The sequence below is a fragment of the Mesoplodon mirus genome, assembly GCF_964341445.2.
Source record: "Mesoplodon mirus genome assembly, chromosome: 1".
Lineage (NCBI taxonomy): Eukaryota > Metazoa > Chordata > Mammalia > Artiodactyla > Ziphiidae > Mesoplodon > Mesoplodon mirus.
The window spans coordinates 39,210,715-39,338,502 of NC_138976.1; the positions used below are offsets into that span (position 1 = coordinate 39,210,715).

The 127,788-nt window shown below is 39.2% G+C and overlaps 2 protein-coding genes across 4 annotated transcripts; both read left to right on the forward strand.

Moving 5' to 3' along the window:
* Nucleotides 1–16,730: 16,730 nt before the first annotated feature.
* ZNF367 (zinc finger protein 367) lies at nt 16,731–46,489 on the forward strand. The gene is made up of 5 exons (XM_082624703.1): nt 16,731–18,652; nt 36,449–36,599; nt 39,871–39,990; nt 41,313–41,451; nt 43,975–46,489. Exons 1-5 carry the CDS (start codon nt 18,242–18,244, stop codon nt 44,195–44,197), a joined length of 1,044 nt encoding a protein of 347 aa, XP_082480829.1. The 5' UTR covers nt 16,731–18,241; the 3' UTR covers nt 44,198–46,489.
* Nucleotides 46,490–48,713: 2,224 nt separating this feature from the next.
* SLC35D2 (solute carrier family 35 member D2) lies at nt 48,714–108,678 on the forward strand. Of its 3 annotated transcripts, XM_082617982.1 has the most exons (12): nt 48,714–48,918; nt 72,245–72,278; nt 74,231–74,317; nt 80,922–80,989; nt 85,410–85,481; nt 86,693–86,761; nt 91,144–91,246; nt 92,545–92,637; nt 98,231–98,298; nt 106,156–106,234; nt 107,214–107,296; nt 108,023–108,678. In XM_082617982.1, exons 1-12 carry the CDS (start codon nt 48,767–48,769, stop codon nt 108,123–108,125), a joined length of 1,011 nt encoding a protein of 336 aa, XP_082474108.1. In that variant the 5' UTR covers nt 48,714–48,766; the 3' UTR covers nt 108,126–108,678. The 3 variants fall into 3 exon arrangements, with proteins under 3 accessions (XP_082474108.1, XP_082474109.1, XP_082474110.1); XM_082617983.1 differs by lacking the exon at nt 85,410–85,481; XM_082617984.1 differs by lacking the exons at nt 85,410–85,481; nt 86,693–86,761.
* The last annotated feature ends 19,110 nt before the right edge of the window (nt 108,679–127,788 follow it).

The following is a 127,788-nucleotide window of genomic DNA, read 5'->3' on the forward strand; positions in this document are numbered from 1 at the left end:
CCCTAGTTAAAAAGGAAAACATAGAGGTAAATCTTCATGACTTTGAATTTGGCAATGGATTCTTAGATGTAACACCAAAAGCAGAAACAACAACAAAAATAAATAGGTAAATTAGACTTCAAAATTGAAAACTTTTGTTCTTCAATAGACACTATCAAGAAAGTTAAAGACAACCCACAGCATGGGAGAAAATATTTACAAATTATATATCTGTTGACGGACATATATATATAGAATATACAAAGAACTCTTACAACTAATAATAAAAGATAAGTAACTATTTTAAAATGTTAAAGTGTCTGAATAGACATTTCTTCAAAGGGGATATAGCATGGGAAGATAGACTAAATATTGTTAGTCAACAGGGAATTGGAAGCTATCACTGATAGTAACAATGAGCTATCACTTCATATCCACTAGGATGACTATAGTAAAAAATGTAGATAATAACAAGTGTTAGTGAGAATGGGGAGAAACTGGAACCCTCATACATTTCTGTTGAGAAAGTAAAATGGTGCAGCCTCTTTGGGAAACAGTCTATCAGTTCCTCAAAAATTTAAACACAAAATTACCATTTGACCCAGCAATTTAACTCCTAGGTATATACCCAAGAGAAATGAATACATATGTCCACACAGTCTTACACATGAATGTTCATAGAGGCATTATTCATAATAGCCAAAAAGTAGTAGCAAGCTAAATGTCTGTCAACTGATGGATAAACAAAATGTGGTATGTACATAAAATGGGTTATTAGTCATCCATAAAAAGGAATGAAGTACTGATACATGCTATACAGTCATCCCTAGGTATCTGAGGGATACCTCAGGACCCACCCCCTCAGGATACTTCAGGACCCACCCTATGAATAAAAAAATCCACAACGCTCAAGTCCTTTACACAAACATTTGCACATAACCTGTGCACATCCTCCTGTACACTTTAAATCATCTATAGATTACTTATAATACTTAATACTATGTAAATGCTATGTAAATATTTCTGGTGGGTGACAAATTCAAGTTTTGCTTTTTGGAACTTTACGGAATTTTTCTCAAATATCTTCAATCCGCAGTTGGTTGAATCTGCAGATGTGGAACCTGTGTATAAGAGGGCTGACTGTACATGAATAAACCTTGAAGGATTATACTAAATGAAAGAAGTCAGTCACAAAAAATCACATATTATATGATTCCATTTATATGAAATATTCAGTTTAGGTAAATCCATAGAAGCAGAAAGTAGATTAGTGGTTGCTTAGAATTGGGGAGTGGAGATAGGATAGAGGTTGGGTTGATAAGTAAAGGGGATGGTATTTATTTTTTGAGGTTTGTTTTTTTTTTTTTTTTTTTTTTTTTTGCGGTACGCGGGCCTCTCACTGTTGTGGCCTCTCCCGTTGCGGAGCACAGGCTCCGGACGTGCAGGCTCAGCGGCCATGGTTCACAGGCCCAGCCGCTCCGCGGCATGTGGGATCTTCCCGGCCCGGGGCACAAACCCGTGTCCCCTGCATCGGCAGGCGGACTCTCAACCACTGCGCCACCAGGGAAGCCCTTTTTGAGGTTATTAATATGTTCTAAAATTGTGGTAATACATAACTCTGTAATTATAGTAAAAATCATGGAATTGCACATTTTAAATGGATGAATTTTATAATATGTGAACAATAATGCTGTTGCAAAAAAGGTTTATAGTTTTCAATGTACAAGTTTTGGACTTCCTTGATTAAATTTAATTGTTTTAATCCTTTTGATGCTATTGCAAATGGAATTATTTTCTTAATTTCATACTTTGTTCATTGTTAGAGTATAGAAAAGCAACTGATTTTTGCATATTTAACTTTTATCCTGCAACACTGCTGAACTTTTTAATTAATGTTAACAGTTTTGTTGTTTTTTGTGTGTGGATTATTTAGGGTTTTCTATATATAAGATTATCATCTGAAACGGAGGTAGTTATACTTCTTCCTTTCCAATCTGGTTTTTCTTGTATAATTGCTCTGGCTAGAAGAACCTCTAGTATAATGTTTAATAGAAATGGGAAGAATGAATGTTCATGTTTTATTCTTGGACTTAGGGGGAACGCTTTCAGTATTTCATCATTAAGTATGATGTTAGCTGGGGGTTTTTCATAGATGACCTTTATCAGGTTGAGAAAGTTCCCTTCCATTCCTAGTTTGTCAAGGTTTTTTTGTTTATTTGATTGTTGTTGTTTTACCATGAATGGGTGCTGGATTTTGTCAAATGCCATTTCTGTGTCTATCAAAAATCTGATCATGTGATTTGAGTTTCTTTTCTTTCCTTGAATTCCTGGATTAAGTTCCACTTGATATTTGTGTATAATCCTTTTTATATGTTGCTACATTTAGCTTGATAGTATTATGTTGAGGAATCTTAAAGGAGTCAATTTTAGACAGCATATAGTTGAATAGCATTTTAAAATGTATTCTGCAGATCTCTACATTTTAATTGGAGAAATTAATTCATTTAAATTTAATGTAATTATTTGATAAGGTACAATTTTCATCTGCCATTTTGATTTTTTTTTGTATGTCTTATATCTTCTCTGTTCCTCAAATCCTCAATTACTGCTTTTTGTGTTAAACAGTTTCTAGTATATCAACTCAATTCCCTTGTCATTTCTTTTACTATATATTTTGAGTTTTTTTAATTGATTGCTCTGGGGATTAGCATTAACATCTTAATTTAGAAAAATCTAGTTTTAACTGATACTTCCTTAGTTTCAAAACTATAGAAAAAATATGCTCCTGTACAACTCTGTCCCTCCCCCTTTAGGATATTGTTGTCAAAAATTATACCTTTGTATATTATGTATCCATCAACATAGATTTATAATTATTGCTTTGTATAGCTGACTTTTAAAATCAGGCAGGAAAAAAGCAGTTGCAAGAAAATACATTCAACTCTCTTGAGTACTTCTTGTAGTGTAGGTCTGCTAGTGATGAGCGCTCTCAATTTTTGTTTATTTGAGGATGTCTTAATTTCTTCTTAAGTTTTGAAAGATCATTATGTCAGACATAGAATGCTTTGTTGACAATTTTTTATCTCACTACTTTGAATATGTCATCCCACTTCCTTCTGATTTCCATGGTTTCTAATGAGAAATCAGTCTTTAATGTTATTATCTCTTGCACATGATGATTTGTTTCTCTCTTGATACTTTCAAGATTCTTTGTCTTTGGCCTTTGACAATTAAATTGTGAGATGTCTGGAAGGGGATCTATTAAACTTAACTGGAGTTCATTGAGTTTCTTGCATGTGTAGATTAATGTTTTTTCATAAAATTGGTCATTACTTCCTCAAATATTCTTTCTGTCCAGTTTTATCTTTATGTCTTTCTGGTACTCTACCATGCATATGTTGGTATGATTGATGGTGTCCCATGGTGTCCCATAATTGTCTTGGGCTCTGTTTAATATTTTTGTTCTTTTTTCTTTCTGTTTCTTAGACTCAATAATCTCAATTGACCTATCTTCAAGTTCACTGATTCTTTCTTCTGCCAGCTCATATCTAGTGTTGAACCACTCTTGTGGATTTTTAATTTGTTATTTTACTTTTCAGCTCCAGAATTACTATTTGGTTCCTTCTTATAATTCCTCTTTCTCTACTTGGTGAGACATCATTCTCATACTTTCCTTTAGTTCTTTAGACAGGGTATCCTTAGCTCTTTGAAGATATTTTAAATAGATTATTTAAAATCTTTGTCTAGTAAGTCCAATATCTGGGCACCTTCAGGAACAGTTTCTATTTTTTCCCCTATTAATGGGCCATATTTTCTTGTTTCTTTGAATATTTCTTAATTTTTCTTGAAAACTGAACTTTTTGTTGAATGAATTCAACTTGTAATATTGTGTAAGTTTGAGGTGTACAGCATGATTCTTTGATACATGCATGTATTGTAATATGATTGTCAATGTAGTGATATATATCACATTGCATAATTATAGTACAATATTATTGTCTATATTCATTATACTGTGCATTAGAGATCTATGGATTATTTACTGCTCATTACATGTTTGTACTCTTAAACATCATCACTCTTATCATTCCCCCCTCCCATCCCTTGGTAACCACCACTTTACTCTCTGTTTTTTATAGGTTTAAATATTTTAGGCTCCATACATAAGTGATATCATACAGTACTTGTCTTTCTGACTTATCTCAGTTAGCATCATGTGCTCAAGCTCCATCCATGTTGTTGCAAATAGATGGATATCCTCCTTTCTCATGGCTGAATAATATTCCATTGTGTAAATATACCATATCCTTTTAATCTATTCATCTATGGATGGACATTTGTGTTGTTTGTATATCTTGGTTATTGTAAATAATGTGGTAATAAATATGACAGTGCATATATTTCATCAAAATATTGTTTTCATTTCTTTTGGGTATGTACACAGAGATGGAATCCCTGGATCATATGGTAGATCTATTTTTAATTTCTCTGACATTAAAAGGTCACTCACTGGACACCTGTGCAGGCCCAGTTTTAGGGTCGGTGGTCCCAACCAGTCTTAGCTGGCTTGAACTGGACAAGTGCTGACTCCAAATTCCTAGGCTATGTGAAGCTTAGGGGGCATGCAATTAAAAAATAATAATAATTAAGGCAAGCTTGCTCAGTGAAGGCAGGTTACAAGTGGAGGGTTTTTTTTTTTTTTTTAAAAAAACAAGCTGTTCCCTTATCTGCTGTTCTGTAAGACAAGCTCAAGGATTTATGTTAGTCACCAGTTTCTGTTAACCCTATGGGGCATGGTTTCAATAAGGAGGACTACTGTATGTGCTGGCCACAATAACAAATGCTGAGAACACAAAGATATACAACCTTAGCTCTTAGCTTCATACTCAGCTGGGGTGAGAAAAGATAACTTGGAAGCTCACTTCCAGGAAGTGAGAAAGCACTGAAGTAGAGAGAGACTTGAGGGAGAGAGACTTGAGGAGAGAGACAGAGTAGAATAGGGGTTAACAGGGCCTGAGGGAGGGAGGAATGGAGTTCAGAGCTTCTGTCTGGGATGATGCAAATAGTGCTGATGGTTGCACAAAATTGTGAATGTACTTAATGCCCCTGAATTATACACTTAAAAATGATTAAAATGGTATATTTCATATTATGTATATTTTACCACAATAAAAACTAAAAAAAAACAAGAAAAAACAAAACAACAACAAAAGAAAACAAATGAAAGGAAATACATTTTAGAAAGACAATCAGCATTTTTTTACACAGGAGAATCATTCCTTTTTTTAAATTGAAGTGTATCTGGGCTATTGTGTTAATTTCTGCTGAACAGCAAAGTGATTCAGTTATACATACATATTTATATATTCTTTTTAATATTTGTTTCTATTATGGTTTATCATAAAATATTGAATATAGTTCCCTGTGCTATACATTAGGACCCTGTTTTTATCCATTCTATATATAATAGTTTGCAAGCAGAATCATTCTGAATTGTAGAATGTATTGACATCATAAAGAATTTCACTTATATGACACATTGTATATTATTTCATAATTTTCTGACGTGCTTTAGATAATTAACTCACATGTGTTCATTGAAGAGTACTATATTCAGTGCTGTGTAGATTGTAGGGAAGTGAGTTGAAAAGAGGGTTAATTTCATTTTTAAAAGCCATTCATTGAGTACCAAATTTCACACACCTTATCTCATTTATTCCTCATACAGTCATGAGGTAGACACTAGATCCATTTTTAAATGTTTTTTGAGTATGGCTGGATTGCTTTAAATGAATCAGCATTTTCAGATTTGTCATTATAAATTGAAGTGCATAGCTACTGTTTTTTTTTTTTTTTTTTTGGCTGCAACCTTAAGCTTGTGAGATCTTAGTTCTCTGACCAGGGATGGAACCCGCACCCTCAGCAGTTGAAAGCACAGAGTCCTAACCACTGGACTGCCAGGGAATTCCCATACTGACTCTTTTTTAAAATCAGTGATTTTCTACTGCATCTTTACATAGCTAATAAGAGTTTTTAGAGTTTCTAGCATGAAGACCATATTTCAAAGTTAAATTAGTGGTGGTGTCTATTGATATCTATAAATTCTCTTTCCAAGTAGAATTAGTGTCTTTTAATGTCTTGATCATTGACATGCCTCTTTATGGAATTCTTTGGTTTAATTTTTATTGTAAAGGTCTCTTTAAGCAGATGGTTTTCTCTTTTGCCTCTTATTATAGTGAATTTTGTGAAATAATTCTATTTTTTCCCCTCGAAGCTTACATATTGCATATATATCCCTTTCAATCAATCTATGAAACCTGAAGAAAATTCTTAGAACGACTAAATAAAAGTAACAGTGTTGTCATATAGTTTTAAATCCCAGATACAGAAAAAAGACAATAGCATAAGTCCTATTAAACATCAAGCTTCTACTCCATGAAAGCCACACAAGTACTGGCCGTACAGAAAAAGATCATTCAAAAAGAGTCAGGGATGTTCTTTTTAGGAAATAATTTTTCTTACTTTGGCATGTGCACATTTGAAAATATCCATAGTTAAACTAACTTATTTGTAACATTCATTCACTTTATGCCTTCTAATTAGATAATTTTGATATTTAATTCCTAAGATAAATTTAATGTTATATGAGATCAGACATTTCCAAAGAGGTTCTTTTGAATGTCAGAGGCCTTTGGGTGCAGGTTAGCAAGGAGCCACAAGACTTCAGGGGGTCAGCTATTGTTTTGCGCATGTCAGTCTTAGAAAAGTAAATATAACCTTTTAGAATGGGCAAGTCCATAGAGAGAAAGCAAATGAGTGGTTTCGAGGGTCTAGGGAGAGAAAGGGGAATGGAGAATAACTGCTTCATGAGTACAAGGTTTCCTTTTGGAATGATGAAAATGTTCTGGACTAGATAGTGGTGATGACTGTACAATATTGTGGATTTACTAAATGCCACTGAATTGTTCATTGTCAAATGATTAAAACAGTAAAATTTATGTTATGTGTATTTTTTTACAATAAAAATGTAATCTTATTACAAAATAGTAATTTTTAACGATAGATAGTTTATACAAACACAAGAAGAAAACATCACCATCAATCTCTGCTCAGGTAGAACCAGTGTTGCCATTTTGGTGACTATCCTCCCAGTTATATCCCTATGCATATAATTACATTTCTGTTTCAGTTAAGGCTTTTTGGTTGCAAGTAACAGAAAATAGAAAACCTGGTGTCTTCTGGAAACCCTGGGCAGAAACGCAGCTGTGCCTCTGGGGAGTTGAAGGGTCATTGAGAGGTCAGGAAGTTCATTGTACCCTTTCTACATCTCTCCTCTGTGGGCTATGTGGGTCAGATTTCATCTCAGATTTTTCTTCACTTCTCCATTCAAGGGCTGATTGCTGCCCCACAGCTCCTCAACATACCTGCTGATGGTCTAGCTGCACACAGTCTGGCTGGCTCTCTCAGACCCAATTCCAAATTCTGCTCATGGTTCAGTCAGCTTTAGCAGGGGAGCTGGGGTAGGCAATATAAACAAGAACCAATTCAGATCACTTGCTTTGAAAAATTTTGAGATAGCTTCAAAAATATTCTCAGCTTTAGCCATTTTCCAAGGCATGAAAAAAATCATAATGATAATAACAGTTTACTCTAGAGGAGCTTTAACAACATGTTATACATATACAGTTGAGGATAATTTTCTTTATTAGTAGATATGTCATAACCAATTGCAAAAGTGGGTGTAATTTTATTTATTTATTTAAAAGTTGATGTGTATTATATTTTCAGTTAAGTCATCAATTTGTCGCTTCAAATGGTATGCTCTGGAATTAATTTTTTTCTTAATTTCTTATCTGGTTGAAGGCTAGGCAGTCTTAGGATGCATGTTGATGATATGAGGGTTTTAAATAAATATTACTTCGAACAGAAAAGGGCAATTTGGGATTTTGTTTAAAAACAGTTTTATTGACATATAATTCACATACCACAGAATTCTCCTGTTAAGTACATAACAGTTTAATTAGTTTACAAAGTTGTACATTCATCACTACAATCCAAATGTGAGCTTTTCTTCTACCCCCAGAAGAGTCCTCTGCCCAACTGCAGTCAATCCTTTTTCCGCCTCTAGCCCAAGGCAACCACTAATCTATTTCCTGTCTCTATAGATTTGTAAAAAGGACAATTTTGTTTTATACAACAAAATATTTATGGTCTTTGTGGAGCACTCACAATGTCTTCATCTGTAAATAACATCCAATTTTCAAGTTTGAAAAACAATAACTTTTTATTTGATCTTAAACAAAATATGTAATTTGTTCACCAACATGTTTTTTCAACTAAACATTCAAAGTTATACATGCAAATACAGTATACAAGTATATAATTTTAGGTGGGGATCTTAAGTTCTTCTGAGTTTCCCCCATTAGCTGTCCCTCCCTGCCCCTATCAGCTCTGTCTTTTGCCCTGCCAGTCACCATTTGGAACTCCTAGACTCTTGAATGGGATACTGTTCGTCTCTACACAAGTCTAGGGAGACTGAGTGAGGTGCCAGCCAGACTTCCCTTTCTACCTTGTTCTTTATTGTTCATTGGACTACCACATGTGCCTCTAAGGATGCACCGGGCTTTTTAGAATGCTTGGAGTTGTTGTACAGGAGAGGAAAAACTTCAAAAGTATACACTGAATATCACTTTCCCGAAGTCCTAGGTATAAAGTTCTCAAGAAGTTAAAGCCTCCAGGAGGACTCCTCATTCCTTCCCTAATCTCTTGCTTCCCTGTCCTCAAGGCCATGCTTTTCTTATGGAAGTGCCTCCTTCTAAACCTGGTAATACAGGTTTCCCACTCCCCTGCTACTTTTCAAGAAACTCTAGTCCCTGCACATAAGAATCGCTCTTATTCTGAATCCATGTTTCTTTTTTTAGCAGTTTAAGCCCTTAAGTATGGGTTATTTAATCTAGATTAGAATAACACCCCAGGGAAGAGGGCCTGGAGAAGAAGAGTTGCTGGTGGCTCTCCAGGTCCCACAGAACAGTTGGGCATGGAAGTGAGGGCAGACTTTGGTGCTCCATTTCAAGAAGCAGTTTAGAATAGCTGTGGGTAACTTAAAATCTGGTTCTCTTGATCTCTTTCCAGTGGGAGTTCAACATACCTTTTATTCTCTGGACTGCCTAGGCTACCTACTGAATAAAACACACAATACATAATCATGTTCATCATGCCATCTCCCGAGGACAAATTTTAATTCCCAGAAGTAATGCAATGAACCCATGAGGAGAAAGAGAAGTATTTTCCTGCTTACTCATAGTTTATAAGCCACTTCTTGATAAATGGAATCTGTCCTGTACATTATTTACTGGACATTATAATATGAGATGTATTGGTTCTTCCCTTCATTGATCCTTCTTTGATCTCTGCTTTCACATTATGACCTCTCAGGCCTTCTAGGAAAACAAAGCAATCCTATTGTTAGCCCAATAGGTAAAAACTGTACCTTTTACAGGCAGCTCCCTTAGCTATATTAGACCTCACTAAGGCTGTACTTATAAGTTCATATTAAATTCTTGGCCAAGGTCATACTCTGTCCAGGGAGGATAGGATGTCGTGATTTCATTCTTCTATTTATAAGCACATAAATTATTATATGCTCTCAATCTATGTGATTTCTACTTGCCCTATTTACTAACTCATGGATATAGTAGTATTTTGTCAGCCCTGTCTAGTGATGTCTTACAATTATCACCAACACAATCTACTGATAAGACAGAGCTGAGTTTATTGCTTACATTGGTAAGGAAGAACCACATCTCCTCAGAGTTTTGGCAGTTTCTGAAAGGGGGAAGCTCAGGAGAGAACTTATTGAGATTTTGAAGTTTGGCTTAAGAAAGGTCTTTCAGTGTAGGGATTTGATTAGAATTGGGTAAAGATCAGATAAAACTGTTCAGGATTGGTAGAAACAACAAGGAATGGGTTTTGAGGCTAGGGATTCAAAGAATCTTAGGGCACAAAATGCCTGTAGATGTCTTACTTTGAAGGGTTTCTTTTAGGAAATTCCTGTGATGAACTGTAAATCTTTGCCTGGGAAAGAAACTCCCAGAAAAGTAATGAAGACAGAGGAATGAAAACATGTTGATGTAGATGTTAATGTAGAGGATGAGGTAAGTGGGAGTGAAGTAGTTTCAGTTCTCAGTGTCCGGGGTGAGTGGGGTGTACGGTTTTGGTTCTCAGCCCCTTTCCAAACACTTCAAGTGAATTAAAGTGACTTTAGCTGTTGAAACTGGTAAATTCCCAAATGTTTGATGGCTCAAACATGAAAGAACTATTTTTCACTCAGGTAAAGTCCAAAAGAAGCATTCCTGATTTATGGATGGTTTTCCTCCTTGGGGAGAGAAGGACTCAGGCCCCTTAGAGACTGAGCTCCATTATCTGTCAAGACAATGGCCCTTATATCCGAGCATCATCAGAATCACTTGGAGGGCTTGCTAAACCATAGGTTGCTGGGTCTCATCCTCACAATTTCTGATTCTGTAGTTTGGGGGTGGGGTGGGGTAAGGTGGGGGGATGGGGTCCAATCACTTGCATTTCTATCAAGTTCCCAGGTGATGCTGATGTTGTTGGTCCCCGAGGCCTAGGCTTCATCTGCTGTATCCTCAGCATCACAGTGGGAGATGGGGAGGTGAGGGAGGAGATCTGTCAACTGCTTTGTAATCTCCTTGGCCTAAAAGTGAAGCACATTACTTCTGATCACATTAATTGATGATAACTTGTCACACGACCCCCACCTAGATAACAGGGGGCTAGGAAATGTATTCCTTGGACTAAAAAAGAATTTTTGTAGAAAATGAACTTTTTGTGGTATCAAGTTACAAAAACTCAACCGAGTACATCTTAAAGATCTATTTGGCTTTATTGGATGATTCATGAATAAGGCAGCATTCCATCTAGCAGGTAGAAAGAAGCTCCAAAGGGCTATAGAAAGAGAAAGTTCTTTAAAGGCAACACAAGGAAGTCATAAACAGAAAAGATTATTTCAGGCTTAGGTAACCTCCCTATGAGGACAGAAGGGGTCTGTGTGGTGGACACCTCATCTTCCTTTGTAGGATGAAGAATGCCCATATGACAGATCACCTCATAGTTGCTGAGCAGAAAACTCCCAGGGGATGTTGAAGCTCCAGTTAGGTTAGGTATTAAGCCCTGGTTTGATGGCATGGCTTAGCATAAGGGAGCCCATTTTGGGCCCATGATTTTCTTTTTAACAGCAGACAGCTATCCATCTCCCCCACGCCTCTAACCACCAAATTTCCAAGAGCACCCTTATTCTCATACATAGAACATACTCAGTTCCTCCAAAGATCCATCCAATTTACTACATCCAGGTAATACACAGTCCTCTTTGCAAAGCACAAAGTGCCTCCTCATGGTTTACCACCTATAAACCACAAAGTTGTCTGCTCTACAATATAATGGTGGAGCAGGGACAGGATAAAACACCCATTTGGACAAGAAAAAAATGGAGACACACAGCAGTCCTTAGTCCACAGAAATGACAAAATCCTGAAGGACAGGCATTGAAATGGGGTGGGAGTGGGGTTTCATTGAGTGGATTCTGCTTATGCCTCTGGAAGAAACTCCCTTTGGTTCCCTGTGACCCCTGTGGTCAAGAATTCTTTGTGACACTTGGTAGGCTTCTGATCTATTTGCATCCAGGCTGTTCAGTATGACTATAACCACAACCTAGGCAGAATTCTGAGGCCTAATCTGTTTCTCTGCTTCTTTGCCCCCTATTGCTCTCTTAACTACATTGAAGCCCTATGAAACAATAGATGAGAATCCTGCACTCTTGGTCTGATTGTTGCCTTAGCCATAAGTTTTGGTACCTAAACCTCTTTGGGTCTTATCTCTCACTGTTTGGGGCCTGCAGACAGCTTTTGCAACCCCTAGAGGCCCAGTGTTTGTTTTTTCTGTATTGCATTCCATTTCTGCTCTCAGGCTGGCCAGTTTTTTTCCCTGAATTCCACCTCTTGCTCGTAATAACTTGCTAAAAGCCGCAAGTAAACATCAGCATATGCTATCACACCAACTCTTACCAACTACTTCCTCTAAAGCTACTCAGTAGACCTCTGGTCTTCCTTCCTACCTACCAGTTAGACAGTTTTGTCAAATGTCCTGTGGCTGCATGACATGGGTCATTCTCTCTTCAGCTTTTGATATCAGTTTCTTTGCTACTTCCACCTGATAATTAACCCAGCTTTGCATATTGTTAGATTTCTGTAACATCAACATCTTACTTCTGATACTAATTTCTGTATTAATTAAGGTAATTCTGGCTGCTGTAACAAATGTTCCATGATGCTCTTTATGGCTGGTAGCTTCTCTCTTTGTGGTGATAGAGGGACACCTCTTCCTTTCAGATTGTGGCTCTGCTATCTCCTAAGGACTCAAAGTCTTTGGTTTGATTCTCTGCATCCAGCTGACAGACAGAAGAGACTGTGGGTTAGGCACATCTTCCTCTTAACATTGCTGGTCTGCAAATAACACATCACTTTTGCTCATATTACATTGCTGAGAACAAGTCACATGGTGACACCCAGGTGTAAGGAGTGACAAAACAGTAGTCTCTACCTGTACTGTCCTTTTATAGGAAAACTCTACACTGTGAAAAGGAAGCTCCTGTCTTTGGTGGATATCTAGTTGTGTGACACACTGGACCACTCTATCATTAGAGCCATTCTGTTAAAATCCAGCTTGGATATAGGTACTCTACCAGTTAGGAATGACTTTGGGCCATTAGTGACAGATTCCAGAAATAAGAATGACTTAAGACCAAAGTTTATTTCTCTGCCACATAAAAGATATCCAGAACTGGGCCATCTTGGCAGGTATGGCTGTTGCATCAAGTCATCAAGGACTCAGATTCCTTCTGTTTTTCTGCTTTACCATTCTTAACACTAAGCTTCAGTTTTTCAAAATGGCTGCTAAATCTCTAGACATCACATTCACAATTCAGGCTGGAAGAGAGAAGTAGGGTGAAAAGACTAAAGAAGCTTCCTGAGATACCACCTAGTAACATTGCTTAAGAGCTAATTGAAAACACATCTAGTTTCAAGGGAGGATGGTAGATGTAGAATTTTAGCTAGGTACAATGATGCATCAAAAATATAGGGATTTTATTATGAAGAAAGAAGGGGACCATACATAGTCAGCTAGTGCCATAGGGTCATTCTGAATACAGAAAGGAGGAACATATAGCTTCCTGCTATGTTTCAGGGTAATAATGATTCAGTGTGGCACATTGGGTACTTTATTCCCTGATTAACCACATGAACTGGGTAAATGCAAAAACTAAAAATATTGTATTTTTAGAGTCTTGGAATTTCTGAGAATCAAATTCCAACTTATAGTCAGTCTAAATAATCACCAATTGTCATCACTATATGTGTGTTAAACAAATTTCATACACTTCAATGTGGTGTTTCCCAACCACATCACACATATTCACTTATGAAGTTAGTCAGTCAATTAACAAATATTAATTTAACCTCTGTGATATGCTCTGCAATTTGAAAGCTACTGGTGAAGATGAAAAAGAGACAAGACATAAGTGCATTGAATTCAGGGTCCATCAAATGGGATATATAAGATCAAATAATATTCTAATACATATCAAAAGACTTAAAAGTTTTGCAAACTTTTGGACCTATCAATTCTACTTAGAAAAATATAACCTGAGAAAATTATCATGAATGCAGGCAAAGATTTAACTATATGCATGGTCATTAAAGCATTGATTTTAAAAACAGAAAACTAAGAAAACAAATTGAAAAGTAGAGGATAGTTCAAGAAGCTATGGTGCTCCCATGCAACTAAATACAATGCCACTTAGATCACTGAGAAAGAATACTTATGACATAATACACGTTCATGATTTACTGTTAAATGGAAAACACACATCTCATTGGAAAAGATGTACTTTTTGCATTTTTAGTACTACCTACAAGCCATCTCCCTCTTCTCTGAGAACTGTTCTTCAGATCATAAAGATCCCAGCCCACCTCTTTACTACTGGATTGTGCCTTGCTGATTGCACTACCTGATCCAAGCTGGACAATCAAATTCTACCTCTTAATAATTTGAAGTTGAGCTTTGCAAATGCCAATCTGTTTCTTCTGGTGGCTTGAATACAGCATAAACAACTCAGAGGCTGGTGTATGGTTGTGTATATTTAGCCATTTACTCGGAAAAGCAAAGAAACGTGTCTTCAGAGAGGAAAGAATGAAGTACACCTACAGATAGAAGAACTGAGGCCGGAAACCATGTGTCCCCAGAAGGCTCTGAAGACCAGTTTCAGGTTCTAATCCTGACTTTGAAGTCCATTTGACACCCCTGTTTCCTTTTAATAATTCTGTCTTTGTTTTCTAAACTGGTCTGACAGGCTTACTCTTACTTGCAGCCAAAGTTAGATTGCCTATTTGAAAGCAAAAGAGCTATTTCTAAGAAAATTAGCAATAACATCATAATGAGATATTTGGGCATTTGTGATGGTAGATAGGCAAATCAATGTTAAAAATGTTTCCTTATACTCTTAACTTGATGAAACTCTCATTGCACAAAGTTTTTGGAAAATATTTTGGGGAAAGCTCTTTTGAATGAAAAACATATCTGGTCTATGTAGATATTTTCCTGTTGATAGAGCTTAAAAATCCCACTGAAATACTATGGGGAACCATTTCCTCCTAGATTTCTTTCATCGTAAAAAGACTTTTTGGAACTCAAGTTTGAGTCTTCTGCCAAACAGAACATTGAGAAAATTATTTTGGATAATTTTTATGGTAAAATATCTTCCTGTTAATCATCTCAAAAGAAGTGATCAGGCATTTTTATCCCATTTCATGTACATTTATTTGCAAAGCTGTTTTATCTGCACTTTTAGCTGTGAAGACAAATCACTTAAAAGGATTTATGTTATGCTCAGTCTCCCACATTAACCAGAAGATTCTGTAGCAATCAAGCAGCTTCAAATGCTTGTTGATATTGTTTTCAAAGTGAAAAAAATCTTGCTTTCTTTTACTCAGATTGTATCTTGAAACTTTAAAATATATTTTAAAAAGAGAGTTTGAGGTATATAACTTTATCAGAATAGGCCTACATTTTTAACAACTGGAAAGACTACTGTAATTATATAGTAAGTATCCTCAGATGGGTTTTAGTATTCTGGGATGTTGACTCTGCCTAGGGCAGAACAAAGACATCAGAAATATGATCCACACACTTCAGACAGCTTCCTAGTTGCATGGAAATGGAGCCAAACAAGCAGATCTTGCATGACCTCAGCTCTGCTCCTAGAATCATCCTCTGCCCACTTCATACATTCCTGGCATGTCTTTCATTCTCTTGTGGCAGAGAGCAAGTGGAGTTGCCAGCTTACTGTTGATGAAGAGTAATTTTTAGAAGCAGAAAGTCAGTGTCTTGGTTCTGAATGATTCATCTTGAACTCTGGGGCATGTTAAATAGCAACTATTGGTGCTTAATCTGTTGGATCTTACTCAACCCATAATTTGAGAGTCCAAGATGGATATATCACTTTTTTCTTTTCAGTGTTTTTCAAGTATAAAATAGATGGATTATAGTTTCCTTCTAATGGACTCACAAGTATGTGGTGCAGTCATTTGGCATAAAATTACAAAAACAAAATGAGTGTTTATTAATTAAGTAAAATGAGAAATGAACTTTCAACTTTCCACATCAGCTATTTATTAAAATATCAAATTGGTTTTAACCTCTAAGACCTGAAATTTCTAGAACATGAGAAGGAGGTCTCAGAAATGTGGGGTGCCCATTTTTCAGCCAGTTCCTCCTTTAGTTCAGCAGACTCTAAGGGGTATACTCCATAGGCAGTTTTCAGAGCCATCCTTACAAAAGATTTTTATCGAGTTAGGTGACCTTGGACAAGCCTGAAATTTCCTCATCTATAAAGTGGGAATAGTAATAACTACCTCACAGAATTGTTGAGAGCAGTAGAATGTAAGTGAAGCATCCAACCATATTATTGTATATCAGTAGATATATGCTATTATTATACTAGGCCTCCAGGAGATGGTAGCTACATACTATTTTGTTTATTTATTGCAAAGATATTTTCACTTGTTTCAAGGTTCAAAAGATACAAAGAGTTATATGTTGTATCTTTTGAAATCTTTCAATTTGTTTCCCAGCCATATAATTCTCCTTCTTGGGGTCAACTTATGTATCAGTTTCTTGTGTATCTTGCTAGTATTTTGCATATCTAAAAGCAAAAATGTATGTTTATTTTCCACCTTTTTAAAAAGATGAATAAAATCATACTAGTCCATTAAAAAAAAATTGTCTGCGCCGGGTCTTAGTTGCGGCACGCGGGATCTAGTTCCCTGACCAGGGATCAAACCCAGGCGCCCTACATTGGGAGTGAGGAGTCTTAACCACTGGACCACCAGGGAAGTCCCCATTTTTTCTTTTAATCACTTAAAAATGTATCTTAGAAGTTGTTCATATAAGTTAAACTTGTTTTTAAACACTTGTGGCATAGGGGTGTGTGTGTGTGTGTGCGCGCGCGCGTGTGTGTGTGTTGGGGAGAGAGAATACTCAGCTATTATGCAGGTCTGTTCTAATTACCAATCCTAACCTTTAACTATCAAATATTCACTCATTTATTCAACAAATATTTATTGAAAGTCTACCATGAGTCAGGCTCGGCCCTGGCAATAAACCAAAGAACAAAACAAAACACAGTCACTTCTTTCACATTCTAGTGAATACGAGGCTGGACATCCCATTTTGCCCCATCCCCTTCCGAGCCCACACTGGCCCTCGGTGAGTGACTGTCAGACTTGGACTCCGGTCGTTCAGGATCCCTCTGGTGCGGGGTGGGGTCCTTGAGGCGGGGGCGGGCAGAGCCGGGAATGACCCGAACCCTCCGGGGCACCCACAGCTCAACGCCCCTCCAGACGGGGGATGAAGGGCCGGCCCCGGACGGGTGAGGAACCACGGCGGGAGTGCGGGGAGTCCTCTGGCGTCTTTGGGGCATCCGTCCCGGGGGTAAGAATGGACACACGCCTGTGTTCGTGTCCCCTCCGAGCCGCGAGCAGCACACAGGGACCTCAGAGACGACTTCCTTAACTATCCCACTTTACACAGACGGGAAACCGAGGCCCGGGGAGGCGAAGGCTGGGACTGATGCCCACCTCAGCCTTGGGGCGAGTAGGGGGTGCGGAGAGGGTCAACTCACAGCGAGTCCAACAGCTGGGCAGATGGGAACCAGTAAGAAACGACGCACCTTTTGGTGTCTACTAGAAACTGCAGTAAGAAGGCCTCGCTCCCCCTAGAGCGGGTGGCGGGAGCCACGGACGGCAGCGGGCAGCCCGGGCCCCAGCCCTTTAAATTCCCAGCCGCGCGGGAACGACAGCCCAACAGCCACAGGCGGGTGGGGCCGGCAGACGCGCGCCCCCGTCGGCCAACTACCACCCCTGGCCCGCCCCCTTTCTGATAACTTTCCAATCAGCAACTCTCTTACCGCCCGCCCCTGCCTGTCGCCCACAGCGCGCCTCCAACCCTGACTAACCGCGCGGAAGGACGGCAGGGGCGGGGCTACTGGAGGGTGTGTCTGGGCGAGTGCAGACGTCGCGCGCTCCCCCGGAGTTTCGAACGCTGTTGGCTCTTCAGGCAGAAAAAAAATACAAGAGCCGCGGCCAATAGCGTGGCAGAAAGGACCCGCGCGCAGGTCCGGCTCCGCCCCACTCTAGCTAGAAAGAAATCCAGGCACAGCTATTGGCTCGCATGTCCTGTCACTCGTCGCTGCGGCCAGCGGGCAGGGGACTCGCAGTGATTGGTTCCACCCAGGCGCGAAATGTAACGCGGGAAAAACTGGAGCAGGGACCCCGGCGGCAGGTGGTTATTTTCGGGGGCTCGGCGCCGCGCGTCCTGCTTTCCTGTCATCGCAAGGCAAGGCGCCCGCTGCTTCCCGCCGCTGCAGCCTGCGTTGGGGAGCACAAAGAGTGGAGGGCGGGCTTGACCCAGGGTTGGGGTCCGGCCCTGGCAGCCTGGTGCAGGCCGAGCGGCTCTGCTCCTTCGCTGGCCGCCGCGCAGGAGGGTTCTAGGAAACGTCCGCCTGCCATGAGCCAGCGGGACTGAGAGCCGGCGACTCGGAGCAGCGCGGGCGAGCGGAGCAAAGGGCCAGACCCGGGCTCAGGGAGTGCGGCCCACGGCCGCCGGAGCTGCGGATCGGGGCCGGGCAATGATCCGGGGTGTGGAGGCGCCCATGGCTGACAACCCGCCGCAGCCGCCGCCCGTCATCTTCTGCCAGGACTCCCCGAAGCGGGTGCTGGTGTCGGTCATCAGGACGACCCCGATCAAGCCCACATGCAGCGGCGGAGGGGAGCCGGAGCCGCCGCCACCGCTTATTCCCACCAGCCCCGGCTTCAGTGACTTCATGGTGTACCCGTGGCGCTGGGGCGAGAACGCGCACAACGTGACGCTCAGCCCCGGAGCCGCCGGGGGCGCCGCCTCGGCTGCCTTGCCCGCCGCCGCCGCAGAGCACCCAGGGCTTCGGGGCCGGGGCGCGCCCCCGCCCACCGCCTCGGCCGCCGCCGCCTCAGGGGGTGAGGACGAGGAGGAAGCGAGCAGCCCGGACAGCGGCCACCTCAAGGTAAGCGGCGCGGGCGGGGCTTGGGGCAGTTGGAGTTCGTTAACGGCGCGGCCCGGGAGCCGGCAGCGCCCGCAGACGCGGCGGGCGGGGCGGGGCCGAGTTTAAAACGCGAGGTCGCTCTGGCAGGGGCGGTGGCGTTGGCGGGTGACAGGACGCTGACGTCACTGCCGCGCGGCAAAAAACTGCCCCCGGGGGCGGGGCTAGGTTTCGGTCACGTGACACCTCCCGGTGGGTGGGGAAGCCCAGCAGACCGGAGGCCACAGGCCAGCAGGTGCCGTAGGCGGGAGCGTGGCCTTGTTGTCACGGAGGGGGATGGTCAACCCTCTCTGCCAGTCGTTCGGCCCACCGCTGAGTCTTTTCTGGCGGGAGAGGGCGGGAAGGGCCGCAGGCCTTGAACTGTTCCTCTGGGTGCGGGGGGAGGGGTTGCGCAGTTTCTGCCTCACCGGAGATACCCCGACCCTGCTAAAGATGCCCTGTAGAGATAGCCGAAGAACAAGAAGGGACTTAGGGGAATCTTCCCCAGCGGGAGTTGAGCCCTCGCTGTCTTTCACGCATCCAGCGTACAACTTTGCTAGGTTCTGAGAGCTCAAGGAGTGGAATGGGACGCTTGTTGTCACCAACCTCGAATTGCTTGGAGTCTCAGACTGTATTAGAGCTGGAAAGGATTCAAACCTACAATTTACGGATCAGGCAATTGAGGCTTTAAGAGGCATTGGTGAAGGGAGCTCCCCAAGGTACACAGCTAGGTAGCGGGAACGCTGGTACTGTAGTTGAGTTTTTGTGGCTCCTAGTCCTGAAGCATGTGTTGGAGGTGCCTCTCTGCTGACATATACTTACCTCTATAGACTGTAAGCTCCAGGAGCTCCGGGACAATTTCTCTCTGGTAGACTTATTTGACTTTAATACCTTATACTCTTTAAATGCTGAATAAATGTGCTCAGTTAAGTATTTGTGTAATGAATGGTGCTAATATAAGGTTAATATTCAGATTCTATTTGTTAAGTGGCTATATAAGATAAGCAGTTTGCTAAAGATAAAACAAGTAAATCACCTTGTTGATAAGTACGTCTATATTGGCAAATACTATAAAAATTGAAACAGGTTTTATCATCATTTTACACGCAGTAGCAAAGATGTTGAAACACTGTGTTGAGCCCTGAGGAAATTGATACACTTTGTTACTAATGGCATTGTTATTAAAGAACTATAAATTTATACAGCTATATGCCTTGACACACTTCAACTCTTGAAGCTGCACTTCAGTAAAAATTTGAAAGAAGAAGCAGTAGAAATATTTAGATTAGTGCTGAGTTTGTGAAGTGAACTATCACTGTGTGCTGTCTCTAGGTAGCCCTTAGTAAGATGGCTGGGTATCCTAGATATTTTTCCGTGTTAACATATTTACATGTTTAGTACTTAAAAAAATATATATGTAGTAGGTTATATGGTTGAGCAACATAAAGACATATATGCACAAGTTACTTATAGAAGATTTTGCATCTATTATTTTATTCTTAATTATAACTGAATCTAATTTTGGATTATCCAAGAAGATTAATGTTATAATAGATAAGTGAAATCTATACTTTTGTGGGGGGGGCTAAAACAGTTTTATCTTCACATAAACCTTTTAGAAAACATTCTTAATGCGTAGGTTTGAATTTTATTTCCACTTTGTCTACCTCTTTTCAGAAGTAAAACATAACACAAGTTATGAAAAACATTTAAAAGTGAAAAGGCTGTTATATATTTCACTTTTTTGCCTCCTCACCATCTTTCATACCATAACTGTTTCATAAATTAGCAAACAAATTGATTTTAACGTGTCCTTTTATCAATGAAGCAATCCAAATACAGCTCCAAAAATTCATTCATTTAGTTTCTGCAACTTGAGGGGGAGCCTCAAGCCTCCGTATTTTGTGGCTTCTGGAATATACTTTCATTTAAGGAAGTTACCTAGTTTGATTTGTGATCAGTACATTCTAGACTAAAGATTGGGAGTTCCAGCCTCCTTTACTTTGTTTTGCTTCTCTAAAGTACTCGTAGTTCTTTTATCTCCATATACATCGTAGGTGAATCATGCTGGCTGAGTCTGCTCACTTTTTGGGAAGACAAGTTTGTAATATAGTTGGTGCCAATAACATGGCACCAACTTCTACCCCCTTCTCTCAGTATGTGGGTTAGAGGCAATAACAGCTGTGGGTTTGGGAACAACTTTTGTGTTCATTTACTGTCTTTTGATGCCACCTTTCCCATGGGAGGTGTTAACATCTGAGTCCTACACACCTGGTGTCAGCTTTTGCTTGCTTTCTTGTTTGTTTCTGCCCAACACTGCCTCTCCGCCTATGAGGAGAACGTCCATCTTCTACCAACTTATTTTGGCCCCTCATCATAAGATTGTTTAGCACTATTGGGATATAGTTATATATTAGCACTGTCTCTTCCCAGGTTGTAGAATTCTGGGAAGGAAGGGAGAAGGTCTGATTTTCATCTGCCAAATGATATTCCAAGCTTCCATATTTTGTGCCCTTTACTCAGACTGCATTCATGAGGTTACTTCTCCACTTTGGGACCTGTGTAGTTTGGCTTCTCTGCGCATCCTCAGATACCACTTACCCTTCAGGACCCGCCAGCTGCCTATCCTGTTTCCCCTTTCTATCACCAATCACTTTAAACATCTAGGCTGCACATGACCTTACAAACAGCTGATTAGTACACAGAAGTTTTTGATAACCACCATGTTTAAACATAACGTCATGTTAACATGTTAACGTGAACATAGTAGCCACCATTTTTTATTTATTGCCTTGCAGAGCAAACCACCAGACTTTGTGTTGATTGTTTTGAATTCTTTAATTAATTTACCTTGTTTACCTGATGAAAAAGGATGAATTAGAGAAGTCCCCAAGATTAAGTTAACATCATATAAGTGGCAGAACTGATTGGAAATTTTTAGAGCCCTTACTCTTAATCTGTACCTGATATTGCTTCTGTGTTTATCATGTGTGTGTTGACTTTAGGGGTTTATTTATTTATTTTTAGTATTAAGAAGATGCAAGTAGGGAATTCCCTGGTGGTGGTCCAGTGGTTAGGACTCTGCGCTTCCAGTGTAGGGGGCATAGGTTTGATCCCTGATCAGGCAACAACATTCTGCCAGGCAGCATGGCCCCCCCCAAAAAAAAAGAAGATGCAAGTAGACTTATGAAGTAATACACACTATTCATAACTACCTATATCTTGATTGAGATGCATCATGAGAATACACACAGTACAACAGATAGATGCAAATTAAGACTTAGAAAGTGGTCCAGATAGGTCAAGGTGAGGGATAGAGTTAGGAAGCAGATATGCGAGCCATAGGAAATTTGGATCTAAATCTGAATTCGAAAAGGGAAATAAGATCTATTTACATTTTCTCATGAAAGTGAGAAGGTACACATGCCTCCCTCTGAGAACTGTTTTTCTTTTCCTTCCATGTTGTATCTGTATAATTTATTTGAATTTTACTTTGTACAAAAATGTGTTGAGGACTTTTAGTTTTTTTAGTAATCACATGAATATAAAGTTTGAACATAACTTTTTCTAAAGCTTAGGTAAATGTGTACATTATTCTAAGTGGCTTGAGAAATAACTCCAATTTTATTAAATAACTTTAAAGTTATTGACATTGAAAACAAAATATTTACCATGAAATATTTTAGAAAACACTTTCAAAATCACTATCTTCTGGAGGTACGGAGATTGTTTTAAAAATTAAACCTGCTGAAGTATGCAAACATTTTTGGCGATTTATTCATTTTTCTTTCTAGTAGCTTATTTTGCAGCAGTTGCCATATAATAGCAATAGGATGTCTAAGAGTTTCTTTTTTAACTTTACTTTTTTTTTTTTTTTTTTTTGCAAATCATCAAGCAGTCTTGACAAGATTTCTCTCTTAAGCTACAGGTACACTTAGTGGCTGATGAGTTAACTCTATTATTGTCAAAATGTACATAGATACATGGTTTTCTTATTGCTAAGGCTAAAATGAAAAAGGTCCTCTTTAAGTGACACTGCTTATTTTTGTATATATGGTTAAAATATGCTATTTATTCATTTATTTAGGGTATTAGATGATTACTTGCCTTGTTTAATTTTCGTAGTTGAAAGAATGCACTTAGTGAAGTCTTACCTGTATATGGCTGGGATGTTGTATTATGTTGCATTTTTCAGCTCTTTATTTCTCACTTGGAAAATGCAAGTATGATTTGCATTTTCTTGTTCTAGATGAAACAAGATCTTAGAGTTACTGGGAGGCAGCCAAATAGTTAACTTTAAAAAAAAAATCTTCCCCCACTATTAAACATGCTTGTTAAAAATTTTTTTTAACCAGAAATAGAGAAAATAGTAATGGATAATCTTAAAATTTTGATACTAGATAGTATTTGATACTAAATCAGTGATTTCAAATTGTAATAGAGTCAACAATATGTTTTTATGTATTTAAAAAATATTAGGGGGCTTCCCTGGTGGCACAGTGGTTGAAAGTCTGCCTGCTAATGCAGGGGACACGGGTTCGAGCCCTGGTCTGGGAGGATCCCACATGCTGCGGAGCAACTAGGCCCGTGAGCCACAGCTACTGAGCCTGAGCTTCTGGAGCCTGTGCTCGGCAACAAGAGAGGCCGCGATAGTGAGAGGCCCGCGCATCGCGATGAAGAGTGGCCCCCGCTTGCCACAACTAGAGAAAGCCCTCGCACAGAAACGAAGACCCAACACAGCCAAAAATAAAAAATAAATAAATAAATTAACAAAGATTTGTTGAGAATTACTGACCCTATACTTTGCAATACTATACATTAAATGTATAAAAAAAAATTAGGGAAATGATCCTTTCATGGCAGAGGAGTTGTATTACTAAGGTTTTAATTAATCTTATTTCATGTTCCATTTCTTTCTTAACAGAACAAATCATCTGCTATTTTTATGGATCATAGATGCTGTGTTTGTTTTGCATCTTTAAAACTATTTAAAACAATTATTCATGATATGATCATAACCAGCAACAATTTATACAATTATTGTGGAGAATTGATGAGATCTTTATCCCATTAACAAATATTTATTAACAATGTGCCTAAGTCAGTTAGCTTAGGCTAAACCATGCTACAGAATGAACCTCAAAATCTCAATCTCAACCTAAACAAAGCTCGTGTTATGTATCCTGTGAGGGTTAACAGCAGGTGTGCTCTTCATCCTGTTCATTCTGGGACCCAGGAGGAACATCCCCTACCTGGGACATGCGAGTCTCAAGGCAGAGAGGAAAGAGAGATGGTAGAACCTTGTGATGGCTTTTAGAGCTTTTGCTCAGAAGTCACACATGTGATTTCTATTCACATTTTATTGGTCAAAGCAAAGTCATATGGCCAAGTTGGCCTCATTGGGGCCCACAGTGCGGAAAGAGCAGTGAATATTTTAACAATATTATAATCTGCCACAGTGCTTTCTCACATTCTTTTCCCTTATTATCATTATTATTTTGGCTGCATCGGGTCTTAGTTGTGGCACATGGGATCTTTGTTGAGGCGTGTGGGATCTTTTTTCGTTAAGTCTTTTTTCGTTAAGGCACGTGGTCTCTTGGTTTCAGTGCTCGGGCTTCTCTCTAGTTGTGTCTTGCAGGTTTTTCTCTCTCTAGTGGCGTGCGGGCTCCAGGTCATGTGGGCTCTGTAGTTTGAGGCACGCAGGCTCTCTAGTTGAGGCATGCGAGCTCAATAGTTGTGGCGCCAGCTTAGTTGCCCCCCAGCATGTGGGATCTTAGTTCCCTGACCAGGGATCAAACCCGCGTGCTCTGCATTGGAAGGCAGATTCTTTACCACAGGACGACTGGGGATGTCCCCTCACATTTTTTTTCTTTTTATACTTTTGTGGCAGAAAACACATAACATAAAATTTACCATCTTAACCATTTTGAAGTATTAACTATATGAACATTGTTGTAATAGAACTCCAGAACTTTTTCATCTTACAAAACCAAAACTGTACCCATCTCGAGCTCCCCCTTTCTTCCTCTCTGTGGCCCCTGGCAACCAGTATTCTGCTTTCTGTTTCTAAGTTTGACCATTTTAGATAACGCATGTAAGTGGAATCATGTAGTATTTGTCTTTTTGTGACTGCCTTATTTCACTTAGGATAATGCCCTTAATATTCATCTATGTTGTAGCATATGGCAGAATTGCCTTCTTTTTTAAGGCTGAATAGTTTTTCATTGTATATATCACATTTTCTTTATCCATTCATCTGTCAGGGGACATTTAGGTTGCTTCCACCTCTTGGCTGTTGCAGAAATAGGTTTTAATATCTAAGAATTTTTTAGACATGACTTATCCTATAAGATAACTCATCCATGTTGAGATTGAGCTTTTCTTTCAAGGTGAAAAGTGATTGAAGGGAATTTTGCTGTGGCTTATTATCAAGGTTCCAGGCTGATGTTTTTAAGCTTTGGGAAGGCTTTAGGTTTTTATATTGACAGCAGTAAAAACATCTTCAGTTTGGATGTAGGTTTTTTTTAATTTTTCTTTTTTTTTTTCATTTAACTTATATGTGTAAAAATTTAACTTACATGGAAAGAAAGTTTTTTTCTTCAAGGATATGCTTATTTTAGATTAGTTTTACATACGTAGAAATGTTAAGACATTACAGGGAGTTCCCATCAACCACATATCCAGTTTCCCCTATTGCTGACATCTTGCATTAATATGATATATTTGTTACAATTAACGAACCAAATTGGTACATTATTAACTAAAGTCCATAGTATGTTCAGAGCTCGTTAGTTTTTTTAAAAAATTGAGCAGAAATTCACATAGCATAAAATTAACCATTTTGAAGTATAATTCACTGATATTTAGTAATTCACAATGTTGTGAAACCACCACCTATATCAAGTTCCAAAATATTTTCATCGCCCCAAAAGAAAGTCCTGTATTCATTAAGTAGTCACTCCCTTTTCCCCTCTATAGGCAGTCTCTGGAAAACACCAATCTGTTTTCTGTCTGTGGTTTTACCTATTTTGGACATTTTATTACATGGAATCATAAAATATGTGGCCTTTTGTGTCTGACTTCTGTTACTTACTATACTGTTTTTGAGGTTCATCCACCTTGTAGCATGTATCATTTCTATGGCTGAATAACAGTCCATTGTATATGTATATATACATATGTATATGACATTGCATCACACTGTCAAACTTTTCCACAGTGGCTAAAACTTTACATTCCTACCGGCAATATATGAAGTTTCTAGTTTCTGCACATTCTTGACAAAAAAACACCTATTTCTACTTTTTTCCTGTCTTTTTTTTTTTTTTTTGAGTATAACTGAGTTGGTGTGAAGTCGTATCTCACTGTGAGTGTGTGTGTGTGTGTGTGTGTGTGTGTGTTTATTTTTTTTTTCCCTTCAGGCTTTACTGAGATATAATTGACCTCAATTATAGTTTTGATTTGCATTTCCCTAATGACTAATGATGTTGAGCATCTTTTCATGGGCTTGCTGCCCATACATACAACTACTTTGGAGATACGTCTATTCAAGTCCTTTACCCATATTTTATCTGAGTTTTTGTTGTTGTGTTGTAAAGGTTCTTTATATATTCTGGCTACTAAAACCTTATCAGACATATGATTTGCAAGTATTGTATCCCATTCTGTAGGTTGTCTTTTCACTTTCTTGATAATGTCCTTTGACACAAATGTTTTATTAAATTTTAAGTCCAGTTTATCTATTCTTTTGTTGCTTAGGCTTTTGGTGCCACATCTAAGAATCCATTGTCAAATCCAAGGTCATGAATATTTATCCCTGTTTTCTTTTAAGAGTTTTAAAGTTTCAGCTCTGACATTTTGGTGTATGATGCATTTTGAGTTAATTTTTTATATATTGTGTGAGGTACAACTTCATTCTTTTGCATGTAGAATTCCAGTTATCTCAGAGCTATTTGTTGAAGAGCTATTCTTTCCTCATTGCATGTTCCTGGCACCCTTGTTGAAAATCAGTTGGCCATAGGATAAGGGTTAACGTCTTGATTCTCATTTTGTTTCATTGGCCTATGTCTTTCCTTATGCCAGTACTGCACTGTCTTAATTGCCATTGCTTTGCAGTAAATTTTGTAATAGGGAAGTATGAGTCATGCTTTGTTCTTTTAAAATATTGTTTTGTCTACTTGGAGCCTCTTGCAATTCCATGAGTAGAGGATTGCTTTTTCCATTTCTGCAAAAAAGGTCTTTGGGATTTTAATAGGGATTGCACTAAGTCTGTATATCACTTTGGGTAGCAGTGGTATCTTATATTAAGCCTTCCAGTCCTAGAAATGTATCCCATAAATTTTGATATGTAGTGCTTTTATTTTCATTCGTGTCAAAGTATTTTCTAATTTCCTGTGTGATTTCTTTGACCCATTGGCTGTTTAAGAGTGTTGTTTAATTTCCACATATTTGTGAATTTTCCAGTTTTCTTTCTGTTATTGATTTATAGTTTCATTCCAAGTATGTCAAAGAAGATGCTTTGGATTATTTCAATCTTTTAAAATTTATTGATTCTTGCTTTGGGCCCAACATATGGTCTATCTTGGGAAACGTTCCACGTGCACTTGAAAAAAATGGATATTTTGCTGTTTTTGTGTGGAATGTTCTTCATATTCTGTTAGGTGTAGTTGGTTTATAGTGTTGTTCAAGTCTTATATATCTTTGTTGACCTGTCTAGTTGTCCTATCCATTAATTGAAAATGAAAGTCTCCAGCTATTTTTGAGCTGTGTCTTTATTTTCAATTCTGCCAATTTTAGCTTCATACATATTGGGAGCTCCGTTGTTAGGTGTGCATGTGTTTATAATTGTTATCTCTTTTTCCATCCTTTCACTTTTAAACCTATTTATGTTTTTGGCTGTAAAGTGAGTTTCTCGTAAATAGCATATAGTTGGTTCATTAAAAAAAAAAAAATCCATTCTGCCAATCTGCCTTTTGTTTGCAGAATTTAATCTATTTACATTTAAAGTGATTACTTACAAGGAAGAACTTCTCCCATTTTATTTGTTTTCTATAGTGTTATACCTATTTTGTTTATCAATTCTTCGATTACCGCCTTCTTTTGGGTTTGATTTTTTTGTAATGAACCATTTTCTTTTCTTTCTTGTTTCCTTTTCTGTTTTTTTTGAATTAATACCACCTTAGCACCAATAGTATACAAAAGTTCTGCTCCCATATGTTTCTGTCCCTCCCTTTTTGTTATTGTTGTCATAATTACATCTTATATTGTGTTCCCATTAACAAAGATTTATTATTTTTTAATACACTTGGCATTTGTCTTTTATATAGGAAAGAAAAGAAGAGTTATAAGCCCAAAGTGCAATACTTCTGGCTTATGTAGTTACCTGGTGTCGTTTATTTCTTTGTATGGCTTTGAGTTATTGTCTAGTGTCTTTTCATTTCTGCCTGAAGAACTAACTCCCTTTAGATTTATTGTAGGAAAGGTCTAGCAATGAAGTCTCTTAGCTTTTGTTTGTCTGGGAATGCTTAATTTCTTCATTTTTGAGTGATAGTTCTGTTGAATATAAGATTATTGTTTGATTTTTTTTTTCCTTTCAGCACTTTAAACATGTCATCCCACTGATTTGCATAGTTTCTCCTGAGAAATCAGCTGTTAATCCTACTGAGGACTGGTATGTGTGATAAACTGCTTCTTTCTTGCTGCTTTCAAGAGTCTCTCTTTGTCTTTGTCTTTTGATAGTTTGATTATATCTCCATGTATATCTCTCTTTGTGTTTATGCCATTATTTCTTCAAATATTCTTTCTGCCCTAGTCTCTCTTGCCTTATGGATCTCCAATTATATGTGTGGGGGTATGCTTGCTTGGTGCTGTGGTGTCCCCCAGAATTCGTGTGTTGAGATCCTGACCCCCGAAGATGGTGGTGTTAGGAGGTCTTTAGGAGGTGCTTAGGTCATGGGGGTGGAGCCCTCATGAATAGAATTAGTGCCTTTATGAAAGAGGCCCTGGAGAGCTCTCTTGCCCCTTTTGCCATGTGAGGACACAGTAAGAAGGCACTGGCTATGATCCAGGAAGTAGTCCCTAACCTGACCATGCCAGAACCTTCATCTTGGACTTTACAACTGCTAGAACTGTGGGAAATAAACTTTGGTTGTTTATAAGTTACCCAGTCTGTAGTATTTTGTTTTAGCAGCCCAAATGGACCCATAAGACACTTGATGTCCTACTGGTATCATAGGCCCTGTTCATTCTTTTCTCTTTCTGTTCCTCAGACTGGATAATTTCAGTTGACCTATCTTTAAATTTGCTGTTACTTTCCTCCTGACCGTTCAAATCTGCCATTAAGACTCTGTAGTGAATTTTTTTCATTTCGGTTTTTGTATTTTTTAGTTTCAGAATTTCTATTTTTAAAAATAATTTGTGGGGCTTCCCTCGTGGCGCAGTGGTTAGAGCCCGCCTGCCGATGCAGGGGACATGGGTTCGTGCCCCGGTCCGGGAAGATCCCACATGCCATGGAGCGGCTAGGCCCGTAAGCCATGGCCGCTGAGCCTGCGTGTCCGGAGCCAGTGCTCCGCAATGGGAGAGGACACAACAGTGAGAGGCCCGCGTAATGCAAAAAAAAAATAAAAATAAAAAAATAATAATTTGTGGGCTTCCCTGGTGGCGCATTGGTTGAGAGTCTGCCTGCTGATGCAGGGGACACGGATTCGTGCCCTGGTCTGGGAAGATCCCACATGCCGCGGAGCAGCTGGGCCCGTGAGCCATGGCCGCTGAGCCTGCGCGTCCGGAGCCTGTGCTCCGCAACGGGAGAGGCCACAAAAGTGAGAAGCCCGTGTACTGCAAGAAAAAAAAATAATAATAATAATTTGATTCTTTTTTGACATTCTCAGTTTGTTGAAACAGTGTTCTCCTGGTTTTCTTTTGTTCTTTGTCCATGGTTTCCATTACCTCTTTCAGCATATTTAAGACAGTTTAACATCTTTGTCTAGTAATTCCAATGTCTGCTTCCTCATAGGAGAAATTAACTCCTATGTATGGGAGTTAATATTTTTGTTTTTTGCATGCTTTGTAATATTTTGTTGAAAACTGGGTGTTTTGAATATTATAAAGTAGTAACTCTGGAAATCAGATTCTCCTTTCTCCTCAGAGTTTGTTTTAGTTGTGTGCTGTGGTTTGTAGTTGCTTGGTGATTTTTCTAAACTGTTTTTGTAAACTCTATTCTTTATTGTGTTTGTTCTTTAAAGTCTGTTTCTTTAGCTTTAGTCGGCTCATATTTTGAGAGAGATCTTGATGCCAAAAGAAAAACCCTCAAGAAACAAAAACAGAAAAGAAAAGAAAGGGGGGAAAAAAAAACCCTTCTAACTTTGCAGAATGGTCTATGCTGTAGCTCTCCTGCTATACTTAGCCAGACTGTTTACAAGTCTGTCTTAGCCTTCATTTCTTGCTTGTGCTGAGCCTAAAGATCAGCCAGAGGTGAAAACTTATGTTCTCTTCAGGTCTTTTCTGAGTATGCTTCCTGCGCTGGGCAGGCAAGTGTGTGGCTTCCTAAATTCCTGTCTTTCGGATATGTGGGCACTTTACAGTGCCCTAATTTCCCGAGGAAATTCTCTCCCCAACTTTTCCTCCCAGGCTTTTGGTGTGTCTGTGTGCCTTAGTTGAAATCTTTTCCCCCAGGTGGCAGCAAGTTGTTATTGGCCTTACAAGGTTTTTGAGAGATGCCCTCTGTGTAGCCACTTTTCTGCCCAGAGAGAGTTCTAAGTTAGCAAAACAAAGACAAGCATCTTGTGTCAGACCTTCAGGTAGCCCCCAGGCTGGGCAAAACAGACAAACAAAATTCTTTCAGAGTAAAGTCTTCTCTCTTCTTTCTTGAACCAGGGACTAGATTCCTACACTAAGAATGAAGGCAGTAATCTTCAAAGACCACTGAGTGAAGGGGTGGGGCAAGGGTTGTAAAAATTGCTGCAAAGCTTTCCTACTGTGTTACGTTCCTTGTTTCTTGATTCATTGTTCTCTGATTTGCTGTAAATTTCTCATCATTTTCTGGAGTTGTGACAAAGCTGATCCTGAACAGTTTTTGCTCGACTTCTTGGTGATCTTTGGAGGGGTGGGCACTTGGAACTACCTACTCTGCCATTTTACTGATGTCACTCAAGAAAGGTTTCAAAAAATTATTTACAGTTATACCTTTGAGATATTGAGGGTTCAGTCCCAGACTGCTAGTCACACAAGCTTTTGTTTCCCAGTGAATAAAAAGTTATGTTTACACTATACTGTAGTCTCTTAAGTGTGCAATAGCATTATGTCTAAAAATTACCTCAATTAAAATACACTTTTAAAAAATTTTTCTAAAAAATATTTCTAAAAAATGCTAATCACTATCTGACAACACAGGGTTGCCACAAACCTTCAATTTGTAAAAAACGCAGTATTTGCAAAATGCAATAAAGTGAAGCGTAATAGAGACTCTGGGAGGGCTCATGCCAAGGAGTACTTCCCAGAACCTCTGCTGCCAGTGTCCTTGTCCCCATGGTGAGCTACAGCCACCCGCCGCCTCTGCAGGAGACCCTCCAACACTAGCAGAAAGAAGTAAGAACTTGATTATCTGGGCAAGAGTCAGCTCTACCCAACACCAGTCCCTCCCATCAGGGAACTTGCACAAGCCTCTTAGATAGGCTCATCCACCAGAGGGCAGACAGCAGAAGCAAGAAGAACTACAATCCTGCAGCCTGTGAAACAAAAACCACATTCACAGAAAGATAGATAAGATGAAAAGGCAGAGGGCTATGTACCAGATAAAGTAACAAGATAAAACCCCAACTAAATGAAGTTGAGATAGGCAACCTTCCAGGAAAAGAATTCAGAATAATGATAGTGAAGATGATACGGGACCTCGGAAAAAGAATGGAGGCAAAGATTGAGAAGATGCAAAAACTGTTTAACAAAGACCTAGAAGAATTAAAGAACAAACAAACAGAGATGAACAATACAATAACTGAAATGAAAACTACACTAAAAGGAATGAATAGCAGAATAACTGAGGCAGAAGAAAGGATAAGTGACCTGGAAGACAGAATGGTGTAATTCACTGCTGCGGAACAGAATAAAGAAAAAAGAATGAAAAGAAATGAAGACAGCCTAAGTGACCTCTGGGACAACATTAAACACAACAACATTAACATTATAGGGGTCCCAGAAGGAGAAGAGAGAGAGAAAGGACCAGTGAAAATATTTGAAGAGGTTATAGTCGAAAATTTCCCTAAAATGGGAAAGGAAATAGCCACCCAAGTGCAGGAAGCGCAGTGAGTCCCATACAGGATAAACCCAAGGAGAAACATGCCGAGACACATAGTAATCAAACTGTCAAAAATTAAAGACAAAGAAAAATTATTAAAAGCAGCAAGGGGAAAACAACAAATAACATACAAGGGAACTCCCATAAGTTTAACAGCTGATTTCTCAGCAGAAATTCTACAAGCCAGAAGGAAGTGGCATGATATACTTAAAGTGATGAAAGGGAAGAACCTACAACCAAGATTCCTCTACCTGGCAAGGGTCTCATTCAGATTCGATGGAGAAATCACAAAGTTTACAGGCAAGCAAAATCTAAGAGAATTCAGCACCACCAAACCAGCTCTACAACAAATGCTAAAGGAACTTCTCCAAGTGGGAAGCACAAGAGAAGAAAAGGACCTACAAAAACAAACCCAAAACAATTAAGAAAATGGTCACAGGAGCATACATATCGATAATTACCTTAAACGTGAATGGATTAATAAATGCTCCATAGGGACACATACAGACTGAAAGTGAGGGGATGGAAAAAGATATTCCATGTGAACGGAAATCAGAAGAAAGCTGGAGTAGCAATACTCATATCAGATAAAATAGACTTTAAAATAAAGAATGTTACAAGAGACAAGGAAGGACACTACCTAATGATCAAGGGATCAATCCAAGAAGAAGATATAATGATTATATATATATATATCCACCCAACATAGGAGCACCTCAATACATAAGGCAACTGCTAACAGCTCTAAAATACGAAATCGACAGTAACACAATAATAGTGGGGGACTTTAACACCTCATTTACACCAATGGACAGATCATCCAGACAGAAAATTAATAAGGACACACAAGCTTTAAATGACACAATAGACCCCATAGATTTAACTGCTATTTATAGGACATTCCATCCAAAAATAGCAGATTACACTTTCTTCTCAAGTGCACATGGAACATTCTACAGGATAGATCACATCTTGGGTCACAAATCAAGCCACAGTAAATTTAAGAAAAATGAAATCATATCAAGCATCTTTTCTGACCAGAGCGCTATGAGATTAGAAATCAATTCCAGGGAAAAAAACGTAAAAAACACAAACATATGGAGGCTAAACAATATGTTACTAAGTAACCAAGAGATCACTGAAGAAATCAAAGAGGAAATCAAAAAATACCTAGAGACAAATGACAATGAAAACACGATGATCCAAAACCTATGGGATGCAGCAAAAGCAGTTCTAAGAGGGAAGTTTATAGCTATACAAGCCTACCTCAAGAAACAAGAAAAATCTCAAATAAACAATCTAACCTTGCACCTAAAGGAACTAGAGAAAGAAGAACAAACAAAACCCAAAGTTAGCAGAAGGAAAGAAATCATAAAGATCAGAGCAGAAATAAATGAAATAGAAACAAAGAAAACAATAACAAAGATCAATAAAACTAAAAGCTGGTACTTTGAGAAGATAAACAAAATTGATAAACCATTAGCCAGACTCATCAAGAAAAAGGAGAGGACTCAAGTCAATAAAATTAGAAATGAAAAAGGAGAAGTTACAACAGACACTGCCGAAATACAAAGCATCCTAAGAGACTACTACAAGCAACTCTATGCCAATAAAATGGACACCCTGGGAGAAATGGACAAATTCTTAGAAAGGTATAACCTTCCAAGACTGAACCTGGAAGAAATAGAAAATATGAATATACCAATCACAAGTAATGAAATTGAAACTGTGATGAAAAATCTTCCAACAAACAAAAGTCCAGGACCAGATGGCTTCACAGGTGAATTCTATCAAACATTTAAAGAAGAGCTAACACCTATCCTTCTCAAACTCTTCCAAAATATAGCAGAGGGAGGAACACATCCAAACTCATTCTATGAGGCCACCATCACCCTGATACCAAAACCAGACAAAGATACTACAAAAAAAGAAAATTACAGACCAATATCACTGATGAACATAGATGCAAAAATCCTCAACAAAATACTAGCAAACAGAATCCAACAACACATTAAAAGGATCATACACCATGATCAAGTGGAATTTATCCCAGGGATGCAAGGATTCTTCAATATAAGTAAATCAATCAATGTTATACACCATATTAACAAATTGAAGAAGAAAAATCATATGACCATCTCAATAGATCCAGAAAAAGCTTTTGACAAAATTCGAGCCCCATTTATGGTAAAAACTCTCCAGAAAGTGGGCATAGAGTGAACCTACCTCAACATAATAAAGGCCATATATGACAAACTCACAGCCAACATCATTCTAAATGGTGAAAAACTGAAAGCATTTCCTCTAAGATCAGGAAGAAGACAAGGATGTCCACTCTCACCACTATTATTCAACATAGTTTTGGAATTCCTAGCCACGGAAATCAGAGAAGAAAAAGAAATAAAAGGAATACAAATCGGAAAAGAAGTAAAACTGTCACTGTTTGCCGATGGCATGATACTATACATAGAGAATCCTAAAGATGCCACCAGAAAACTACTAGAGCTAATCAATGAATTTGGCAAAGTTGCATGATACAAAATTAATGCACTGAGATCTCTTGCCTTCCTATACACTAATGAGGAAAAATCTGAAAGAGAAATTAAGGAAACACTCCCATTTACCACTGATAAAAAGAATAAAATACCTAGGAATAGACCTACCTAGGGAGACAAAAGACCTCTATGCAGAAAACTATAAGACACTGATGAAAGAAATTAAAGATGATACCAAGAGATGGAGAGATATACCATGTTCTTGGATTGGAAGAATCAATATTGTGAAAATGACTATACTACCCAAAGGAATGTACAGATTCAATGCAATCCCTATCAAATTACCAATGACATGTTTTTTGGAAGTAGAGCAAAAAATCTTAAAATTTGTATGGAGACACAAAAGACCCTAAATAGCCAAAGCGGTCTTGAGGGAAAATAACGGAGCTGGAGGAATCAGACTCCCTGACTTCAGACTATAGTAGAAAGCTACAGTAATCAAGACAATATGGTACTGGCACAAAACCAGAAACACAGATCAGTGGAACAAGATAGAAAGCCCAGAGATAAACCCACGCACCTATGGTCAACTAATATATGACAAAGGAAGCAAGAATATACAATGGAGAAAAGACAGTCTCTTCAATAAGTGGTGCTGGGAAAACTGGACAGCTATATTTAAAAGAATGAAATTAGAAAACTCCCTAACACCATACACAAAAATAAACTCAAAATGGATTTGGGACCTAAATATAAGACCGGACACTATAAAACTCTTAGAGAAAAACATAGGAAGAACACTCTTTGACATAAACCACAGCAAGATCTTTTTTGATCCACCTCCTAGAGTAATGGAAATTTAAAAATAAATAAATAAACAAATGGGACCTAGTGAAACTTCAAAGCTTTTGCACAGCAAAGGAAACCATAAACAAGACGAAAAGACAACCCTCAGAATGGGAGAAAATATTTGCGAACGTATCAACGGACAAAGGATTAATCTCCAAAATATATAAACAGCTCATGCAGCTCAATATTAAAAAACAAACAACCCAATCCGAAAATGGGCAGAAGACCTAAATAGATCTTTCTCCAAAGAAGACATACAGATGGCCATGAAGCACATGAAAAGCTGCACAACATCACTAATTATTAGAGAAATGCAAATCAAAACTACAATGAGGTATCACCTCACACCAGTTAGAATGGGCATCATCAGAAAATCTACAAACAAATGCTGGCGAGGGTGTGGAGAAAAGGGAACCCTCTTGCACTGTTGGTGGGAATGTAAATTGATACAGCCACTATGGAGAACAGTATGGAGTTTCATTAAAAAACTAAAAATAGAATTACCATATGATCCAGCAATCCCACTACTGGGCATATACCCAGAGAAAAACATAACTCAAAAAGACACTTGCATGCCAGTGTTCATTGCAGCACTGTTTACAATAACAATAGCCAGATCATGGAAGCAACCTAAATGCCCATTGACAAACGAATGGATAAAGAAGATGTGGTACATATATACAATGGAATATAACTCAGCCATAAAAAGGAACGAAATTGGGTCATTTGTAGAGACGTGAATGTATCTAGAGACTGTCATACAGAGTGAAGTAAGTCAGAAAGAGAAAAACAAATATCATATATTAATACCTATATATGGAACCTAGAAAAATGGTACAGTTGAACCGGTTTGCAGCGCAGAAATTGAGACACAGATGTAGAGAACAAATGTATGAACACCAATGGGGGAAAGTGGTGGGGGGTGTGGGTTTGTGGTGTGATGAATTGGGCGATTGGGATTAACATGTATACACTGATATGTATAAAATTGATGACTAATAAGGACCTGCTGTATAAAAAAATAAATAAAATTCAAAAATTGAAAAAATAAGTGAAGCGTAATAAGTAAGGTATGCCTGTATTATGATATTTTGTTTTAATGAGTGGAGTCCAAGAAATTATTTTAATGTTTATGCACATTGTTAACAGGATGGAATCCGACGTGGTAGACCCAGAGCAGATACTGTACGGGATTTAATAAATGAAGGAGAGCATTCGTCCAGCAGAATACGTTGTAACATCTGTAATAGGGTGTTTCCACGGGAGAAATCTCTCCAGGCTCACAAACGGACTCATACAGGTAAGTTGAGCAAATTTTAGAGAATGCCAAAAGTGATACTTAACTGAAAGCTGATTTGATGTTTGGGCCTATAAATTAATTTTTAGTTACCTTACATTTCCTTATTGTAAAGTTTTAAAAACAGGCACTGGGCTTCCCTGGTGGCGCAGTGGTTGAGAGTCTGCCTGCCGATGCAGGGGACACAGGTTCGTGCCCCGGTCCGGGAAGATCCCACATGCCGCGGAGTGGCTGGGCCCGTGAGCCATGGCTGCTGAGCCTGCGCGTCCGGAGCCTGTGCTCCACAACGGGAGAGGCCACAACAGTGAGAGGCCCGCGTATCGCCCCCAAAAAAAAATAAAATAAAATAAAAATAAAAACAGGCACTGTGTAGTCAGCTTCTCTTTTGGTGGGGAGGGATAGTTTTCTGAATATTGATACCGTGTGATTTCCAAAGTTATCATGGTAATTAATGTAGTTGACACAGAAATGTTATTACTAAATTTGGTTCTATCCTTCTATGCACCTGAATTTTACTTGATATGCCCTGAAGTTGTCTGTATAATTGTTAAAACTGATTTGTAGGCCAAATCCTGTATCAGTTATAGTCAAATTTTTAATAGAATTTCTAGAGTCCTCAGGGTATTTGACCTAACTATTAAATCTAAGGTGAAGTATAATTTTTCAGAATTAAGTGTATTGTAGGTAGCTATCCCAAGACTATCATACATCTTTTTTTGTGTAGAGAAGTTATACTTGCATTTAAAATACCATAAAAATACCATATAGAGGGCTTCCCTGGTGGTGCAGTGGTTGAGAGTCTGCCTGCCGATGCAGGGGACGCGGGTCCGGGAAGATCCTACATGCTGTGGAGCGGCTGGGCCCGTGAGCCATGGCCACTGAGCCTGTGCGTCCGGAGCCTGTGCTCCGCAACGGGAGAGGCTACAACAGTGAGAGGCCCGCGTACCGCAAAAAAAAAAAAAAAAAAAAAAAAAATACCATATAGAGAGCAAAAAGATAATATAAAGAGGGCCTTGTTCTTTCCATAGATAAAGTTGGTCCCACCCAGAAGGAGCCATATGGTTCTAATAGTGATATCAAATAATTTACAGATGAGGAAACTGAGGCACAAAAACACCCAATTACCACTGACTTACAGCTTCTCATACCCTTAAGTCTAGAACTACACTGGCCAGTATAGTAGCACATGTGGCTGTTGAGCACTTGAAATGTGGCTAGTCTAAATTGAGATGAGCAGGATGTTTAAAATACACTTAGTATGAAAAAAAGAGAGTAATTGATATCTTTAATAATTTTTGATAATGATTACAGATTGAAATGATAGAATTTTAGATATATTGGGTTAAATGAAGTATATTATCAATTAATTTCACCTGTTTCTTTTTACTTTGTTAATGTGGCTACCATAAGTGGTTCTCATTCTATTTCTGTTGGTCAGTATGGGTCTAGAACTTGGGCTTTTAACCCTTAGTCCCCTGTTTGTTCCACTATGTTTATGGTCATCACCTGTTTCTTTTTTCTTTCTGTTTTTGAAAAGATATATATATATATATATATATTTTTTTTTTTTTTTTTTTTTTTTTTTTTTGCCGTACGCGGGCCTCTCACTGTTGTGGCCTCTTCCGTTGCGGAGCACAGGCTCCGGACGTGCAGGCTCAGCGGCCATGGCTCACGGGCCTAGCCGCTCCGCGGCACGTGGGATCCTCCCGGACCGGGGCACGAACCCGTGTCCCCTGCATCGGCAGGCGGACTCTCAACCACTGCGCCACCAGGGAAGCCCGAAAAGATATATTTTAATGGTATGCTAGAATACAGTTTTCTTAGCTAAATCCCTGAAAAAGGGTAAAATTTTAATTTTGAATCATTATAAACTAAGTGGCCAAGATGTTTTGACTTTAGATTATTCAGTAAAACTATTACTGAATGAATATCTGATTTTGAGAATTTTTGTATTTTTTCAATCTACTTAGTCTGAAATAACCCCAAATAACTGGTACACAGCTGTAGAGTACATGTTGCTAGTGTGAAATCAGTTGCCAAGATTCAAGACCATGTGGCATAATAAGAAGGTGCCTGAGTCCCAGTCCGATCTACCACTAACCCATTGTGTGTCACCCAGTACTTCCAGGCTTACTACACTGTATGCCAGGGAACTGAGCCAAAGATCTCCATGCTGTAGTTAAGCTCTAATAGTATATGCTTTGTAAAAAGCTTTTGTCTTACTTTATCCTGTTTATTAACTTGTGTCCAACTGTCGTATTCGTTTAGTACATTTGTAAATAATGAGAAATTTAGGGAAGACTCATTACTGTTCTTTGAGTCATATGGGAAGAACCAGTATATAATTGTTAACCAAAGAATGTTTATTCAAGGAATAATAAGTTTAATTATGATTGAAAAACAACCTTTTTGAGTACCTTCTTTAGCCTAGCACTGTGTTGTATATAGGAATTGAAATGGAGTACAAGGTGTTATGCATCTTTGTATAAGGAGGGTACCATGATACATAAACAACATAGGACACTAAGTTAGTGAAGGGATATGTAGCTTAATATTTGGAAGTGGGGGTTGGGGGGTAGGGAGGAGTTTTACTGAGACTACAGGATTGGGAAGATTTGAATGGGCAGAAAAGATAGGGATTTCAAGGAGTAGAAGATGGGGAACTGCCTCATGGCTGGAATGAATCTCCAAGAGGGAAGTAAAGATAAACCCCACTCCCTAACCTAGTAGCTATAGTGCAGGTATTAGAGGACCATTTAAAAGTCAGCAGATAATTTTCAGTTGTTCAAGGAGTATAGTAGGGTTTGGGGTAATTTTAGAGGGTAGTTGCATGGCAGCTATTCTGGAAGTGCTGTGCAGGTCAGAGACTAGAGGCCTGCCAGGGTTCATTCTAGGTGGGAGGGGCTACCAGTCTGACCAGGGGAGGTGGCAGTGGGAAGGCAGGAGTGGCAGACATGTTGAAGAATCAGCAAGAGCTAGCGATTTGGATTGTGGGGTGAAAATGTGGAATAAGTTGAAGATGATAACTTTAAGGATTTGAACCTGGGTACCTAAAAGCTCAACGCCTAAAGAAAATATTGGGCTTCCAAGTGGATAGATGCTTCATATCATCTAAGTGTGCCCTTAGCACTTCCACTTGCAGCTCTGCAGAGGCTGTGACATGTTTTATTGTTGTTTGCAGTCGTAACTTATATAAAGGTTGATTCTCTCTCCCTGCCCCTTCCCCTTCTCACCTTATTGTCTCAGAAATAATATATACCATCTGTCTACTAAGGTGAGAGACCCTATCTGTGTGACTATCCAGACTGTGGAAAAGCCTTCGTTCAAAGTGGACAGCTCAAAACCCATCAGCGTCTTCACACCGGAGAAAAACCTTTTGTTTGTTCAGAAAATGGTATGGTGTTAGGAGTTAAGTTTATGGAATAGCTAGTTGGGAGTTAAAAGTTAGACTATCTTTTGCTTGAATTTTGGGGAAGTGAGATTTTTGATAAAGATTTAATCAAACCTCATAAGTTTTCTTCCTTGTTAATTGTGATCCATGCTCGATTTCCAGGAAATGACTGATTTTTAAATATTCTTTTTAGGTGAAAATCTTAAAGGGCAATTAAAAATGCTATATCCAGTTGTATGCTGTAGAAAAATCTATACAAGTAAATACAGCCTTTAGAGTAGGCTTTTACTTTGGTTTTAAACTTTTTAACTGTTAAACTGAAAGAAGCACATTATTGTCGAAATTTTCAGTACAGGAGGAGCGGGGGTGGGGTGGATTTTACCAGCTCAACACTGCTACTGTTGGTAATTTCATAGTTTCTTAAGCTGTTTTTCTTATGTACATTTTTACACAGTTATATGTGAAATCCAGTACAGTTTTGTTCTGTTGCTCCATGGTTTTCTTTTTTTTAAATAGATCTTTACTGGAGTATAATTGCTTCACAATACTGTGTTAGTTTCTGTTGTACACCAAAGTGAATCAGCCATATGTAAACATATGGCCCCATATCCCCTCCCTCTTGAGCCTGCCTCCCACCCTCCCTATCCCACCCCTCTAGGTCATCACAAAGCACTGAGCTGATCTCCCTGTGCAATGCTGCTGCTTCCCACTAGCTAACTATTTTACATTCGGTAGTATACATATGTTGATGCTACTCTCACTTCGTCCCAGCTTTCCCCTCCCATCCCGTGTCCTCAAGTCCATTCTTTATGTCTACATCTTTATTCCTGCCCTGCAACTAGGTTCATCAGTACCATTTTTTTTTCGATTCCATATATATGCATTAGCATATGAACGATTGCCTCAATGTTAGTTATTAAATATTTAATTTGTTTTTAAAATTTGCTTGTTAACAACAAACATGAGGGGCATGTTTTCCTAGTTAAACTTTTGTTTACCTTTGGGATTTTTTTTATGATAGAGTCCAAGAATAAAATTCCTGGGTCAGAGATTTTGAACATTTTTATGACTTGTGCTAATAAATCACTTTCCAGTGGGGTTGAATGCATTTACATTGTGATGACCAAGGTGAAAGAACTGTCTTCACATTCCTCTCAGTGGCATTGATAATATCAGCTTAGGGTTATTTTTTTTTTCTCCTCAAGTTATAGAATGATAAATTTCATCATCTTAATTTATTTTTCTCGGATACCAGAGAAACTGAACATTTTCCATGTCCGCTGGATGTCCAGATTCTGATAACCGTTTCCTTCTGTGTTTTGAAGGCTGCCTAAGCAGATTCACCCATGCAAACCGCCACTGTCCGAAGCACCCTTATGCCAGGCTGAAGCGAGAGGAGCCCACAGATGCTCTCAGTAAGCCCCAGGCTGTGGACAACCAGGCTGCCGCCGAGTGGTTGGCAAAGTAAGGCTCTCTCTGGAGTCTACTGCAGAACACTGCCCAGTGTGGGGGTTGAAGTTGGGGACTTTGACAGTTCTTTCAGTTTAAATAAGTTGCTTTTCTACACATTTTATAAAATAACTTGAAATGGCACTTTGTTTCCTGAAACCACAGAATTGTTAGGAGTTTTATTTGGATCTGTGTGATAGAAAACTACTATATGATATTAATTAGTCTGAGTGCTCAGACCACAATTTATTTTAAAAGCAAGAGTTTACCCCATTTGAAAAGAATGTTTTTTATGTATTCTATTTCATTTGTCATTAATGCAGTCCCTCTTCATTTTCTTTATATTGGTTTTAGCTACGTGTTGATTATTAGAGGGATAGAGACTAGATGTTATTCTAAAGTAAAATTCCAAAAAGCACCCAGTTTAATTTTTTCTAATGGCAACAAGGGGACCAGTATAAAAACATTTCTCTAAGGATATTTTGATTTAAGGAGTCATCTATCACATACACACCAGCAGCAGCTGACTGCCGCTCCCCAGCTTCACTGGCTTCCTCTGTACTGAGGATAAAGTCTAGAATCCCTAATTGTGTTGCTGTGGCTCTGCCTCCCTCTAGCAACACAGCTGTCTCCAGCCACCCGGGCTCCTTGTCTCTCAACAGCACTATTGCTGTTGTTTCCAGGCCTTTGTGCTCACTTCCCTCTTCATTTAGCCACTCTGCTCGTTCTTCATTTCTTACTCAGGTTAAACACCACTTCAGGAAGTTCTTCCCTAACCTGCCCACTAACCCCCAAAACAAACAAGGTTAAATGCACTTAATAGATGCTTTTAAAACACATTGTATTTTCCCTCTCAAAACCTCCTTCACACATTTACTTGTTCAGTGGCTATCTTCCCTGCTGGATCGTAAGCTCCACAAGGGCAGGGAATATGTTTGTCCCGAGTACTGCATCACTTCCTTCCTCCCTCTTCCTCCTGCCTGGCCCCCACTGCCCCATTATATCTAATTTTGCCCAAGCCAGAAACTTATTAGTCATCCTTGTGTTTATCTTCTTTTTCTCCCATCTACTCAGTGACCAACCTATGGATTCTACTTCCTTAACAATTATCAGATTCAGCCACTTCAGTCTTCTCAATCCATTCTCCATGCTGCTGCCAGAGGAGTCTTTCTAAAATGCTAATATGATGCTCAATATTAAGTCTAAGTCCTTTATTATAGCATTCAAAGCCCTTCATTACCCAGTCCTTGCTGACCTTGCTAAGGTATTTTGCTATTTTGCTATTTTCCTTTTTTAGTTGTCCTTCAAGTCATACTGAACTGTTTGCATTTGTCTTTTTATACTTCTGAGTATTTCCAAAGCTTTTCTAGTTTGAGTAGTCTGGATTTCCTGAAATCTGGTAATTGTATTTTTTTTTGGTATGTAATTTTAAAAACAGCTTTATTGAGGTATAATTGGCACACAATAAATTGTACATATTTAAAGTGTATAATCTGGTGCGTTTTGACATATGTAGACACCTGTGGAACCATCACCAAAATCAAGATAGTGAACTTACCCATCACTTTCACAGGCTTCCTCATGTCTCTTTGTAATCCGTTGTCCCTGCATCTCCCTGCCCTCCTCTACCCCAAAGGACACTGACTGATCTGCTTTCTGTCACTATAGTTAGTTCACATTTTCCAGAGTTTTATACAAATGGAGTCATATAGTATGTACTTGTTCGTCTGGCTTCTTTCAACCAGCATAATTATTTTGAGAGTCATCATGTTGTTGAGTGTATCATTTCATTCCTTTTCATTGCTGTGCAGTAATCTGTTATATGGATGCACCTCCATTTATTTATTAATTCACCTCTTGATGGGCCTTTATGTTGTTTTTGGCTATTACAAATAAAACTGCTATGAACATGAATATACAAGTCTTTGAATGGACATTTTTGTAGGTAATGGTACTGTCATTTAAATATGCCTTTCTTTGGTTATCAAAAAAGGTGGAACATTTGTATTTTCTCTTGTGAATTATCAGTTGGCTACGTAATAGAAAATGATGGTGCTCTTAAATTTTTGAGTAAGCTCTATGTGTTACACATATTAATCCATTTGTCCTATTTTGTGGGTTTAAACTTTCTCATAGTTAACTCTGTCAGCAGCCATCATTCCTCTGTGGATAGAATAAATGGGTTTCTAATGATTATTCTACTGTTTCTATATTTTATTCTAGTCCATTTCACATATGATCTTTAAGGCAGCTATAGTTTAATGACAAAAACACGTGACTAGAGAGTTGAGTATAAGACCCAGAACTGCCACTTGTTGATTTTGTTATTCTGAGCAAGTCCTTCAACTTCTTGAACTTGAATTTTTTCCTCTGTTATGGAAAAACATGTAATGTATGTGAAATCCCTTTATAACTTTATAAACTGAAACACAAAATAATACTGTAGGAAAGACCTCCCCTTTTTTTTTCTTTAAAGAAAAGTGAACATTTGAGAATGTTATATATACTGTATAAGTAATACGGATGCATTTCATATAGGTACTGGGAAACACGAGAGCAGCGTACTCCCACCTTGAAAGGAAAGCTGGTTCAGAAGGCAGATCAGGAGCAGCAGGACCCTCTGGAGTACCTTCAGTCTGACGAGGAGGACGATGAGAAGAGCGGTGCCCAGCGGCGTCTGCAGGAGCAGCGGGAGCGCCTGCACGGAGCCCTCGCTCTCATCGAGCTCGCAAACTTGACGGGAGCGCCGCTCCGCCAGTAGCCAGAACACTGACTCTTTCCACTGTACAAAAGTACTGCCCAGTGTACTTAAAAAGTAGATCCTTGGGCGTAAGCTAAGCACCTTATTTGCTTATCATAGGCTGCTATTCTGTAGAAATTTATGAAGAATGTCATTGCCCCAGAATATGGGGTGAGAGAGAATTGCACTTTTTTTATATGGTATTGGATTTCTTGTAAAGTTTAACATATTGTAAATATGGGACGTCTAGTACAGGGTAGAAAACTACATATTGTGGGAAGCTAGATTTTGCAAGTTTAATGCATTCATTGGAAGCAGTTCTCACAGGAAGCACTTTCTGAATAAGACACTTGTATGAAAAAAAAAAAAAGAATGGTACATGTAGCCAAAGAAGGTTTAAATAGATTATTTATAAGATCATTTTTAACAATGTATATTAGTATGTTTAACAATACTGTAAACACTGAAACAAGCAAGAAAGTATAAGATGTGTGTAAGATATATATTTTTAAATTGCAAAATAGTGTGCCTAATAAGACTAGAGAAATGGAAAACTGACTATTTCGGAAGACTTTCTAACTTACCGACTTTGGAAGAAAATAGGTATTTGAAGATCTTGGTAAGATGAACAGTTCAGAATTTTCAAAATTGGAGTAAAATCAGTCTTATTCTATCTTTCTGAGGCTTTACAACTCACTGTGATATTTAGGTTTGAAAGCACTCGTCACCCTTAGCTTGTTAACTTGGGACCTTTTGCACATTTCATGTTTCTCATTTGCTGAAATTGAATGATTAATCTTGCAAAGTCTAGGTAACTTGGTAATTGGTATTTTTAAAAAATATGGGCCCTGTAATGAGATTTGGCAGTTGGATTTTTTTAATAAAAGGGACATCTACAGGGTTGTTTTGTAGTGAACTGTTTTAGATCCTTTGTTAGCAAACACTAAATTTAAATGTACTGCTTGTTTAGAATTATTAGCAAATGGAAGCCTCCTATTTATATTTTCAGTGCATAAAGCCACCTTCTTGCTTTACTTCAGAATAACATGCCAAGCTATTTTGTGTTCACTAAATTTAGCTATCAGTTAAACACTGCAGAAAATATTAGCGACTCAAATAAGTAGGCTTCTGGAATAGTTTTAACTGCAAGTGTGTTAACTTGTGTGGTGGTTTTAAATCATTTTTTCCAAAATAGATGAAGTTTTTAAACACCACTTTATGTACTGAAGCATGAATAGAAAAATCAAGAGCTGAGTAGTTCACCTCCTTTATGTAGGCATAAGCCTCCACCATTTTAACTTGTTTTAAGCAGAAACTAAATAACATCATAGCATGGTAATTTCATAGATTGCTTAATTGGAGTAAACTTCAGAATAAGAGAGGGAAATATGGGCTCTTCAGCGCCTTTTGTTTCTGTTTTGTATTGAAGTAGTAGCCTACAGATGTAGTTTAAACATTATCTAAAATGTAGGCTTCTTTATCTCAAAATCCCAACGTGTTGCAGTACACAGATAGTTTAAAATATGTAGCCATGGGGAAGGGGAGGTATGTAAATGTCTTGAAATGGAGCAAAAGTATGAAAGATGATAGTAACAAATAATGTGTATGATGAGGACATACTTTAAAAATGTAATTCCTCTGTACAGTAAATTACAAATCTTGAGGGATTGTGGGGTTTTTTTTGTAAGAAGAGAATTTATATTTGTAATGGTTTAAGAATTTTGTTTGTAATCTGGTATATAGAATTTTAACTTGGAGCACTTAATGAGCAAGTAAGAGAGACTATAGTATCTGAATTTTCTTGGGTTAGGTTTCAACATTTTTCTCTAGAATTTTTCCTCTCAAATATGACTTAAGTGAATTTAAAAAGCGTCGTCAGTCTTGGGAAATTTAAAATTTGGTGAATTTACCTAAAGAAGGAAGTGCAGTAAGAATTTAAAAAATACAAATACTTGCCAGTTCACAGATAATAAAATTTAAGGCCTTCAAAAGTAAGAGTTTTTGTTTGTTTATCCTGTCAGCTTTTGCCAACTATAATAGTTATATTCACAAACTTTTTATTTGTATAATTGGAAGTTTTAAGAAATTATTACAACTATTTACTATAGAAATATTTAAAATGTTCTTTTTTGATATAAGCTGTATACTTGGACAAAATACATTGGCATCTAAAATTTGAGGTGTGTTAACACTGCTTTTTGTTTTAAAAATGTGGTTTACATTCAGATTTTTGAAGTGTTTTATGCTTCATATGGCTAAGTTGTAGTTTGGCAGAGTTAACAGCATAAGAATAAACATGCTGTAATTTTAAAAGATGCTTTGAATAAAAACTTATTTTAATTTACAGTTTGAAGTACATGTTCATTCTTAAACCCTTTATAATTTGTTTTTCTTTTAAAAAATATAATAGCCATAATATAAAAATCTAAAGATGGAAAGAAATGTCAACTATAGCCATACATTCTCCCATCATTATTTTGGTGCATTTTATATTTCATTCCAGTCTCATTCCAGGCATCATTTTAGCATAGTTGGAAGCATCATGTGGATTCCTTTTTCTTACTTTAAAATTATGGCCTTTTAGAATATAGATATTCATTTAACTTCCTCATCTGTTTCATTATTACAGTGTTAAAAATACTGGTGTAAAAAAGTATTAAACTATTGCCAGCTCTATCCCAGGCTTTATATTAGGGTAATCAGCAACTGGGATTTCATTTCACTTGTATCCAGGATGTGTTGAATCTGGGGTCAAACCCATAGAATCCACTCAGGGCCTGATTACTTCTCTGAGTCAAGCAAATTTAATTTTTTTATTAGTTATTTTTGATAGATCTTTAGTTGTTTACTTGCAATGGCAAGGTTCAGCCTGTCCAGGCTTTGTGCAAAAGAATTTCACAAGCAACCCTTTAGTGTGAGTTGTGGTTTAAACAAAGTAAGGATGAGATTTTGACAGTGACTTAAGTTCCTGGAAGTATGTATATAGAAGCAAATTAAATGCAAATATGATTAAGGCTGTCTTTAAAAGTGACTTTAAAATAGTCTTAGACTTCCCTGGTGGTCCAGTGGTTAAGACTCTGAGCTTCCAATGCAGGGGGCTCTGGTTGATCCCTGGTCTGGGAGCTAAGATCCTGCATGCTGTGCAGCATGTGTGTGTGGGGTGGGGTGGGGTGGGGGTGGGGGGGAAGCGTGACTGTTTTGCAGCCAAAACTTATTTGGAGACTCACTGGAAACACAGTTGATCTTTTTGAGGAAATTAACCAAAATGACTTCCAAGTTCAGATTTTTGGGTTCAACTTGAATATGAATTTATTTTCTATTTTAAACGGTCTTATGTGTGTTCCTTTCCTGTTTTGGGTAATGTAGACTCTTCCTTTCTGGCTCTTTTAGTGCTAGTTATTTGTCAGAAGTTCTGCTTTAGTTCTTATCAGTACTGAAAATGTTTTTGGTTGTTCAGTGACTCCAAAAGAAAACCATTGCATGGCATCGATATAATTAGGCTCAAATATCTATTTAACTTGAAATCTTTAGCTTTTCTAAGAAGTTGAAATTTCAGATTTTTAAAATTAATTATTTAGAATGAAAATATGGGACATTTAATTGAAAAAATGCTAGAGCAGGTAGACTGGTCAGAGTAGGCAGTTCTGGGAGGCCCTCCTTCAGTTAACATGAACAACAACCCGATGTTTAGATGCACCCATGTAGAAAAGAAATGGGTAGGGGGAGAACCTGCCTTAAAGCACCCAGAGGCAAGAAAAGCCTGGAGACTTTGCACCCGCTATACCCCTAGCCATTCCACTCCTACGTATTTCCCGAAGATGAATGAAAATATACGTTCACACAAAATCTTGTACGCGAATGTTCATGGAAGCATTTTTTTGGTAATAGCCCTAAACTGGAAACAACAAGACATGCCCACCACCTACCTAGTGAATGGATAAACAAATTGTGGTACTACTCAACAATGAAAAGACTCGAACATGGGTAAGTCACAAAAATAATAAAAGCGAAAAGAGCCTTGAAAGAGTACATGCTCATTTATATGAATTTTCTGAAAAGGCAAATCAAACCTAGGGTAATAGGAAACAGAATGAAATGGGGGGCGTCGACCAGTGGGACACAAAGGGCGCTTTTTGGGGTGATGTAAATGTTCTATGTTTTGACTTGGGTGGTTACACGGGTGTGTGCATTTGTCAAAACATCGACTGTGGACTCGTAAAATTTGCATTTCATTGTATGTAAATTGTCAGTTAAAAATATTGGGAAAAAAAGAAAGCAAAACAAACCCTAAGTCTTAACGTTTCTCACCAAGGCAGCAGTTTGGAGTATAAAGTAGGGTCTTTAAACTCTCCCAAACCCGTCTCTGTTCTCCTTTTAGACACTGAGAGTGGTGCTTTTGAGGACGAACTCCAGCCGAACCCGCTCCTCCCGCGCCGGCAGCGTGGGGCGCCCGGCAGGGCTCTCGGGCTTGCAGGGTTCCCGCCGTGGCCCTTCCTGTTTCGGCCGCGCCCTCTCCCGCGCCGGCCGGGGGCGGGGACGGAACTGGGGCAGCGCGGGCCGGAGTGCGGCCGAGACTGGCGGCTGCGGGACATGACGGCAGGCCGCCAGGCCGAGGGCGCGGGTACGGACCACGCCTCCGCGCGTCTGCCCTCCCGGGTGGCCAAGCTACTGTCGGCACTCTTCTACGGGACCTGCTCCTTCCTCCTCGTGCTGGTTAACAAGGCGCTGCTGACCACCTACCGGTGAGGCGGGCGCCAGAGGTCCGGGCGGGGTCCGCGGGGGCCCCCGGCTGCTCCGCGGCGACCTGCCCCGGGACCTTCCCGTTCCGGCGCCGCGCTGTCCGGCGGGAGCTGCCCCGACCCCTGAGGTCCCCGGGTGGGGGAGAGCGGCGGGGCTGCCTCTGCCCTCGGTGCACCTTGGCCGCGCCCTGGTCAACGGGCGGGCGGGAACAGCGAGCGGGGAGCCTCACTGCTGACTCCCGTGCCAGTGTGGGCGGCTGTGTGCTCGGCACAAGGACCACGTTTTCACAGGGTCGGGACCTTCAGAGTGTTCTGAAAACCAAACCACAATCTAGCAAAGTCATTCTACTGTCAGTGAGTGCGGGCACACCTCACCGCCACTTACTGCTGTAGGACATTCCTCGCAGCTGTGCTTGTAGAGCCACCTCCCAGTGCTTACAAGTACCGGTGAGCTGGAACAAGTGATCTGAGTGTGTTCTTCAAATGTGACTGTTCTTTATACAAATCAAGATGTTCAACCATCAGAAAAGTCCTGAATGGATAAGTTTATTCGCACTGTTTGACCATTCATTCTCAGATTATCAGCATGTTCATGGAAAAATGGGGAAAACAATTAAAAATTCATATTCTATACTTTTTTGGATGAATGTGCAGTAAACCAGCAAATTTGTAGTTCCTTGAACCTATTTGTAAAGACTAGAAAATCCTGTTTAATTTTGCATTCGTTGTATTGGCATTGAAAGAGTTGTGAATTTAGACCCAGCTCCACCATTTAATAGCTGTGCCTCTTGGGCCAGCCTCAGAGTTGGCAGTTTTTTCAGATGCAAAAGCTGGATAATTACAACTCTGTGAATTACCTCCCAGATCTCTGTGCGAGCTGTCAGAAGTGAGGGCTCCTTGTAAACTATACTGTGCTGCAAGAATGAAAAATCAGAATTTTATAAAGAGCCCAAAGAGACCTTAGAGTATCTTCAGCCCAAAGAGAGCGTCAGAGTATCTTCTTTTTATTTTATACTTGCAAAAGCTGAGACCTACATGAGCTTGGCTGGTTCCACCTCTAACAGATATTTACCAAGCACCTACTATGTGCCAAGCCCATCACTGGCACCAGGGAAGCAGCTGTGAAAAACGCAAAGCTCCTGCTATATCAGCGGTAGAGACAGAAAATAAACAGGTGGGCTCATGAATAAGCAAGGTGATTTCAGGTATGCTATGAGAGTGCCTGGGGTGGAATGGTTGGGGCTACAGCATTACACACAGAAGAAAATGTGTTGAAGTGGGCATGAGCTTTGCCTGCTGGAGGAACAGAGAGAATGTCATTCTGTCTAGAATGAGCAAGTGGGAGAAGGTAGGCGGGGAAGGCAGAATCAGTTCATTCATTCATTCCATAATATTCACTAAGCCCCTGTTATATGCCAGGCACTGTTCTAGGCATTTGCGATACAGAGTGAACAAAGCAGATCAAAATTCCATACGTCGTGAAGCATCCATCCATATTCCTGGAGCATACCCGGAGCCTTCTAGTGGATCAGTAAATAAACTGGTAGAATTTATATTAAGTCAGATGCAGCTGTGTGGTCAGGAGAAAAAAATAAGGAAAGGGAGTTAGGGACTGTGGGCATGGGGAAGAGTTTTCAGTCTCAGCGTGATCAGTGAAGCCTCATTAAGGAGGTGACAGTTGAGCCAAGGCATGAATAATGTGAGGGAGATGGGGGAAGAACATTCCAGCATGGAAGAGTAAGGAGTTTAGGTGGGAATGGTACTAGATAGGGTCCCAGTGTAACGGATTTCTAGATTGTGTAGGGCCTTTGTGGCCACTGCGGAAGCTCTGAGGGAGCTTCTGGAAGGTGTCAAGCAAAGGAGTAACATGATCTAACTCCCTCTAGCTGCTATGTTGAGAGCAGATTTTGGGGGACCAGGGTGGAGGTAGAGAGACCATGATAAATAGTTAAATTTAGTCTAAATGCAATTGGAAGTCCCTTGGAAGGTTTTAGAATGGGTAGTGACATGGCATCATTTGTATGATTAACAAGATTTCTTTGGCTCTTGGGTGGGTGAAAAACTGATGGTATTGGAGCCAGGAATCAATTGTAATATTCTAGATAATTTTAAGTGGTGGCTTGGACTGGGGTGGAGGGTAGCAGTGGATATGGAGGGAAGGGATGGATTTGGGATATTTTCTGGTGTTCCTAGGGCTATTGATATTCTTTACAAGGTCTATTAGTGTGTTGCAGCATGCTTGCTGGTGTCCATGGGGAACAGAAACCCTCCCTCAAAGAAATTAGAATGAATAGATACATAAACATGGATCATTTAGTATACAATGCAAGCAAATGAAAGAAAAAGAAAACTTAAACACCTACCGTAAAAAACAAGAGAATGCTATTATAGGCTTTTGGGGAGTGTTGACAGTTATGTCAGTTGAAGTTTGAAGATAAGTCTCTGTTTTCTGCTCTTGACTAAGTAGTGTGCTCACTGACCACGGCAGTCAGTGCCTCCAAAAACATGTGTCTTCTTGTTGGAAGCAGGACCAATAAACACTGGTTAAGTGCTTGGAAGATGAAGGATAGTGTCCGAGCAGAAAGAATTTATATGAGACATCTCATGCTCTAGCCTTTTCATCTTTAAAATTTTGAGTTCCATGATTGAAGGAGGAAATTGAGTTTTTGTCTCAGCAAAGCAAAGCCCCTTATAACCTTATAAGCAAATATTTCACGTTTCCATAATGTAATATTCAGTTGGAGGGCCCTGTTCAAAAAACATTGTTTATTCTCTCATCTCAAAATAGTTTAGGAGCACGTTTTTGAGGGGAAGAGGGTTGGGGTGATTTGGTTATAACAATAAACCATAGAAATCTGATCCAAACATTAGCTGTTTGAGGACAGAATGTTGTGTTGTAGGATAGAAGGAAGGACCTTTGTGTAGGTAGTCACCTAATTTGCAGGATTACGGGAATGTAGCTCAGGGGATTTTTTTTCTCTTACAGTTTGAGTAGATTGTGTCTGGTTGGGGTACAAGACTGGTGGGTGGTCTTAGTTATTTGTTAGTTTTAGGTCGTCGAGATGCTAAATTTACCTGGTTGGACAGAGAGAGCCTTTGAAGGACTTGGACTGTCAGACCCTGTTGGGGTGAGAGGGAGAAGCACGAATCTGTGGCCACTTGGTGACACTGGTGGTTCTTCGGAATCACATTCATGAGGGTTGTGCAGCAGCCTGGAGTGGGGTTTTTTTTGTTGCTATTTTAATACTATTCTCTATGACATGCGAAGATTTACTAATGATGCTTAGTAAAAAATATAAACTTAGTTGTATTCAGTTCAACAAGTATTTGCTCCATATTTGCTGTGTGTCTACTGTTATGCAATCGAAGTCTTTAGGATCATTTAACACAGTGGTTTCCAAACTTGCTTGGTAATGTGAATCACTTGGAGAGTTTTTGTTTTTTTTTTTTTTTTAAAGCTATTGAATCCAAGTCTCCAGTGGTGGGTGCTGGAAGTCTATATTAAAGAACAAAAACAACTCCTAATTTTCTCTTACTCTGATGAAAACCGGCTCTCTCCCAAAGGTGCTGTTCCATTTGGCCCCTGGAAAGGAGCTGGATCCTGGTCACACCCTAGGTGTGGCCAGGAGGTGGAGTTGAGTCCTCGTAGCTTCCCACTGCTCTGTGGAGAGTCCAGACTCAGCACTCACTTTCTGTCCTCTCTGTAAGAGGCTCCTGAGCTTCTGTGGCTCATTTAGTGGAGTCCTGGTATTCCTTTCCACCCAGACTTGCATAAGCCTTCAGGACTTTGGGATACACACGCTGAACCATCACAGCCTGCCTTGTCCCACATCCCGTGGTCACTCCTAGGGCCGTGTGCTCAGTGTGACCCTGCCAGCCACTCCAGTCCCTGTGCAGGATGTCCACGCTCTGCGCTGCAACCCAGCTCATTTCTGCCACATTGCCCTTCAGGCATCCCTTCCCTCCTGGTCCAGCAGGAAGGCCCCTGCGCTGGAAGCCACGAGACTCCTTTCCAGCTCCTGCCTTGGCTGGTACTTGTCCTGCACAGCCTACCTTCTGCATCCTTCCTTCAGCATGGAGCAGCTCTGACTGTCCTGGGAGAAAAAACACTTTTGGGCTGGCTGGGTTGACATTGAATTGATGATCACAAGCCTCAACCAGCTCTAGTACCACCAGCTAGTTTCTTCTGGGGGATTGCTTTCCTTGTCACAGAAATGACTCCTTCCCACTTTCTCTTTTACCCTGAAACCTCCCACACCCCCATCCTCCACTCTCCTCTGATACTTCATTGAGGAAATTGAAACTGTCAGATGATGTCCCCTTTCTGCTATGATGGAGGGAGCATCTTGTTCCTGTGGAAGGTCCAGCTCCCCACTTCTGGATGTCCCCTTCTCCCGGCTCCTTTCATTATCCTCCTCTATTCTGCGTCAGCAACCTCTCTCTACCGGCTTAAAACATGTTTAGGTTTCTCAAGCAAAACTAACCCTCCCTTGATCCACATGGGTGCTCATTTCTCTGTTCCTTTCAGAGTCAGACTCTTCAAAGAGTTTTGCACACATACTGTCTTTACTTCCTTGCATTCAGTCCTAAAATAATTCAGTTAAAATTGGGAGTTACTTAAATACAGAAATGTACAAAGAAGACAGTAATAATATTGCATATTCCCACTACCTAGAATCAATATTTTGAAATATATATATATATATATATATATATATATTTTTTTTTTTCCCCCAGTACGCAGGCCTCTCACTGCTGTGGCCTCTCCCGTTGCGGAGCACAGGCCCCGGACGCGCAGGCTCAGCGGCCATGGCTCACGGGCCCAGCCGCTCTGTGGCATGCGGGATCCCCCCAGACCGGGACACGAACCCGCGTCCCCTGCACCGGCAGGCGGACTCTCCACCACTGCGCCACCAGGGAAGCCCTTGAAATATTTTCTTTAAAGAAAAGTCATTCTGTGTGATCATTATAAAGAATTCAAACAAAAGAAAAATATTACAGTAAAATTTTAAAAATTACTATAATTGACAGGCAATAACTTCAGACATCTTTTTAGATAGATGGATGGATTGGAGAAAGATTCATAGACTGAATTACTTTTTATATAAAGTATATATTATAGATGCTACTAGTTTACTCATTTCTTTATAAATTGTTTTCTTTAATCCAAAAAGGAGTGGGAAATGGAGTGGGGCAGGGGGGGGCTTTCATTTAATTATTTAATTTTTTGAGGAGCACCTAAGTCCCTCCACCACTTTTTATTATGAAAAGTTTCAAGCACACAGAAAAGTGGAAAGCAAAGTACAATGAATACCTATACACATACCACTGAGGTTCAGTAATTAACATTTTGCTATGTTTGCATTTTCCCCTGAACCATTGAATATAAGCTGCATACATTATGACACTACACTCAGATATTTCAACATGCCTCTCCTGAAATATGGATATTCTCCTACATAGTATCATTTTTGTTCTTAACAAATTTAACAGTAATTTCCTAAAATAATCTAATGCCAAGTCTATAATCATTCCAATTATCCCCAAGATGTTTTTTATGGTTGTTTTAAACATTTGAATCAAGATCCAATCAAAATTCATGCAACACATACAGTTACATCTTTTTAGTTTATTTTAATCTAGAAAAGTCCCCCGTTCCACCTCTTTCCCCTGATACTGAATTTGAAAAGCCTGGGCCAGGTGTGTTGTAAAGTGTCCCATATTATGGGCTGTCTGGTTTATTTTTTGAAGTCTCACTTAACTTACTCTCTTTTTTTAACTGAAAGTTAGATCTAAAGGCTTGATTACGTTCAGATTAAACATTTTTTGGCAAGACCACTTTATAGCTGACCCGGTAAACTTCAGCTTGCATCATATGAGGGATTGTGCTACCATTAGTCATGCTGGCTGTGTTTGAAGGCTTCCTTAAGGTGGGGACTGGAAGTTGCATGTACATATAAAATGTAGTTTATCTGAATTGAATGGAGAAAAGAGAAATTAGAGTTCAACAAAAAGAATTGTTGACTTTCAAATATATATTTTTTCAATTTCTGATGGTATATATGGCTTCTCTGCTATAAATGATGACATTTGCATACTTCTCCCCATCTTTCCTCCCCTCCATGTCTTCTTTTACAGTGCAGCATCCTGTTGTGTAATTATAATCCCATAGTAGTTTGAATCTGTTCTATATTAAATGGATACAGTAGTCAGCACCCTTTTATCACAGTGTCTCCATCCCAGAGTTCATTATTTTGATTTGACTCCTAATTGGTTGATTCTGTTGTATGGTAGTATTTTTATGGAGAGTTCATAGCTGCTGTATTAATCGTGTTGAATATTCTTTTCTTTTTTTTTTATTATTTTTTTATTTTTTTATTTTTTGCTTTATAACAAATTTAATCAGTTATACATATACATATGTTTCCCTATCCCCTCCCTTTTGCGTCTCCCTCCCACCCTCCCTATCCCACCCCTCCAGGCGGTCACAAAGCACCAAGCTGATCTCCCTGTGCTATGCGGCTGCTTCCCACTAGCTATCTACCTTACGTTTGGTAGTGTATATATGTCCATGCCGCTCTTTCACTTTGTCACAGCTTACCCTTCCCCCTCCCCATATCCTCAAGTCCATTCTCTAGTAGGTCTGTGTTTTTATTCCTGTCTTACCCCTATGTTCTTCATGACATTTTTTTTCTTAAATTCCATATATATGTGTCAGCATACAGTATTTGTCTTTCTCTTTCTGACTTACTTCACTCTGTATGACAGACTCTAGGTCTATCCACCTCATTACAAATAGCTCAATTTCATTTCTTTTTATGGCTGAGTAATATTCCATTGTATATATGTGCCACATCTTCTTTATCCATTCATCCGATGATGGACACTTAGGTTGTTTCCATCTCCGGGCTATTGTAAATAGGGCTGCTATGAACATTTTGGTACATGTCTCTTTTTGAATTATGGTTTTCTCAGGGTATATGCCTAGTAGTGGGATTGCTGGGTCATATGGTAGTTCTATTTGTAGTTTTTTAAGGAACCTCCATACTGTTCTCCATAGTGGCTGTACCAATTCATATCGTGTTGAATATTCTTAACAGCTTTTTCTGCAACAAGTGTGCTTTTAGATCTGGAGAGTTTACTTATTCTCCCCATGTCAAGGAAACAAATTTGCCTTTTATCTTTTAATTGTTTTCTCTCTTTATTGAGAGAATAGCACAGCAATTAGCCCTCTCTGGTGGTATCTATCTTCTATATCTGTTTATGTTTGAGAGTTGGTCTTTTCCCTACTCATTCACTGTGATTACGTCATCTTGGTAATTCAGTTTAAAGCAGTGGCCATTTAGTTCTGTGTTGTTTCTAAATGGTTCATGTGGCAGTTATGTGGGGTTTTTTTTATATCTTTATTGGAGTATAATTGCCTTACAATGTTATGTTAGTTTTTGCTGTATAAAAAAGTGAATCAGCTATATGTATACATATATCCCCATATCCCCTCCCTCTTGTGCCTCCCTCCCATGCTCCCTATCCCACCCATCTAGGTGGGCATAAAGCACTGACCTGATCTCCCTGTGCTATGCGGCTGCTTCCCACTAGCTAGCTATTTTACATTTCGTAGTGTATATATGTCCATGCCACTCTCTCACTTTGCCCTAGCTTAACCTTCCCCCTCCCCATGTCCTCAAGTCCATTCTCTACATCTGCGTCTTTATTCCTGTCCTGCCCCTAGGTGCTTCAGAACCTTTTTTTTTTTAAGATTCCATATATATGTGTTAGCATACAGTATTCGTTTTTCTCTTTCTGACTTACTTCACTCTGTATGACAGTCTCTAGGTCCATCCACCTCACTACAAATAACTCAATTTCGTTTCTTTTTATGGCTGAGTAATATTCCATTGTATATATGAGCCACATCTTCTTTATCCATTCATCTGTTGATGGACACTTAGGTTGCTTCTATGTCCTGGCTATAATAAATACTGCTGCAATGAACATTGTGGTACATGACTCTTTTTGAATTATGGAATTCTCAGGGTACAGGCCCAGTAGTGGGATTGCTGGGTCATATGGTAGTTCTATTTTTAGTTTTTTAAGGACCCTCCATACTGTTCTCCATAGTGGCTGTATGAATTTACATTCCTACCAACAGTGAAAGAGGGCTCCTTTTTCTCCACACCTGCTCCAGCATTTATTTGTAGATTTTTTGATGATGGCCATTCTGACTGGTGTGAGGTGATACCTCATTGTAGTTTTGATTTGCATTTCTCTAATGATTACTGATGTTGAGCATCCTTTCATGTGTTTGTTGGCAATCTGTATATCTTCTTTGGAGAAATGTCTATTTATGTCTTCTGCCCAATTATGGATTGGGTTTTTTTTTTTTTATATCGAGCTGAATGAGCTTCTTGTATATTTTGGAGACTAATCCTTTGTCAGTTGCTTCATTTGCAAATATTTTCTCCCATTCTGAGGGTTGTCTTTTTGTCTTGTTTATGGTTTCATTGCTGTGCAAAAGCTTTGAAGTTTCATTAGGTCCCATTCATTTATTTTTGTTTTTATTTCCATTTCTCTAGGAGGTGGGTCAAATAGGATCTTGCTGTGATTTATGTCGTAGAGTGTTCTGCCTATGTTTTCCTCTAAGAGTTTGATAGCGTCTGGCCTTACATTTAGGTCTTTAATCCATTTTGAGTTTATTCTTGTGTAGGGTGTTAGGGAGCATTCTAATTTCATTCTTTTATAAGTAGCTGTCCAGTTTTCCCAGCACCACTTATTGAAGAGGCTGCCTTTTCTCCATTGTATATTCTTGCCTCCTTTATCAAAGATAAGGTGACCATATGTGCATTGGTTTATCTCTGGGCTTTCTATCCTGTTCCACTGATCTACATTTCTCTTTTTGTGCCAGTATCATACTGTCTTGATTACTGTAGCTTCATAGTATAGTCTGAGGTCCAGGAGCCTGATTCCTCCATCTCCATTTTTCTTTCTCAAGATTGCTTAGGCTATTTGGGGTCTTTTGTGTTTCCATACAAATTATGAAGTTTTTTGTTCTAGTTCTGTGCAAAAGGCCAGTGGTAGTTTGATAGGGATTGCATTGAATCTGTAGATTGCTTTTGGAAGTATAGTCATTTTCACAATATTGATTCTTCCAATCCAAGAACATGGTATATCTCTCCATCTGTTTGTATCATCTTTAATTTCTTTCATCAGTGTCTTACTGTTTTCTGCATACAGGTCTTTTGTCTCCCTAGGTAGGTTTATTCCTAGGTATTTTATTCTTTTTGTTGCAATGGTGAATGGGAGTGTTTCCTTAATTTCTCTTTCAGATTTTTCATCATTAGTGTATAGGAAGGCAAGAGATTTCTGTGCATTAATTTTGTATCCTGCTACTTTACCAAGCTCATTGATTAGCTCAGATAGTTTTCTGGCAGCATCTTTAGGATTCTCTACGTATAATATCATGTCATCTGCAAACAGTGACAGCTTTGCTTCCTGTTTTCTGACTTGGATTCATTTCTTTTTCTTCTCTGATTGCTGTGGCTGAAACTTCCAAAACTATGTTGAATAAGAGTGGTGAGAGTGGGCAGTCGTGTCTTGTTCCTGATCTTAGAGGAAATGGTTTCACTTTTTCACCATTGAGAATGATGTTGGCTGTGGGTTTGTCATATATGGCCTTTATTATGTTGAGGAAAGTTCCCTCTATGCCTACTTTCTGGAGGGTTTTTATCATAAATCGGTGTTGAATTTTGCTGAAAGCTTTTTCTGCATCTATTCAGATTATCATATGGTTTTTACCTTCAGTTTGTTACTATGGTATGTATCACATTGATTGATTTGTGTATGTTGAAGAATCCTTGCATTCCTGGGATAAACCCCACTTGATCATCCTTTTAATGTGCTGTTGGATTCTGTTTGCTAGTATTTTGTTGAGGATTTTTGCATCCATGTTCATCAGTGATATTGGCCTGTAGTTTCCTTTCTTTGTGACATCTTTGTCTGGTTGTGGTATCAGGGTGATGGTGGCCTTGTAGAATGAGTTTGGGAGTGTTCCTCCCTCTGCTATATTTTGAAAGAGTTTGAGAAGGATAGGTGTTAGCTCTTCTCTAAATGTTTGATAGAATTTGCCTTTGAAGACTTCTGGTCCTGGGCTTTTGTTTGTTGGAAGATTTTTAATCACAGTTTCAATTTCAATCCTTGTGATTGGTCTGTTTATATTTACTATTTCTTCCTGGTTCAGTCTCAGAAGGTTATGCTTTTCTAAGAATTTGTCCATTTCTTCCAGGTTTTCCATTTTATTGGCATATAGTTTCTTGTAGTCATCTCTCACGATCCTTTGTATTTCTGCAGTGTCAGTTGTTACTTCTCCTATTTCATTTCTAATTCTATTGATTTGAGTCTTCTCCCTTCTGTTCTTGATGAATCTGGCTAATGGTTTATCAATTTTCTTTATCTTCTCGAAGAACCAGCTTGTAGTTTCATTGATCTTTGCTCTTGTTTCCTTCATTTCTTTTTCATTAATTTCTGATCTGATCTTTACATTTTCTTTCCTTTTGCTAACTTTGGGGTTTTTTTGTTCTTCTCTCTCTAATTGCTTTAGGTGTAAGATTAGGTTGTTTATTTGAGATGTTTCTTGTCTCTTGAGGTAGGATTGTATTGCTATATACTCCCCTCTTAGAACTGCTTTTGCAGCATCCCATAGGTTTTGTGTCACCGTGTTTTCATTGTCACTTGTTTCTAGGTATTTTTTGATTTCCTCTTTGATTTCTTCAGTGATCTCCTGGTTATTTAGTAGTGTATTGTTAGCCTCCATGTGTTCTTATATTTTACAGATTTTTTCCTGTAATTGATACGTAGTCTCACAGCGTTGTGGTCGGAAAGGATACTAGATACGATTTCAATTTTCCTAAATTCAACAAGACTTGATTTGTGAGCCAAGATATGATCTATCCTGGAGAATGTTCCATGTGCTCTTGAGAAGAAAGTGTATTCTGTTGTTTTTGGATGGAATGTCCTATAAATATGAATTAAGTCCATATGGTCCAATGTGTCATTTAAAGCTTGTGTTTCCGTTTTTATTTTCATTTTGGTTGATCTGTCCATTGGTGAGAGTGGGGTGTTAAAGTCGCCTACTATTATTGTGTTACTGTTGATTCCCCCTTTTATGGCTGTTAGCATTTGCCTTATGTATTGAGGTGCTCCTATGTTGGGTGCATAAATATTTACAATTGTTATTTCTTCTCTTGGATTGACCCCTTGATCATTATGTAGTGTCCTTCATTGTGTCTTGTAACAGTCTTTATTTTTTTATTTTTTTTATTTTTTTAAAAATTTTTTTATTTTTTGCTTTATAACAAATTTAATCAGTTATACATATACATATGTTCCCATATCCCCTCCCTTTTGCGTCTCCCTCCCACCCTCCCTATCCCACCCCTCCAGGCGGTCACAAAGCACCGAGCTGATCTCCCTGTGCTATGCGGCTGCTTCCCACTAGCTAGCTACCTTACGTTTGGTAGTGTATATATGTCCATGACGCTCTTTCACTTTGTCCCAGCTTACCCTTCCCCCTCCCCATATCCTCAAGTCCATTCTCTAGTAGGTCTGTGTCTTTATTCCTGTCTTACCCCTATGTTCTTCATGACATTTTTTTTCTTAAATTCCATATATATGTGTTAGCATACAGTATTTGTCTTTCTCTTTCTGACTTACTTCACTCTGTATGACAGACTCTAGGTCTATCCACCTCATTACAAATAGCTCAATTTCATTTCTTTTTATGGCTGAGTAATATTCCATTGTATATATGTGCCACATCTTCTTTATCCATTCATCCGATGATGGACACTTAGGTTGTTTCCATCTCCGGGCTATTGTAAATAGGGCTGCTATGAACATTTTGGTACATGTCTCTTTTTGAATTATGGTTTTCTCAGGGTATATGCCCAGTAGTGGGATTGCTGGGTCATATGGTAGTTCTATTTGTAGTTTTTTAAGGAACCTCCATACCGTTCTCCATAGCGGCTGTACCAATTCACATTCCCACCAGCAGTGCAAGAGTGTTCCCTTTTTTCCACACCCTCTCCAGCATTTATTGTTTCTAGATTTTTTGATGATGGCCATTCTGACTGGTGTGAGATGATATCTCATTGTAGTTTTGATTTGCATTTCTCTAATGAGTAAAGATGTTGAGCATCCTTTCATGTGTTTGTTGGCAGTCTGTATATCTTCTGTGGAGAAATGTCTATTTAGGTCTTCTGCCCATTTTTGGATTGGGTTGTTTGTTTTTTTGTTATTGAGCTGCATGAGCTGCTTATAAATTTTGGAGATTAATCCTTTGTCAGTTGCTTCATTACAAATATTTTCTCCCATTCTGAGGGTTGTCTTTTGGTCTTGTTTATGGTTTCCTTTGCTGTGCAAAAGCTTTTAAGTTTCATTAGGTCCCATGTGTTTATTTTTGTCTTTATTTCCATTTCTCTAGGAGGTGGGTCCAAAAGGATCTTGCTGTGATTTACGTCATAGAGTGTTCTGCCTATGTTTTCCTCTAAGAGTTTGATAGTGTCTGGCCTTACATTTAGGTCTTTAATCCATTTTGAGCTTATTTTTGTGTATGGTGTTAGGGAGTGATCTAATCTCATACTTTTACATGTCCCTATCCAGTTTTCCCAGCACCATTTATTGAAGAGACTGTCCTTTCTCCACTGTACATTCCTGCCTCCTTTATCAAAGATAAGGTGACCATATGTCCGTGGGTTTATCTCTGGGCTTTCTATCCTGTTCCATTGATCTATCTTTCTGTTTTTCTGCCAGTACCATACTGTCTTGATTACTGTAGCTTTGTAGTAGAGTCTGAAGTCAGGGAGCCTGATTCCTCCAGCTCCATTTTTCGTTCTCAAGATTGCTTTGGCTATTCGGGGTCTTTTGTGTTTCCATACAAATTGTGAAATTTTTTGTTCTAGTTCTGTGAAAAATGCCAGTGGTAGTTTGATAGGGATTGCATTGAATCTGTAGATTGCTTTGGGTAGTAGAGTCATTTTCACAATGTTGATTCTTCCAATCCAAGAACATGGTACATCTCTCCATCTATTTGTATCATCTTTAATTTCTTTCATCAGTGTCTTATAATTTTCTGCATACAGGTCTTTTGTCTCCTTAGGTAGGTTTATTCCTAGATATTTTATTCTTTTTGTTGCAATGGTAAATGGGAGTGTTTTCTTGATTTCACTTTCAGATTTTTCATCATTAGTATATAGGAATGCCAGAGATTTCTGTGCATTAATTTTGTATCCTGCAACTTTACCACATTCATTGATTAGCTCTATTAGTTTTCTGGTAGCATCTTTAGGATTCTCTATGTATAGTATCATGTCATCTGCAAACAGGGACAGCTTTACTTCTTCTTTTCCGATTTGGATTCCTTTTATTTCTTTTTCTTCTCTGATTGCTGTGGCTAAAACTTCCAAAGCTATGTTGAATAAGAGTGGTGAGAGTGGGCAACCTTGTCTTGTTCCTGATCTTAGTGGAAATGCTTTCAGTTTTTCACCATTGAGGACGATGCTGGCTGTGGGTTTGTTATATATGGCCTTTATTATGTTGAGGAAAGTTCCCTCTATGCCTACTTTCTGCAGAGTTTTTATCATAAATGGGTGTTGAATTTTGTCGAAAGCTTTCTCTGCATCTATTGAGATGATCATATGGTTTTTCTCCTTCAATGTGTTAATATGGTGTATCACGTTGATTGATTTGCGTATATTGAAGAATCCTTGCATTCCTGGAATAAACCCCACTTGATCATGGTGTATGATCCTTTTAATGTGCTGTTGGATTCTGTTTGCTAGTATTTTGTTGAGGATTTTTGCATCTATGTTCATCAGTGATATTGGCCTGTAGTTTTCTTTCTTTGTGACATCCTTGTCTGGTTTTGGTATCAAGGTGATGGTGGCCTCGTAGAATGAGTTTGGGAGTGTTCCTCCCTCCGCTATATTTTGGAAGAGTTTGAGAAGGATAGGTGTTAGCTCTTCTCTAAATGCTTGATAGAATTCACCTGTGAAGCCATCTGGTCCTGGGCTTTTGTTTGTTGGAAGATTTTTTATCACAGTTTCAATTTCAGTGCTTGTGATTTGTCTGTTCATATTTTCTATTTCTTCCTGATTCAGTCTTGGCAGGTTGTGCATTTCTAAGTATTTGTCCATTTCTTCCAGGTTGTCCATTTTATTGGCATAGAGTTGCTTGTAGTAATCTCTCATGATCTTTTGTATTTCTGCAGTGTCAGTTGTTACTTCTCCTTTTTCATTTCTAATTCTATTGAGTCTTCTCCCTTTTTTTCTTGATGAGTCTGGCTAATGGTTTATCAATTTTGTTTATCTTCTCAAAGAACCAGCTTTTAGTTTTATTGATCTTTGCTATCGTTTCCTTCATTTCTTTTTCATTTATTTCTGATCTGATTTTTATGATTTCTTTCCTTCTGCTAACTTTGGGATGTTTTTGTTCTTCTTTCTCTAATTGCTTTAGGTGCAAGGTTAGGTTGTTTATTCGAGATGTTTCCTGTTTCTTAAGGTGGGATTGTATTGCTATAAACTTCCCTCTTAGAAGTGCTTTTGCTGCATCCCATAGGTTTTGGGTCGTCGTGTCTCCATTGTCATTTGTTTCTAGGTATTTTTTGATTTCCCCTTTGATTTCTTCAGTGATCACTTTGTTATTAAGTAGTGTATTGTTTAGCCTCCATGTGTTTGTATTTTTTACAGCTCTTTTCCTGTAATTGACATCTAGTCTCATAGCATTGTGGTCGGAAAAGATACTTGATACAATTTCAATTTTCTTAAATTTACCAAGGCTTGATTTGTGACCCAAGATATGATCTATCCTGGAGAATGTTCCATGAGCACTTGAGAAAAATGTGTATTCTGTTGTTTTTGGATGGAATGTCCTATAAATATCAATTAAGTCCATCTTGTTTAATGTATCATTTAAAGCTTGTGTTTCCTTATTGATTTTCATTTTGGATGATCTGTCCATTGGTGAAAGTGGGGTGTTAAAGTCCCCTACTATGATTGTGTTACTGTCGATTTCTCCTTTTATGGCTGTTAGTATTTGCCTTATGTATTGAGGTGCTCCTATGTTGGGTGCATAAATATTTACAATTGTTATATCTTCTTCTTGGATCGATCCCTTGATCATTATGTAGTGTCCTTCTTTGTCTCTTCTAGTAGTCTTTATTTTAAAGTCTATTTTGTCTGATATGAGAATTGCTACTCCAGCTTTCTTTTGGTTTCCATTTGCATGGAATATCTTTTTCCATCCCCTTACTTTCAGTCTGTATGTGTCTCTAGGTCTGAAGTGGGTCTCTTGTAGACAGCATATATATGGGTCTTGTTTTTGTATCCATTCAGCCAATCTGTGTCTTTTGGTGGGAGCATTTAGTCCATTTACATTTAAGGTAATTATCGATATGTATGTTCCTATTCCCATTTTCTTAATTGTTTTGGGTTCGTTATTGTAGGTCTTTTCCTTCTGTTGTGTTTCTTGCCTAGAGAAGTTCCTTTAGCATTTGTTGTAAAGCTGGTTTGGTGGTGCTGAACTCTCTCAGCTTTTGCTTGTCTGTAAAGGTTTTAATTTCTCCATCAAATCTGAATGAGATCCTTGCTGGGTAGAGTAATCTTGGTTGCAGGTTTTTCTCCTTCATCACTTTAATTATGTCCTGCCACTCTCTTCTGGCTTGTAGAGTTTCTGCTGAGAGATCAGCTGTTAACCTGATGGGGATTCCCTTGTGTGTTATTTGTTGTTTTTCCCTTGCTACTTTTAATATGATTTCTTTGTGTTTAATTTTTGACAGTTTGATTAATATGTGTCTTGGCGTATTTCTCCTTGGATTTATTCTGTATGGGACTCTCTGTGCCTCCTGGACTTGATGAACTATTTCCTTTCCCATATTAGGGAAGTTTTCAACTATAATCTCTTCAAATATTTTCTCAGTCCCTTTCTTTTTCTCTTCTTCTTCTGGAACCCCTATAATTCGAATGTTGGTGCGTTTAATGTTGTCCCAGAGGTCTCTGAGACTGTCCTCTGTTCTTTTCATTCTTTTTTCTTTATTTTGCTCTGCAGCAGTTATTTCCACTACTTTATCTTCCACCTCACTTATCCGTTCTTCTGCCTCAGTTATTCTGCTATTGATCCCATCTAGAGTATTTTTTATTTCATGTATTGTGTTTTTAATCGATGCTTGATTCATCTTTAGTTCTTCTAGGTCCTTGTTAACTGTTTCTTGCATTTTGTCTATTCTATTTCCAAGATTTTGGATCTTGGAAAAAGAATCTTGTATCATCTTTACCATCATTATTCTGAATTCTTTTTCAGGTAGACTGCCTATTATCTCTTCATTTGTTAGGTCTGGTGGGTTTTTATCTTGCTCCTTCACCTGCTGTGTGTTTTTCTGTCTTCTCATTTTGCTTATGTGACTGTGTTTGGGGTCTCCTTTTTGCAGGCTGCAGGTTCGTAGTTCCCGTTGTTTTTGGTGTCTGTCCCCAGTGGCTAAGGTTGGTTTAGTGGGTTGTGTAGGCTTCCTGGTGGGGGGGACTAGTGCCTGTGTTCTGGTGGTTGAGGCTGGATCTTGTCTTTCTGGTGGGCAGGTCCACGTCTGGTGGTGTGTTTTGGGGTGTCTGCGGAATTTTTATGATTTTAGGCCACCTCTCTGCTAATGGGTGGCGTTGTGTTCCTATCTTGCTAGTTGTTTGGCATAGGGTGTCCAGCACTGTAGCTTGCTGGTCGTTGAGTGAAGCTGGGTGCTGGTGTTGAGATGGAGATCTCTGGAAGATTTTCGCCGTTTGATATTATGTGGAGCTGGGAGGTCTCTTGTGGACCAGTGTCCTGAAGTTGGCTCTCCCACCTCAGAGGCAGACCACTGACTCCTGGCTCCTCAATTTGGGATGATTTGTTGTCCATTCATGTATTCCACAGATGCAGGGTACATGAAGTTGATTGTGGAGCTTTAATCCGCTGCTTCTGAGGCTGCTGGGAGAGGTTTCGCTTTCTCTTCTTTGTTCTCACAGCTCCTGGGTCTCAGCTTTGGATTTGGCCCCACCTCTGCGTGTAGGTCGCCGGAGGGCGTCTGTTCTTTGCTCAGACAGGACAGGGTTAAAGGAGCAGCCTCTTCGGGGACTCTGGCTTACTCAGGCCGGGCGGGAGGGAGGGGCACGGAGTGCGGGGCGAGCCTGCAGCGGCAGAGGTCGGCGTGACGTTGCACCAGCCCGAGGCGCGCCGTGCGTTCTCCCAGGGAAGCCGCCCCTGGATCCCGGGACCCCGGCAGTGGCGGGCTGCACAGGCTCCCGGAAGGGCGGTGTGGACAGTGACCTGCGCTCGCACACAGGCTTCTTGGCGGCGGCAGCAGCAGCCCCAGCGTCCCACGCCCGTCACTGGGCTCCGCGCTTTCAGTCGTGACTCGAGCCCTTCTGTGGAGCCCCTTTAAGCAGCGCTCTTAATCCCCTCTCCTCGCGCACCAGGAAACCAAGAGGGAAGAAAAAGTCTCTTGCCTCTTCGGCAGCTCCAGAGTTTTCCCGGACTCCCTGCCGGCTAGCTGTGGCTTATTAGCCCCCTTCCGGCTGAGTTCTCGCCGCCAGCCCCAGTCCTCTCCCTGCGCTCCGACCGAAGCCCGAGCCTCAGCTTCCAGCGCCACCGGGGCGAGCAGACAAGCCTCTCGGGCCGGTGAGCGCCGCCCGGCACCGACCCTCCGCGCGGGAATCTCTCCGCTCCGCCCTACCCAGGTATGTGGGGGAGTTTCTTGCCTTTTGGGAGGTCTGGGGTCTTCTGCCAGCGTTCAGTAGGTGTTCTGTAGGAGTTGTTCCACGTGTAGCTGTATTTCTGGTGTATCCGTGGGGAGGACGGTAATCTCCGCGTCTTACTCTTCCGCCATCTTACCCGGAAGTCCAGTCTTTAATTATAAAGTCTATTTTGTGTGATGTGAGAATTGCTACTCCAGCTTTCTTCTGATTTCCATTTGCATGGAATATCTTTTTCTATCCCCTCACTTTCAGTCTGTATGTGTCCCTAGGTCTGAAGTGGGTCTCTTGTAGACAGCATATATATGGATCTTGTTTTTGTATCCATTCAGCTGGTCTTTGTCTTTTGGTTGGAGCATTTAATCCATTTACATTTAAGGTAATTATCAGTATATATATTCCTATTACCATTTTCTTAATTGTTTTTGTAGGTCTTTTCCTTCTCTTGTGTTTCCTGCCTAGAGAAGTTCCTTTAGCATTTGTTGTAGAGCTGGTTTGGTTGTGCTGAATTCTCTTAGGTTTTGCTTGTCTCTAAAGGTTTTAATTTCTCCATTAAATCTGAATGAGATCCTTGCTGGGTAGAGTAATCTTGATTGTTGGTTTTTCCCTTTCATCACTTTAAATATGTCCTGCCACTCCCTTCTGGCTTGCAGAGTTTCTGCTGAAAGATCAGCTGTTAACATTCTGGGGATTCCCTTGTATGTTGTTTGTTGCTTTTCCCTTGCTGATTTTAATATTTTTCTTTGTATTTAATTTTTTGATAGTTTGATTAATATGTGTCTTGGCATGTTTCTCCTTGGATTTGTCCTGTATGGGACTCTGAACTTCCTGGACTTGATTAACTATTTCCTTTCCCATATTAGGGAAGTTTTCAACTATAATCTCTTCAAAGTATTTTCTCAGTCCCTTTCTTTCTCTCTTCTTCTTCTGGGACCCCTATAATTTGAATGTTGGTGCGTTTAATGTTGTCCCCGTGGTCTCTGAGACTGTCCTCAATTCTTTTCATTCTTTTTTCTTTATTCTGCTCTGTGGTAGTTATTTCCACTGTTTTATCTTCCAGGTCACTTATCCGTTCTTCTGCCTCAGTTATTCTGCTCTTGATTCCTTTTAGAGTATTTTAAATTTCATTTATTGTGTTGTTCATTATTGTTTGTTTGCTCTTTACTTCTTCTAGGTCCTTGTTAAACGTGTCTTGTATTTTCTCCATTCTATTTCCAAGATTTTGGATCATCTTTACTATCATTACTCTGAATTCTTTTTCAGGTACACTGCCTATTTCCTCTTCCTTTGTTTGGTCTGGTGGATTTTTACTTCGGTCCTTCATCTGCTGCGTATTTCTCTGTCTTCTCATTTTGCTTAACTTACTGCGTTTGGCGTCTCCTTTTTGCAGCCTGCAGTTTCGTAGTTCCTGTAGTTTTTGGCATCTGCCCCCAGTGGGTAAGGTTGGTTCAGTGGCTTGTTGAGGCTTCCTGGTGGAGGGGACTGGTGCCTGTGTTCTGGTGGATGAGGCTGGATCTTGTCTTTCTGGTAGGCAGTACCACGTCCAGTGGTGTGTTTTGGGGCATCTGTGAACTTAGTATGATTTTAGGCAACCTGTCTGCTAATGGGTGGGGTTGTGTTCATGTCTTGCTAGTTGTTTGGCATGGGGTGTCCAGCACTGGAGCTTGCTAGTTGTTGAGTGGAACTGGGTCTTTGCGTTGAGACGGAGATCTCTGGGAGAGCTCTCGCCCATTGATATTATGTGGGGCCAGGAGATCTCTGGTGGGTCAATGTCCTAAACTTGGCTCTCCCACCTCAGAGGCTCAGGCCTGACACCTGGCTGGAGTACGAAGTGTCAACCACATGGCTCAGAAGAAAAGGGAGAAAAAAAAAGCAAGCAAGCAAGAAAAAAATAAATAAAATTAATAAAGTTATTAAAATTAAAAAGGTAATAAAAAAAGAAAGAGAGCAACCAAACCAATAAACAAATCCACCAATTATGACAAGCACTAAAAACTAAATTAAGATAATCATAAAAATCAAAAATTAGTCATTCACATACAGCAAACCCCAAGTGTACAGTTGCTCCTAAAGTCTACCACCTCAATTTTGGGATGATTCGTTGTCTATTCAGGTATTCCAGGGATGCTGGGTACATCAAGTCGATTATGGAGATTTAATCTGCTGCTCCTGAGGCTGCTGGGAGAGATTTCCCTTTCTCTTCTTTGTTCTCACAGCTCCTGGGGTTCAGCTTTGGATTTGGCCCCACCTCTGCATATAGGTCATCTGAGGGTGTCTTTTCTTCTCTCAGACAGGAGGGGGTTAAAGGAGAGGCTGATTAGGGGCCTCTGGCTCACTCAGGTTGGGGGAAGGGAGGGGTACGGAACGTGGGGTGAGCCTGCAGCGGCAGAGGCCGGCTTGACATTGTAATAGCGTGACATTGTAACTACTCTGGCAGTGGCGGGCTGCACAGGCTCCTGGGAGGGGAGGTGTGGATAGTGACCTGTGCTTGCACACAGGCTTCTTGGTGGCTGCAGTAGCAGCGTTAGCGTTTCATGCCCGTCTCAGGTGTCCACGATGATAGCTGTGGCTTGCGCCTTTCTCTGGAGCTTGTTTAGGCCATGCTCTGCCCTCTGTGGGCAGACAGGGAAGGAATCCCCTCTCCTCCCATACCCTGAAACAATGGTCTCTTGTCTCTTAGGCAAGTCCAGACTTTTTCCTGACTTCCTCCTGGCTAGCTGTGGTGCACTGGCCCCCTTCAGGTTTTGTTCACGCAGCCAACCCCAGTCCTCTACCTGGGATCTGACCTCCGAATCCTGAGCCTCAGCTCTCAGCCCCCACCTGCCCCTGCAGGTGAGCAGACAAGCCTCTCAGGCTGGTGAGTGCTGGTTGGCAATGATCCTCTGTGCAGGAATCTCTCCTCTTTGCCCTCTGCATCCCTGTTGCTGCACTTTCCTCTGTGGCTGTGAAGCTTCCCCCCGCCACCTCCCGTCCCCACCAGTGAAGGGGCTTCCTAGTGTGTGGAAACTTTTCCTCCTTCACAGCTCCGTCCCAGAGGTGCAGGTCCTGTCCCTATTCTTTTGTCTCTGTTTTTTCTTTTGCCCTACCCAGGTGCGTGGGGATTTTCTTGCCTTTTGGGAAGTCTGAGGTCTTCTGCCAGTGTTCAGTAGGTGTTCTGTAGGAGTTGTTCCACATGTAGATGTATTTTTTGATGTATTTGTGGGGAGGAAGGTGATCTCCACGTCTTATTCCTCCACCATCTTGAAGGTCCTCCCCCAGTTATGTTGTTTTGATCCTCAGTTGCTTTCCTTAGATCAGTAGGTTCCCTTTTCATCTCACTTGATTGCTTTGTTATCTCAATTTTGAGCTCTTGTTTTATTGATATCTTCTTATTAAGGTGTTCCGTAGCTGGAAGCAATTATAAAGGGTGCCTTCTCTCTCTGTGTTATATTCTCTTCTAGGCTGATCTCTTTGTCTTCCTTCTGTAAGCCTTTTGTTGTTGTTGTTTTGTTGTTTGTTTATGTTGTGGTTTTATTATTTTGCTTCATGTTGCAGGTTGTATTCCTAAGCAAGGAGACTCTCAGATACAGGGGAAGTATACTGGGCGGAGCTCTTGGGACCCAGTCCTGTTGGGGAGTGAGGGAAGCAGGATTAGGTAGAGCAAGAAGCTGGGCTGTGCTTTATCACAACAAAGCCTGATCCCAGGCCCTCTGGAGCTAGAAGGGCTCTACAGAGTTGTCTTGAATTGGGGTGAAAGCCCCTGGCTTTTATACCCCTGCATAGACACACAGGCTTGGAACACAGGCTGCTCTCAGGGAGTGGGGGTGCTATTGGCAAGGCAGCTTTCTTCAGCTGAAGTTGCTCTTGAGCAACTGGGGAATGAGTGCTTCAGTCCAGAAGAGGGTGTCTGGGTGGCACATCTGGCCTCCATTAGAGTTCATTTTATTCTCACAGTGGTGCTGTCCAGTCATTCAGTTTTCTCTGATAAGGTAGGTTGGTTCTTTATTCTTTTCTTACCCTATCTGAAATAAGTATGTTTCCCTTTGACATACAGATTGAGGGCTGAGGTGGTGGTGGTGGTGGTGGTGGTGGTGGTGGGTTTTTAGGTGATATTCCCCCTTTTTTAGTGGACTGAGAGAATGACTGGGAGCCAGTGAAGGGCTGGAAAGTGAGTGAGCCTGGTGAAGTGATGGGCTACCTTGTTAAGTATGGTATGAGGTAGGGGTTAAGATTCTGATTCCAGTTACCTAGGGCCATTTGTGAAAAGACCATCTTTCCCCTACTGCTTGCATGGTCATCTTTGTCATGAATCAGGTTTCCATAAAGCTATGTATCTGTCCCCATCTGTGTTCTCTTGCTTTGTCCTGTTAGACTATCATTGTGCAAATACCGCACTCTCTCATTTATTGTAACTTTAAAATGAATCCTAGGCACTTCCCTGGTGGTCCAGTGGTTAGGGCTCCGTGCTTCCACTGCGGGGCACAGGTTCAGTCCCTGTTCAGGAAACTAGGATCCCTGCATGCAGTGTGGTGCAGCCAAAAAAAAAAAAGAATCCTGGCATCACGTAGAGTCATTCTTCCAACTTTGTTTTTCTTCAGGATTATCTTGGATCATGTTTGCTTTTTGCCTTTGCATTCAGTCTTAGGATCAGTTTGTCAGTTTCCACAAAATACCTGCTCGTGTTTTTACAGAGAGATTTGATTTTATAGGTCAGTTTGTGGATAATGGTTCACTGCAATATTGATTCTAATCCATGAAATTTATTTAGGGCTTCTTTAATTTTTTAAATATTGATTTATAGTTTTCTATGTAGAGGCATTTCTTAGAAATCTTTTATTAGATTTGTACCTGGGTATATTATTTTGAAAAAAGGAAAACTGTATAATGAATCTCCATGTAGCCATCATCCAGTTTCAACAACCTTGTTAAATTTATATCACTCCTCCTCTCAATCCCAACCTCTCCCCCAAGATTATTTTGAGGCAAATTAAAAATGTATTAAATGTATTAAAATGTCATATGCATTTCAATATGAATTTCTGAAAGATAAGAGGGACTTATGTGTTTAAAAAAAAAACTACCACCCCAATATTATTTCATGCCTAAAAAAGTAAAAATGATTCCTTATTACCATAAAATATCCAGTTAGTGTTATTTGATGTTTTTTGGGTGCTATTGTAAATGAATACCTTTAAAATTTTATGTTCTTTGTGTTTTTATGATATATAGACATAGAAATGATTTTTTTTGTGTGTTCATCTTGTATCCAGTAACCTTGCTAAAGTTATTTATTATTTCTAGTAATTTATCCCCAGATTACTTTAGCTTTCTACATATACAATTGTGTTGTTTGTTAATATGACAGTCTGCCTCAAGGGGCAATAGAAGTTGCCAAGTTTAGCAATGATCAGTTTAAAAAATGGAAAAGAAATGAACAAATGAAAAGTGAACAAATTTGACAATTTCACTAAGACTGAAAAAAAAGTCTAAGACTTTTTAATAACTCCTATCATTATGTGTTGTATATTGTCTTCAACTTTTTTTATCAGTTGCTAATATTATTTGTTATTCTATGTTCTTTGTAGTTTCCCATCACCAATTGTTCTTGGAATTGGACAGGTAAGTGAAAAAAAAAATTACCCTCTTAATTAGTTGTCAGTACACATGATGAAATTTTAAGTGCTTTTGTTTAAGACTGTGGTTTACGAATTTGTTCAGCTGGCAGAGGACCATGGTACTTTTGGTGAAACAACATGAAGTATTGACACACATCTTATTTCATTTTACAATTTAAGAACAGTTGTATTTGTAGGAAAAAACAACTAATTTTAACTTCCTTAATAGAATTTAATTACTCTAAAGCAAGGGGGCAGCAGACTGAAAGCCTCCAAGGTCTGCTGGGTAACAGATGAGTGTGCACAGTTTAAGCCACTGTGCCTGAGAAGAAAAGGGTTAGGGAGATGAGGTGAGGCCCACTAGGGATCAGGGAAATCTAATTTTTACATCAAACCCCCTAATTTGTAAATGGTGGCAGCAGATTCATATTTTCATAAAACTCTCTACGGGCCGAACAAAACAGTTTCCTTCCTGAAGTTTGTGATGTTTGTTCTCAAGTGTAAGGATAAACTTGGATAAACTTTCAAACTTACTCCATTTGGCTGTTTCTGAAATTTTCCATTAATATTAATTTGTGGCTTTTTTACTTTTTTGGTCATATGCTGATGATTTCTAGTAGGCACATGGTAACAGGCACCAAAGTTTTTTTGTTTTCATTTTCCTTTAGTTTATAAGGAGAAAAACTTAAAATTATAAAAATTGTATCTGTTAACTAAATTTTAAATTGTGAATCTGGAATTTATATGATTAAACATTATTCTAGTTAAATGTTTTGCTAATAAGGTACTCTTTGCACATCGTTTTAGGGAGAAAAAAATCATGAGGAAACAATATCTTTCCTTAAGGTCAAAAAATTTATATCTTTATGGTTCAGAGTGAAAATATGTTAAAAAGTACTTTAATAGATCAATAATATGTGGAAATGTGCCCTTTGTAATGCCCAAGGCAAATAAATTCACTGGATTGTACTCAATTAAGGTAAAAACGTTTATGATTTGCAATTTGTGGGGGGAAGAAGCCAGCAGACCAAATTTAGAAAGTCTGAATTGTAGAATATTTTAAATAAGTGTTGGTATATTTCTGTAAGAATTATAAAGTAAGTCATATATACAAACTACAATTATAATTCAGGGTGGGCTTGAGTTATATAAATCTATTATAAGTATTAAGTTTGTACACTCAGGCTCAAGGTTTAGGATGATAATCATTTTGAAGGAGACCTTAAATTTTTGCATCCATGATAATCATTTTGAAGGAGACCTTAAATTTTTGCATCCTAATGTGGAGAAAAGTAAGTTCAAAAATTTGTGTAGAAAGATGATATTAAAACTTTTTATTTTATAATAATAATCTGGAGTATTTCTGATATACCTGGTGTAATCCAGATTAATAGCATTTGAATGAGATGTTTTTGCAACACCGGCTAGATTGGAGAGAAAAATAAATCCCTTTTAAAGTTTGTTTTGCTCTTAATTTGACTTTTGTGTTATAGAAATATTAAACTTTACAAAATATGTTTATGTGTGGAGTTTGCCTCCCTTACCCCTTCCTTTCATCCCCACACTTACTTTCTGGGGTAAGGTGACCATATGCTCAGTACATAAGAAGGGTGGTCCAGGATCAACAAGCAGCCTCACCGCCTGTGGTCACTCTGGTCAGTTTTGGGGACACCGTTCCTTTTTCCCACTGTTGTCGTTCCTTGATCCCCTTGAGATGTCGTATATATGTTATATTTGATGTTATACTTTTTGCCTATAGTTCTGATGCAATCTATACGGTGGCAAGAAAAACAATTTTAATATTTCAAGGAATGATAATTTTTTTGGAACCTAGAAAATGGACTTTTCAGATATATATATATTTTTGGTGAATCTCTTTTCTTTTGATGATGTGTTTGTACCTCAAATAGTCTTTCCAGATATTTTGCTGAAGTTTTTCTCTCCCCTTTTCTTTAGATGGCAGTTACCATAATGATACTATATGTGTCCAAGCTAAATAAAGTAATTCACTTCCCTGATTTTGACAAGAAAATTCCTATTAAGGTATGTGATGGAAAGTACATATAGCTATGATGGAAGATGTAGAAATGCTATAGAATTACAAATTGATCTTAAGAGTACAGGTCCGCTTCTGTACACATGTGCTTCCTGCTGGCAATGGGTAGAAACTTCTTAGTAAAGATTTCATATCATTCAGTGGTCCACTAATGTAACATAATAATAGTAAAAGTATGTGCTTAGCAATGGATATTAAATAAATACTATGTGTCTTCTGAAATGGCAAAGCTTTCTAACAGGAATTGGCAGGCTTATCTGGTAAACGACCAGATAGCAAATAATTAGGCTTTGTGGGCCAGACCATCTCTGCTGCAGCTATTCAGCTCTGTACTATGAAAACAGCTGTAGATGATACGTATATAAATGAATCGGTGTAGTTGTGTTCTAATAAAACTTTATTTGCATAAATAAAAGATGGGTTAGATTTATCTCTTGGGCCCTCCCAATTTGTTGATCCCTGTTTTAAATTTTCATTTTTAGCTTGGATTGATAACAGTTGTGAGTAGAATGATGAATAAACACATTTTGATATACGTAGTTTTTTTCCCACGGTGGAACTAGAAACATGAGACCTGCCATTCCTTCCTGGGAATGTGGAATGGAACTAACTTTTTTATTTATTTATTTTTTTTGCGGTACGCGGGCCTCTCACTGTTGTGGCCTCTCCCATTGCAGAGTACAGGCTCCGGACGCACAGGCTCAGCGGCCATGGCTCACGGGCCCAGCCGCTCCGCGGCATGTGGGATCTTCCCGGACCGGGGCACGAACCCGTGTCCCCTGCATCGGCAGGCGGACTCTCAACCACTGCGCCACCAGGGAAGCCCCGGAACTAACTTTTATTGTACAGTTGCTGAGTGACATGCATGAGGCCAGACATTTAATTCCTAGAGCAATCCCATACGACAGGTGGTATTAGATCGATCATGGTGACATTTTTGGATTTAGGGAGGTTAAATCAGACTGCAGTTCCTTGAGAGTGAGGACCTCACATGGTTTGTTCACTGCCATGTCTCTCAGGCCTGGAAAAACACTGGCATCTAGCTCTGGATTATTCATCAGGTCGACTAAGCACATACTTACTACATCAATAATCAGGGACATCCACAAAAAGAGAAAAACAAAATATTGAAGTATAGGAAAGATATTAACCCAATCATCAAAAGAAAAATCAGAATATTGTTGGGGTTGCTTACACTTAGCTTATGATATAATTTTTAAATACTTTGAACAATTGTGAAATATGATCTAGACATAGGAAAAAAGGCATCATACATGACTGTGTAGTTGAATGAATAATTACCCTTGTAATCATTACCTACGTCATGAGATGGGATCACACAATCCTTCTTTACCCACTATTCTGACTTTTGTAGTAATAATTTTCTTGCTTTCTTTGTAAGTTTTCTAAATTTGTATGTATCCTTGAATTCTGTAGTTTAGGTTTGCCTATTTTGGGATGTTATATAAAGGGAATTAAACTCTATATATTCTTTTGTATCTTGCTTCTTTCACTTAATATTATGTTGGTAAGAGTCATCCACATTGTTGTGTGTAGCTATATTTTATTTTCATTGTATAAATATATTACAATTTATTTATCTGTTTTACTGTTTATGGTAATTGGGGTTGTTTCTAGTTTGGGCCCTAGAAAAATAAAAAGTACTGTTCTGAACATACTGATAGTTGGATCTTGATGCACAAGTATTAGTCACCTAAGGCTCCCATAACAAAATACCGCAGACTAGGTGGCTTAACAGAAATTTATTTTCTCACACTTCCAGAGGCTGGAAGTCCAAGATCAAGGTGCCAACAGGGTTGGTTTCTGATGAGAGTTCTCTCCTTGGCATATAGACAGCTGCCTTCTCACTGTGACCTCATGTGGCCTTTACTCTGTGCCTATGCACTCCTGGTGTCCCTTCCTCTTCTTATAAGGACACAAGTCCTATTGGATTAGGACCCCACATTTATTACCTCATTTAACCTTAATTACCGCCTTAAAGGCCCTATCTTCGCATGCAGTCACCTGGGGGCTAGGGGTTCAAAATGTGAATTTTGAGCAGATACAGTTCAGTCCAAAACAGCACATGTGCGTGAGTTCTTTGGGAAGCTTATCAAGAAGTGAAACTGCTGACTCCTAGGGTGAGCATATTGTCAACTTGAGTAGATAATGGCAAGCTGTTCCCCCAAGTGGTTGTACCAGTTCCCACTCCTGACGAAAGTGCATGAAGGTCCCTATTGCTCCTCATTCTTGCCAATCCTTGGTATGCCAGTCATTTTAAATTGTGCTGATCTGGTGGGTGCATAATGACATCTTCTTGACTTTTATTTGCATTTCCCTGTTTATTAATGAGGTTGAGTGCCTTTTCATTTTTTAGTGCCCATTTTGATATCCTCTTTTGTGAAATACTTGTTCAAGACTTTTGCCCATTTTTCTGTTGGGTTGATGTCTTTTTCTTACTGATTTGTGTAGGAGTTTTTAAAAATATATTAATGATAGTCCTCTTCTTAGTTATACACAGCATTACAAATATATTTCCCCGCTCTGTTTCATATCTTTTTATTTTCTTTATTATGTATTTATCTTGTATTCCTTTATCATGTATTCCTTATCATGAAAAGGAATCTTACTTTTAAAATAGTTAAATTTTATCAGTCTTTTCCTTAATAATTAATCACTATTTTTCTTATTTAGGAAATTCTTCCCTACTCTGAGGTTATGAAGATATTTTTCTAGATAAAAGATATATTGTTTTTCAGAGTTAGGTTTTTAATCTGCTTGGAGTTGATTTTTGTGCATGGTGTGAGGTAATGGTGTACAATTTCATTTATTTTTTCATTTGTCACAGACTCAGCTGAAAAGTTTATCCTTAATATTGTGCCACTTATATCATGGTACTATTGTTCACATATGTTTCTAAGCTCTCCATGCTTTTTCATTTGTCTATTTGTGTTTCTGCACCATTACCTCACAGTCGTAATTACTATTGCTTTATGCAAAGTCTTGCTATCTGGTAGAGCAAGTCTTTCCTCCTAAGTTCTTGGTTCTTCACATTTTTATGTGAATATTAGAAGCAGGTTGTCAAGTTTCACGAAAAATAACCTTTTGGGATTTTGACTGGAATTGCATTGAAGCTCTAACGCAATTTGGAATGAATTGACATCTTTAAAGTATTGAATCTTTCAATCCATGTATATGGCATACATACCCCTTCTTTAACTGCCCTCAGTAAAGTTTTATAATTTTCTCTATAGAATTCTAACAGTTTTTATTAGATTTGTTCTGAGGTACATCTTTTTTTTTTTTTTTTGGCTATTGCATGTATCTTTTAAAAACAGGGGAATTCCCTGGCAGTCCAGCGGTTAGGACTCCACACTTCCATTGCAGGGGGCACAGGTTTGATCCCTGGTCAGGGAACTAAGATCTCGCATGCTGCGTGGCACGGCCAAAAAACCCCCAGATTATTTGGAAAGTTAGAAGTATATCCACTAAAAAATTATTCACAATGTAAAAGTTGAGAGTTATATTTTATTCGGCGGGAATTTTTAGTACTTCAAGCCTGGGAGGCAGCATTTCAAGTAACTGTGAGAGAACTGCTCAGAGGAGGTGAGGTGAGGACCCAGGACATATAGGAGTTTTGCAACAAAGGGCAGGTGGTCTGAACATCAAAAGATTATTGTTAATTAAAGAAAACCGGATATGTCAACTTAAGGAATTTAGAGCTTTTCTATATATGGGAAGATGCAAGAGTCTGGGCTCACTGAAATCATTCCTTTGATATGCAGCTCAGCTATCTGGGACCAGTATCCTGTGTTTTCATATCCTGAGTTCCTCAGGGCTCACCAGCTCACCATAGGCTGTGGCTGCAAAGGTGTGGCTGCAATGGCTGGTGACTGTGACATCCTTTGTTTGCTGATATGGCAGGACATATTCCACTTCTCAGCTACATATTTTTATCTTTCTTTTGTATATTGTCTTTGTATCTGCAACATTCTAACTTTCATTTCTTTTACTTGCCTTACTGTATAGCACAGGACCTACAGTGCAGTGCTGATAGAAATGGAAATACTGGGCATTTTTGTCTGATCTCAAAGGGGAAACTTTTAATATTTCGCCATTAAGTGTATTGTTTGCTGTAGGTTTTTTTGAGATGCCTTTTTTCTGTGTTCCAGTTGCCTTTTGCTGTAGGGACATAGACACTACCTCTGGATGGAAGGGAGTGTCAAAGTCACCTTTTAAGAGTATGTGAGAAGAGAGATATTGCTACAGCCATTATGTCTGATTATGGATTTGTCTATTTCTCTTGGCATTTCTGCCAGGTTTTTTGTTTTGTTTTATGTATTTTGAGGCTGTATGATTAGCTGCCTAAATTTTTTTTTTTTGATTGCACCTCGTGGCATTCGGGATCTTAGTTTCTTGATCAGAGATAGAACCCATGCCCCTTGCAGTGGAAGTGCAGAGCCCTAACCATTGGACCGCCAGGGAATTCCCATAGGTGCCTAAAATTTAAATTAGTTAAATCGTACTGGTGAATTAAAGTGTTTAATTGTGCACAGTGGAACTCCTCTGTTTCAGTTCTTTTAGTGTTCCCCTGGAATTCAAAACAGGCATCTCTAACTTATCAAATTATAAAGTTGATTAATTAATGCATTAATTAATCAGCAGGGGAATTAGCACAAATAATTTAGCCCATGGTTAGCAGAAACTAGAAGTCAGTACTGTCTTTATTTTGAATTGTATATGGAAATAGGGACAAGTGATTCTCTTCAACACCTAAGAACCTCTAAAGTTGTAATATCACCAGCTGTGTGATTGTTGAGTCAGTTGTACACTGTTAACCAGAATGTTGTTGACTGAAAAAAAATGTGCAACGTAAAAGTTGAGAATTATGTTTTATTTTGTGGACAAAATGAGGACTTAAGCCCAGGAGGCAGTCTCTCAGATAGCTCAGGTGGCTCTGAGGGACTGCTCCCAAGAGGTGAGGGAAGGGCCAGCATATACAGGAGTTTTTGCAAAAAAGACCAGGTAGCTGGAACTTCAAAAGATTATTGTTAGTTAAAGAAAGCCAGATAGTATCTCAAGCTAATGAATTTAGTGCTTTTCTATGTATGGGAAGATGCAAGAGTCTGGGCTCATTGAAATTATTCCTTTGATGTGACCTTAGCTATCTGGGAGCAGTATCCTCTTCCTTTCCATCCTGAGTCTCCTCAGGGTGCACCATGGGGGTGACTGCAGTGACTGAGGGGTTGGCAGTGGGCAGCCTGTTTGTCTCCATCCTGAGTTCCCTTAGGGCTCACTTTCAGGGGGGCTGTAGTGGCTATCAAGCCATCAGGCTGCAACATCCTTTGTTTACTGATATGGCAGGCCCAAACAATTTTCATTTACAATGTTGATGAATAAAAGGGAAGGTCCTGGATCTATTTTCTTGCTTATGTTTCTTGAGCAAATTTCCTAATAAAGAAATTCTGTAACTTTTTTGCAGATGACACATAGTATTTAAAAATCTTTCAAAAGATATCTGAGTTGCACGCTTAGTGTCTTTTTAGTGGAAAAAGAAATGTTGGAGTCATCTTGATAGCTATGGAGTATTATATTAGTTAAAAAGTTCTTAAAAGTTATCGTATGAGCTTATGAAGGGTTTTTTTTTATTTATGGAAGACTAGGTGTTACATTTTGTCTCTTTTTCAGCATGTTCTGAATAATATTTCTCTTAACAATCAGAAAATAACTCAGGAGCTCAAAGCTCAGTAAACCTAATTCAAGTACAAGCTACATTGTTTAACCTTGGTAGATATTTAATTATTCTAGTCCTTTAAAACAAATAAAGTAACTCCAAAGTAATGTGGCCAGTATACACAACTTTTTTTTTTTTTTTTTTGCGGTACACGGGCCTCTCACTATTGTGGCCTCTCCCTTTGCGGAGCACAGGCTCCAGACGCGCAGGCCCAGCAGCCATGGCTCACGGGCCCAGCCGCTCTGTGGCACGTGGGATCCTCCTGGACCAGGGCATGAACCTGTGTCCCCTGCATCAACAGGCGGACTCTCAACCACTGCACTACCAGGGAAGCCCCATATACACAACTTTTTGAAAGTGTCACCAACTGTGTGACACATCAGTGGGATATAGACCTTTGCCTTTGTCCAGAAAAGTGCATATATGCATAGATAACAGAAGTTTGCATACTTTTTCAATGGCCTTCTGAATCTCATTCATAAACTATATTTATATAGTTTATCAGTGATAAACACCCATCCTCAACTCACCAACCTGGCTAGGGGTCTCCACCTAAGAGAGGTGCTTGTTTAGAGCTTTCTTTTAGGGAAATAGTCTACTAATGTGGGCAAGGTCAAGAATTCCATTTCTATCCAGCCTCCACACCACCACCATGATTATGGATATCACTTCCTACCTATTTTTTGATCACATGGAGAAACTCATGATGTGTTCTGGATTCTGGAAAATTTAGTCATTGCAAGGAAAGGAACTCAGAATGATTTGCTTACTGATGGGGAGTGAATGTCACCATTTTTATATATGAAAGAAAGTGTTATTAGAGTACTAACCAAATATTCTTTCTTTTTTTATTGAAGCTGTTTCCTCTGCCTCTCCTCTACGTTGGAAACCATATAAGTGGATTATCAAGCACAAGTAAATTAAGGTAGAGTGCAGGATAATGGTTTATCGGAGTCTTCACTTGTTTGCTTTTAGTGTCACAAAGACCAGCTTTGATTTTTCAAGATATTGCTTGGGCTACATATAGAAGACAATAATATTCCATATTTTAAGAAAATAAGGTAGAGTTTTGAATTTAATTTGATAATGCTTTAGAAATGTTAAAAAGCTGATATATTTTTCTTTATGTTCAAGTCTGAAGATAGAATGTGAGATCTATAGAAATCAAGCTAGAGAAGGTATGATTTATTCAGGAAGATTCATTTATACGAACATGGTTCTGTGTAACTTTTGGTTTCATCACAGTTTTATAAAAGCAGGAATATTCTGTCAGATTTGGTGTAGGTCAGGCTTGGTACAAGGAGAAATAAATGACAGACGTTATTTTCAAGTATGTGATATATACTTCTGAAATCTGCATTTGCATTTATTTTATGGTCCTTTGACTACTCTGTTAAAAGTCACTGCAAAAATGAAAATAGAAGTGTACAAAGACCAAGTCATCCTATAAATTGGAAAGCGTGGTGTGAAATATGTAGACTAATGAACACACATTAGGGTGACAAACCTTATGAAAAAGATGTGAATAATGGGAAAATAAAGTCTGACCAAAGGGTGACAGTAATGGAAGGAAACCTGTTTGTATAGGGAGAAAAGAAAAATGGCAGGTAGGAGGTAGACCAGAAGGAGAAAGTATGTATAAAACTGAGAAATGTGAAATTAGGCCTGTTGCTTTTCACTCTTGTTTGGAAAGGACAGATTGTGGTTGTTGTGAAAAACAAAATGTCCAATACTGTTTTCAGTTACGTATTTTAGTTGTTTTGTTGTTTCCTTCTGGGATTAGGACAGTCAATTTTCCTTAATTGTCTTAAATTTGTATTAAAACTCCCTGTGGTAGGTGCTATTGCTGTGTTGCCACATATCCTCTTGCCCTGTCTCTGAGCCCACCTGCAGTGTGGGGATGCCTTCAGTTACCCTCATAGCTGCCCAGCTGCACTGGGGGTCTCTGCCTCACAGATGAGGACTTCTTGTTTTAGTGCTCTTACAAACATCTTTATTACAAGTGTTCTTCAACATTTCTCTACACGCATAGCAGAAGAGGTAAGATGAAGGCTTCTTGGGTGCTGTGGGGGCTTTCAGCAAGTGAGACTGAGGAGGAAGGAAGGAAGATTGCTTATACGTGGTGTTATGTAGTATGTTTCTCTGTCTCCCCTATTTTCCATAAACTGGTAGTTGGTCCTAGAGGCTTGATCAGATTCAGATTCAATTTTTCAGGCAACATAGGTTTATTGGTGATGTTGGGTTCCTTCTACTGCATCACCTCATGGGACACATAATGTTTTATCCCACCTTTAATGATATTTAATTGATCAGTTCCACTTTTAATGATTTTAAGGGGTCAGTCTGGTCCCTTCATTAGAATGTTTCCCATCAATTTTTCATCTAATGGTTTTAGCCTCTATTGATGATCATTGTCTAGATCCATTATTTCATTTCAAATTGAAAAATGATGATTTTCTAACTATATCACCCCTTCTACATTAATTGTCTAAACTTCCTCAATAAATACAAACTTTCATTCACCATATCATACAGGAAAGGCAGGATAAAGCTTTATTTATAAATGTTCAGAGTAATAAATTAGTGTCCTGTCACCTTCAATAGTGAGTGGTTGTTTTTTGTTTGTTTTGTTTTTTACCATCATTATTAACTCATGCATTTTCATTTTTTTGAAACAAGTCCCTCATGAGATATGCATTTTGCAAATATTTTCTCTCAGTCTATGGCTTGCCTTTTCATTCTCTTAGCACTGTCTTTCAGAGCAGAAGTTTTAATTTTAATGAAGCTCCACCATCATTTTTTTCTTTCACAGATTGTGCTTTTGGTGTTGTATCTAAAAACTCATTGCCAAACCCAAGGCCATCTAGATTTTCTCCTACATTATCTTCCAGAAGTTTATGTTTTACATTTAGGTGTATGATCCATTTTGAAGTTAATTTTTGTGAAAGGTTTAAGGTCTGTGTCTAGATTCAGGTTTTCTTACGTGTAGATGTCCAGTTGTTTGAGCACCATTTGTTGAAAAGGCTAGTCTATCTCCATTGAATTGTATTTGCTCCTTTGTCAAAGATTAGTTGAATATATTTGTGTGGGTATATTTCCGGGCTCTCTATTCTGTTCCATTATTCTATTTGTTTCATTTACTTAATGTTTTAATTCATTATATAAATACTTCTTTTGATGCTCAAATTATATCATCTCAGGTCAGTGGGAACCTCTTTGAGTTGACTCCTATGTTCTAGGGCCCTAGTAGTCTTTGATTACTTCCTTGCTTCCTGGCACATGATGTCCCAGATTTATTTGGACTTTTCCTGCCATTTCTCCAAGGATCCCCTGGTTATTTTTAGTGTGAGGTTGAGGCCATAGTCTGGGTGCTGGCTATATTTAGAAGGAAGGGCTAACACAGTATCCTGATGAATAATATGTAGGGTATGAGAAAAAGAAAGACCAAGATGCCTTCATGGTTTTTGGCCTGATGAAGTGGAAGAACAGAATTGCTATTGATTAGGTCTATACCTAGGAGTAGGATTGCTGGGGTATGGCCATTCTGTGTTTAACATTTTGAGGAACTGCCAAGCTGTTTTCCAAAGTGGCTGTGCCATTTTACTTTCCCACCAGCAGTGTACGAGGGTTACAATTTCTGTACATTCTTGCCACATTTGTTATTGTCTATCTTTTTGATTATAGCTATCGTAGTGGTTGTGATGTCGTATCTTATTGTGGTTCTGATTTGCATTTCCCTGATGATTAATGATATTGACCATCTTTTTTTTTTTTTTTTTTTTTTTTTTTGCGGTACGCGGGCCTCTCACTGTTGTGGCCTCTCCCGTCGCGGAGAACAGGCTCCGGACACGCAGGCTCAGCGGCCATGGCTCATGGGACCAGCCGCTCCACGGCATGTGGGATCTTCCCGGACCGGGCACGAACCCGTGTCCCCTGCATCGGCAGGCGGACTCTCAACCACTGCGCCACCAGGGAAGCCCCTCATAAGACATTTTTAAGTGAAGTTCCTGAAAATTCTTTCTGCACTGCTCTCTGGTTGTAGTGTGAAACCCCTCCTAAGGTCTGGTCAGGAGGAGCTGCCCACCCCACCCCCTAAACGCTGTGGTTCTGACTTTCCTTTCTTTGGTCACCATCTTCTCAGGGTCACATTGGAAGCAGATGGAGGTGTGTTTTTCCAGCCCTGGTAGTCTGTGGCTGTGCATTGAGCTGTGTCCTGGAATCTCTGGGTTTTGAGAGTGGCTGAAAGATTCATAAGTATTTTTGAAAGGCAGTGAATGTGGCCTCATTACATAAAGTTTTAGAGAAAAATTACCCATAATTTTATCCTCTAACATACTATTTTAAATACTCACTTTCAGTCTTTTTCCATATACAGAATGTATTTTATTACAGTTGTAGACTCTACATAGTTTTGTCACCTCCTTGAGTTATTTAACATTCGTTTTTCAAGAGTGGTAAAGTTTTATATTATAGAATTAATGTATAATGTTCCCCCAAGTGGATTTATCATAATTTATTTAATCATTGCCTTGTTTGATATTCAGGTTATTTCTGATGTTTTTCCCAAAGACATTACTGTAATGAACATGTCTGTGCGCATGATTTTTTTTCTTTCCTGTGGGTTATTATCTTAGGGTAAGTTTCCCAGCAAGAAGTAATTAGGTCTGGGCTTCCCTGGTGGTACAGTGGTTGGGAGTCCGCCTGCCAATGCAGGGGACACGGGTTCGAGCCCTGGTCCGGGAAGATCCCACATGCCGTGGAGCGGGTAAGCCCGTGCACCACAACTGCTGAGCCTGCACTCTAGAGCCCGTAGGCCACAACTACTGAGCCCATGTGCCACAACTACTGAAGCCTGCACGCCTAGAGCCTGTGCTCCGCAACGAGAGAAGCCACCACAATGAGAAGCTCGTGCACCACAACTAGAGAGAGCCTGTACGCAGCAGCGGGGACCCAACGCAGCCAAAAATAAATAAATAAAAATAAATTAAAAAAAAAAAAAGAAGTAATTAGGTCCTAGGTTAGGATCATTTAATGACTGTCCATACATAGTCCCAACTTGATTTGTCAGAGGCTGTATTGGTTCACATTGCATATAATCTTTTAGCACAAACTTTGTAGTAGTTGGATAGTATGATGTTTTGAATTTTTAGTAAGTAAAAGTGGCGTGAAATTATTAAATCTTCATTTCTTTTTATTATTAAATATGATTTATTAGTAACATATGTGATAATTAAGGTTAATTCCTTATATTTAATTTGGAAAATTAATGGGCTTAATTAAAAATGTAAGGCATTAAAAAAATACTTGGTGTCTGATGATATTATACTTGAATCTTTTCCTGACAGCTTGCCAATGTTCACCGTGCTCAGGAAATTTACCATTCCACTTACTTTACTCCTGGAAACCATCATACTCGGGTGATTTTTGTTTTTCTTCTTTTCCTCTGGTGTCCTCTCCCCACACCCCACATTATTTTTACCTAGCAAATTCTCAACATCTAGTCATCTTTTCAAATCGTTGATTTGAAGTGCTAGTAGCAACAACTTAAGGGCAAATGGTTTGTTCACTTAAAAGCAGTCTCCTATTTCCATGATTCCCTAAGAATGTAATGAGTGTTTTTTAAAAACAATTATAATTTTACATTAGATAAATAAAATGTGTGTGGGGTCAAAAATTATTTAAAAAAAAAAAAAGACAAAGAACCCCAAAACAGATGTAAATCTGTTTCCTGAGCCAGATGGAATATACACTGATTTTGGAATGTAGAGGAAAAGTTGTCCACGTATATAGTATAGAATAGGAGTGCAGAAAATCAGGGAAATTCATTCTGATGCAGTAATTATGATGTAACATCAGAATAAATAAATTTTTATAATGTTGGTTTAAAAATTTCTCATAAAGATACTCAGGCTGACATCTAAAAAGGTGATTCTTGGTTTTGCTGTGCAGATTATTTAAGGATGAAATTTGGATGATGGCCCACTGTTTTAAGTTTTACTATTGAATTTTATCTTAATCTTTGGATGCTTGATAAAAGTATATACCAACTAGACCCACCAGCAGGAGCTCTTCTGCATTTTGTCCCAGCGTCTTTCTAGTGAGAACAGAGAAATACATCTGTAATTAGATTAAGACAACTACTTAAGAAATAAAGTAAATTTGGTCTGATTTCCTAATCCATTTAAGTTACCTTTAGTACTCTTTTTACATAAAGCATTGTCCATTAGATATTAGCTATAAAACAGTTAACAATGTCTGTTTTCAGTTTATTTATTTATTTATTTATTTATTTATTTATTTATTTTTTGCGGTACGCAGGCCTCTCACTGTTGTGGCCTCTCCCGTTGCGGAGCACAGGCTCCGGACGCACAGGCTTAGTGGCCATGGCTCACGGGCCTAGCCGCTCTGCGGCATGTGGGATCTTCCCAGACCGGGGCACGAACCTGTGTCCCCTGCATCGGCAGGCGGATTCTCAACCACTGCGCCACCAGGGAAGCCCTGCAGTTTATTTTAAAAATATAATCTATATTTTTTCCTCTCCTCCTCCTTTCCTTATCTATCTATCTATCCATCCATCTATCCATCTGTCTGCCTACCTATCCATCCATCTGCTATTTATTTATTACAGGAAACAGTATTCCTTGAACATCATTGTCAGTGTTTTTGCCATCATTCTTGGAGCTTTCATAGCAGCTGGGTAAGACTTTGGACTATTTCTGCTCAATAACTCCTTTGTGTCTTTGACAATAGGCCTGGCCCCCTCCTCATTTTTCATTTTCCATCTGGCTGCAGTTGAATTGAGCAGCCAAGAGACAAATCTGTTGACGTTAGTGGAATCCCCATGTGTTCCTGTGAAAGTCAAACTGGGTTCCAAGTTGGCCAGAACATTTCTGAGAAATATATAGAGTGAGCATTATAAGGTATTAATACATCTTTTCTTCATAAAAAGGAGTAAACTGTATACTTTTATTACTGAATGTTTGTCTTCAATATAAAAATTTTACAAAGAATTTTGAAAAGTTCTTAGGCATTTGACTAAGAAGAATAACAGATTTATAAAGCCCTTGTAAGCTGATTTGTTTTATCATCCTGTGATGCCTTATTGGTCAATATTTCCAAGGGTGGAATACGCTCATTAAATGTTTGGGACATGAGCCAATACCAGTGCATGACTACTATCTTATTCATTAATATACCTGACCAGGAATAGGACTCCAAGTTTGCATTTGAAAGCAGGCACTCGGACTCCTTTTATAGCATAGTGGTTAAAGCATGTGTGCAGTTACCTTCCTTGGTTTGAAACTTAACTTCTGTCAGCTATTTCTTAGCCTCTCTGTGCCTCAGTTTCCTCATTTATAAGGTATAAATGATACATTTGGCCCTGTGTGTCCAAGGCTTCTGCATCTGTGGATTCAACCAACCATGGATCAAAAATATTTTTTTTAAATTCCAGAAGATTCCCTAAAGGAAAACTTGGATTTGCTGTGCACTGGCAACTATTTACATAGCATTTACATTGTATTAGGTGTTATAAGTAATCTAGAGATGATTTAAAGTATATGGGAGGATGTATGTAGGTTATATGCAGACGCTGCACATCATTTTATATAAGGGTCTTGAGCATCCGTAGATTTGGGTACCTGCATGTGGAGGGCGTGGGGGTGTGGCGTACTGGAACCAGTCCCCCGTGCATATGGAGGGACGACTGTAATAGAAAAGAAAAACCTATGTGAATGAAAGGAAGAAAGAAAAAGTTGGAGGGATTTCAGTTAAACTAGTTTCATTAACTCATTTAGAAACAAGAGTTCTGGATCATTAATTGCAAATTAAATAAGGTGTGGGCTACAGAGCCAGGATGTCTAGAACCTTATTCTAGTCTCCTCACTTACTGGCTATATAACCAAGAACAAGCTATTTAACCTCTGTGCCCCAGTTATTTTGACTATGAAGTGCAGATTAGAATATCATCCACCTAATAGCATCACTATGAGAATTAAATGGGATAATAATAAACCAAGATTTACACTAGTTCGTGGCCAAATTCAACAAAAACATGTTGAAGCATTTACTATATGCCAGGCATCATTCTATGTGCTGAGGAATCCAGCAGTTAACAAGACCGAGAACAATCCTTGCCTTCATGGAGCTTTCATTCAGGTTGGTGGAAACAGATAATAAGCAAAAGAAATTGATTAAAAATATAGCATGCCAGCTGGTGATATATATTAGCAATAATAATGATGTTTATTATTGTTATAAATGTATTTAGTCCCTTGCCTAGACCAGGGTTTATTATTTGCATTTTTATCTGTAACTTCCTCTTCTCCAATTCTAGCTGTGGCTGAGCTCAGCCCCCTTAAAGCTGGCCTGTTTGGTTTCAGTGCTGTGTTTCATGCCTGATATGGTGCTGGTACAGACATTAAGCAGCCACACTTAGAGCCTGTTTTGGTCATGAAGACTTTTGTTCAAACAAAACATATGCGTGAAGTAGCTAAAAAAGGGAGGTGCTCTGTTGAAAGTGCCTTCCTCCCACAGGGCTGAGGTCTCCCCTGGGCCTCCTCTCTCTTCTAGGTTTCTTGGAGCTCAGTTTGAAAACCACTAACTTAGAGCCAGTTGAAGACTTTTACAAAAATTGGTTTATAAAAATGTAAGTCTTTGATGAGGAATGGCACTTCAGACTCTGTGTGTATGAAAGCACATCTCCAGAAGCAGTTAGTAGGAATTCAGCTCATAGGTGATACTCTAGTGAGCTGAAAGGGTAAATAGTGTTTCCCAAAACATCTAACTTTTACCCAAGAGCCAGCTTGGAATAGTAATTCTCGGCTTTCCCCTTCCTCAGCACCCACAGAATGGATAATATCCCTGTGGGTAACAAGCACAGTTCTTAGCTGCAGCCCAGCTGTGACCGCACCCTTCTCTGCTCTCACTCAAATTAACTCATCAAATGCAGGTAACAGATGAGCCAGTTTAGGCAGCTGTAACAAATAGCCCCTACATCGTGGTTGTTTAACATACCAGATATATTCTGCTCACGCTCCAGATACATACTAACATCAGTGAATGCTGTGGGAGCGCTCTGCCCATTGTAGCTACTTAGGGACCCAGGGTGATGGAACCTCTGCCTTAAAGGGGGTTTCCTTGCTCATCCAGAAGAGAAGAAGGCATGTGGGGAATTGTCTGCTGGCTCTCCAAGCTTTTCCCCAGAAGTGATGTGTTACTTCTTCTTACATTGTATTTGCCAAAGCAAGTCACATGACCAGCAAAAGTTGAAATATAATGTCTGTGAACAGCCCTAAATGACAATCACATGGCTTAACCATGAATCTGCTCCCATTTATAACACAAGTAAATTCTTATCAAACTTCTGTGCTTTCACTACTGACCTAAACAAATGATGTTGGGAATTCCTGGCCCCCTCAAGTAGGAGACCTGAAAACTCCAAGAATTCCCCTTAGGCTCTCTGAGGAAGTGAGTAACACTTCCTTTCCATTCCTCTGGAATCCTCACTTTTTTGCTCATTCATCTCTTTGCCATCTTAGGGAATGGCAGACTCTTCTTAACACTGAGCTGAATGTGGGTAGGAAAGATCTGGAAAACCCTTATTTTCAGAGGTTCTATTGTGATTGAGCCAGATAATTATGATTTATGATGATCTAAAATTAATTTATATTCTCACAAATATATTTGTAGGTAAATAATGCCAGTGGAAGCCTCAAGCAAAGTCTGGTTTAATTTGCATTCAGATTTTGATGCAGTTTTTGCCTATTTCCTTCTTTTTGGTTAGAAATAATCTTATTTTGATACTGAAGGGGATAAGGATATGCCACTCCATTATATGCCACTTTGGCATAAGCATTATTTTGAGTTGAAGGCAATTTAGAATCAACAGATGTGGGAAGAGTTCTCTGCCGTCTCTTTTCTGCCTAAAAGTAGACCATAAATTTGCCTTTGTGAAGGTGTCCCTTGGTCCTGTACTTGAAATAGAAAAGCAGTTCTTATCACCAGAGACAGAGAGTAAGCATCAAGATGAATCTGCATAAACAAACCTTATTAAAATAACCCTTATCTTCCACTAGTTTCCCCTATATATTTCCTAGTCCCTTTCCCACAATTTATTTGTTCCTTAACACCCAAACCCTCTTTTTTGTTAAAATGGTATCTAAGCCCCAGAGTCTGACCACTTCTTTGATTTTCATTTCTTTTCTGTGAACTCCTGTGCATGTAAAATATTTAAAACAGTTTGTATATTTTTCCCCGTTATTCTGTCTGTTGTCAGTTAAATTCGCAGGCCCCCAGAAACTGACCCAAAGAGGGTAAAGGAAACCTTCTTGACAATATATACTTAAGAATTTGGACATAGGTGTGGTACTGTTTGCAAGGTCAAGTGCAGGTGAACGCATCACATCTGGGATTAGCTGTTGTTCACTCTCTCCTCCCTTTGCCATATTCCCCCCGAACATTTTTATACTAGTGTTATTTATTTAAAATGGAAATTGAAGAGAAGATGCTTCAAAGAATGGGAAGAAAGGGGCCTTAGAGGAGTTGCAGAGAAGGAATGGATCCCTGCCTTGCCTTTTTGATGGGCAGGATAGTGGGGGTGCTAGTGGATGACGTGACTGTTTGGGGACCAGATGGAGGTGTCAGTTCCTCATTTGACCCCTTTACCCTGTCACTGCTCAGCTGTCCCCAGAGGGCTGTACTCTGGGGAAGGCCCTATTTACTACAATAAGAAAAGCCACAGGTGGGTTGAACAAATCACTCCTCTTAGAAAAGCAGGGCTCATGCCGATTTATCAGTTAGCAAAAGAATGACTTTGCAGTCAAAGGAAGATGGTTAATGTCCCTCTGGTTTTAAGCGGTTGTGATTAAGTTTAAGCCTCCGGAAGGCCTGGTTTTGTTTTTGTCTGGGGACAGGGCAGAAGAATTAACCATTCATCCCCATACAGGGGGAAAATATGCCAGAGAAAAGGTAGTTACTAGCATCACAAATGGATTTGATTAGGAAAGATGAAACAGAGAGTGTCTGAGGCCAAGCTGTGAGTTTCTGAATAATCATACTCCTCTGTGTTCTCCCTCCCAGTTCTGACCTTGCTTTTAACTTGGAAGGCTATATATTTGTATTCCTGAATGATATCTTCACAGCAGCGAATGGTGTTTATACCAAACAGAAAATGGACCCAAAGGTACCAGATCTTCACTCCTTTAGCTTTTAGGCTTTGTCATCTGGCCACTGAAATTACATGAAAAAATGAACTTGTAAAGCTGACATGTAATTTAATTTATATGTTATGATCTACAGATGACTAATTTCTTTTTAATTATCTTGTCTGCATAGGTTCTTGTTACTCCTTGTCTTGCCAAGTTTGGGTGAAAATTAGGTAGGAAGGGAAAAATGGGCACTATTTTAGATGCAAAGTCAGGATACTATATAGAAAGGGGATTGTTTTGAAAGGCAAATTAAAATTAGAAGAAGATTTTTTTACCATCATCATCAGTGACCAATGTGAAGTCAGGAGTATTCTGAAAGCAGCTGTAGTTTGAGAGTCTGGAGATGTGGGTTACAGATACAAGTTTTGCTGCTGACTGGTTATTGTGACCTGGAACCTTCACTTCTCCAAACCTCAGTTTCCTCATCTGTGGAATGAGGTGATTGGAATGGATAATTTATAAGGTCCTGTCACGGGCGGGTGGGCAGATGAGCTTTCCTTTGGTGTGGCTGCCCTCAGGTCAGAGCTCCCAGCCCTCACCCCCACCCCAGCTGTGCAGGAAGCTCTGGAGGATGGGCCAGGCATATGTTTCTTTGTTCCAAGTTCTTTGTGTTGAGTGAGGGTGTTCTCTCTGATGGACAGGCTTATTCCTATGAGCTGTTTTTTTATCTGCGGGCTGTATTTTTCTGCACTACCATTTGTTTTTTAATGGTGGCAGTTTTACAAAACTGGTTTTGCTGTCTTTTGAGAATCACAGTATGTCACCCTGTATGGAAAGTGGTGGATGTAGCCTCTAAAGAAAATTAAGTTTATGCAAGATTAGAAAACAAGATACCTGGTGTTTTAACCCTGCTGTTCCTTAATAAAAAGAGCAGATGTTTTTAAGGGGTTCTGTTTATATTAATATTGTTAATGCTGTTTACTTTGTTCCAGATTTCCCATTTTGAATAACATGCTTTTTAAAAAAGAACAATTAGAATGTTAGAGATGGATGGAACCTCGGAGTCCATCCATCTCCATCCATTTTATCTGTCATTTTTTGGATAAAACAAATTTTTTTTTGGAAATCACAGTACACTTGAAATGAAGCATTTTACATCAGAAATTTGCTGAAAATATTCCAATACAGAGCTGGTCAGAATGCATGTTCTAACTCTGCATAAGTACATGGTTGTATAATTAGCTTCAGGGGAAAATAAAATAAAATAAATGGCTCCAGGAAATCTGATGCTTCATATTTCTAAAATTGAGTGGAGTTTTCTTGGTTTTTGCAGGAGTTAGGGAAATATGGAGTGCTTTTCTACAATGCCTGCTTCATGATTATCCCAACTCTTATCATTAGTGTCTCTACTGGAGACCTTCGCCAGGTGAGCTGATGACAGTCATTCATTCTTACTTAGCAGTGTTTAAAATTTTAATATTTAACCTGTGGTACTTACTGAAATAAAAAGTGTATAAAGGTAACTAGGATTTCGGAAAGCAAGATGTTTGGTACCCCCAGTAATACGTTTGGCACTTTCCTTTTTTTGGCATTTATCTTTAGAACTGTGGGGAGTAGCAGGAAGTAGTCAAAAAAACTCTGGTCTTGAAGCTTTTTGCAAAACAACAACAAAAATCTGAGTTTGAGTCTCACTTTCCCCTTTGTTGGCATGGGGATCCTGGGAAAGCTAGTTAACTTTGAAGGGGATTTTGATAGTTTAAAAAATGGATTTACCTATTTATTACCCTTGTTATGGACATTTGGAAAAATACACACAAAATAGAGAGAATAATTTAATGAACTCTCATGTACCTATCACACAGCTTCAACACTTTTTGGCATTTCACCATTCTTATTTCATCTATCCTCACCTGCTCTCACTTTTTTCCCCCCGGAATATTTTAAAGTAAATCCCAGACATCATGGCATTTGCTTCTAAATATTCCAGGATCTACGTTTGAATTTTGAGAAGGTTTTGTTCTTTTGGTATTTGCCCTGTTCACCTTATCTGCTGTACACCTGTCAGAGACAAATAAAATGATAAATTAGTATAAGGATGGGAGGCCCAGTTGGGGGGTGGGTATCTCTTAGGAAGAGTGAATGTTCACCCCATAACATCCGCATGACTACTTTGAAATGTGCGGGCTCAGAAAGTTGCCAGACAAACCACTTTAAGTTCATGTGAGAAACAATGTGTGCTGGGCAAAATCCTGGTCTAGTGTGGCCTCTGGCCTCTCCCACAGACGTCCCCCTCCACACCATGGGCTGGTCATTAACCTTCATGAACCCTGTTGTTGCTGGGCTGGGGGTGGGGTTCACAGTCCCCCACCTTTGCCCCCACCCCAGCGGCAGACGTTGATGGCATTTCTGTATTGAACAGTCAGCATGGTTGTGTGGTGCACACAGGTTCAGCCTCAATCCCATTTGTCACCTTTTAGGGGTTTGAATGACTTTAGAAGGTTTCAGATTCCGGAGACTCCTGGGGTGAATGTCAGGGCTTGTTGTTCTTTCTCAGAACTATACTTTCTCCCTTGTACAGTTCCTTTCTCAGAACAAGAGAAAGGTTGACCGGCTTAGCAGCAATGTCCCCAGGGGTAAACATCCATTTCCATATGTTTATATTGAAAACTACCAAGAAACCCCAGTTTTGATTAAAGGGGTCTCAGTGTGTGAACCTGGGCCTCACTGTTAGTTCAGAATATTGGAAGTTAAGGTAAGCACCCCATATACCTCTAGCAATGATGAACAGGGCAGAATATCTAAAAAACACGTTATTTATTTTTCAGCTACCATCAATTAAACCAATTTAGTGTCAGCAGCATTACATAAACAAGGTGAAATTATGAGCCCTCAATGTCCTACCGGCTTGTCTCTTTTCATTATCATAAAAATGAGTTTTTCTTTTGAGTCTCTGGAGTTTATCTGTTCTGAGGTTCTGGTACTTTATAGCCTTTCAGATATATATTTATTTCTAGAAATAGAAATCTAGAAACTTCTAGGAACTCTTAGAACACCTGATTGAAACTAAAAGCACATTTCCCTATGGGAACAGTGTTATAAATGGCATAGTGACCAGAAACTGAATTTAGGTACCTTTTGAAAATAGACTACGTGTATTATGTTAATAATTTATAACAGCATTTCAATAGGAATATGTATTTCCACATTTAAATCGTTGACTTACAAACTTATAGCATGGTGCTTTCAGAAGTTGCCACCTGCTTGTAATGATTACCATGCAGAATTATTATACTTTCTCAAGTAATAGTAAAAATAGCTAATAATTATTGAGGAATTATTCTATCAGACATTGTTTGAAGGATTCTACATGAACTGTCTCGTTGCATTCCCACAGTAGCTCGAGGAGAAGGTACTATTATTATCCCCATTTTATAGACAAGGAATCTAGGGCACAGTGTTTAAAAAACTTTCCAAGGACAGTTAGTGATAGATCCAGGAGGCTGTCTGGCTCTAGAAACACATCATCTACTGTAATCTCAATTTAAAAAAAAATAATTTATTTATTTATTTTTGGCTGCGTTGGGTCTTCGTTGATGCGCACAGGCTTTCTCTAGTTGCAGTGAGTGGGGGCTATTCTTCCTTGCAGTGTGCAGGCTTCTCATTGCTGTGGCTTCTCTTGTTGCGGAGCACTGGCTTTTGGCTCATGGGCTTCAGTAGCTGTGGTACGCAGGCTTCAGTAGTTGTGGCTTACAGGCTGCAGAGCACAGGCTCAGTAGTTGTGGTGCACGGGCTTAGTTGCTCCGCGGCATGTGGGATCTTCCCGGACCAGGGCTTGAACCCGTGTCCCTGCACTGGCAGGCAGATTCCCAACCACTGCACCACCAGGGAAGCCCCTCAATTTTTAAATTTGTATCAGTATATGAAAAGTGTTTGTTTCTTTCCTTCACATATGATAAAAACTATAACCTATCACTTATAGCTTAGAAAGTATAAGAGGCCTAACATTTACCTTAACTTATTCGATCCTGGTGTTCTAGGAGAATATTATGCTCCTATTCTGGCTTTCGATGCTGGAATATCTCAGTATTTACCCATCTAGCCTCTTCTATTTGATCAGTCTCTTAAGATTTCAAACAGAAGTTACTATAGTTACCTTAGAGCCCCAGCAATGATAACTGTTCACTGAAATTCCAGATGGATCAGAGCTAAATATATAGATTTAATTTTAAAGTTTATAAGAAAAATTATAATCAGAAAAAAATATTTTTTTTCTGTAAGAGACTGTAAGAAAAGGCCTTCTATAAGATGACAAAGATACGAAAGTCATAAAGTTAAAAATTTGGCTCTAATTTAAAATTATTATATGATAAGAGATGCCAAAAGAGATAACACTGTAATCAGTAATTTAAAAAACTCTGTAGAAAAAAAAAAAAAACTCTGTAGGAAAAAATAGTAAGATTTTCACTACTAATGTTGTTTTGCTCTGTGTTCATTGAATCACTATGAATTTCTTCCAGTTGGTCACTTTTAACCATGGCTGAATCCATTTTAGACTGTGAACCAAATACAAAAAAGTAGTGAACTTACATAATTAGGTGTGTTAGTCTGCAATATAAAATTGCATTTTATTTGCCAAGTTTGGTTTGATTGTATTGAAAGTTAATTGAGGAATTCGAGTGAAAGGTTAACTTCTCTTGTTAATGGAGTACTTTGATGAGTCATTTTTCCCGGTTGACTGTAGGGGGTCAGAGATTGTGTTAAGACTCGTGTGTGTGACTCACTGTACTGGGGGTTCACTCTTGGACCTTGGACTTACACAGTCAGCGACTTAACTCAGTCAGCAGATCTGGTAATAGCACCTTGATTCTATCTGTGATTGACAAAGTCAATAATGCCAGCTCCTCTTGTTAACAAATTAGGCCCCTGGAAAATAGTGGGTGAACTTTCTTTAGTTATTTGAATCATTGCAATAAGTTCAAGGTACATTTAGTGTGTTGCAGTTGATGAATAGGGATAAATAATAGGACTTTTTTTCTGATTAAAAAACACATTAATGAAAAATGAAAAAGATTCACACTGCAACATATTTTCATAACAATAGTGAGTCTAAATGAGAAAGTACTTAATATTGTTACTCATCTTTAATTATTTTCTGTGTTTTCAAATAAATGTCATGCCACATGACTTTTTAAAATGCCACCAGCACAGCCTCATCATTATTAAAGAAACAAAATAAAACTAAAATCTATCAAAATTTAGGTTGGCAATGAATCCAAGTATTTTTATGAAAATTACTACATAGCTCTCAGTGGTTTATGTGGTATCAAGAATATATAGTTTTTGTATACTGTTTTCATAAATACTCCCAGTTCTTTGAGTAAATAAGTGTTTTCCTACCTTTGGTTTGAAGTTTGGGGCATATGCTTTTCTCTTATTCACAATCTTATTTAATTTTTCAGACACAGAATGTTTTCCATAAGTTTCTGTTTGGTTTTGATCTTTGACTGTCTTGGTATAAACTGTCCTGGATGTTTTATGACCCTTTGATCAGCTTGGGGCTTGCCAGTAAGACAGATTTATATTTATTATATTTTTTATTTCACAAGTAAGTGTTAAAAAGAAAAGTTTTATTATGAAAACTTTCAAACCTGTTCAGAAGGAAAGAGAATAGTATAACAAATCCCATGTACCCATCAACCAGGTTTGGCAGTTATCAACATTTAATGTGTATTTTTTCATAAGAGGTGGTCAAAGTGTTACTAATGAAACAGTGACAGTAAAGTGTAACAAGGTTGTACTAATCAGAGAAGAGAATTCCATTTTAATTGGTTTAAAAATTTGAACGATAAACTTAAGAAAGATTTAAATAGTTTTAAATCTACAAAGTTACTAAAACTTGGCTAACAAAGTATTGCTTAATAGAAAGTGAATAGAACTTATATTTAATCATGTTATTCAGCATGTACTTACATATAGTCTTGAGTCACCATAAAGTCATTTTTGGATGCAGGCAAGGGACAAATCATGAATAAAATACTCCTTTTTATTGTTACCTGTCTTTTCAAAAGGGTTAATTTTATTTTCTCACCTAAGAGCAGAAGCTGTCTTAAACTTCTCTGTCTACCAGCTCCTCCACCCCAATTACTTGATTGCTTTGTAAATAGCAAACAATAGTTTATTTGTTCATGATACTCCCTAAGCATTTGCAAATTTTTTTTTTTTTTTTTTGGCTGCTCTTAGTTCCCCAACCAGGGATGGAACCGGGCCCTGGAAGTGAAAGCTCCGTGTCCTAACCACTGGACCGCCAGGGAATTCCCTTTTTTTTTTTCCTCTTGTGCAAATTCTTTTTTTTTTTTTTTTTTTTTTTTTTTTTTTTTTCCGGTACGCGGGCCTCTCACTGCTGTGGCCTCTCCCGCTGCGGAGCACAGGCTCCGGACGCGCAGGCTCAGCGGCCATGGCTCACGGGCCCAGCCGCTCCGCGGCATGTGGGATCCTCCCGGACCGGGGCACGAACCCGCGTCCCCTGCATCGGCAGGCGGACTCCCAACCACTGCGCCACCAGGGAAGCCCCTTGTGCAAATTCTTGAAAACAGTTTATGAACTTTAAGTTTTCTTAGTCTTGCCAACATTATTGAATTTATAATAAACTTTCTTTTAATATTATTTATTAAAAACACCACGCTGATTTTATGACTACAAATTAGTAAAGATTTAATGATAGCCACAGCAATAATAGCTGTCATTTTGTTCTTGCCACCTGTAAGTTTCTAAACAATTTCATTAAATCCTCACATTGACCTTCTGAGGAAGTTTTTTAAAAAAAATAATCCCCATTTGTAAAATGAGCCTGAGGTTTCAGGGAGGAAAAATAATTAGCCCAATGTCACACAGCTGGTATTACCCAGGATTTTTGAAACTGTATTTTCTGTTTGTGAAACTGGAATTTGTACTAGAGTGTACACACTGGTAAAACCAATATTATTAATCTAACCATTAGTTTTCTTTCTTTTTGATAATAGGCTACTGAATTCAACCAATGGAAGAATGTTCTATTTATCATACAGTTTCTTCTTTCCTGTTTTTTGGGGTAAGAAGCCATAGATAAGAAGAAGCTTTGGTCTATGGTATCTCTTAACAAGTCAAATCAAAATATGTATTCTGTCTACTCTGTCAAAATCCCTTTTTGCTTCTCCAACTTCTACTGAAAAGTAGCACTGCAGAAGAGGAGTGGATTGGGACCCATGCTAAATGTGACCTCCAAAATATGATGTTGCATATTGATTTCTGAAAGTTAGTTTGAAGTAAAATCAGCTGCCCTATCAAATTCAAATGTGTTTTTTGTCTTTGTCACAATGTCCCAAGTTTCCCAAGATTCTCACCTCACATAAATATTTGGAAATAACCGTTTTCTGTAGTGTTGTACCTGTTATATTCAGGGTGTTTTCTGAGGAGAGGTGCCCAGGCCATTATATTGCCCAATAATTTTAGGCTTTTGTTCTTAAAATTTTCCTTAGGTATAGCTTCCTGTTGAGTGGCCATGCAGTTTGTCTTTTTATATGTTCCCCAAACTTGAAAAGTCCTTTTCATGAATAGATAATACATACAACTAGTAAATAATCAAAAGCTGCAAAAGGATGCATAGGGAACATAAGCCACCTTCCCTTCTTCTCTGCCTTGTGGCACTGCAGTTTTCCTCTCCAGAAGCAACTGCTGTTTTGAAGTCTTTGGAGTATCCTTCCTGGACTGGGCTCCATGTATACACAAGCACCTGTGTCTTATCCCATAAGAAAGGGTCTTTGAATGACTGTCTTGGAATTATTTGTCAAAAGATTTTTCCTGTGAAGAAAGATGAATTCCCCCTTATTTTTTTACATTACTAGTACTGTAATTTTCATTGTGTGTAAATGAACTAAGACAATTCATGAGTCTTTGATCAACACTCTTCAATTCTTAAACTTGATCTTAGTTGCAGTTAACGTAATCACATCAGTAAAAATATTTATGTATATCCTCAAGTTCAGTACTTCTCTCTTTAGCTGTGTCTGATTTAATGTTTAACCTGTTTTTTGGAGGTTTTTTTTAAATTTATTTTTTATTGAGGTATAGCTGATGTACATTATTATGTGTTTCAGGTATACCACATAATGATTCACAGTTTTTAAAGGTTATATTCCATTTAGAGTTATTATAAAATATTGGTTATATTCCCTGTGTTGTACTGTATATCCTTGTACCTTACTTATTTTATACATAATACTTTGTACCTCTTAATCCCCTACCCTATCTTGCCCCTCCCTGCTGGAGTTTTTGATTTTAACAATTTTATACTTTATTTGTAAAAGTTCCACAGTTTGTTTTCAAACTTATCTGTTCATTCTTAACATTCTTTTGTTGGTCATCTTTGAGACTGTACCTTTTATTTCTTTAAATATTACACACATAACTATTCTGTATTCTGCATCTGATGATTCTAATATCTGCAGTTCTTGAGAATCTAAATATGTAGTTGGTTGACTAAATATGTAGTTTGTGAGTGTCATTATGGTTTGCTTTCTTGTGTATTTGGTGACCTGTGATTTGTGAGCATATTATTTAATCTTAATCAGTCCTGTGGACTGAAAATAGGAACTTGAGAAACTTTCCTGAAGGGACAAATTGTTTTTAGTCTAGTTGGTAGCCAGGTGTGCCCCTGACTTGGACCACTCTGGCCTTTTTGAGGGTCTGGCCTCAGTGGGCTAGTGTCCCTTCTCACTTGGGGTTTGACCCAGGGCTCAGTTTACAGACAGTGCTGTTTTGCAATGGCCTCTGCCCTGAAGCACCCTGATCCTGTACCTATTGTCTGCTGCTCTGATGCCTGCCTGGCTCAAATCCCCTTATCACTCTGTACCCAGTTTCTCCCTTTTCCAAAGGGGGGATATTAGGCAAGCTCTTGTGCCTCTTTCAAAACCAACAGTCTTTCAAATAATGTGTTCTTTCAGGCATTGGTTGTTTGGCAGTGGGTGAGTACTAAGTGCTCTCAGTACTTAGGCAGCCATTGTTGGATGCCTAAGTGTAGTAGGATATTTGTAGTTTTCCCAGTTGTTGACTGAGAACATATAACTTTGAAAAAAATCTACTAAGCTGTGTTTGTGAGTTACCCTTTGTGAAATCATCCTTTTCCCCCCATTACAATTAAAAAAAAGTCAACCCATATCACACAAACTCAGACCAGCACGTTTCCTTGCCTAAGCCCATGTTCACCTGTGAACAGCAGAGCCAAGTTTTAGTTTTATCTCATGTCATTATAAACTTGATAATATTTTTGTTTTGTTTTGTCTTTTTTTTTTCACTTGCACTTTACTATTTAGCCATTCCATGAAGGAAATCCAGAAGTAAACCCTTTTGTGTGTGTGTGTGTGTGTGTGTGTGTGTGTGTGTGTGTGTGTGTGTGTAACCCCCGATTGACTGTGAGGATTAAACAAGTATGAACATGAAAGGCCCAGGTACAGCACTCATCAATCCTGGTCTTCTCTGCTAAACTTGCCCCATCTGACCTGTGAGGCCTCAGTGAGTATTCTCTCCAGCAAGTTCTTTTTCCCTTCCAGTCTTGGTTTCTCATATTTAAAACCAGGGCTTTGGACTAGATGATACTTAAAGTCCCTCCCAGTATTAAGAGGGACTTATAACTTGCTTCAGGCTCCAGCTGGTTAGCTTCTATTGCTGAGTCCCTAAGGTCTCCTTTTTTACTAAGATCAAGATTTTTTTTTTTTTAATTAAAAAAATTTTTATTTTTGGCTGCGTTGGGTCTTCTTTGCTGTGTGCGGGCTTTCTCTAGTTGTGGTGAGTGGGAGCTACTCTTCATTGTGGTGTGTGGGCTTCTCATTGTGGTAGCTTCTCTTGTTGCAGAGCACGGGCTCTAGGCATGTGGGTTTCAGTAGTTGCAGCACGCAGGCTCTAGAGCACGCGGGCCTTAGTAGTTGTGGCACGCAGGCTCAGTAGTTGTGGTGCATGGGCTTAGTTGCTCCACAGCATGTGGGATCTTCCTGGACCAGGGCTCGAACCCATGCCCCCTGCATTGGCAGGCGGATTCTTAACTACTGTGCCACCAGGGAAGTCCCAAGAAATAAACCCTTTGACGTCAGCTGTCTGCAGTGAGTGGTGGGGTGGGCAGTGCCTGAGCTGGCACTTCTGGGGCTTCTTTGTCAGAATCTTGACCCTATTTATCTACAACTACATGCCTTTTTTTTCCAATTAATAACGTGCTTCCTAGAAAACAAATACTCTCTTTATAAACGTTCTTAATCAGTATTTTATCAGTAGTCATTTTGCATGTAAAAATGTCATAAAGGCATAGTAATTAAAAATAAATCAGTAAATGATGAAAACATTAATATTTCAGATTCTACAACTTTAAGGGTAAAAACTAGGTAGGTCTCAATTTTTTAAGTGGGTCTTTTGAGGACACTAAAATCATGGCATCATTCTAACAGGTGCCTGTACTCTGGAATCAGATGGCCTAGATTTGAATCCTGGCTTTGCCACTTTTTAGCTCTGGGTTCTTGGATAAGTTATTTACCCTCTCTGAGCCTCAATTTCCTTATCTTTAAAATGGGAACAATGAGGTAATGTAGCTAATTTATAAGGTTATGTGGATTGAATGAGTAAAGAACACTTAGTGTAGACATATAGAAAACGTTCAGTAAGTGTTAACTATTGTTGTTGTTAATATTTCTATTTCGTGAGTCCAGCCTGTTCAGTTTGGCCATCCTTTTTCACCCCAGACAGATTTGGTTCTGCCTATAGCCCATGACTTCAATAGTTTTTCTTCTGTTATGTCTACTTCATCTTCAACCACCAAGTTTTAATTCTGAAACTGCTCTAGAAGGAAACTTCCATTTTGGCATGGTACATTTTTAAGAATCCTGCTTTCTTACAGTTTCTCACTCAGAGGACACTATGATCAGGTCACTTGCTTCTTTGCAGTAATAGAAACCATTGTAAGCTTCTGAGCATATCCTTGCTTTTCAGAACAACTGGAACTGGCTGTCCCTTCTCTTCGGTTCATGCTCAAGGAGCCTCAGGACTAACATGTGCGCGTTCCAACCCTTGACTCCAGAGAACTCTCTCTCAGCTTCTTTCTTATTTTCACTGCTTTCAAGTTTGCATTTCAAACTTACTTTCTCTGACCACCAACCCTCTATCCGGAGTTGAAAATATAATTTAAAAATTATAACACTTTAAAACTGTATGTTAAGAAGCCAGTGGAATGGTGAGAAGAGCAGACTTTTCTTCTGAGTTATGGTGAATGATTCAGCTTTAAGAAATGCTATTTGTAATCAAGAGTTTGTAAATAGAGCATATGATGAAGTGAAATTGCATCAGGCAGGTAAACTGGATTGTGGGAGCCATGATAATTTAATGCAGGTAGAGGTAAAATAAGACTGAAATTTAAGTTGACAAACTAGATTTTAAAAAGCTATCTCTGCTGTTCTTTTTAATCTTGCCAAGAAGTGACAGGTTCTGGTTCATTCACACCAGCATCTGGCACCAGCCCCTAAGCCCTGGAGGCAATTATCCTAATCTGTTTCTGCCCTAGTAGCAGCCTCTTTGATCTCACTGAAGCAGTAATATATTCCTTAATAGAAACACAAATGTATCAATTTTCCCTACTCACAGCATAAAAAATGTTCTATTCTTTGAACCTTCACTGATCCTGCCAAGATGTAGGGTCCAAGACAAAATAGGATTCTGCTGATTGCTTGGGCACAGGAGTGACAGAACCTTCAAAGAGTGCAGATATTTCCACCATTTCCCAACAAACCAAATTGTAGTGTAAAATCGATGCTCCAGGAAAATAGATCATATTTATCCCATGACTTTGGCTTCCCTGGCACACCACTGAGGTCTGGGGTAGGAGCGAGTTTTTACCAGAGATGGGCAAGATGAGATTACTTGAACTCCTTTGAAATCTGAAATAAGAGAGTAATGTGCTTGGGTACAATCGTGGTTGGTGGAAGGAGTGTAAAAGTAGCATTTTATTATTTGGACATTCGTGTTGGATTTCTATGTATGCTTGTACATGGAATGGTAACCAGCAACAAGTTGTAAACAAGGCCATTTGAGTTCTGCTTGTGACTCCCACGAGTGTGCCGTCCAACTTTGGGTTAATCAGTTATTTTTTGTGTTATTTTTCAGAAACAGGAAGAAACCTTTGAGCAAGGGTTCTGGTTCAGGGGTTTTCACATGGGCACCTCCATCCCTTGGGGCCCTATAAGCCAAAACACCAGCTGGTATCTGTTGTCTGAATAAATGTGTATCTTTTGTATGTGCCATTATTTTTCAAATGTACACAGATGATAAGTACGATTTTATAAGTACGTAATGACAGAAATCTACTGAGCAGTGCTTTTAAATATCTTTACATTTTATTAATTCACAGATGCTAAAATCAAAACTGTCATGTGGAGGTTGACATTTTTGGTGTTAAAAGTGGTTTCCTTTGCACTGAGTTAATGGAGGGTCTTTTAATTCAGAACCTTGGTCTTAGCCAAAGGACTGTGTAGGTACATATTTACATATAGAAATAAATCATGTTTCTTAGAAAAAGTTTTAATACACTCCTTTGATCCTCGTCATTTTATAGTTACCCTCTCTGGGGACACCCAGGTGGTATACTAAGAAGTGCAGCCTTTCTGTCTGCAGAAAGTGGCTGTTCCTGTATCAGATGCCATCTGTCACTTTGGAGGACTGTCGCTAATTCAGACTCCCCTAGGAGGCTGGAGACAGGGACTCCTCCCCTCGCTCAGCCCAGCTGGTGGGTGAGTGTCCTAGTGGCCCACACTCATGCTAGATGGATATTGGCCAAGGTGGTTTCACTAAAATGTGGAATGAAGAAAACATTGCATGATTGAAACCCTGGAGTAGGAAATTTTAAGCAAAAATAGGACATAAAGGACATTCATGACTGTCCTGGGTTTAAGGCTGCACTCCAGTTTAGGAAGCCTGCAGGAAGCTTTTCTGTGTCCTGGAAATTGGGTTGGGCCCCTCCTGGGAGTTGTGATCTCTGTTATTTTATTAGACTCTTAGCTCCTCCAGGGCAGATGCTGTGGGTTATATACTCTTACTACGCAGGCCCAGCAGAGCAGGCACCAAGTAACACCAGGTTGAGTTTTTTAATCTTTTCACTTTATGCATAAGTTGGATTATTTATAGTTCCCTGGGACTCTAAATTAATGTTGAATTTATTAAAATTGTAAAAATTTTTTAAAAACTTAGATTTTCTTAAGCCAATTTATAAATATTCTTGCTCTATTTATAAAGCTAGTAATTTTTATATTAACATAAGAATATTTACTTTCATTATTCGATTAGTGGTTTGTTAACCCAAGTTTAACTGATTGAAATCTCCTAAATAATTTACTGTAAATCAGTCTTGTTTACAACTTAGTGAATTAAAAAAATTAAACATTTAAAATGTGATTTACAAATGTAATTTACCTGATTTTTCCAGCAATTCCAAGCCTTAATAAGGCCCTAGAGAAGCTGATGGGCCAGGTTGCTTTACAAGCCTAGCAACTCTTTGAAATCTAATAAACCAAACTTGGCAATGTGGTAAATCAGCTTCTTTTAAACATCTGAATACTGTGTACAGACTTAGATTTTCTTATTCCATTCAAGTGAAAATTGCAAATTTAATATCAATTGCACATTTTAAATACAAGCCACAAAGACCAAGATGTTGGATTCTCTAGCTTGCCAAATTATTGTAATTACCTTAATAACAAAGACATACATTATTTTGAAGATTACAGAATTTGTTTGTAATTGAGTTTATTCCTCAACTTAATGTAAAAGCTTGATGTACGTTATCTCTAATATTTTTCTCTATCATCCCTGGTAATGAACATACTCAGGACAAAAACGGTTACTGTGTTTGTGATCTAGATTCTGTTATTAACAATCAGAAGTTTGGTCCTGGACCTGCGACTGGGTGCTAAATTGCCCCAGGGGGAGTCTCCCTAATGCTTAGGGGCTGAGCCCTTTCTTAGAGTACAATTCCCAAGCTCATGCCTTCTAACATGTTATGCTCTCTCAGTATCTTTCCAGTTTCATTCTCAACCAGTTTTTATTGTAACCTCTTTCAACATTTAATCACCTGATTCCAGTGGATGAAATTTTGCACCCCACCTAGGTTACAGCTAATTTTCATTACTACTTGAGTGAAATGAATATATTTCTTTACCTCTGATTGAATTCTACATTCCTGTGTATATGTATATTTTCTTATCTGGTGTTTGGTCATGATTCTGTAGTCATTTTGTTGACAAGTGTCAATATACTGGTCAGTGTTGAATGCCTGTCAAATTAACTTTAGTAATAAGGTACAGGAGTACCACTGGCATGTGGAATCCATTATTTAAATCTTCTTTGTCCAAAGCTAGCAATCATTCAGCTGGTTTTCCCTGCTTACACCAGTGGTTCTCAGAACAGGCTGCACATTAGAATCATCCATAGAGCTTTGATATGGCATATGGCTGGGTCCCCACCTCAAACCAGTTGGAGACCCTCTGCCGGGCATCATGGTGTTAAAAGTGCACCAGGTGATTCTGATACACAGAGAGGATTGAAACCCACTGTTGTAACATCTGTTAAAGGAAAGATTTCAGATCATTTAAAAAATCTCATTGTCCTTATCCCCTTTTTGTGGAAACACTGATGGAAAATGCACAGACAAAATGAAAAGGACATCTAAGGTAGAAAGTTTGGCTAATGCACGACTGGACCATTTTCCTGAAAATGTCGAATTATTGAGATGTTTTAAGATGTAGGTATTTTTAAATCTTTATGGTGTGTTTTTCTTTTTTATTTGTTTAAAATACCTGTGTGGGTCACTTACTGGCTCTTCTTAATCTGCTTATTACCCAGACCAGTAAGGCACACTCAAGTGTTTTCTTCCTTGCCCCAGGTTTCTGTTGATGTACTCCACACTTTTGTGCAGCTATTACAATTCAGCCCTGACGACGGCGGTGGTTGGAGCCATCAAGGTAAGTGGTTGAAGCCTTGAAATGCACAACCAAATTGGGGAATTGACTGTTTGATTTTATTGTTGTTATTACCGTGCTGTAGTAAGAGTGGAGGCTTGTGATATTTTCAGCTGTGCCTGGGTAATCCCTCCTACGTCTTCTAATCTAATCCACAAAACAGAGGGAAGACTTGCTAATTTAAAAGGAAGAGACAAATTATGACTTAAATTGAGAATGGTGGGAAGGGATGGTCTGGGAAAACCAAGTGAAATAGCTGAAAAAAATTCCAAATTTCTGTGCTAAGATACCTTGTGATTTACAGTTTGGTTTTCTGGGAGAACCTTGCTGACTAAGAAAGAGAATTCTTGTGAAGAACTGTTTTCAGTCTAGATCTATACTCAATTATAAGGTGATTAACTCGAGGATTGGTGTGTATGCTGCATGTGTGTACATGCATTTGAACACACACTAATGAATAGGAGGGTGGAGGTGTTCTAAATTCTGTTCTGCAATTGCTTTGTGTTTCTGTTCATGTGAACTCTTACCGTGAGTGAGTGCTTCAACAGTAGACTTCTCTGTTGGCTGCCCAAGGGCCTCTGAGAATACACTGGACAGAGTACTGCTTGTAATTTATCAGATGTCTTAGTTTGTTCAAGTTTAGGACTAATATGATTAAAATTCACTACCCAATGATGGTAAAGAGATGAAATCTGGAAAGCTGATTACAACCCAACTCTTACATCTTTTTCCTATGTATTAACTGGAAGAGGGTATGGATAATGCAGTTTCTGTGGTTATGGTGCCATAGTTTATTTCATTTTCTTTATAAAGCCATATGTAATGGTTTTTATCCACTTATTCAATATTCCATGAACCCCTACTATATGCGAGTCTCTTTGAAAAGTAACTAAAATATTTAGTTTCAGGTGTCATATATATATATGAGTTTTCCCCCTAAAGCCTTTACTTTTAAAATCATTAATCGTCTCTTTTTCTGCAGAACGTATCCGTTGCCTACATTGGAATGTTAGTAGGTGGAGACTACATTTTCTCTGTATTAAACTTTGTAGGGTTAAATATTTGGTAAGTGGGATTTTTAAATGAACTCATTTTAGTAAAATATGAATTTTTAAAAGCCTGATTAATATAAGTGAAAGAGCAGGAGGTGTTTTGACTTTACAATTTCTAGGATAAAATTTACTTAAATCATTCAGTTCATCTCTTTTTATGACATACACTTTCATGTGGACCATGGGGACATGTAATGAAAATTCAAAGGGTTGAGATCTAATTTTCTATTTCCTCCTCTCAGAAAAGCCCTTAAGTTGTGTGTCTTCCTTTTGTAAATGGGCCTCACTAAATCTGTGCTCCATTGAAGTGCCATGTGCTAAGGATATTGGGAGGAGTGACTAAGATACTTTTGAAAGGCATTTTGGGGTCTCAGAGATGGGACACCATTTTAGGATAATGTATAGTTTATTCAAGTAATAACCAAGTGCTTGTTTTTTCTCCAAGTTTCTCTATTAGACTTGATCTGCTCTTTTTCTGCCCCCAAAGATTTGTAAATAAGAGGGTTAATTCTCATCGATTAATACACAAATTTGAGGAAGTAAAACAGAGGGCTCAATAATTCCCTTCAAGTTAAGCTGACTGCATGGTAAATCACCTATACTTCAATAAAATAAAGAAAAAGAAACAAACAGCCAAGTTATCAAAAAAATTAAGTTGACTGTATTTATAAAGATGTCAGTAACTGTTGGTTGTACCATCTATGGAATTTATTTTCACTCTCTTTTATTCTCCTTTCAGCATGGCAGGGGGCTTGAGATACTCCTTTTTAACTTTAAACAGCCAGTTAAAACCTAAACAACCTGCGGATGAAGAAAACATCCCTCAAGATTTGAAGGGCTAGAACCTGGGGCAGAATTGCAGACTGGCTTGCAGACTGGCTTGCAGACTGGGGGGAACGAGGGAATATTCCCAGCTGTTTTGGTTGTGGCACTCCCCCCTGGTTAAGGCACAACAGGAATGTCTGCAAAATGCAAAGAGAATCTACATCATGTGCTGCATGAGGAGCCATCATCAGCCCTGAGAAATGTATCCGGGCAAAGCCTTACCAGCTGAAAGTGAATCTTCTCAAAATAAACCACTGGTGAAAGGGATTGTTTCCAAGGCACTTGCGTGGACCACACATCTGTGTGCTGTTCCAGGTACTGGGAGTGCTTCAAAGGAGGTAAAAGGCCGATGCTGTGAGGGTGCTTATCAGCACCTTGGCCTTAATTTCAAAGGTCCCAGCCAAAGCAAAGTGCCAGTGGGAACATTTTTTTGGTTTAAACAGACATGTCTTTATTTTAATAAAATCAGCCACTTAACTGCCAGTAGAGTTATTTGTTAGCTTTGATTTGATCTTATATGTTGGTATCTTTTCCCAGTCATCAAAGTAAAATAAAAATAATTTATATGCATACCTCATACTGTGATATTATTGTAGACAGGCAGAAAAACAGTAGGTCATTTATTCAGTCTGCCTTGAAGGGTAATATTCCTTTTAAGGCTCATGTTGGGAAAAATTACAAAATAACTCAATGGAAAAAACAATACTCAGTGTGCCCTGTCAACATTTAAGTTGGTCATATTTCTCTCCTCTTCTGCTTCCAGGTTTGTTCAGGGGCTTTGAGATTCAGATCATATGGACTTTAACCAAGGTACATTTTTTTCCTGGGCTTGCCAGACCCCCCAGACCAGCGGTGTGTGGGAAGGATCCCCGGTTTGGATGAGAGTTATTATCATCTCCATCAAGAAATGGACTGTCCCCATCGGGGTCGTGGTGCAGGGTAGGGCCCCAGTCTGGAGGGGCCCAGTCAGGAGCTCTTCTTTCTAGTCTTGTCTTCACTGCTAACCTACCAAGACCTTCACAGGTCATCTTGCCAATGTTGCCTCCATTTTTTAATCTTTAAAATGGAACTATGTCTCCAAATCCCTGCCAGCTCTGACTTTCTAAGTTTATAGAAGCTGAGCCAGATGGACAGGGCAGCAAATGAAGGAATGATTGTGTTGACATGCTTCAATTTACTTTAAAATTAAAAAAAAAATTTAATTGTAAAATACACATAACATAAAATTTACCATCCTAACCATTTCTAAGTGTACAGTTCAGTAGTGTTAAGTATATGCACACTGTTGTGTAGCCAACCTCTACAACTTTTTCATGTTGCAAAGCTGAAACTCTATACCCATTAAACAATAACTCCCCATTCCTCCCTTTCCCCAGCTCCTGGCAACCACCATTCTACTTTCTTTCTCTATGAATGTGACTACTGTAGGTACCTCATAAAAGTAGAATCACACAATATTTATCTTTCAGTAGCTGGCTTATTTCTCTTAGGATAATATCGTCAAGTTTCATCCATGTTGCAGCATGTGTCCAAATTTCTTGCCTTTTTAAGACTAAAATATTCCATCATATGGATATACCACATTTTGTTTATCCATTCGTCTGTCAGTGGACATTTGGATTGCTTCTACCTCTTGGCTGTTTGTGTATAATCCTGCTATGAACATGGGTGCACAAATATGTCTTTGAGACCCTGCTTTCAGTTCTTTCGGATAGTTGAAGGAAACTTGTTTCCTCTATACACAGAGCACTTCTGATGCCAAATGTGTGGGATCTTTCCCTCACATTAAGCAATTCTCCAACTCTTTGGACACCAACTAGGGGTCCTACAATTAAATGCAGACTCTACCCGGAGTTAGCACAGACCCCGCAGGTTAAGCGCTTAGTTCCCCAAGACTGCTCCCTACTTCAGATGCCAAACCCAAGTCCCAGGTTGTGACTGGTGCTTCTGACCAACTGACCATCAATCTGGGGTCTCCACACCCCCTTCCTCGGGTTTAATAATTTGCTAGAATGGCTCACAGAACTCGGGGAAGTGCTTTACTCTCTATTGCCAGTTTATTATGAAGCATACAACTCAGGAACAGCCAAAGGGAAGAAATGCATAGGACAAGGTATGTGGGAAATGGTTTGGAGCTTTCACAACTCCTCCAGGTGTGCCCCACTCCCAGCACATCAATGTGTTCATCAACTGGAAGCTCTCCAAACCCCGTCGTTTGTTTTTCACGATAACACATGAACCACAGCCACACCATTTTATATTCCCACCAACAGTGCACGGGGATTTCAATTTCTCCACATCCTCACCACTTGTTGTTTCCTTTTTTTTTTCTTTTTTGGTAGTAGTAGTAGTAGGTGTGCTAATGGGTATGAAGTGATATCTCGTCATAGTTTTGATTTACATTTCACTGATGGTTAGTGATGTTGAGCATCTTCTCATGTGCTTGTTGGCCATTTGTCCATATTCTTTGGAGAAATGTCTATTCAAATCCTTTGCCCATTTTTTTTTTTTTTTTTTTTTTTTTGCAGTACGCGGGCCTGTCACCCCTGTGGCCTCTCCCGCCACGGAGCACAGGCTCCGGACGCGCAGGCTCAGCGGCCATGGCTCACGGGCCCAGCCGCTCCACGGCACGCAGGATCCTCCCAGACCGGGGCACGAACCCGCGTCCCCCGCACCGGCAGGCGGACCCCCAACCACTGCGCCACCAGGGAAGCCCTCCTTTGCCCATTTTTGAATTGGGTTGTTTGTTCTTTTGTTGTTGAGTTGTAGGAGTTCTTTATTTTTTCACTTTATTTTTAAATTGGGGTATAATTGCTTTACAATGTTGTGTTAGTTTCTGTTGTACAGCAAAGTAAATCAGCCATATGTATACATATATCCCTCTTTTTTGGATTTCCTTCCCATTAGGTCACCACAGAGCACTGAGTAGATTTCCCTGTGCTGTACAGCAGGTTCTCATTAGTTATCTACTTTATACATAGTAGTGTATATATGTCACTCCCAATCTCCCAATTCATCCCACTCCTCCTTTCCCCCCTTGGTATCTATACGTTTATTCTCTACGTCTGTGTCTCTATTTCTGCTTTGCTGATATGTTCATCTGTACCATTTTTCTAGATTTCACATATATGCATTAATATACAATATTTGTTTTTTCTTTCTGACTTATTTCACTCTGTATGACAGTCTCTAGATCCATACACATCTCTACAAATGACCCAATTTCATTCCTTTTTATGGCTGAGTAATATTCCATTGTATATATGTAACATATCTTCTTTATCCATTCATCTGTTGATGGATATTTCAGTTGCTTCCAAGTCCTGGCTGTTGTAAATAGTGCTCCAGTGAACATTGGGATGCATATGTCTTCTTGAATTATGGTTTTCTTAGGGTATATACCCAGTAGGGGGATTGCTGGGTCATATGGTAGTTCTATTTTTAGTTTTCTAAGGAACCTCCCTACTGTTCTCCATACTGTCTGTATCAATTTACATTCCCACCAGCAGTGCAAGAGGGTTCCCTTTTCTCCACACCCTCTCCGGCATTTACTGTTTGTAGATTTTTTGATGATGGCCACTCTGACTGGTATGAGGAGATACCTCATTATAGTTTTGATTTGCATCTCTCTAATAATTAGTGACGTTGAGCATCTTTTCATGTGCCTCTTGGCCAACTGTGTGTCTTCTTTGGTGAAATGTCTATTTAGGTCTTCTGCCCATTTCTTGATTGGGTTGTTTGTTTTTTTCATATTGAGCTGCATGAGCTATTTGTATATTCTGGAGATTAATCCCTTGTCAGTTGCTTCATTTGCAAATATTTTCTCCCATTCTGAGTATTGTCTTTTCCTCTTGTTTATGGTTTCCTTTGCTGTGCGAAATCTTTTCAGTTTCATTAGGTCCCATTTGTTTATTTTGGTTTTTATTTTCATTACTCTAGTAGGTGGGTCAAAAAAGATCTTGCTGTGATTTGTGTCACTGAGTGTTCTTCCTGTGTTTTCCTCTAAGAGTTTTATATAGTGTCCAGTCTTACATTTAGGCCTCAAATCCATTTTGAGTTTATTTTTGTGTATGGTGTTAGGTAGTGTTCTAATTTCATTCTTTTACATGTAGGTATCCAGTTTTCCCAGCACCACGTATTGAAGAGGCTGTCTTTTCTGCATTGTATTTTCTTGTCTCCTTTGTCATAGATTAGGTGACCATAGGTACGTGGGTTTATCTCTGGGCTTTCTATCCTGTTCCATTGATCTGTACTTCTTGTGCCAGTACCATACTGTCTTTCTTTTCTTTTCTTTTTTTATAAATTTATTTATTTATTTATTTTTGGCTGAATTGGGTCTTTGTTGCTGCATGGGGGCTTTCTCTAGTTGCAGCAAGTGGGGGTTACTCTTTGTTGTGGTGCACGGGCTTCTCATTGTGGTGGCTTCTCTTGTTGTGGAGCATGGGCTCTAGACACACAGGCTTCAATAGTTATGACCACTCGGGCTCAGTAGTTGTGGCACACGGGCTTAGTTGCTCCGTGGCATGTGGGATCTTCCTGGACCAGGGATCACCCGTGTCCCCTGCATTGGCAGGAAGATTCTCAACCTATGCCACCAGGGAAGTCACTACCACTGTAGGGATTTTGATCACTGTAGCTTTGTAGTATAGTCTGAAGTCAGAGAGCCTGATATTCCTCCAGCTCTGTTTTTCTTTCTCAAGGTAGCTTTGACTGTTTGGGATCTTTTGCGTTTCCATACAAATGGTAAAATTTTTTGTTCTAATTCTGTGAAAAATGCCATTGGTAATTTGATAGGGATTGCACTGAATCTGTAGACTGCTTTGGGTAGGGTACTCATTTTCACAAAATTGATACTTCCAATCCAAGAACATGGTATATCTCTCCATCTGTTTGTGTCATCTTTGATTTCTTTCATCAGTATTTTGTAGTTTTCTGAGTACAGGTCTTTTGCTTCCTTAGGTAGCTTTATTCCTAGGTATTTTATTCTTTTTGTTGCAATGGTAAATGGAATTGTGTCCTTAATTTCTCTTTCTGATCTTTTGTTGTTAGTGTATAGGAATGCAAGAGATTTCTGTGCATTAACTTTGTATCCTGCAACTTTACCAAATTCATTGATTAGCTCTAGTAGTTTTCTGGTAGCATCCTTAGGATTTCCTATGTAGAGTATCATGTCATCTGAGAACAGTGACAGTTTTGCTTCTTTTCCAATTTGGATTCCTTTTATTTATTTTTCTTCTCTGATTACCATGGCTAGGACTTCCAAAACTATGTTGAATAATATTGGCGAGAGTGGACATCCTTGTCTTGCTCCTGACCTTAGTGGAAATGCTTTCAGGTTTTCACCATTGAGAATGATGTTTGCTGTGGGTTTGTCATATATGGCCTTTATTATGTTGAGGTAGTTTCCCTCTATGCCTACTTTCTGGAGAGTTTTTATCATAAATGGTGTTGAATTTTGTCAAAAGCTTTTTCTGCATCTATTGAGAGGATCACATGGTTTTTACTCTTCAATTTATTAATATGGTGTATCACACTGATTGATTCACGTGTATTGAAGAATCCTTGCATCCCAGGGATGAATCCCAGTTGATCATGGTGTATGATCTTTTTAACGTGTTGTTGGATTCTGTTTGCTAGTATTTTTCTGTATATGTTCATCAGCGATAATGGTCTGTAATTTTCTCTTTTTTTGTGATATCTATTTCTGGTTTTGCTATCAGGGTGATGGTGGCCATGTAGAATGAGGTTGGGAGTGTTCCTTCCTATGCACTTTTTTGGAAGTGTTTGAGAAGAATGGGTGTTAGCTCTTCTCTAAATGTTTGATAGAATTTGCCTGTGAAGCCATCTAGACCTGGACTTTGGTTTGTTGGAAGATTTTTCATCACAGTTTCAATTTCATTACTTGTGATTGGTATGTTCATATTTTCTATTTCTTCCTGGTTCAGTGTTGGAAGGTTATACCTTTCTAAGAATTTGTCCATTTCTTCCAGGTTATCCATTTTATTGGCATAGAGTTGCTTGTAGTAGTCATCTCTTAGGATGCTTTGTATTTCTGCGGTGTCTGTTGTAACTTCTCCTTTTTCATTTCTAATTTTATTGATTTGAGTCCTCTCCCTCTTTTTCCTGATGCATCTGGCTAATGGGTTATCGATTTTGTTTATCTTCTCAAAGAACCACCTTTTAGTTTTATTGATTTTTGCTATTGTTTGTTTCTATTACATTTATTTCTGCTCTGATCTTTATGATTTCTTTCCTTCTACTAACTCTGGGTTTTGTGTGTTCTTCTTTCTCTAATTCCTTTGGGTGTAAGGTTAGATTGTTTATTTGAGATTTTTCTTGTTTCTTGAGATAGGCTTGTATTGCTATAAACTTCCCTCTTAAAACTGCTTTTGCTGCATGCCATAGGTTTTGGGTCTTCATGTTTTCATTGTCATTTGTTTCTAGGTAATTTTTGATTTCCTTTTTGATTTCTTCAGTGATCTCTTGGTTTTTTAGTAGTGTATTGTTTAGCCTCTATGTGTTTGTATTTTTTACAGTTTTTTTCCTCTTTTTTTTTTAAGTTATTTATTTTTTATTTTTGGTGTGTTGCATCTTTGCTGCTGCATGCAGGCCTTCTCTAGTTGCGGCAAGTTGGGGCTACTCTTCGATGTGGTGCGTGGGCTTCTCATTGTGATAGCTTCTCTTGTTGTGGAGCATGGGCTCTAGGGCACACAGGCTTCAGTAGCTGTGGCTTGCAGGCTCAGTAGTTGTGGCTCGCAGACTCTGGAGCACAGGCTCAGTAGTTGTGGCACATGGGCTTAGTTGCTCTGCGACATGTGGGATCTTCCCAGACCAGGGATAGAACCCATGTCTCCTGCATTGGCAGGTGGATTCTTAACCACTGCGCCACCAGGGAGGTCCACACCTGTCATTGATTTCTAATCTCATAGTGTTGTGGTTGGACAAGATGCTTGATATGATTTCAATATTCTTAAATTTACCAAGGCTTGAGTTTTGACCCAAGATGTGATCTATCCTAGAGAATGTTCCATGTGTGCTTTAGAAGAAAGTACATTCTCCTGCTTTTGGATGTCCTATAAGTATCAGTTAAGTCTATCTGGTCTATTGTGTCATTTAAAGCTTGTGTTTCCTTATTAATTTCCTGTCTGAATAATCTGTCCATTGGTGAAAGTGGGGTGTTAAAGTCCCCTACTATTATTGTGTTACTGTTGATTTTCCCTTTTATGGCTGTTAGCATTTGCCTTATGTATTGAGGTGCTCCTGTGTTGGGTGCATATATATTTATAATTCTTATATCTTCTTCTTGGAATGATCCCTTGATCATTATGTAGTGTCCTTCCTTGTGTCTTGTAACAGTCTTTATTTTAAAGTCGATTTTATCTGATATGAGTATTGCTACTTCACCGTTCTTTTGATTTCCATTTGCATGGAATATCTTTTTCCATCCCCTCACTTTCAGTCTGTATGTGTCCCTAGGTCTGAGGTCGGTCTTTTGTAGACAGCATATATGTGGATCTTGTTTTTGTATCCATTCAGCCAGTCTGTGCCTTTTGGTTGGAGTGTTTAATCTGTTCACATTTAAGGTAATTATCAATGTGTGTTTTCCCATTACCATTTTCTTAATTGTTTTGTGTTTGTTCTTGTAGATCTTTTCCTTCTCTTGTGTTTCCACCTAGAGAAGTTCTTTTAGCATTTGTTGTAAAGCTGGTTTGGTGGTGCTGAATTCTCTTAACTTTTGCTTGTCTGTATAGCTTTTGATTTCTCCATCGAATCTGAATGAGATCCTTGCTGGGTAGAGTAATCTTGGTTATAGGTTTTTTCCTTTCAACACTCTAAATATATCCTGCCACTCCCTTCTTGCCTGCAGAGTTTCTACTGAAAAGTCAGCTCATTATCTTATGGGGATTCCCTTGTATGTTATTTTTTGCTTTTCCCTTGCTGCTTTTAATATTTTTTCTCTGAGTTTAGAGTTTAATTTTTGTTAGTTTGGTTAATATGTGTCTCAGTGTGTGTCTCTTTTGGTTTGACCTGTATGGGACTCTTTGTGCTTCCTGGACTCGGGTGGTTATTTCCTTTCCCATGTTAGGGAAGTTTTCAACTATAATCTTTTCAAATATTTTCTCAGACCCTTTCTCTTTCTCTTCTTTTTCTGGGACCCCTATAATTCGAATGTTGGTGCATTCAGTATTGTCCCAGAGGTCTCTTAGACTTTCTGCATTTCTTTTCATTCTTTTTACTTTATTCTGCTCCTTGGCAGTTATTTCCACCATTCTATCTTCCAGCTCAGTTATTCGTTCTTCTGCCTCAGTTATTCTGCTATTGATTCCTTCTATTGTATTTTTCATTTCAGTTATTGTGTTGTTCATCACTGATTGTTTGTTCTTTAGTTCTTCTAGGTCCTTGTTAAACATTTCTTGTATCTTCTCGATCTGTGCCTCCATTCTATTTCCGAGATTCTGGATCATCTTTAGTATCATTACTCTGAATTCTTTTTCAGGTAGATTGCCTATTTCCTCTTCATTTATTTGGTCTTGTAGATTTTTACCTTGCTCCTTCATCTAGAACATCTTTTTTTTTTGTCATTTCACTTTTTTTTTGATGAGTGGGGCTGTGTTCCTGTCTTGCTGGTTGTTTGGCCTGAGATGTCCAGCACTGGAATTTGCAGGCAGTTGGGTTGAGCTGGGTCTTGGTGCTGAGATGAGGACCTCCGGGAGACCTCACACTGATTAATATTCCCTGGGGCCTTAAGTTAGCTGTTAGTCCAGTGGCTTGGACTCAGTACTCCCACCACAGGAGCTCAGGCCCAACCCCCAGCCTGGGAGCCAAGACCCTGCCAGCTGCGTGGCACAGCAAAAAACAACAACAACAACAGCAAACAAAAAAGAGCAGAACGACAACAAAGAATAAAAAATGAAGTTAGAATAATAAAAAGTATATTAGAAAAAATAGAAATGAAAATGAAATAACAACAATAAGGCAAAACAGAACCACAACAGCAAAATATAAAATAAAATAAAAACTTAAAAGATAAAAATTAAAAAAAAAAAAAAAACAAAAAAAAAAAGATAAGAATAAAAAAATAAGAAAAAAAACATTCCCTGGTACCTCTGCTCTCAGTGTCCTTGTCCCTACAGTGAGGCACAGCCAACCCCCGCCACCCCAGTAGGCCCTCAAAGACCCCTAGTTAGGCCTCTGGACCCGGCATGTCAACCCCACCTCTGTGCGCATACCTTTCACCAGCGTCTGCTCCTGAAGCTGGCCTGGAGCACATGTGCCTGCGCGGGCCAGCTGGGGTGCAGACCTCCACAGGCATGACCGCAGGGGCCAGCACAGCAGGAGGAGCCTTGGAAGGAGGGCAGTGCTTGGCCCTCCTGGACCTGTAGAGCCAGAGGAGGCCTTGGTGGGGATGTGGCTCAGGCCTGGGACCTGTGCTGCCAGAGGGGTCTTTAAGGGGGGCTCAGGCCCAGGACCCATGTGGCTGGAGTGGGCTTTGGGGACACCCAGGCCTGGGACCCCAGCAGGCTTGCTGGGGCCTAAGCAGGCAGGGGAGATCCTGGCCACTTTCCCCTCTGATCCCATGATCCCTCAAAGGTCCCTCTCCATCCCCGCTGATCCCCTCACTGTGAGTGGGCCCCTCTGAGTGTGGGAATATCTCTTCTCCCGCAGTCCCCCTGTCAGGGGCACTGGTCCAATCCTGCCTCCACCCTTCTTACCCCTCCTTCCTTCCCTTCCACGTCCTACCTGGTTGTGTGGGGATTCCTCCCGTCCCTTTAGGTGTCCGAAGTCTCCCACAAGTGCCCAGTAGGTGCTCCCTCAGAAGGCTGCCTGTGAGGGGATACAAACTCCATGTCCTCCTACTCTGCCATCTTGACTCTGCCCCCTGTTTCAGTTTACTTTTTGTTTGTTTGTTTGTTTTTGCAGTACGCGGGCCTCTAACTGTTGTGGCCTCTCCGTTGTGGAGCACAGGCTCTGGACGCGCAGGCTCAGCGGCCATGGCTTACGGGCCCAGCCGCTCCGCAGCATGTGGGATATTCCCGGACCAGGGCACAAACCCATGTCCCCTGCATCGGCAGGCAGACTCTCAACCACTGAACCACCAGGGAAGCCCTCAGTTTACTTTTTAAAGGTTTCTAGAGTATTACCTTGGGGCTCCCAAACTGTGTAACCACCTTCTCTTGCATCATCAACATCATTTCTGAAACCCAGGACCAAAAGTGGTAAGACTTGAAAAATGTAAACATCAACTCACTTTTTTCAGTGACAAAACAAAAACAGGGACTTCCCTGGTGGTCCAGTGGTTAAGACTCCACACTCCAAATGCAGGGGGCCCGGGTTCATTCCCTGGTCAAGGGACTAGAACCCGCGTGCCCAACTAAAGATCCCTCATGCCTCAGCGAAGATCCCGCATGCCGCAGCTAAGACCCAGCACAGCAAAATAAATAAATAAATAAATAAATAAATAAATATTAAACAAACAAACAAAAACAAGATTTGCTTTCTTGCAAAATTTTTTTTTCTAATTTTCATTGTTAGAATTCTTAAAGGAAGATGCTTTTGTGTTTTTCTAAAGTCTTAATATGGTCAGTCTTGTTTTAATAGCCAGAATGCCTTGGAATGGGGTTCTTATTTAAATGTTTTTCTTTTGCAGTCACCTCAAATACTTGGCCTTAAATGACCCTTTCTTTTTACCAGTGTGGAAAGACTTCTGCTTCCATATGTGACCAGCAGAGGGCACCCTAAGAACAGCCCAGCAGTCCTTGCAGCTGGGTTGAAACTTGCAGTTTCTGCTCTTCCTCTACAGAACCAGATTCCCATGGTGGGAGGTTGATGGTAGTGCCAATCTGGCTTTTGAATTAAGGTTAGCTGAGAATGCTGGATGCAGAGAGGTGGTGCGAAAGGGATCCATGAGTTCCAAGGAGGCTAAAGAAGAAATGTAGCCCAGTGCCCCAGGTCTCTGGATTTCTTTAAAAAAAAAAAAAACATGGGCTTCCCTGGTGGCGCAGTGGTTGAGAGTCCGCCTTGCTGATGCAGGGGACGCGGGTTTGTGCCCCGGTCCGGGAATATCCCACATGCCGCGGAGCGGCTGGGCCCGTGAGCCATGGCCGCTGAGCCTGTGCGTCCGGAGCCTGTGCTCCACAACGGGAGAGGCCACAACAGTGAGAGGCCCGCGTACCGCAAAAAAAAAAAAAAAACAAAAAAAAAAATAGAAACTATTCTGGATGGAGCAAAGAAACTTAGTTTAATGTGCTTGATATTTTGCTTACATCTGGCTATTTTACTGCTAAAAACAGTGACATTTGTTAACTTGGACTTTTTCTTGCTATTTTAATATTTTTCTATATATTAGATATATAAGTACAAGTACAGGGGCACTGGAGTTTTGTGACAGCTGAGTTTGCCTAAAGAATGAAACCTAGTTTAGAGAAGAGTTATATATTTTATATATTGTTATTATTGTATATTTATATATTACATATTATTTTAATTTATATATATTTTCTGTGCTCTCAGGAAAATGGCAAAGGTACATATGTCAATACTTTCAGAGACTTTAGTGACATTTTTCCTTTTGCATCATCGCGTCAACTTTTCAGTCTTGGTGAGTCATTTTTATGACTTGTGAGTAATTTCTGTTTTCTGTGAATGGATATGTGTACCTGTGCATACATTTTGAGTGCTGGGACTTGCCAAGGGTCAGCGATTTAGCTGACCAGTAGCTGCTACTCCGTGGTAGCTTTGGGAAACTGAGGGCATCCAGCACTCAGAATGTCCAAGTTCTCTTTCTGTCATTAAATACTGAAGCACATGGTAAAACAAAGCATGCCTCTTTAGGATGAAACCAGAAACCCCAAGCCATTTCTGGGGACTCCCACGGTCAGGGAATACCATCTGTGTGCCTCTGACTCTCACCTCCACTCCAGGTTGAGGTCTCCCATGATAAGCCTCAGAACCTTTTCTCTGCATTGTGACCTGGACCAGAACATCACATTACCTGGGGCTTGTTACAAATGCAGAATATCAGGGTGCACACACTGAATAGGAATCTGCATTTTAACCCAGGTGATTTGAGAAGCACTACCCCAGACTTTTGGCCCAGACCATATTTTTAGTACCAAGGGTTCATAACCTGGGGTTCACAGAATTTAGTGGGCTGGTGAACTTGGATGGGGAAAGAATACATATTGATTTTCCCAAACCAAAATTTAGCATTTCTTTTCATTTGAATGTAGGCAAGACCACAGTAATACTGGCTGTGCGTGTGACTTTGTTATCAATAGAAATTGAAATACTTTCATATCACTTTATAGTTTTTGTAGAAAATCATTTATGTGCTGCTCAGTATTCTGGTAGTTATTAGTGCCTCCACTAGTTCTTGTTATTTAATATGTTCATAAAGAAGAATATTTTTAGTATATCATATTTAGAAAATATTGCAATAACTTTTTATGGTAACTGGTTTTCTTTATAATTTTATGTTTTTGTTTATTTGTTTGTTTTTTTGCAGTACGCAGGCCTCTCACTGTTGTGGCCTCTCCCGTTGCGGAGCACAGGCTCCAGACGTGCAGGCTCAGCGGCCATGGCTCACGGGCCCAGCCGCTCCGCAGCATGTGGGATCTTCCCAGACCGGGGCACGAACCCGTGTCCCCTGCATTTGCAGGCGGACTCTCAACCACTGTGCCACCAGGGAAGCCCAATTTTATGTATTTTATTTCATGTATTTAAAAACATTATTTGGAGAAGGAGGCTGTAGCCATCCCTAGACTGCTGTTGTAGTTCATGGCACTGAAAAAAGTAAGGACCCCTGCCTTAGAGAGAAAGAAAAAATTCCAGATTAATATGTTTCCTCAAGAAGTTGTTCCATTTTTGGCCTTAGTACCAGCGGAGGCTTGCTCCTAGATGGGTATAGGTAAGCCTGGGGAAATTTTTACATCTGCTACCTGGTGGGAAGGCATCATCCTCCAGTCAGTGTGGTCAACTGTCTGCAGCTAGAGGGAGAAAGAGGGAGAGGGAAAGGAAGGGGAGGAGAGGGGAGGGGAAAGGGAGGAAAAGGGAGGGAAGGGAGAGACAATGGGACAGGATAGCTAGACTTCACTGCCACATCCTCTTCATTCAAAGTTCAGAACAGAGATGTGCCTCGTCAATTGTGTCACAGTACTCAACCTTGTTCTTCAAAGTCTGCTTACCTGAAGCGTGATGTTAAGTCTATGGAAAGGTGGGACGGCAGCATGAGATGCTCTGTGGGCCCACTCTCCGGTGAGACAAGAGAAAGTAGAAAAAACTATAAAAACCGTTTAAGGTGTCTGGAAATTGTCCTAAGGGCAATTAGAGATTAGAGATATGTTTTATTTAGGTCTATGCAGTGTTAAAATAGTTTTTGAGTTTGTTGATGTATATTGCTCTGTCATTTAAATAAAATTTTTTATAAAAATTGAGAAATTTCACATTAGAAACTGGATTTCTAGCATCAGTTGAAAGAAATCACAACTTGCCAGCTGGGCCAGAATTTCCACAGGACAACACTCAGCTGGCACTGAGGTCGAGGGGGCAGTTTTAATTTTGCCATGTTCTCCACCATCCTCTGTGTCGCCAGCGGTGTGGCTATGTTGGCCTTCCATCAGTGTGCTTGTAGTGTGTTTCCTTAAAACAGAGTTGAGAGGATAGGAGGAAAATGATAGCTGAATCAAGAGAGCCAAGGTTTGTACTTGTGGAAATAGAAATTATACCTACTCTGTGCCTGTGTTGAAAGAATTAAGGTGTCTGGCCTACTTCATTAATTTGTTACTTCTCTGCCTTGACTGTAGGCATTTGAGTTTTTTATTCCAGTTCTAGAGGGCTAGTTCTCAAACTGTTTTATCTCCATACTATGTAGAGTTGCTAGACATGTATGGCAAGAAAAAATTTTTGTTACCATTTATTAAACTATAAAAATAATGTATTTACAGCCAACATATTGGTGGTTGTCAAGGTGGTGGGGTGGGGGTGGGTGAAACGGGATCAAAAGGTATAAAAACATCCAGTTATAAAATAAATAAGTTATGGAGATGTAATGAACAGCATGGTGATTATAGTTAATAATACTGCACTGCATATTTGAAAGTTGCTAAGAGACTAGATCTCACCATAAGAAAAAAATTTTTGAAAATTTTGTAACTTATGTATGGTGATAGATTATTTTGCAATGTGTACAAATACTGAATCATTATGTTGTATACCTGAAACTAATATAATGTTATATGTCAATTATACCTCAATAAAAAAATCAAGCATTAAAAAAATTTGCTGATGTAAGTATACTTATGATGACTTTCCAGCTTATACAGTTGTTTTTAAAATATAAAAAGTGTTATAAAAAATTTTAAAAGACAAAAAAAGTATTTAAAAGCTTTACATTGAAGTTAATGTTTATTGCTATAATAACATAACACATTCAGTTGCATTTCTTCAGTGGGAAGGAAACAGCTAACAGACTGGAAAAAATAACAGGTCTCCACATTGAAGAATTTAATTTTCAAATACATTGAGGTACTCTTGTGAATAGTGAAATATGAATTTATTTTAAATCTTTTCTGAATTCATAGTCAGATATTGACAGGTAATTTCTCAATCTATTAAGTGGAGTTGAATACATTTTTTGATGTTGAAAAGTAAAGGTAGGGGAATTCCCTGGCGGTCCAGTGGTTAGGACTCTGTACTTCCACTTCAAGGGGCACGGGTTCCATCCCTGGTTGGGGAACTAAGATCTGGCCCAGCACAGCACACACACAAAAAAAGGTGGGAACTTTGGTTTAAAAGCAAGCACACAAGTGAACTACTACATACTTCCATTTCTGGTAATATGGAAGGCTAAGTTATCCACCCTTTAAAAAAAAACTGTAGGATAAAATTTGTTTAAACTGAGGTACAATTTACATTCAATAAATTACACAGACCTTAAGTGTACTGTACATGAGTTTTGATAAAGTTGTACTCCCATGAACACACATATCAAAATATAGAACATCCTCATCCCATGGAAAAGTTCCTTATGACCCTAACCAATCAATCACTGCACATCTACCAAGAAACCAGTGTTCTGATTTATTTTACTGAAGATTGGGTTTGCCTCTAAATGGCATCATATAGTATGTATATGTGGTGGGTAGCTTCTGAAATGGATCACAATGCCTGCCTCTTTATATTCACTTCCTTGTATAATCTCCTCCCTTTGAATTTGGGCTGCACCTAGAATGTGAGCTAGCTTCTCATGTATAGAATACAGCAAAAGTAATGGGTGGTTCCTTCTAAGATTAGGTTACAAGAGAGTGTGGCTTCTCTCTTTATCTCTCTGACTCTTCTCATTTGCTTGATCTGATGAAGCAAGCTGCCATTTTCTGAGCTGTTTTATTAAGAGGCCCACATGTCAAGGAACAGCTGTGTGTGTGTATGTATGGTGGGGATGGAATTAATCTGGCAACAAACATGTGAGTGAGCTTGGAATGCATCTTTGCTAGCTGAGCCTTGATTCAGCCAATGGGAAGATCTGGAAAGTTTTAATAAAAGTGGTATCATCTAACCCGTTCTTCAAGTTTTGGTGGACTTTAATTCATATATATGATTTTCAGTTACAAAAGTAATACATGTTCATTGTGGAAATTTTAAAAATATAGAAAAGCACAAAGATGCAAGTTTAAAAAAAATGAGCTCATAAATCCCACCACCTCAGTATAAAAACATTATTAACATTTTGGTGCACATTCTTATAAACATTTTTCTTCTAATCATCACATCTAAAAGAACAATTGGGACCATGCTGTTTAGTCATCTGCATTTTTTAAATTAATTAATATTTATTTATTTAACACCTTTATTGGAGTATAATTGCTTTACAATGTTGTGTTTGTTGCCGTATAACAAAGTGAATCAGCTATATGTATACATATATCCCCATATCCCCTCCCTCTTGCTCCTCCCTCCCACCCTCCCTATCCCACCACCCCATCCCACCCCTCTAGATGGTCACAAAGCACAGAGATGATCTCCTTGTGCTATGTGGCTGCTTCCCACTAGCTATTTTACATTTGGTAGTGTATATATGTCAATGCTACTCTCTCACTTCGTCCCAGCTTACCCTCCCTGCCCCCCATGTCCTCAACTCCATTCTCTACGTCTGTGTCTTTATTCCTGTCCTGCCCCTAGGTTCATCAGAACCATTTTTTTTGATTCCATATATATGTGTTAGCATATGATATTTGTTTTTCTCTTTCTGACTTCACTCTGTAGAACAGACTCTAGGTCCATCCACCTCACTACAAATAACTCAATTTCATTTCTTTTTATGACTGAGTAATATTCCATTGTATATATGTGTGACATCTCCTTCATCCATTCATCTGTTGATGGACACTTACTTAGGTTGCTTCCATGTCCTGGCTATTGTAAATAGAGCTGCAATGAACATTTTGGTACATGTCTCTTTTTGAATTATGGTTTTCTCAGGGTATATGCCCAGCAGTGGGATTGCTGGGTCATATGGTAGTTCTATTTTTAGTTTTTTAAGGAACCTCCATACTGTTCTCCATAGTGCCTGTATCAATTTACATTCCCACCAACAGTGCAGGATGGTTCCTTTTTCTCCATACCCTCTCCAGCATTTATTGGTAGATTTTTTGATGATGGCCATTCTGACCGGTGTGAGGTGATACCTCATTGTAGTTTTGATTTGCATCTCTCTAATGATTAGTGATGTTGAACATCCTTTCATGTGTTTGTTGGCAATCTGTATATCTTCTTTACAGAAATGTCTATCTAGGTCTTATGCCCATTTTTGGATTGGGTTGTTTGTTTTTTGATATTGAGCTGCATGAGCTGCTTGTAAATTTTGGAGATTAATCCTTTGTCAGTTGCTTCATTTACAAATATTTTCTCCCATTCTGAGGGTTGCCTTTTCATCTTGTTTATGGTTTCCTTTGCTGTGCAAAAGCTTTTAAGTTTCATTAGTTCCCACTGGTTTATTTTTGTTTTTATTTCCATTTCTCTAGGAGGTGGGTCGAAAAGGATCTTACTGTGAATTATGTCATCGAGTGTTCTTCCTTTGTTTTCCTCTAAGAGTTTGATAGCCTTACATTTAGGTCTTTTACCATTTTGAGTTTATTTTTGTGTATAGTGTTAGGCAGTGTTCTAATTTCATTCTTTTACATGTAGCTGTCCAGTTTTCCCAGCACCACTTATTGAAGAGGCTGTCTTTTCTGCATTGTATCTTCTTGCCTCCTTTATCAAAAATAAGGTGACCATATGTGTGTGGGTTTATCTCTGGGATTTCTATCCTGTTCCATTGATCTGTATTTCTGTTTTTGTGCCAGTACCATACCACCTTCATTACTGTAGCTTTGCAGTATAGTCTGAAGTCAGGGAGCCTGATGCCTCCAGCTCCGTTTTTCTTTCTCAAGATTGCTTTGGCTATTTGGGGTCTTTTGTATTTCCATACAAATTGTGAAATTTTTTGTTCTAGTTCTGTGAAAAATCCCATTGGTAGTTTGATAAGGATTGCATTGAATCTGTAGATTGCTTTAGGTAGTATAGTCAATGTCCATTCTTCCAGTCCAAGAACATGGTATATGTCTCCATCTGTTTGTATCATTTTAAATTTCTTTTACCAGGGTCTTATAGTTTTCTGCATACAGGTTTTTTGTCTCCTTAGGTAGGTTTATTACTATGTATTTTATTCTTTTTGTTGCAATGGTAAATGGGAGTGTTTCCTTAATTTCTCTTTCAGATTTTTGCTGTTAGTGTGTAGGAATGCAAGAGATTTCTGTGCATTAATTTTGTATCCTGCTACTTTACCAAATTCATTGATTAGCTCTAGTAGTTTTCTGGTAGCATCTTTAGGATTCTCTATGTATAGTATCATGTCATCTGCAAACAGTAACAGCTTTACTTCTTTTTTTTTTTTTTTTTTTTTTTTTGCGTTATGCAGGCCTCTCACTGTTGTGGCCTCTCCCGTTGCGGAGCACAGGCTCCGGACGCGCAGGCTCAGCGGCCATGGCTCACGGGCCCAGCCGCTCCGCGGCACGTGGGATCTTCCCGGACCGGGGCACGAACCCATGTCCCCTGCATCGGCAGGCGGACTCTCAACCACTGCGCCACCAGGGAAGCCCAGCTTTACTTCTTCTTTTCCGATTTGGATTCCTTTTATTTCTTTTTCTTCTCTGATTGCCATGGCTAAAACTGCCAAAACTATGTTGAATAATAGTGGTGAGAGTGGGTAACCTTTTCTTGTTCCTGGTCTTAGAGGAAATGTTTTCAGTTTTTCACCATTGAGAATGATGTTGGCTGTGGGTTTGTCGTATATGGCTTTTATTATGCTGAGGTGGGTTCCGTCTATGCACATTTCCTGTAGAGTTTTTATCATAAATGGGTGTTGAAGTTTGTTGAAAGCTTTCTCTGCATCTGTTGAGATAATCATATGGTTTTTATCTTTCAGTTTGTTAATATGGTGTATCACATTGCTTGTTTTGCATATATTGAAGAATCCTTGCATTCCTGGGATAAACCCAAATTGATCATAGTGTATGATCCTTTTAATGTCCTGTTGGATTCTGTTTGCTAGTATTTTGTTGAGGATTTTTACATCTATGTTCATCAGTGATATTGGCCTGTACGTTTCTTTTTTTGTGACATCTTTGTCTGGTTTTGGTATTGGGTGATGGTGGCCTCATAGAATGAGTTTGGGCGTGTTCCTCCCTGTGCTATATTTTGGAAGAGTTTGATAAGAAGAGGTGTTAGCTCTTCTCTAAATGTTTGATAGAATTCACCTGTGAAGCCATCCGGTCCTGGGCTTTTGTTTGTTGGAAGATTTTTAATCACAGTTTCAATTTCAGTGCTTGTGCTTGGTCTGTTTATATTTTCTATTCCTTCCTGGTTCAGTCTTGGAAGGTTGTACTTTTCTAAGAATGTGTCCATTTCTTCCAGGTTGTCTATTTTGTTGGCATATACTTGCTTGTAGTAATCTCTCATGATCCTTTGTATTTCTGCAGTGTCAGTTGTTACTTCTCCTTTTTCATTTCTAATTCTGTCGATTTGGGTCTTTTCCCTTTTTTTCTTGATGCGTCTGGCTAATGGTTTATCCATTTTGTTTATCTTCTCAAAGAACCGGCTTTTAGTTTTATTGATCTTTGCTATTGTTTCCTTCACTTCTTTTTCATTTATTTCTCATCTGATCTTTATGATTTGTTCTGCTAACTTTGGGTTTGTTTTGTTCTTCTTTCTCTAATTGCTTTAGTTGTAAGTTTAGGTTTTTTATTTGAGATTTTTCTTGTTTCTTGAGGTAGGATTGTATTTTTATAACCTTCCCTCTTAGAACTGCTTTTGCTGCATCCCATAGGTTTTGGGTCGTCGGGTTTTCATCGTCATTTGTTTCTAGGTATTTTTTGATTTCCTCTTTGATTTCCTCAGTGATCTCTTGGTTATTTAGTAGCATTTTGTTTAGCTTCCATGTGTTTGTGTTTTGTACAGTTTTTTTTTCCTGTAATTGATATGTAGTCTCGTAGCATTGTGGTCGGATAAGATACTTGATATGATTTCAATTTTCTTAAATTTACCGAGGCTTGATATGTGACCCAATATATGATCTATCCTGGAGAATGTTCCATGTGCACTTGAGAAGAAAGTGTATTCTGTTGTTTTTGGATGGACTGTCCTATA

Coding starts and splice junctions, on each gene's coding strand:
- ZNF367 (XM_082624703.1), top strand. CDS start 18,242: ATGATCCGGGGTGTGGAGGCGCCCATGGCTGACAACCCGCCGCAGCCG. Junction 18,653..36,448: donor CGGACAGCGGCCACCTCAAG/GTAAGCGGCGCG, acceptor CATTGTTAACAG/GATGGAATCCGACGTGGTAG. Junction 41,452..43,974: donor GCCGCCGAGTGGTTGGCAAA/GTAAGGCTCTCT, acceptor CATTTCATATAG/GTACTGGGAAACACGAGAGC.
- SLC35D2 (XM_082617982.1), top strand. CDS start 48,767: ATGACGGCAGGCCGCCAGGCCGAGGGCGCGGGTACGGACCACGCCTCC. Junction 48,919..72,244: donor GCGCTGCTGACCACCTACCG/GTGAGGCGGGCG, acceptor TGTTCTTTGTAG/TTTCCCATCACCAATTGTTC. Junction 92,638..98,230: donor CTACTGGAGACCTTCGCCAG/GTGAGCTGATGA, acceptor TTTTGATAATAG/GCTACTGAATTCAACCAATG.